Source organism: Rhea pennata, chromosome 8, assembly GCF_028389875.1.
Source record: "Rhea pennata isolate bPtePen1 chromosome 8, bPtePen1.pri, whole genome shotgun sequence".
Taxonomy (NCBI): domain Eukaryota; kingdom Metazoa; phylum Chordata; class Aves; order Rheiformes; family Rheidae; genus Rhea; species Rhea pennata.
Window position 1 is genome coordinate 7501 of NC_084670.1, and position 115705 is coordinate 123205.

The 115705-nt window shown below is 43.7% G+C and overlaps 3 protein-coding genes, 4 long non-coding RNA genes and 2 other non-coding genes across 13 annotated transcripts; 2 read left to right on the forward strand and 7 right to left on the reverse strand.

Moving 5' to 3' along the window:
- Nucleotides 1–15300: 15300 nt before the first annotated feature.
- LOC134143398 (uncharacterized) lies at nucleotides 15301–16938 on the reverse strand. Of its 3 annotated transcripts, none has more exons than XR_009959101.1 (3): nucleotides 16527–16938; nucleotides 16102–16268; nucleotides 15301–15907 (listed from the first exon to the last, which is right to left on the reverse strand). It is a non-coding gene; the product is annotated as an uncharacterized LOC134143398 (long non-coding RNA). The 3 variants fall into 3 exon arrangements; XR_009959102.1 differs by having other exon boundaries at nucleotides 15301–15938; XR_009959100.1 differs by having other exon boundaries at nucleotides 15301–15942.
- Nucleotides 16939–25289: 8351 nt separating this feature from the next.
- On the forward strand, nucleotides 25290–30544 carry LOC134143332 (uncharacterized). Its single transcript, XR_009959085.1, has 3 exons — nucleotides 25290–25428; nucleotides 29094–29792; nucleotides 30210–30544. It is a non-coding gene; the product is annotated as an uncharacterized LOC134143332 (long non-coding RNA).
- Nucleotides 30545–38010: 7466 nt separating this feature from the next.
- Nucleotides 38011–39937, reverse strand: LOC134143364 (uncharacterized). Of its 2 annotated transcripts, none has more exons than XR_009959090.1 (3): nucleotides 39643–39937; nucleotides 38502–38652; nucleotides 38011–38130 (listed from the first exon to the last, which is right to left on the reverse strand). It is a non-coding gene; the product is annotated as an uncharacterized LOC134143364 (long non-coding RNA). The 2 variants fall into 2 exon arrangements; XR_009959089.1 differs by having other exon boundaries at nucleotides 39329–39937.
- Nucleotides 39882–42497, forward strand: LOC134143361 (uncharacterized). The gene is made up of 2 exons (XR_009959088.1): nucleotides 39882–40218; nucleotides 42139–42497. It is a non-coding gene; the product is annotated as an uncharacterized LOC134143361 (long non-coding RNA).
- Nucleotides 42498–43293: 796 nt separating this feature from the next.
- MSH4 (mutS homolog 4) lies at nucleotides 43294–74918 on the reverse strand. The gene is made up of 20 exons (XM_062581246.1): nucleotides 74633–74918; nucleotides 72337–72501; nucleotides 67722–67885; nucleotides 65684–65794; nucleotides 64477–64592; nucleotides 63647–63820; nucleotides 61332–61504; nucleotides 60055–60122; nucleotides 56927–57001; nucleotides 56480–56544; nucleotides 55774–55943; nucleotides 54069–54205; nucleotides 53561–53664; nucleotides 52599–52723; nucleotides 48556–48756; nucleotides 47610–47728; nucleotides 46950–47078; nucleotides 45710–45884; nucleotides 43958–44046; nucleotides 43294–43617 (listed from the first exon to the last, which is right to left on the reverse strand). Exons 1-20 carry the CDS (start codon nucleotides 74916–74918, stop codon nucleotides 43432–43434), a joined length of 2832 nt encoding a protein of 943 aa, XP_062437230.1. The 3' UTR covers nucleotides 43294–43431.
- Nucleotides 74919–75468: 550 nt separating this feature from the next.
- RABGGTB (Rab geranylgeranyltransferase subunit beta) lies at nucleotides 75469–90461 on the reverse strand. Its single transcript, XM_062581284.1, has 9 exons — nucleotides 90382–90461; nucleotides 89683–89790; nucleotides 88266–88463; nucleotides 86470–86575; nucleotides 84845–84897; nucleotides 84616–84726; nucleotides 82659–82784; nucleotides 81379–81528; nucleotides 75469–78874 (listed from the first exon to the last, which is right to left on the reverse strand). Exons 1-9 carry the CDS (start codon nucleotides 90382–90384, stop codon nucleotides 78734–78736), a joined length of 996 nt encoding a protein of 331 aa, XP_062437268.1. The 5' UTR covers nucleotides 90385–90461; the 3' UTR covers nucleotides 75469–78733.
- Nucleotides 87300–87384, reverse strand: LOC134143826 (small nucleolar RNA SNORD45). The gene has a single exon (XR_009959194.1). It is a non-coding gene; the product is annotated as a small nucleolar RNA SNORD45 (small nucleolar RNA).
- LOC134143825 (small nucleolar RNA SNORD45) lies at nucleotides 89440–89522 on the reverse strand. Its single transcript, XR_009959193.1, has one exon. It is a non-coding gene; the product is annotated as a small nucleolar RNA SNORD45 (small nucleolar RNA).
- Nucleotides 90462–91873: 1412 nt separating the features above from the next.
- ACADM (acyl-CoA dehydrogenase medium chain) lies at nucleotides 91874–111756 on the reverse strand. 2 transcript variants are annotated; one of them, XM_062581798.1, is made up of 12 exons: nucleotides 111660–111756; nucleotides 107766–107862; nucleotides 106109–106206; nucleotides 105929–105998; nucleotides 103501–103601; nucleotides 103340–103420; nucleotides 98934–99064; nucleotides 97603–97711; nucleotides 96627–96767; nucleotides 96455–96550; nucleotides 95593–95841; nucleotides 91874–93239 (listed from the first exon to the last, which is right to left on the reverse strand). In XM_062581798.1, exons 1-12 carry the CDS (start codon nucleotides 111681–111683, stop codon nucleotides 93168–93170), a joined length of 1269 nt encoding a protein of 422 aa, XP_062437782.1. In that variant the 5' UTR covers nucleotides 111684–111756; the 3' UTR covers nucleotides 91874–93167. The 2 variants fall into 2 exon arrangements, with proteins under 2 accessions (XP_062437782.1, XP_062437783.1); XM_062581799.1 differs by lacking the exon at nucleotides 111660–111756 and adding an exon at nucleotides 111070–111102.
- Between the last annotated feature and the right edge of the window lie 3949 nt (nucleotides 111757–115705).

Here is a 115705-nt window from a genome sequence, read left to right on the forward strand (position 1 = left end):
CGAGGGGACGGATGTAATTCAATTAAGAGGACGCAAACAAACACAACTGTCTTTATTTGAAAGAACAGACGCACGCAACCGTCTTTGTCTTTATTGCTCAAAGCCAGTCAACAATCTCTTTATCGCAACAAGGTATCTCGGCCTTCGATCATCACAATAGAAAAACCTCAACGAGCAACCCCACGTCCTAGAGCGGCCCCGCATACTCCTCGCCATCCATCTCTATAATCTCGCGGCTTCTACTCACGTCACCCGGCACGTACGCTACCTTCCTGCGGTAATAGGCGATCCCCTCCTATTTTAGGTAGCTCTCAGTAACACGGTTACCAAGAAGAAAAAAGGGGAAAAAAAAAATCCTAAAAAACCCCAGTACCGAGGCAAAGCTCCGCATCAACATCGACGCGGGTGACGATAGTTGCCTCGCAGAGTGGCCGGGACCAGGGGAAAAAAAAAAGAAAAAAAAAAAAAAAAAAAAAAAAAAAAAAAAACCCTGGTCCCGAGGCAGAGCTCCGCATCGACATGGGCGACGATAGTTGCCTCGCAGAGTGGCCGGGACCAGGGAAAAAAAACCCAGCTGGGGGAAAAAAAAAAAATCCCCCAGCTGGGGTTTTTTTTTTTTTTTTTTTTTTTTTTTTTATAAAAACCAAAAATAAATTTAAAATGCTAACTACAACCTAGAGGCAAAAAGAAAAGCATACAACATTAGACCCATCCCACTACCGAACAACCGCCCGTTCACGCTTGCTACGGCCATCCATCCCCTGAGCTAACGTAACTATCTGCTACCGTTCTTCTTAAAGGTAATGCTGCGTTGGAATGACCGGGAAGCCCCCCAGACTGGAAATTCTAACTAATAATAAATAAATAAATACCTCTACCTCTTATTAACCCCCCCCAATAACTAGGATAGCTACATTACTATATTCTACCCACTACCATAACTACAGAACATCCACAGGCAAGGCAGCTCCAAACAAAGACATGGACGTACATACAGACACAAACACGCACCCTAGCATAGAAAAAGGGCAGCAAAGACAATGTTGCCGGCCGGTAAGACCTATGACGCTACGGTTGTGCAGCTCAGATGCTCTGGACGAGTCCAGAAAAGAGGGGGAAAGGCCACCGCTCGCGATGGAAAGGAGCCGGCAAAGCCGGGAACGCCGGGGAAGAAGAGGCTCGCGAGAAAGACCCGAGCCCGGGACAACACAGGGAAGAGAACCCTGAAAGGGCGCCACAAAGATGCGGGACGAGAGCGGCCTCGGAAGAGGAGCGGCCGGCGAGGCCGCGACCGCGGCCTTCGAGACGATCGGCCGTGACGCGAAGCCGGAGCGACGGACCGCCCCTTTTGGTAGGCCGCACGGAATGAGACGAGATTCCCTTGGCACGATGCCGATGACTCGTGCCCGGCAAAGGGCAACGGATGCCTGCCACGCTACTCCTACACAGTGCGGGCTGTGCTCCCTGAGCACAAAGAACGAGAGTGACGTCAAGACCTCAGCAAAAGAGAACACAGCCACAACACACAGACGACACCAGAACGCAGACGACACCGGAACACAGACGACACCCTGGAGCTGCCCTGCCTAGCACACCCTCGCTTTCTGCCACACACACCCCACCATCTCTTCCTCACACACAGCACTCATCCTGAGGAGCCCTCCACACTACAATGAATGTCAGCACACGTGCACACACACACGCACACACACATACACTGAGCCAACACACCCCAACACCCTTTGCCCTTCAGCTTAGCTTTTAGAGTGCAGAGTCCGTGGGTCACCATCTGTCCTCAGGAGGCACCCGCGACGGCGGCCGCGTCCTCTCCGGTCTTCCTTCGATCTCCGCGTTCGCCTCCAGCACCTGCCAAACCGCAGCACGAGCGGTCACCTCCGTGCCGGTCGGCTCCTACCTCATCCCCGACAACACCCTCCCCCAAAGCACCACAGATGCTCTGCTCGCCTTCGCTACAACACTTCCAAACCCCGACGCTACGGCTGGATGGGCCACCCGCAGTGTCTGGAAGAAACAAAAAAACAAAATTGCTCTTCGCCCAGACCGCGCTCGCCGACCGCACGATGTCGGATGCTGAGCCGCTCCCCTGCGACCCCGGGCGTGCCACGGAAAGGCCTGCACGGTACCTGCAAAAAAGCAGAGCGAGAGACATCATCGAGGGGCAGCCCACCACACAATAACATTCTGACACAAACAAGATATGCTCTCACCTGCTCAGGCTCTTGCCAGCACTCGACTTCTCCCCGCAGCGTCCTGCAAAACCTGCGAGCATAGAGCAATCGTGCACTGAGGTGATGCGTCCAAGACCACAGCCCACCCGCATCAAGCATTTGTGCCCGCCCTTTTACCCGCTCCTATAACCCCTGCTGACCGCCAGGCTACGGCCACCGTGCCGAGCTCTGCCGCGCCCCTGTAAAACGGGAACGGCAGTGCACAACAGAAACGGCGCCGACAGGACAACAGCCCTACATAGGCTCCGCTTCATCTCCTGCACTGACGCTCATTTTGCTGTGCTCTGCCTGGGCGTAAGTAATCTGCTCTCCGCATTGCTCCTCATCTACAAGCACAAAGCAGGAATTGATCCAGGAACCACAACACAACACCACCCCATTTCCAACAACAAACCCCTAGATCACCGTCTAAGACTATGCCCCTTTCTTCCTCCATCTCCCTTCAGCCCACTGGGAATGCTGCTCTGCATCTGACAAGAAATAAACCACAGCATGCAGAGACTGAATGATCACCACCCCAGTCCATCACTGCAACACTCTACATCCTACCATTGCTACATCCACAGGCAAGGAAGCTCCAACCCCAGATGGACAGACACAAACACAAAGCAGAATCCTACACAAAAAGAATCACACACACACGCAAGACTCTGTCAGCCAGAAAGCCATGCAATGGCACAGTTGTGCAGCTCAGATGCTCTGGACAAGTCCAGAAAAGAGGGGGAAAGGCCACTGCTCTCGATGGAAAGGAGCCGGCAAAGCCGGGAACGCCGAGGAAGAAGAGGCTCGCGAGAAAGACCCGAGCCCGTGACAATGCAGGGAAGAGAACCCTGAAAGGGCGCCGCAAAGATGCGGAACGAGAGCGGCCTCGGAAGAGGAGCGGCCGGCGAGGCCGCGACCGTGGCCTCCGAGACGATCGGCCGTGACGCAAAGCCGGAGCGACGGACCGCCCCTTTTAGTAGGCCGCACGGAATGAGATGAGATTCCCTTGGCACGATGCCGATGACTCGTGCCAGGCAAAGGACAACAGATGCCTGCCACGCTACTCCTACACAGTGTGGGCTGTGCTCCCTGAGCACAAAGAACAAGAGCGACATCAAGACCTCAGCAAAAGAGAACACAGCCACAACACACAGACGACACCAGAACACAGAAGACACCGGAACACAGACGACACCCTGGAGCTGCCCTGCCTAGCACACCCTCGCTTTCTGCCACACACACCCCACCATCTCTTCCTCACACACAGCACTCCTCCTGAGGAGCCCTCCACACTACAATGAATGTCAGCACACGTGCACACGCACACACACACTGAGCCAACACACCCCAACACCCTTTGCCCTTCAGCTTAGCTTTTAGACTGCAGAGCCTGCGGGTCACCATCTGTCCTCAGGAGGCACCCGTGACTGCGGCCGCATCCTCTCCGGTCTTCGATCGCCGCGTTTGCCTCTGGCGCCTGCCAAACCACAGCACAAGCGGTCACCTCCGTGCCAGTCAGCTCCAACCTCATCCCCAACAACACCCTCCCCCAAAGCACCACAGATGCTCTGCTCACCTTCACTACGACACTTCCAAACTCCAACACTGCGGCTGGATGGGCCACCCGCAGCATCTGGAAGAAACAAAAAAAACAAAATTGCTCTTCACCCAGACAATGCTCGCCAGCCCCGTGATGCCAGACACCGAACTGCTTCCCTGCGATCCGCAGGCGTGCCTCGGAAAGGCCTGCACGGTACCTGCAAAAAAGCAGAGCGAGAGACATCACTGAGGGGCAGCCCAACACCGCCCACCACACAATAACATTCTGACACAAACAAGATACGCTCTCACCTGCTCAGGCTCTTGCCAGCACTCAGCTTCTCTCCACAGCTTTCTGCAAAACCTGCAAGCACAGAGCAATCATGCACTGAGGTGATGTGTGCAAGACCACAGCCCACCTGCATCAAGCATTTGCTCCCACACCTTTACCCGCTCCTATAACCCCTGCTGACCGCCAGGCTATGGTCACAGTGCCGAGGCCTGTCTGTAAAACGAGAACGGCGGTGTGCGACACGGACGGCGCCGACAGGACAACAGCCCTATATAGCCTCCGCTTCATCTCTGGGAACGACGCTCACCTTGCCGTATTCTGCCTGGGTGTGAGTAATCTGGCCTCCGCATTGCTCCTCATCTACAAGTACAAAGCAAGAATTGATCCAGGAACCGTAGCACAACACCACCCCGTTTCCAACAACAAACCCCTAGATCACCTTCTAAGACCATGCCCCTTTCTTCCTCCGTCTCCCTTCAGCCCACTGGGAATGCTGCTCTGCACCTGAACCTAAGAGTGGAGATGCCTCTCGCTTCCTTCGTCTCCCTTGGGCACATGGGCTGCTGCAGCACATCTGCAAAACAGCATAAAGGGGAGCACACAGGCTGGCGGATCAATGTTCTGAGCCATCCCTGCCACACTCTACATCCTACCATTCCTAACACCCACACGCAAGGCAGCTCCAGCCCCAAACGGACGGACAGACACAAACACATAGCAGAGTCCTACACAAAAAGAAACACACACACACACACACGACTTTGCTAGCCAGAAAGTCCTACAATGCCACAGCTGTGCAGCTCTGATGCTCTGGACAAGTCCACAAGAGAGTCAAATACCAGCGTCCATGATGCAAAGGTGCCGACAAAGGCAGGAGAGTTGATGCCAAAGCAGCCGGCCACGGAAGACCCCGAGCTGTGGCTGTACAGGGAAGAGAACCCTGAAAGGGTGCCAGTAAGATGCAAAACAAGAGCGGTCCCAGAAGACGAGAGCTGACAAGGCCTGGATGACGACCGCGGAAATGATTGGCCGCAAATGACCGGGATGCAAAGCCGGAGCGATGGACCGCCCCTTCTAGCTGGCCACACAGAATGAGACAGGATTCCTTGGCAGGATGCCGATGAGTCACGCCAGGCAAAAGACAATGGATGCCTATTGCTCTACTGCTGCACAGTATGGGCCGTGCTCCTTGAGCACAAAGAACAAGAGTGACATCAAGACCTGAGAAAAAAGGTATCACAGCTACACACAACACAGACACAAGCTGCAGCTGCCCTGCCTAGCGCACCCTCGCTTTCTCCCGTGCACCCTCTGCTGCACTTGCCTCGCACAGGAATCACCAGAAGAACCCTCCACACTACACTGAATGTCAGTGTGCACATATACACCCCACACGCACTCTTTGCCCCTCAATTTCGTTTTTGGAGTACTGCGAATCACCGTCTGTCCTCACGAGTCAGCCTCGATAACGGTTGCATCCTCTCCGATCTTCCTTCGGTCGCCACGTTCGCCTTCGTTGCTTGCCAAACTGGAGCGCGAGCGGTCACCCCTGTGCCGGTCGGCTCCGGCCTCTTCTGCGACGGCACCCTCCCTGCAATCGTTATAATTGCTCTGTTCACCTGCACCGCACCGATTCTACGCTCCATCGTGGCTATGAGAACACCCATGGCACCTGGAAAAAACAAGACAACAGAAGTACTCTTCTGCTACGCAGCATCAACTTAGCTCTAGAACTGTCACACCATTATACTCACCCATTCTACCTAATCTCAAACACTGAAACATTCCTGGGAAAAGCCCACACAGTACCTCGAAAAGAAAAGAAAAAAATAAATTACTGACCAGCAGCCTGGCATTACCCGACCAGACAGGGGAACTCCAGCCTGACAAGTGCCCCCTCTCACCTGCTCAGCCTTCTTGTTGCCGCTCACATTCTCCTCTCCACAACTTCCTGCAAAACCGGAGAAAAGACTAGACCTGGAGGTGATGCCAAAAACCACACCCCATCTGTAACCATACCTCACTATAACACTTACCTGCTCCGCTTGCCCATCCTGACCGCCAGGCTATGGGTTGCCATGCCGAGGCATGCCACACACCTGTAAAATCAGAACAGCGGTGGGCAACGGGGACGGCGCCGACAAGACGACGGCTCTATACTAGGTGCCGCTTCCTCTCTCGGACTGACGCTCGCCTCATCGTGCTCCTCCCGGGTGAGAGGGACCCTCACTGCACATTGTTCCACACCTACAAGCACAAAGCAAAAGTTAACAAGGGAACTGTTGACCACACCGCTCTCCTTCCAAAAACAACTCTAGCTCATCTTCTTATAGCACAACCCTTTCTTCCTCCATCTCTCTTCAGCCCGCCGGGAAAGCCGCTGCATATCTGCAACAAATCAAAGCAGAACACAAGGAGGCCGATCGATTGCCGCTCCAGTCCATCAGTGACACGCTCTACACACTACCGTTGCTAACACCCACACGCAAGGCAGCTCCAGCACTAAACAGACAGATAAGAAACATTAGACACAAACACGCAGGAAAGCCCTACACAAAAAGAACTACTCCCACACATAAGATGCTGTGGGTTAGAAAGCTCTACAACATCACAACCGCGCAGCTCTGATGCGCTGCACAAGACCGGAAAAGAACCGAGCGCCACCGCTTCTGATGGCGAGAGCTCCGGCAAAGCCGGAAAGATCGACGCGAGAAAGGTCGGCGAGAAAGATCCGACACGGCGATGACGCAGGGAAGAAAACCCTGAAAGGACACCGCAAAGATGCGAAACAAGAGCCGCCGACGATGCCTTGAAGATGGCAAAGATGATCGGCCGCAAACGGCTACGACGCAAAGCCGGAGTGACGGACCGCCCCTTTTAGCTGGCCACGCGGAATGAGGCGATCTGTCGCCACCATGCTGATGAGTCACGTCAGGCAAAAGACGACGGATGCCTACCGCACTACTGCTGCGCGGTGTGGATCATGCTCCTTGAGCGCGAAGCACAAAAGTGACATCAAGACCTGAACAAAAGGTAGCAGAGCTAAAACACACAACACAGACGACACAGGAACATAGACATAGGCTGGAGCTGCCCCGCCTAGCTCGCTCTCGCTTCCTCCCATCCACCTTCTGCCGCGCCTGCCTCACACACGGCACGCACCAGAAGCGCCCTCCGCGCTGCACTGAACGTCAGCGGGCATACACACGCAGCCAAGACACCCCAACGCTCTTCGCCCTTCATCTTAGCTTTTGGAGTTCTCAGGGTCGCTATCTGTACTGAAGAAACATCCGCAATGGCAGCTACACGCTCTCTGATCTTCCTTCGGTCACCACATTCACCTTCATCGCCTACCAAATCGGAACATGAGCGGTCGCCCCCGTGCCGGCCGGCTCCGGCCTCGTCCGCGAGAGCTTCCTCCGCCCAAGCGCCATGCGTGCGCCGCTCGCCCGTGCCACGCCGATTCCGAGCTCCCGCAACTTCTCTGTGGTGACGTCCACGGTACCTGGAAAACCAACGCAACAAACTTACTGTGCTGCCAGGCAGTGCTGACCAGCCCTGGAACAACTGAAACACCGGTACCATCACCTGTTCTGCCTCACCGGAAATGCTCAGCCGTTTCTTGGAAGGGCCGCACGGTACCTGAAAAAACAGAGTAAGGGTCAGAAGCACAGCTGCGAAACAGTACGCGGCAGCGCGTTCGGGGGCACAAATACAAGAAAGGCGCTGGAAGGCAACGCTGCAAATTGCTTGCTGCTCGCCCAGGAAAGTCCAGCGGTTTCTTCCTGCTCGGCCCTAATGCTTGGGTAGGAAAAGAGGGGAGTTGATTAGCTATATGTAGGTTGATTTTTGAGCTCTTGAAGCACATATGCTTACTTATGCGGGGGTTGTGTTTCCAATGACACGACTACATTTCTCATCATACTGCGGTGGTAGGGAGGAAGGGTGCTTCCTTCTCTCTTCATATAAAGTCTACACTCTTCTACAAGTCTACATACTACAAAAATCTCAAACAGTATCTCCCTGACAGGGCTGACAATATTTCTGAGGAGCAGCACAACATCCAGCAAGAAAGCCGTCAGACCAGCCGATGAGAGCGACAGCTCACACGCATCTGAATTACTGGAGATGCTACACAACACACCACCACCTAGGCTGTGAAAGAAGGTGAAAATGCCTTTTGAGAACCGCTGCTGTCTCCTTTTGTTCGCAGTCCAAAAGAGGAGCAAACAATTTCTCAGGTCTCATCATCTGGGAAGAACCCAGTGATGAAGTCAGGACCCTTCCACAATAAACACAGAAACGCCAGAACCCAATAATGACACTTAACAGAAGATATACCTGGAGACCCGGAAGTCCTTTTCCACCGCTGAACGCCCCATACCGAAACACCGACCGGAGAGAAAAAACGTGGGGTACGAGCGGTTTTCTGTCGTACTTGCGTCTCTGCGTTCGGCCGTCCCGTCGCTCTTATGTTAAGGCATGACCCTTGCTATTCTAAATGCAGCGATAAATTTTGCAGGCGGTTTTATTTCCTCAAATGCTGTTATTTACAGCATTTGTTATTTTAAGGCAATTCCAGAGCATTACTCCCATGAGAGAGCAAAGCCAGAATGATCTCCCTGGGCTGAGAGCCCGCCTTTATGTAACGCTAGGCCCGCCCACTGCCCTACCCACAAGCACTTGGAAGGGGCGGAGCAAAGCAGTGGAAGCCATAAATACATAGGGCTGGGCAGGAGCAGGTCTTTCTCGTCTGCTCAGAATGCAAACTATGGAAAGGATAAGCAGACCATTTTGACGGAAAGAGTTATCTACTCTGCTACTGAGACTTCATCTACTATTTCTATAATACCGGGAGGTATGTTGTTAAACTTCTTTTTACTCTAACTAGCATGAGCCTTTGCATTCGAAACTAGAAACCGTTTCTGCTTATGCTTTGGAAGAAAACGACAACATTCCACGTAACCTTTAAAGGGAATATTATACCGCAGTCAATTGGTTCAGACCTGCATACAATTCAGCTGTTTGGGCAAGACAACATTTCCTATAGGGCAAACCGAGATACCAAAATAAACTCTTGGAACAAGCCTGCTTCTGTAAGGTGACTACTTCCCAAGAGGGGTGTTTCCTGTGTAGTACCTAGAGTAATTAAGAAAATGCAGTTGCTAGGTGGGATAGGTAGGTCCCCAGGGGAATACTAGCTCTGTATCTCAAAGTGGAGGACTCACAGAAGACAAGAAAGGTACTAAGAGGGCTGCAGAACCAACACAGCACTTTGGGGCACAACAAAGGCTTCAGAAAGAGGTTCTGAAGGGACTAGAGGAGTCCTACAAGGGTGAAAAGGCCAAAACATAACTTGGGCACAAAAAGAAGGCTGAAATAATAGTCCAGACTAAAATAAAGGGATTCCTAACGGCTCTGCAGGACCTACAGAGGTGCACATGGCACAGTAAAGCTCTGAAGAAGAATCCAGAGCACATTAAACGTCTCTTATAGATACTAGAGAACAACTTAAAAAAACCCCCAAAAAGTCCAACCAAGGCCACCCAAAGGGTTCAGAGGAGAAAAGGGGGCTCAGGCAGCTGAATGAAAAAAAAAGGATTAGAGCATAAGAAAAAGCTCAGAAACAGTTTGGAGAACACTGCAGAAATCCTAAAGAAGCTAGACTGCCAAAAGACAGCTCTAGGGAGGATGGAAGGCCAAAAGACTCCACAGTGCACTAGAAAGCTCCTAACAGACCTGCATGGCTAAAAAATGACTCTGGGGCACAAGTAAGATAGCTGGAGGGCTACTGAGGAGACTAGACAGTTCCTAAGGTGGCTAGAGAGCCAGAGAGAATCTGTGGAGCACAGTAAGCATCCCAGGAAGCGTTCAGAGCAGACCAGACAGCTCGTAAGGGGACTAGATGGTCAGAAATTAAGAACTTGCTAACAAGAGAGACTTCTAGAGGTATTCTAAGGGGACAGGAGAGGTTCTATGAGATGTATAGGGCCAAAGGCCTCAGGAGGCCATTTGAACAACTGGAGGGGTTTTAAGCAACTTTGAGGGCCGGAAGACAGCTCTGGGGCATGAAAAGGGCCTTTAAAGGGAAGAGGTTTTGAAGGGTTTCCAGGGGAGTAGCATGGTGCTAAGGAGGAGCCTACACAGTCAACGCAGGTCTGCGGGCGGGAAACAAAAGGCCGAAACAGGAGGCCAAAGCAGAGCGGTAGGCTGCTAAAGGAGCTGGAGTGCTAAGAGGGCTCTAGGACAGCAGGAGCACTCAAGATGGATTCTGAGGGGACTGCAGGATCCGGGGAGGGGGAGGGCCAGACAGCAGCTCTGGCAAACAATGAAGGGAAGCAACTAGTCTAAAGTGTACTAGAATGGTTCAAAAGGGGCCTACATAGCCAAACAAATGACTCTAGGGAATAAAGAAGAAACCTGGATGGGCTACCAGAAAATTACATGCTTTCTAATGGGATTCCAGAGGGCCAGAAGACGCATCAAGACCACAAGGAAGGCTGAGACATCCAGAGGAAACTAGGAGTGCTAAGCAATCTACATGGCAAAAAGAATTACTCTAGGGAACAGGGAAGAGAGCTAGAGGAGTTCTGAGGAGACTAGAGGGTTCCAAAGTGTTGGGGTGGGGTGGGGGAGAACTCTGGGGCACACAGAAAGCTGAAAGGGTAATCCAGAGTACACTAGAAGGATGCTAAGGGGTCTAGAGGGCCAACAGAGGTCTGCAGGTGTAAAATGCCAAAAGAGGTCACTAAACCAGAGGAGAGGGCTACTAAATGGGCTGCGCTGGCAACCAGAGGGCTCCAAGCGGATTCTGAGGGGACTGCAAGGTGCTAATGGGTGTAAAGGACCAGAAGAGAGCTCTAGGGCAGAAGAAAGGTTGAAAGAATAGTCCAGAGTGCACTATAGAGATCCTAAGCCATCCAGAGGGCCAAAACAGAGACTTTCAGGAACAAGGAGGGAATCTGAAGGTGTTTTGAGAAGACTAGGTGGTCCTGAAAGGGTCCAGAAAGGCAGAAGACTGCTCTTGAGCCCCATTCTGTCCAAAAGAGGTGTCCAGAGAGCACAAGAGGGGTCCTTGGGGCTCTAGAGGGCCAAGAGAAGACTCTGGGGCACCACAGAGGCCAAAAGAGCGGTCCGGAGTAGAGCAGCGTCACACAGGGTTCTGGAGGACCAAATGAGTGCTCTGGGTTGGAATAAAGGCCTTCAGAGAGGCTCTGAGGGGAGTCAAGGTGTGCTAGAGAGGCTGGCAGAGGAAAAGACAGCTGTGGGGTACAAGGAAGGCTGCAAGAATAATCCAGAGAGCACGAGAGGGATGCTAAGGGGCCTAGAAGGCCACAGAGGTCAGCAGATGGAAAATAGAAGGCTTAACCGGGGCAGTAGGCTGCTAAAGGCTGCTGGAGCACCAACTGAGGGCTGCAGGGCAAGGAGGAGGGCACCTGAGGGATTCTAAAGGGACAAGAGGGGGGCTAATGGGTCTACAGGGTGCCAAGACAAACCTCTGGGGCAGGAGAAAAGCTAAAAGAGTATTCTGGAGTGTGCTACAGGATTTCTATGGGGACTCCAATATGCAAAGATGACTCTGGAGAAGAAGGAAGATAGCTGGAGGCTTTCTGAGACTAGAGAGTTCCTAAACTGCCTGGGCGGGGAGGCCAGAAGACAGCTCTGGGGCACGCCAAAGGCTGAAAAGATAGTCCAGGTGGACGAGAGCGGAGCTAAGGGGTCTAGAGGGCCAGCAGAGCTCAGGAGATGGAAAATAAAAGGCCAAAGGAGCAGGCCAAAGCAGAGCAGCAGGCTGTTAAAGGGACTGGACTGGCAACCAGAAAGCTCTAGGGCAGGAAGAAGATCTCTTGGGGGATTCTGAAGCGACTGCAGGGGTGCTAATGGGTGTAGAGGGCCAGAAGAGAGGTCAGCATCGGAAGAAAGGAGTGTCACACAGAGGTCTAGAGGATCCAAGGGGTGCTCTGGGGCAGAATAAAGGCCTGCAGAGGGACTCTGAAGGGAGTAGAGGGGTGCTAAAGCTGCTGGAGGGACAAAAGATAGCTGTGAGGCACAAGGAGGGCTGCGAGAGTAATGCAAAGTGCGCAAGAGGGGTGCTAAGGGGTCTGGAAGGCCAGCAGAGCTCACCAGATAGAAAATAAAAGGCCAAAGGAGCAGGGCAAAGCAGAGAAGCGGGCTGCTAAAGCGGGCTGGAGCCCTTAATCATGTTATCTGGTATGCAAGGAACCAATAGACACACAGGGTTGAAATATTTGTTTATTATATTTCTGTGCAGAGATAGGTGCTAAGTGGTAGATCCACGAAGCTAGCACACCTTCTCCTTTCCTCGTTCTTTATTTATATATACACTTTTCAGGGAGTACTTTACACATGTTTTTCTATTAGTTACAGTTTTTATCATATCATGTATTAACTCCATGCTTGCACTTTAACATTCCTATTAATTAGCACAAGAAGCTCAGAAGGTGGTAACATGATTACTATGTCATTATCATGTCATTCTGATCTCATTGATTTAGGGGAGTGTAATTTAATACGTTAATAAGTATTAATGAACTTATAGATTACTGGGTTATTCTACTGTTTTTGTTTTGCCAACTCTTCACATTGTTCAAAGTGTTGTTTCCTTGATGTTATTCAGCTGCAACTGGTCATCCTTCACATTACTGTGTTACAATAGCCTCTCTCCCTTGTCCTTCAGTCTTGCAGGGTTTCCACAGCAGCATTCCAGTAACAAGACTACAACTCCTAGCATGCGCTGCAGACAAAAATGGCCTCCCAAAGCCCGGTACCGAAAGACTACACCTCCTACCATGCGCAGCATATGAAAATACCCTTCCGGAAACCTGGTGCCGGAAGACTACAGATCCTGGCATGCGCGGCAGGCTAAAATGGCTCCCCGGAAACTCCCTGCCGGAAGACTACATCTACCGGCATGCAGAGCAAAGCAATATGGCCGACAGGAAGCTTAGCTCTCCCGGCATCCGCTGCACACTGAAATGGCCGACCGGAAGTCAGATTCAGGTGGACTAGTCCTCCCGGCATACCGCACGCGCAAAAAAGAAAAAAAAAAAAAAAAAAAAAGCCTCCCGGAAGCCCGGTGCCGGAAGCCTACTGCTCCCGGCATGCCGCGCAAAACAACATGTCCGCCCGGAAGCCCAGTGCCGGAAGACTACCGCTCCTGTTTCCGGCATGCTGGGGGTGGGGGGGGGGCTGCAGCGCTCGGTGGTGTCTGAACCTACGGCACTTCTGTTCTGGCCTGCCCCTTCTCTGCTCCCCCCTCACTCTCGAGGGCCGGAAACCACCACACAGCCCAGACTGCAGCCTTGCAATCTCCAGCACGGGCCTGGGGCTCCCCAACACCCTCTCGAGTAGCCCCGAGTCAGCTCCCACACTGCCCAGGCCCATGTGATCCTCCCCAGTGCTTCCCCTGGGATCCCTTCTACCCCTCCAGGACAGTCCCAATCTGACCCTGGGCCCCCCCTCACTAATCTGATGTGCACTAAACCCCACCACAGCCCTGATGCAATCCATTCATCTTTCTCTCTCCAGCCCCAGCTCATCACCTTCCTTCCCACCCTCTATGACCCTGATGCACAGCTCTTCCCCACCCTGTCTTTGCCTCCCACTGTGCCAATACATGGGCCCCCCCACCCCCAGTACACTTTGCCCCAGCACGGTCCGCCTCAGTTCTGCTCCATCGCGCAGGACGCTCCCATCCACTAAGACCGGCAGCACGTGCATGACCTGTAGACCAGCCCCCCCTCAGCCCTGCTCACCTCCTCTGCAGTGCAGCCAACATTCTAGTCCCAACAGGCAGTGTGTGGCAGCAGCTCCATTGTCCTGGACCAACACTGACATGAACTTCCAAATGCAGACCCAGCTCACAGCATGTACCCACTTCCTGCCCTTGCAATCAGCCAAACAGGCCCCACCTGGGTCTTGTCCCAGCCACAGTGCCCAGAGCTGCAGGCCATCAGGGACAGCTGGGACTGCCAGGGCAGCAGAGGCCCCCCCGGCTTCTGAGAGCAGTTTCCTGAAAGCTCAAGGGAGAGCCCTGGAGTGCACAGGGAGCAAAAGGGGACATTCAGGGCACAAGGAAACAAATTGAGAGCTGCAGGTGCAACAAACGGGATGTGTGTGTGTGTATACACACACACAAACATTTTATGTATGTATGTATGTATATTACAATGCAAAGAGAGAGCAAACAGGGTGATTCTGGGAGCACCAAAAGGCAAAAGGAGGGCCCTGGGGCACACCCAGAAAGCTCTGCGACAAAACAGAGAACTTTGTCGCGCGCTGCAGAGCAAGCGCAGGGCTCCGAGGTGCACGGCGGCCGTGGGGGCGAGCCAAAATGTGAACTGAAGGCTCCTGAGGGCATCAGAGGGCAAACGCAGGACTCCGGGGCAAACCAAAACACAGACAAAGGGCCTCGGGGCACACCAAAGGGGCCGTAAGGCACGTCGCAGGGCTCAGCACGGCTGACTTAGCCTCGACAAGAGGCTCTTAGCCTGGGGAAGACTGAGGGGGGATCTTATCAAAATCTATCAGTATCTGAAGGCAGGGTGGCAAGGGGATGGGGCTAAACTCTTTCCAATTCTCCCACGCGAAAGGACTAGAGGCAACGGGCACAAGCCGAACCACAGGAAGTTGCGCCTGAATGCGAGGAAGGATTTCTTTCCTGTGAGAGTGACGGAGCACTGGAACGGGTTGCCCAGAGAAGTGGCGGAGTCTCCTTCTCCGGAGCTATTCAAAACCCACCTGGGTGCGATCCTGTCTAATGTGCTCTAGGTGACCCTGCTTGAGCAGGGAGGTTGGACTAGGCGATCCCCAGAATTCCCTTCCAACCTTACCCATTCTGTGATTCTGTGACTGCACCGGCGCCTGCAGGCTCTCCGCAGCCCCACGGACGCCCGCAGCTCTCCCAGCTCCGGGCACGCGGGCCCCGGCCCCAGACAGGCCAGGGAACAGGCCGGTGCCCTCACATGGCCCTGGAGGGGGGGCCCCGGCTGCCCCCACGACGATGGGAACCACCCCCAAGAGTCCCGAGGGTCCAGGCCACGCAAGGGCAACTCCCCACAGCCCTGGGAACAGCACCGAGTCCCCTGGGAACTGTAGGCACTCCAAAGTGCAAGGGGCTCGGCCACCAGCTCCCGGCCCCGGGCACACAATGTGTAACCTTCTCCCCTGGGCGTCATCTTCAGGCAGGGGGGCGTCCGGAACCACAGACACGACCGCAAAGAATAAAGCGGCTGTTTATTGTTTTACTGGGCAGAAACACCACCTGGGAGCGAGCCTGCCACGGAGCTCGGTGCCGGCACGCTTCCCCTTACCCCGTGACACCTGAAGAGTCATCGCCACGCCAGCGTCCGTCTGTCCGACCGTCCGTCCGTCCGTTGGGGAAGGGTCAGCTCCCGCTGCAGCCCCCGAGGCGGCAGGTAAAACCATCTCTGAAAACCATCTCTTAATTTTACAGTTCGTGCACTTTCTCCCTCTCTCTCTTTCTCCCTCTCCTTCTTCAGAAACTTTGGCCACTTCAGTATCATTCCCCTAAGATAATAATTTGCAGTCTCATAGCTTTTAAACTAGGATCTTTCACAAACATGTGAAGTCACACGCACAGAAACACACGTACGTAGCATACTTGCTGTAAGGCGGACAGACCTTCGTTATACGTCTGTGATCTATTATTTCGATCGCTACTAACAGTGAGCCTTCCTAGTCAGGAAGGACGGGCTTTTGTTTGCGGGAGATGGAGACGGCTCTTGGCTGGTTCCACGTGGTTTTCGCACCTCAGCTTGCTTACGTTTTTCTGGTCTCTTCAACTTCAGCCGTGGCAATTTGTCTGAAAGTGTAAGTATTGTATCCTTCCCTTTCTATCTGCACACGTAGGATAACAAGACAAAACACAAACAGCCAAAGCAAAACTAAGGTGGATGCAGTTAACGATATCCACAGGGCAGGAAAGGGTTGTTTAGCCTTCAGTACTGCCTCTGGGAAGCCGAAATAACAAACAGTCGTTACCAACAGCCGCCTTACTTGCCCATGGCAGAACACCTCCTTCTGCAGCAGTTGCTGGGGATATCAGGGGTCTACTGCATTTTTGCTTCCTCGTTTCATTCACTTCGTCCCTTAGGTATTAATCACAAAAAGACCGCTTGTCCAGCTTTCCTCTCCGTCAGCATTTACTATCGTTGGTTCTAGCTCTGTAACAAAGAGAGAAGCTGGCATTTTACTCTCAATGAAAGGCAACGAAAGCATTTACGCATGTTCTTTTTTTCTCTTTCCCGTGTTCTTCCCCCTTTTTATACTTTTTTTTTCTTCTCCTCTCCCCTCCTTTCTTAAAGGAAAGGTCTCAATACAGCACTTTACATCATACGTTACAGGGTAAACTGTTTGGAAACATTCCGTACAGCAATTAGGGCTAAGTTATTAGACAGGCAGGCACATCACCTAATGCTTACCTACGCCATCTTCCATGAAGCCTTGTTTTTATCCTGCTTCAGTACTATCGTTACTGTCCTGTACCCTTTCTCAAACCTTCGCACGCACCCGCTTAACCAACAATTCCCTAGGTCTTTCACTACACGGAAGAAGGAAAGCACTTGATGTGCCTGTCTCTGTTTCCGACCTATCACCTTTTCGATTCAGCTCCCAGATTCCTCTTACGCTCACATGCTTGCCTCATAGGTGATGACCAAATAGCTGGTTCGCTACCTGTAGCCACTTCTCTTCAAGATGTCCCCTTTTACAGCTCAGCTCTCTTGGCTGCCAACACCTTCTTTGGGCACCCTCTATCCACATTCATAACAATGGCGCACGCTGCCTTTCTCGTTCTCTCAATCCTAACCCTAACCCCAACCCTAACCCCAACCCTAAACCCTAACCCTAAACCCTAACCTTAACCTAACCCTAACCCTAAACCCTAACCCTAAACCCTAACCCTTAACCCTAACCCTAACCCTTAACCCTAACCCCTAACCCTAACCCTAACCCTCTAACCCTAACCCTAACCCTCTAACCCTAACCCTCTAACCCTAACCCAACCAACCTCTTACCTTTGACCCCTGACCCTTGACCTCTGACCCTTGTCCCCTGACCTTTGACCCCTGACCTTCGACCTCCGACTCCCGACCTTCGACCCCTGACCCTCGACCTCCGACCCTTGACCTTCGACCTCCGACCCTTGACCCCCGACCTTCGACCCCTGACCCCGTCCCCCGACCTTTGCCCCTCGACCTTCGACCTCTGACCCCCGACCTTCGACCTCTGACTTCCGATCCTTGACCCCTGACCTTCGACCTTCAACCTCTGACCCTTGTCCCCTGACCTTCGACCTCTTACCCTTGACCCCCGACCTCTGATCCTTGACCTCTGACCCCTGACCTTTGACCCCCTGACCCAGTGAACCCTGACCTCTGACCCTTGACCTTCGACATCTGACCTTTGACCTCTGACCCCTTGTCCCCTGACCTTCGACCTCTGACCCTTGTCCCCTGAACTCTGATCCCCGACCTTCGACCTCTGACCCCTGACTTCCAACCTTTGACCCCTGACCTTCGGCCTTCAACGTCTGACCCTTGACCCCGACCCTCGACCTCTGACCTTTGACCCCGACCTCCAACCTCTGACCCTTGACCCCTGACCTTCGACCTTTGACCCCTCGACCCCTAACCTTTGACCCCTGACCCCCGACCTCCGACCCTTGACCCCCTGACCTCCGACCCTTGACCCCCGACCTTCGACCCCTGACCCCCGTCCCCCGACCTTTGACCCTCGACCTCTGACCCTTGACCCCTGACCTTCGACCTTTGACCTCGACCCATGACCTTCGACCTTTGACCCTCGACCCCTAACCTTTGACCCCTGACCCTCGACCTCCGACCCTCGACCCTTGCCCCCTGACCTTCGACCTCCGACCCTTGACCCCCAACCTTCGACCTCTGACCCTTGACCCCTGAACTCTGATCCCCGACCTTCGACCTCTGACCCTTGACCCCTGACTTCCAACCTTTGACCCCTGACCTTCGACCTTCAACGTCTGACCCTTGACCCCGACCCTCGACCTCTGACCTTGACCCCGACCTCCAACCTCCGACCCTTGACCCCTGACCTTCGACCTTTGACCCCTCGACCCCTAACCTTTGACCCCTGACCCCCGACCTCCGACCCTTGCCCCCTGACCTTCGACCTCCGACCCTCGACCCCCGACCTTCGACCCCTGACCCCCGTCCCCGACCTTTGACCCTCGACCTCTGACCCCCGACCTCCAACCTCTGACCCTTGACCCCTGACCTTCGACCTTTGACCTCGACCCATGACCTTCGACCTTTGACCCTCGACCCCTAACCTTTGACCCCTGACCTTCGACCCCTGACCCTCGACCCTTGCCCCCTGACCTTCGACCTCCGACCCTTGACCCCCAACCTTCGACCTCTGACCCTTGACCCCTGAACTCTGATCCCCGACCTTCGACCTCTGACCCTTGACCCCTGACTTCCAACCTTTGACCCCTGACCTTCGACCTTCAACGTCTGACCCTTGACCCCGACGTCCAACCTCTGACCCATGACCCCTGACCTTCGACCCCTGACCCCCGACCTCCGACCCTTGCCCCCTGACCTTCGACCTCCGACCCTTGACCCCGACCTTCGACCCCTGACCCCCGTCCCCCAACCTTTGACCCTCGACCTCCAACCTCTGACCCTTGACCCCGACCTTCGACCCTCGACCCATGACCTTCGACCTTCGACCCCTAACCTTTGACCCCTGACCTTCGACCCCTGACCCTTGACCTCCGACCCTCGACCCTTGCCCCCTGACCTTCGACCTCCGACCCTTGACCCCCAACCTTCGACCTCTGACCCTTGACCCCCGACTTCCGATCCTTGACCCCTGACGTTCGACCTTCAACCTCTGACCCTTGTCCCCTGACCTTCGACCCCTGACCTTTGACCTCTGACCCTTGACCCCGACCTCTGACCCTTGTCCCCTGACCTTTGGCCCTTGACCCCCGTCCTCTAACCCTTGACCTCTGACCCCTGACTTCGGACCCTCGACCCCGACCCTTGACCTCTGACCCCCTGATCCTTGACCTCTGACCCCTGACCTTTGACCCCTTGACCCTGTGAACCCTGACCTCTGACCCTCGATGTCTGACCTATGAGCATGTGAACCCTGACCTTTGACCCTTGAACCCTGACCTTTGACCCCTTAACCATAGCCCTTAGCCCCTAGCCTGGACCGTAACCTCTGACCCCTTGAGCCTGACGCCCTGACCCTAAGTCTTGAACCTGACCCCTAGCCCCTAACCCCCAACCCTGACCCCTAACTGTGACTGCTAAGCCTGACCCTGGCTGTAACCCCTGGCCCCTAGGCCTAGCCCCTAGCTGTGACCTGACCCCTAACCCCTGGTGCTGTGGCTGTCCTTGTGGTGTCTTGCTGCTGGCTGTGCTACTGTTGCTGGCTGTGGTGTGTGGTTCCTTGCTGTGTCCCTGTGCTGTGAGCTGTGGTGCCTGGTTGCCTCCTCCTCTGGGCTGGTTGGCTGAGCTGCATGCTCTGTGCTGTGATTTCTGCTGCTGCTGTTGGGTGGTTGGGGTGCTTGACTGTGCTGTATACGGTTGCTGGATGCTGTGAGAATGCAAAATGAGAGAGAGGGAGGAGGGGAGTGGGGCAGAAGGGAAATAAAAAGGGGTGGGGGGGAAAAATAAATAATTAATTTTATTTATTTATTTGCATATGTCATGCCTTCGCTAGCAGAGGGAGGATACTAGCTCGGAGCAAATAATAATTAATTTTTAAAAATTAAGGAGCTAGTATCCTCCCTCTGCTAGCGAAGGCATGACATATGCAAATTAAAACAGATAACTACGGGGAGAAGAAAGCTGACTCCCAAGCAGTAGTCTAGCAATAAAGAAGACAGCCTAGAGAGAGAGAATAAAGCAGAAAGCAAACACTACAGAGCAAAGAACAGAGATGACAGAGCAAAGCGTACAACCCAGCCGACAGAATACTGAATAAAGCAAAAAAAAAAAAAAAAAAAAAAAAAAAAAAAAAAAAAAGAGCAAAGAGGTAAACAAAAGTACAGACAGATTTAAAGTGCACAGAGTAGAGAAACAAAGCAAAGATGAAAGAATAAATGGAGCAAAAGAAACAGCAGTTATAGCCTGGCAAGCAGCAATCTATGACTTCCTTCTAAAAAAGGACCATTTCAGTCTGGCTGAAAGCCAAGGGGATGAATGTAATTAAATTAAGAGGACACAAACAAACAAAACTGTCTTTATTTGAAATAGAGACACACACAACCGTCTTTGTCTTTATTGCTCAAAGCCAGTCAACAATCTCTTTATCGCAACAAGGTATCTTGGCCTTCAATCATCACACTAGAAAAACCTCAACAAGCAACTCCACATCCTAGAGCGGCTCCACATACTCCTTGCCATCCATCTCTATAATCTCACGGCTACTACTCGCGTCACCTGGCACGTACACTACCTTCCTGCAGTAATAGGCAATCACCTCCTATTTTAGGTAGCTCTCAGTAACAGGGTTACCAAGAAGGAAAAAAAAAAAAAAAATCCTAGAAAGCCCCAGTCCCAAGGCAAAGCTCCGCATCAACATGGGCAACAATAGTTGCCTCGCAGAGTGGCCGGGACCAGGGGAAAAAAAACCTAGCTGGGGGAAAAAAAAAAAAATCCCCCAGCTGTTTTTTTTTTTTTTTTTTAAATAATAATAATTCAGAATGCTAACTACAACCTAGAGGCAAAAAGAAAAGCATACATCATTAGACCCATCCAACTACCAAACAACTGCCCATTCACACTCACTACAGCCATCCATCCCCTTAGCTAACATAACTATCTGCTACTATTCTTCTTAAACGTAACACTGCATTGGAATGACCACAAAGCCCCCCAAACTGGAAATTCTAACTAATAATAAATAAATAAATACCTCTACCTCTTATTAACCCCCCCCCCAATAACTAGGATAGCTGCATTACTATATTCTACCCACTACCATAACTACATCCACAGGCAAGGCAGCTCCAAACAAAGACACAGACATACATACAGACACAAACACACACCATAGCATAGATAAAGGGCAGCGAAGACAATGCTGCCAGCCAGTAAGACCTATGACACTACAGTTGTGCAGCTCAGATGCTCTGGATGAGTCCAGAAAAGAGGGGGGAAAGGCCACCGCTCGCGATGGAAAGGAGCCGGCAAAGCCGGGAACGCCGGGGAAGAGGAGGCTCGCAAGAAAGACCCGAGCCCGTGACAACGCAGGGAAGAGAACCCTGAAAGGGCGCCGCAAAGATGCGGAACGAGAGCGGCCTCGGAAGAGGAGCGACCGGCGAGGCCGCGACCGTGGCCCGATCGGCCGTGACGCGAAGCCGGAGCGACGGACCGCCCCTTTTAGTAGGCAGCACGGAATGAGACGAGATTCCCTTGGCACAATGCCGATGACTCGTGCCAGGCAAAGGACAACAGATGCCTGCCACGCTACTGCTGCACAATGTGGGCTGTGCTCCCTGAGCACGAAGAACAAGAGCGACATCAAGATCTCAGCAAAACAGAACACAGCCACAACACACAACACAAAGACTACACAAGAACACAGACTACACCCGAACACAGACTACACCCCAGAGCTGCCCTGCCTAGCACCCCCTCGCTTTCTGCCACACACACCCCACCATCTCTACCTCACACACAGCACTCCTCCTGAGGAGCCCTCCACACTACAATGAATGTCAGCACACGTGCACACGCACACACACACACACTGAGCCAACACACCCCAACACCCTTTGCCCTTCAGCTTACTTTTTAGAGTGCAGAGCCTGCGGGTCACCATCTGTCCTCAGGAGGCACCCGCAACGGCAGCCACATCCTCTCCGGTCTTCCTTCGATCACCGCGTTTGCCTCCAGCACCTGCCAAACCACAGCACAAGCGGTCACCCCTGTGCCAGTCAGCTCCTACCTCATCCGCAACAACACCCTCCCCCAAAGCACCACAGATGCTCTGCTCACCTTCACTACAACACTTCCAAACTCCAACACTGCGGCTGGATGGGCCACCCGCAGCATCTGGAAGAAACAAAAAAACAAAATTGCTCCTCACCCAGACAGCGCTCGCCAGCCCCGTGATGCCAGACACCGAACTGCTTCCCTGCGATCCGCAGGCGTGCCTCGGAAAGGCCTGCACGGTACCTGCAAAAAAGCAGAGCGAGAGACATCACTGAGGGGCAGCCCAACACCGCCCACCACACAATAACATTCTGACACAAACAAGATACGCTCTCACCTGCTCAGGCTCTTGCCAGCACTCAGCTTCTCTCCACAGCTTTCTGCAAAACCTGCAAGCACAGAGCAATCATGCACTGAGGTGATGTGTGCAAGACCACAGCCCACCTGCATCAAGCATTTGCTCCCACACCTTTACCCGCTCCTATAACCCCTGCTGACCGCCAGGCTATGGTCACAGTGCCGAGGCCTGTCTGTAAAACGAGAACGGCGGTGTGCGACACGGACGGCGCCGACAGGACAACAGCCCTATATAGCCTCCGCTTCATCTCTGGGAACGACGCTCACCTTGCCGTATTCTGCCTGGGTGTGAGTAATCTGGCCTCCGCATTGCTCCTCATCTACAAGTACAAAGCAAGAATTGATCCAGGAACCGTAGCACAACACCACCCCGTTTCCAACAACAAACCCCTAGATCACCTTCTAAGACCATGCCCCTTTCTTCCTCCGTCTCCCTTCAGCCCACTGGGAATGCTGCTCTGCACCTGAACCTAAGAGTGGAGATGCCTCTCGCTTCCTTCGTCTCCCTTGGGCACATGGGCTGCTGCAGCACATCTGCAAAACAGCATAAAGGGGAGCACACAGGCTGGCGGATCAATGTTCTGAGCCATCCCTGCCACACTCTACATCCTACCATTCCTAACACCCACACGCAAGGCAGCTCCAGCACTAAACAGACAGATAAGAAACATTAGACACAAACACGCAGGAAAGCCCTACACAAAAAGAACTACTCCCACACGTAAGATGCTGTGGGCTAGAAAGCTCTACAACATCACGACCGCACAGCTCTGATGCTCTGCACAAGACCAGTAAAGAACCAAGTGCCACGACTTCTGATGGCAAGAACTCTGGCAAAGCCGGAAAGATCGACGCAAGAAAGGTCGGCGAGAAAGATTCGATGCGGCGATGACGCAGGGAAGAAAACCCTGAAAGGACGTCACAAAGACGCAAAACAAGAGTGGTCGATGATGCCTTGACGATGGCAAAGATGACTGGCCGCAAATGGCTACGACGCAAAGCTGGAGTGACAGACCGCCCCTTTTAGCTGGCCACATGGAATGAGAGGCAATCTGTCACCATGATGCCGAATAGTCACGCCAGGCAAAAGGCAACGGATGCCTACCACGCTACTGCTGCACAGTGTGGACCATGCTCCTTGAGTGCAAAGGACAAAAGTGACATCAAGACCTGAACAAAAGGTAGCAGAGCTAAAACACACAACACAAACTACACACGAACATAGACACAGGTTGGAACTGCCCTGACTAGCTCACTCTCGCTTCCTCCCATCCACCCTCCACTGCACCTGCCTCACACACAGCACTCACCAGAAGAGCCCTCCACACTGCACTGAACATCAGCGGGCATACACACACAGCCAAGACACTCCAACACTCTTCTCCCCTCAACTTAGCTTTTAGAGTTCTCAGGGTCACTATCTCTACTGAAGAGACATCTGCAATGACAGCCACACACTCTCTGATCTTCCTTGGGTCACCACATTCACCTTCATCACCTGCCAAATTGGAACACGAGCAGTCATTCCCGTGCCAGCTGGCTCCGGCCTCGTCCGCAAGAGCGCCTTCCGCCAAAGCGCTGTGTGTGTGCTGCTCACCTGTGCCACGCCGATTCCAAGCTCCCACAACTTCTCTGCAGTGATGTCAACGGTACCTGGAAAACCAACGCAACAAACTTACTACGCTGCCAGGCAGTGCTGACCAGCCCTAGAACAACTGAAACACCGGTACGATCACCTGTTCTGCCTCACCAGGAAACCTCAGCCATTTCTTGGAAGGGCCACACGATATCTGAAAAAACAAAGTGGGCAGCCCCTAAAGCCAAAGGGTCAGAAGCACAGCCACAAAACAGTATGCAGCAGTGCATTCAGGGGCACAAATATAAGAAAGGAACTGGAAGGCAATGCTGCAAATTGCTTGCTGCTCACCTGGGGAATTCCAGCAGTTTCTTCCTGCTCAGCGCTAATGCTTGGGCAGGAAAAGAGGGGAGTTGATTAGCTATATTTTTGAGCTCTTGAAGCACATATGCTTACTTATGCTGGGGTTGTGCTTCCAATGACATGACTACATTTCTCATCATACTGCAGTGGCAGGGAAGGAGGGTGCTTCCTTCTCTCTTCATATAAAGTCTACATTCTTCTACAAGTCTATATACTACAAAAATGTGAAACAGTATCTCCCTGACAGGGCTGACAATATTTCTGAGGAGCAGCACAACATCCAGCAAGTAAGCCGTCAGGCTAGCTGATGAGAGCGACAGCTCACACGCATCTGAATTACTGGAGATGCTACACAACACACCACCACCTAAGCTGTGAAAGAAGGAGAAAATGGTTTTTGAGAACCTCTGCTGTCTCCTTTTGTCTGCAGTCCAAAAGAGGAGCAAATAATTTCTCAGGTCTCATCATCTGGGAAGAACCCAGTGATGAAGTCAGGACCCTTCCACAATAAACACAGAAACACCAGAACTCAATAATGACACTTAACAGAAGATATACCTGGAGACCTGGAAGACCTTTTCCACCGCTGAACGCCCCATACTGACCGGACGGTAAATGGCCAAAATACCGACCGGAGAGAAAAAATGCAGGGTATGAGCGGTTTTCTGTCGTACTTGTGTCTCTGCGTTCGGCCGTCCCACTGCTCTTACATTAAGGCATGACCCTTGCTATTCTAAATGCAGCGATAAATTTTTGCAGGCAGTTTTATTTCCTCAAATGCTGTTATTTACAGCATTTGTTATTTTAAGGCAATTCCAGAGCATCACTCCCATGAGAGAGTAAAGCCAGAATGATCTCCCTGGGCTGAGAGCCTGCCTTTATGTAACTCTAGGCCCGCCCACCGCCCTACCCACAAGCACTTGGAAGGGGAGGAGCAAAGCAGTGGAAGCCATAAATACATAGGGCTGGGCAGGAGCAGGTCTTTCTCCTCTGCTCAGAATGCAAACTACGAAAAGGCTCAACAGACCTTTTTGATGAAAAGAGTTATCTACTCTGCTACTGAGACTTCATCTATTGTTTCCATGATACCAGGAGGTATGTTGTTAAACTTCTTTTTACTCTAACTAGCATGACCCTTTGCATTCAAAACTAGAAACCAGTTCTGCTTATGCTTTGAAAGAAAACGACAACATTCCACATAACCTTTAAAGGGAATATTATACCGCAGTCAATTGGTTCAGACCTGCATACAATTCAGCTGTTTGGGCAAGACAACATTTCCTATAGGGCAAACCGAGATACCAAAATAAACTCTTGGAATAAGCCTGCTTCTGTAAGGTGACTACTTCCCAAGAGGGGTGTTTCCTGTGTAGTACCTAGAGTAATTAAGAAAATGCAGTTGCTAGGTGGGATAGGTAGGTCCCCAGGGGAATACTAGCTCTGTATCTCAAAGTGGAGGACTCACAGAAGACAAGAAAGGTACTAAGACGGCTGCAGAACCAACACAGCACTTTGGGGCACAACAAAGGCTTCAAATGAGGTTCTAAAGGGACTAGAGGAGTCCTACAAGGGTGAAAAGGCCAAAACATAGCTTGGGCACAAAAAGAAAAAAGTCCAACCAAGGCCACCCAAAGGGTTCTGAGGAAAAAAAAGAGGCTCAGGCAGCTGAATAAAAAAGGATTAGGGCATAAGAAAAAGCTCAGAAACAGTTTGGAGAACACTGCAGAAATCCTAAAGAAGCTAGACTGCCAAAAGACAGCTCTAGGGAGGATGGAAGGCCAAAAGACTCCACAATGCACTAGAGAGGTCCTAACAGACCTGCATGGCTAAAAAATGACTCTGGGGCACAAGGAAGATAGCTGGAGGGCTACTGAGGAGACTAGACAGTTCCTAAGGTGGCTAGAGGGCCAGAGAGAATCTGTGGAGCACAGTAAGCATCCCAGGAAGTGTTCAGAGCAGACCAGAGAGCTCATAATGGGACTAGATGCCCAAAAGTTAAGAATTTACTAACAAGAGAGACTTCTAGAGGTATTCTAAGGGGACAGGAGAGGTTCTATGAGATGTATAGGGCCAAAGGCCTCAAGAGGCCATTTGAACAACTGGAGGGGTTTTAAGCAATTTTGAGGGCCAGAAGACAGCTCTGGGGCATGAAAAGGGCCTTTAAAGGGAAGAGTTTTTTGAAGGGTTTCCAGGGGAGTAGCATGGTGCTAAGGGGGAGTCTAGGCAGACAACACAGGTCTGTGGGTGGGAAACAAAAGGCTGAAAGAGGAGGCTAAAGCAGAGCAGTAGGCTGCTAAAGGAGCTGGAGTGCTAAGAGGGCTCTAGGACAGCAGGAGCACTCAAGATGGATTCTGAGGGGACTGCAGGATCCGGGGAGGGGGAGGGCCAGACAGCAGCTCTGGCAAACAATGAAGGGAAGCAACTAGTCTAAAGTGTACTAGAATGGTTCAAAAGGGGCCTACATAGCCAAACAAATGACTCTAGGGAATAAAGAAGAAACCTGGATGGGCTACCAGAAAATTACATGCTTTCTAATGGGATTCCAGAGGGCCAGAAGACGCATCAAGACCACAAGGAAGGCTAAGACATCCAGAGGAAACTAGGAGTGCTAAGCAATCTACATGGCAAAAAGAATTACTCTAGGGAACAGGGAAGATAGCTAGAGGAGTTCTGAGGAGACTAGAGAGTTCCAAAGCGTTGGGGTGGGGTGGGGGAGAACTCTGGGGCACACAGAAGGCTGAAAGGGTAATCCAGAGTACACTAGAAGGATGCTAAGGGGTCTAGAGGGCCAACAGAGGTCTGCAGGTGTAAAATAAAAGGCCAAAAGAGGTTGCTAAACCAGAGCAGCAGGCTAGTAAAGGGGCTGGACTGGCAACCGGGGGGCTCCTGGGGGATTCTGAGGGGACTGCAAGGTGCTAATGGGTGTAGAGTACCAGAAGAGAGCTCTGGGGCAAAAGAAAGGCTGAAAGAATAATCCAGAGTGCTCTATAGAGACCCTAAGGCATCCAGAGGGCCAAAACAAAGACAAGGAACAAGGAAGGAATCTGGAGGGGTTCTGAGAAGACTAGGTGGTCCTGAAGGAGTCCAGAAAGGCAGAAGACTGCTCTTGAGCCCCATCCTGTCCAAAAGAGGTGTCCAGAGAGCACAAGAGGGGTCCTTGGGGCTCTAAAGGGCCAAAAGAAGGCTCTCGGGCACCACAGAGGCCAAAAGAGTGGTCCAGAGCAGAGCAGTGTCACACAGGGGTCTACAGGACCAAAGGAGTGCTCTGAGTTGCAATAAAGGCCTTCAGAGGGGCTCTGAGGGGAGTCAAGGTGTGCTAGAGAGGCTGGAGGAGGAAAAGACAGCTGTGGGGTACCAGGAAGGCTGTAAGAATAGTCCAGAGAGCAGAAGAGGGGGGCTAAAGAGTCTGGAAGGCCAACGGAGGTCAGCAGGTGGAAAATAGAAGGCTTAACCAGGGCAGTAGGCTACTAAAGGGGCTGGAGCACCAACTGAGGGCTACAGGGCAAGAAGGAGGGCACCTGTGGGATTCTAAAGGGACAAGAGGGGGGCTAATGGGTTTACAGGGTGCCAAGACAAACCTCTGGGGCAGAAAGAAAGCTAAAAAGTAGTCTGGAGTGCACTACAGGATTTCTAAGGGGACTCCAAGAGGGAAAGATGACTCTGGAGAAGAAAGAAGATAGTTGGAGGCATTCTGAGGAGACTAGAGTGTTCCTAAAGTCTCTGGGCAGGGAGGCCAGAAGACAGCTCTGGGGCATGCCGAAGGCTGAAAGAATAGTCCAGAGTGCACAAGAGCAGAGCTAAGGGGTCTAGAGGGCCAACAGAGCTCAGGAGATGGAAAATAAAAGGCCAAAGGAGCACACCAAAGCAGAGCAGCAGGCTGCTAAAGGGACTGGACTGGCAACCAGAAAGCTCTAGGTCAGGAAGAAGATCCCTTGGGGGATTCTGAGGAGACTGCAGGGGTGCTAATGGCTGTATAGGGCCAGAAGAGAGCTCAGGGCCAGAAGAAAGGAGTGTCACACAGAGGTCTGGAGGACCAAAGGAGTGCTGTTGGGCAGGATAAAGGCCTGCAGAGGCACTCTGAAGGGAGTAGAGGGGAGGTAAAAAGACGGGAGGGGCAAAAGACAGCTGTGAGGCACAAAGAGGGCTGCAAGAATAGTGCAAAGTGCACAAGAGGGGCGCTAAGGGGTTTAGAAGGCCAACAGAGGCCAGCAGATGGAAAATAAAAGGCCAAAGGAGCAGGCGAAAGCAGAGAAGCAGGCTGCTAAAGTGGGGTGGAGCCCTTTATCCTTCTTTGTCTGGTGTGCAAGGCACCAATAGACACACAACGTTGAGATATTTATTATATTTCTGTGCAGAGATAGGTGCTAAGTGGTAGATCCACAAAGCTAGCACCCCTACACTTTTCAGGGAGTACTTTACACATTTTTTTCTATCGGTTACAATTTTATCACATCATGTATTAACTCCATGCTTGCGCTTTAACATTCCTATTAATTAGCACAAGAAGCTCAAAAGGCGGTAACATGATTATTATGTCATTATTATGTCATTCTGATCTCATTGATTTAGGGGGGTGTAATATAATATGTTAATAAGTACTAATGATCTTAGATTACTGGGTTATTCTGATGTTTTTGTTTTGCCAACTCATCGCGTTGTTCAAAGGGTTGTGGTTTACTTAATGTTATTCGGCTGGAACTGTTCGTCCTTCACATTACTGTGTTACAATAACCTCTCTCCCTTGTCCGTGAGTCTTGCAGGGTTTCCACAGCAGCGTTCCAGTAAGAAGACTACAACTCCTAGCATGCGCTGCAGACAAAAATGGCCTCACAAAAGCCCGGTACTGGAAGACTACACCTCCTACCATGCACAGCATATGAAAATAGGCTTCCGGAAACCCGGTGCAAGGAGACTACAGTTCCTGGCATGCACGGCAGGATAAAATGACTTCCTGGAAAGCCTGTACCGGAAGACTACAACTACCAGCATGCAGCGGAAAACAATATGGCCGACAGGAAGATTAGAGCTCCCGGCATCCGCAGCAGCCTGAAATGGCCGAATGGTCAGATACTGGTGGACTAGTGCTCCCGGCATAGAGCGAAAAAAAAAAAAAAATCCGGAACCCGGTGCCCTAAGCCTATTGCTGCCGCCATGCCGCGCAAAACAACAGCTGGAAGAGCAGTGCCGGAAGTTTACTGCTCTCGGGGTGCAGCGCAAAACAACATGGCCTGCCGGAAGCCCAGTGCCGGAAGACTACTGTTCCCGGCATGCCGGGCGGGGGGGGGGCCGGCCTGCACCGCTCGGTGACCTTTGACCCTGCGGCGATTCCGTTCTGGCCAGCCCTGTCTCTCCTCCCCCCTCACACTCGAGGGCCGGAAACCGACACACAGGCCACACTGCAGCCCCGCAATCTCCAGCAGGGGTCCGGGGCTCCCCGACACCCTCTGGAGCAGCCCCAGGTCAGTTCCCACACTGCCCATGCCCACGTGACCCTCCCCAGTGCTTCTCCTCAGATCCCTTCTATCCCTGCAGGAAACAGCCCCAATCTGCCCCTGACCCCCTCCCCCCACTAATCTGATGCGCAATAAACCCCACCACAACCCTGATGCAATCCATTCATCTTTCCCCCTCCAGCCCCAGTGCACTACCTTCCTCCCCCACCCTCCATGACCCTGATGCACCACTCTTCCCCACCCTGTCCTTGCCCCCCACTATCCCAATACATGGCGACTCCCAGCCCCAGTACAGTTTGCCCCGGCATGGTCCGCTTCAGTTGTGCTGAATTGCCCAGGACACTCCCATCCACTAAGACCCCCCAGCACATACACAAGCCATAGACCAGACTTCCCTCAGCCCTGCTCACCTCTGTGTTGCAGCCAACATTTCGGTCCCAGCAGGCAGTGTGTGGCAGCAGTTCCATTGTCCTGGACCAAGCCTGACATGAACTTCTACCAAATGCAGACTCAGCGCACAGCATGTACCCATTTCCTGCCGTTGCAATCCACCCAACAGGCACCACCTGGGACTTCTCACAGCCACAGTGCCCAGAGCTGCAGGCCATCAGGGACAGCTGGGCCTGCCAGGGCACCAGAGGCCCCCAGACTCCTGAGAGCAGCTTCTCAAAAGCTCAAGGGAGAGCCCTGGGGCACACAGGGAGCTAAAAGGGGAATTCAGGGCACAAAGGAACAAAGCGGGAGCTCTGGGTGCAACAAACGTGTTTTGTGTGTATGTGTATATATATATATATATGTACGTACATACGTTATATATATATGTGTATGTATATTATACTGCAATGACAGAGCAAACAGAACAATTCTGGCAGCATCAAAAGCCAAAAAACACGCGCGCACTCGCGCACGCACGCAAGGTAAACGAGAACGCGCAACCTGCAGGTACCGCTTCCCCCAGCCCTGCTCTGGGGGCTACGACGACACTCGGGTTTGCTGCGAAAGGGAAGTTAGACTAAGTAGCCGCTAGAGATTAATCTGTCAGAAACCTTCTCTGTCCGCATTTTTGGGCGCAACGTGCTCTGCCCCTCGGTCAACGCAGACACGCGCAACATCCCCTTCCTGTAACACCCGCACAGTAACCCCCTGCTCGTTAAGGTTAGTGCTCATCGTGCCGCTCGGACACATGATCCCCTGCTGTCTAGTCCTAGGCCTGGCGTTACCACTTTAGAGGGACCTGAGCGCGTCGGACCGCCTCTGTGCTGTCAAAGGGAGAAGTATCGCAGACAGTTACAGCCCAGGGCGCTGCTAAACGGTCTTTCTGACAGCCAGAGAATTTGCGGTCCGGCCCTAAAGGGGACGCGAGGACGGTGCCGTTGGCACCCGCTTTCCCTTACCGCTCTTTTCTGACGGTGCTGCTCCCACAGAGTCACCAGATGCGGAAAGCATTACTGGAAAAGGCTCGCCTTGTCCTAGCAATTTGCGGGCAGGAGATGCTAATTCATTCCACGAGGCTTTAACGTCTCCTCCACCTACGGGCTTCCTCCTCCCCCAGATGCCATTGCCAGGTAACTAGCTGCGGGTTGCGCTAACTGAGCCCTCCGAAAACGACCTCTTCGTTTTACAGGGCGCACGCTTTCTCTCTCTCTCCCTCTCTCTCTGTTTTCCCCTCTCCCCCTCTTTCCTTTTCTCTCTTTCTCTCTCTCCCTCTCCCGTAACTCTGGCTGCTTCACCATCGTTCCCCGAAGATAACGATTTGCTGCCCTGCAGCTTTTAAAAGAGGACGTTTTGTAGGCATACAAAGTCACGCACCCAGAAATACACGTACGGAGCAGACTTGTTTGGGAGCTGCACAGGCCTCCCGTTACACGTTGGTGACCTATTATTCCGATCGCTCTTAACGGCGATCCTGCCTAGTCGGGAGGAACGGGTTTTCCTTTGGGGGAGACGGGGACAGCTCTCAGCCGGTCCCGGTTGATTTTATTACTTCAGCTTGCTTACGTTTTCCTGGTCTCTTCTACTTCGGCCGCGCCAATTAACCTCAAAAGCGTCACGCCTTTCCCCTTCTATCCACGCGCGTGCGATAACAAAACAAAATAGAAACGACCAAAGCAAAACTAAAGCAGATGCCGCTAGCGATACCCACGGGGGAGGAACGGCTTGCTTGGGCCTCGGCGCTGCCTCTGGGAGGCCAAAATAACTAACAGTCACTGTCGAGAGTTACCTTGACTTGCCCGTGGCGGAACACCTGCCGCTACCCTGGCAGCTGCTGGGGATACCGAGGGTCCGCTGCGTTTCTGCCTCCTCGTTTCAACCCCGTCCCTTGGGTATTAATCCCCTACACGCCGTTCGTCCGGCTTCCCTCTCCGTCAGCATTTGCTGTCGTTGGTTCCAGCTCTGTAACAAAGAGAGAAACTGGCATTTTGCTGGCAACGAAAGGCTTAGATTTACGCGCGTTCTTTTTCTCTTTACTGTGTCCCTGTTTTTTTTTCTCCCTCCCTCCCCCATCCCCCCCCCCCCGAAAGGAAAGGGCTTAATACAGCACTTTGTATCACACAGTACAGGGTAAACTGTTTGGAAACGCTGCATACAGCCAACAGGGCTAGGTTATTAGACAGGCAGGCGCATCACCTGACACTTACCTACGCCGCCTTCCGTGAAACCTTGTTTTTATTCCGCTTCGGTATTATCGTTACTGCTCCGCATCCTTTCTCAAAGCCTTGCACGCACGCACTTAACCGAGAATTCTCTCGGCCCTTAACTACACGGAAGAGCGACAGCACTCGACGTGCCGGTCTCTCTTTCAGACCTATTACCTTCTCGATACAGCTCCCGGACTCCCGTTGCGCTCGGATGCTCGCCTCACAGGTGGCGACCAAAGCGAACGGCTGGGTCGCTGGGTCTAGCCGCTTCTCTTGGAGATGCCCCCTTCCGGGGACTACCCTGCCAGACAGACCGAGAAGGCTGATGAGGCCACGAGGGTACCGGGTTTTAGACACTACTTCCCCGAGGCCCCGAGGGTGACAGACGCAACCGCTTCTCTTCACGTTACTCACAGCCACGTTCATCTATTACTTAGGACAAAACCGGTTCTACTTTAAGAGGGGACTGTTGTTCGCTTAAACTTTGCAGAGAGTCCATAACCTGCTACGCATCCTCTCTAGTCCCTTCTGCTTTCGCAATGCCCGTGGTAAGGAAAGGCTGTTATTGATAGCACCCATTCTCCCGCAGGCCGGGGTAAGCCATTTCTCTGCTCTGAGGAGGTGCCTGAAAAAAGCCAGGCTCTTTTCTGTAGCATCCCTGGGGCTTCCCAGGGCCCATCAGTGCTCTCTTAGGCTTTTCCTGAGCCTTTTATTTTACTAGGCGACTCCTTAGCCTGCAGTTTCATGTTAACGCTCCCCTGAAGTATTGCGCACAGCGCAGTTATCCCAGACCAGCCGCATCTTGCGCCTACAGAGAGTTCCGAGAGGCGGCTCAGGCGAAGAGAGGGAAAAAATCGGTTTGGCAGCTGTGCCGTCACCCGTCAACGTTTCTCAGGCTGTGCCTGGCTGGGGGCGGGGGCCTCAGGAGGCTCTGGGAGCCTCTTTCTTCTACCCATCCGCCCGCTTGCCCGGCCACGCTTCTCAAGCGAATGACTTGGGGCTGCGCTCACCGCGCCCGACCCGAGTTCTCCCTCGGCCGCTTTGGCGCAGAGGGTTCAAGCCTCCCGGGACTCAGCAGCGCTCCGGGGCCCGCCTGCGGCCCCGCTCCTCCGGGCTGCGTCCCGAGCAGCTGGGCAGGAGCCGGGGCCCTAAAGGCGACACGTGGCGAGGGGGTTCGGACCCGCGCTGCGGCACACGCGGCGCCGCGCAGACCCCGCCCGGCGCTCCCGGCGGGGCCGAGCCGGGCCCCAGCCCCCGCCGCCCCGAGCCCCGCACCGCCGCCTCCGCGCAGCCACGGCCTCAGCGAGCAGGCGGCAGCCCGACACCCACGGCCACCCGAAGGGGCGCGCTCGCCTCACGGGCACCCCCCGCTCCTCCACCTCAGGCAGCCTCAGCCCGCCGCCGCCGCGCGAAAGCTCCGTCCCTGCTCGCCGCCATGCTGCTCCCCGGCGCCGCGCATGCGCCGCCCGCCAACCGGGCGCAGCCGCAGCAGCGGCCCGGCGGTCGAGCACCGCGCATGCGCCGGCTGCGGCCGCGGCCGCGGCGGGAGGGGCGGAGGGAGCGGGGAGGAGGCGAGAGCCGGGGCGGCGCTCTCGCGGCTCCCGCGTGCGAGCCGCAGGGCGCCGCGGCCCCGCGGGGCTCGCCCCGAGCGGCGAGCGCCCCGAGGCTGCTCTGCCCGTGCCCGAGAAACCGACGGGCATCAGCGAGCGGGCTCCGGGGCCGCTCCGGTGCGAGAGTAGCGCGGAGCAGCTCCGGGGCGGCACTGGCCGTCCCCGCGACCCCAGGGAGCAGCGATAAGGAGAAGCGCCCTGCGCTACCGGTCCATGAGCACCGGGAAGGGGCGAGGAGCCGGGCCCGTGCGCTTACCTGCGGCCGAAAGAGCGGAGAGGCGCGGCAGTGCGCGCGTCTGCTGCCGGCGGTATTCTCCGCACGCAGGGGAGGCCGGGGGGGGCGGCAGTACTGGCTTCTGGACCCGCGAGAACAGCCGTGAGCGGGGCGGGAGGGAGTGCGCATGCGCGGCCCGGTTTCGGGTGCAGTACCTCAATGCGGACATTTGAGGGCAGCAGAGAGCGGGGCGGGAGGCAGTGCGCATGCGCGGCCCCGTTTCGGGTGCAGTACCGCAATGCGGACAGGCGAGGGCAGCAGAGAGCGGGCCGAAGGGAGTGCGCATGCGCGGCCCGGTTTCGGGTGCAGTACCGCAATGCGGACAGGCGAGGGCAGCAGAGAGCGGGGCGGGAGGCAGTGCGCATGCGCGGCCCCGTCTACGGCTGCAGTACCGCAATGCGGACATTTGAGGGCAGTAGTGAGCGGGCCGAAGGGAGTGCGCATGCGCGGCCCCGTCTACGGGTGCAGTACCGCAATGCGGACAGGCGAGGGCAGTAGTGAGCGGGGCGGGAGGCGGTGCGCATGCGCGTCCCCGTCTCGGGTGCAGTACCGCAATGCGGACAGGCGAGGGCAGCAGAGAGCGGAGCGGGAGGCTGTGCGCATGCGCGGCGGCGTTTCGGGTGCAGTCGAGCACTCTCGAAACGAGGGGACGGTAACGAGCACTGCAGCGGGCAGGGCGTAGGCGCTTTCCCGCCTCAGGTGCGCGCCTGCTTTTTTTCCGACCCTCGAGGGCAGCGGTGAGCGCGGCGGAACGCAGTGCGCGGGCGCCTGCCATATCTGTTGCAATACCGCTTTATCGACGGGCGAGGGCAGCAGTGAGTACGGCGGAACGCAGTGCGCATGCGCTGCCCCGCAGTAACGAGCGCCTGAGCAATATGGCCGCGCGGCAGCGCAGCGGCGAAAGAACTACCGCTGCCGGCATGCCGCGCGGCACGAAGATGGCGCACCGGAAGCCCAGTGTCGGAAGACTACCGCTCCCGGCGTGTCGCGCGGCACGAAGATGGCGCACCGGAAGCCCAGTGTCGGAAGACTACCGCTCCCGGCGTGCCGCGCGACACGAAGATGGCGCACCGGAAGCCCAGTGTCGGAAGACTACCGCTCCCGGCGTGCCGTGCGGCTGCCGCGCAACGCTCCAATAACTTTGGCCCTATGGCCGGCCCGTCCCGCGCCGTGCCCCAATACCCTCCGGCGCTCCCGCGACCGGACCCGCGGCAGTTCCGACACCGCCTCCGCCCCTTCCCCGCAATCCTGCCTAGGGCTTCCCCTCAGCTCCCTCCTCCCGCTCCCACACGCGATCCCCAGCTGGCCCAAGACGCCCCCCTCTTGCGCCCCCCCCACCCCCGCGCGCACCCCCTTTCTCCCCGCCCTCCGCAGCCCCGGCGCACCCCCTGCCCTCCCGCAGCCTCGGTGCGCCGCTCTTCCACCCCCCCCCCCGCCAGCGCGCACCGCTTGTGCCCCCCCCCCCCCCGCCCCGCACGTTCCCATCCGCGGGGGCACGCGCCGGACCCGCGGCGCGGACCGACCCCCCTGACACCCCTCACCTCCTCCGCGCTGCAGCCGCCCTGCCGCTTCCAGCGGGTGCTGCTCCGCACCCCGGTTCCCAGCTCCCGGACTGGCCCCGGCGCCAGCTCGCCCCAAACGCTGCTCCGCTCCTGGCCAGGGCCCACCCCCGCCATCGCCAGCAGCGCCCCCCCCGGCCCCCCCCGGGCCGCCTCCCAGCCCCGGCTCCCGCAGCCGCAGCCTGTCGGCAAGGGGGCGGCAGCAACGGCCCTCAGCCCCGGCGGGGGCTCCCAGGGCACCAGAGGCACCCCCGCTCCCGGGAGCGGCTCCCTGAAAGCTCAAGGCAGAGCCCCGGAGTGCACGGGGAGCAAAAGGGAGCGCTCGGGGCACAAGGGAACCGAGCGGGACCTGTGGGGGCCACAAAGGTAGAGAAAAGGCGACGACAGAGCAAATGGAACGATTCTGGGGGCACCGAAAGGCAGGAGGAGGGCCCTGGGGGGCACTCGCCAAACTCTGCGGCAGACGACAAAGCTAAACGGAGAACTCTGGCGCGGGCCGCAAAGCAAACGCAGGGCCCCGAGGCACACGGGGGCCTTGGGGGCAGCCCAAACCGTGAACTGAAGGCTCCTGAGGGTACCAGAGGGCAAACGCGGGGCTCTGGGGCAAACCAAAACACAAACAAAGGGCCTCGGGGGCACACCATCAGGCACCTCACAGGGCTCAGCGCGGCTGACGGCACGGCGCCCGCAGGCTCTCCCCGTTCCCACGGGCGCTCCCAGCTCCAGGCACGCAGGGAGCAGCCCGGCGCCCTCACGCAGTGGCCCTGGAGGGGCCCTGGCTGCCCCCACCACGATGGGGATCGCCTCCCGCCCAGAGTCCCGAGGGTCCAGGCCACACAAGGGCGATTCCCCACGGCCCCGTCAACGGCACCGAGCTCCCCGGGAACCGCAGGCGCTCCGAAGCGCAAGGGGCTCGGCCGCCGGCTGCGGGCCCCAGGCGCAACGCGTAACCCTCTCCCCCCGGGCATCGTCCTCATGGCAAAGGCACAGCCAGAACCACAGGCACGAGCGCAAAGAATTAAAGCAACCGTTTATTGTTTTGCCGTGCAGAAACACCACCTGGGAGCGAGCCAGCCACCGAGCTGGAAGCCGGCACGCTTTCCCTTACCTTGTGACACCCAAAGAGTCCTCACCGGCGTCCGTCCGTCGGGGAAGGGTCAGCTCCCGCTGCCGCCCTTGACGCGGCAGGTGTCCGAGTAGCCGACGACCTACCCCTTCCGCTTTCACCTTCAGGGAGAGCACTCAGCTCTGAGAATGGAGAGGACGACGCCTGAGCTCGCCTGTCTGCGCGCTTCTGCCCTGCGCCAGGCTAGAGCCCTGCAGGACGCTCGTTGCCCAGCGCTCGGCTCGCCCGTCCCATCGCCGGTCTCGGTGGCACGGGCCTGGGCCGCACGAAGCCCAGCCCTGAGGTCTGCGCGCAGAGCCGAACGCTGGGTGCAGGGGAAGGTTACAAACCCAAAGGAGGGCGGGCTGGACGAGGAGACGGGGAACGGAAGCGGACGGATCCGCACAGCACGGACAGCCCTCGCCATGCTCCGAGCCCGCTCGCCTGCCGGGCTGCTCGCCTGTTTGCCTACAGCTCCGGGGCGTCCGCAAGAGCCGGGGCGCACGCACAGGCCCAGGCTGGAGAGGAGCCTTGTGTTCCGTCACGGCACTTGACTATTCCCCGTGCGCTAGCCCCTTTCAGATGCTTAACCCCAAATGCTCTCAGCCCTTAACAACTTCAGTACCCTGGGCACCTGGTTCGTCCACGCTCTCAAACCCTCCTTGCTCTTTCCTGTCCTGTTTGAAACTCTCCCAGACCGCCCCCACCCTCAGACCACTGTCCTGCAAACAAATCAAGCCACCGAGGTCACTGGGAGATTCTCAGTTCAGTGTTCCTCCCTCCCCTCCCCTCCCCTCCCTCCCCAAGCTTTCGCTATAGCTCCCTAAGCCGGGCAGAACGCAGATCCTCCCTTAAGCACCCCCGTAAGCGGTTTTTATTCCCAAGTCGCTCTTACGACATGAGGCAGCAAAGCAAGGCAAAGACACGTGGGGTCGCAGCTTACCCATGTAGCCGCAACAAAGTCTTGTTTTAGGCCTCGCTGCTTCTTCCAGGTGAGCAGACCAAAACACTGCTCCACGCAGGCACCTAAGGCTTCACACAGACCTGGTGGCTCTGCTAGCAACAGCAGCGCCATAGCGACCGGGCCACCGGTTGTGGGGTTTGTTAGACGCTGAGCTAGGCGACCCGTCCTTCAACTGAGACTAGAAGCAGGTGTGCTGCGAGAAACAGAACAAGAACGCAGAATATGAGCCAAGCAGATAACCGTGGTGTGTGCTTGTGAGAAAACTGTATCAAGGGACATAACCAATCGCTTTAGCAGCTGGAGCGCGTGCTTGTCGCTGTATACCCAATCACCGCACTGTGTCGCGTGCACAACTCGTGCTTACTGTATCGATAGATATATTTTGCCTTCTGACATGGATAAACGTCTTCTGATCAGAACCTATCAGGAGTCCGTGCAATCAACCCCTTCAACCGGTCACTATCCCCCTATCCCCCCCCCCCGCCGGCCCCCGCCCCCCGCCTCCTCTGCTGCTCCGTGAACTGCAGCTTACTACTCCACGGTTCGGGTACGGACGCTGCCAACCTTCCTACTGTCAAAGGCTCCTCGTCAGCAACAGGCAGAGAACTCTCCAAGACCGGCATTCGGATTCTCCCGGCTGCTCTCGGCGCGTCACCTGCCGAGGTCGGAGGGCGGCAGCCTGCAGTTCTTCACGACGGCCCGTCGTCGTTCCCTGCTGTTCAGAATGCCGAGGATTAACGCAATTTAGAAACACAAAAATACTACCGCCGTACGGCGTAAAGCCGAGCTAAAGTTTCCGCAACCTCTCTGCGTCCGACAGAACGAGCCACGCGCGTCAGCGCCTACAGCTCGAGGCCGCCGACCCCTCCCGGGCGACGTTCTTCCGGCAGGCTCCCTCCCCGAGCGCCTCGGCCTTGCCTAAGGGTCTCCCTCGGGACATTACAACTTAGCCAGCCAGCACCTGTCGACGCAGGCACCGTAAAATCCATCACCCTACGAAAGTACGGAGCAAAGCAAAGCTCTGCGGAAAATCGTAAGAATCCAAAGGTGCTTCTAAGCACAAAAGCAGCTCTAACGCAAACGCGCGCGCGCACGCGCGCAAGGTAAACGAGAACGCGCAACCCGCAGGTACCGCTTCCCCCAGCCCTGCTCTGGGGGCTACGACGACACTCGGGTTTGCTGCGAAAGGGAAGTTAGACTAAGTAGCCGCTAGATATTAATCTGTCAGAAACCTTCTCTGTCCGCATTTTTGGGCGCAACGTGCTCTGCCCCTCGGTCAACGCAGACACGCGCAACATCCCCTTCCTGTAACACCCGCACAGTAACCCCCTGCTCGTTAAGGTTAGTGCTCATCGTGCCGCTCGGACACATGATCCCCTGCCTGGTGTTACCACTTTAGAGGGCCCGTCCCGCGCCGTTCTCCAATACCCTCCGGCGCCCCCCGTGACCGGACCCGCGGCAGTTCCGACACTGCCTCTGCAGTGCGAGGGCAGCAGTGAGCGGCGCGGGGGGGGGGCAGTGCGCATGCGGGGCCCCGTTTCGGGTGCAGTGCTGCGTCGTCGAAACGCGCGGACGGTAATGAGCACGGCAGCAGACAGGGCGTAGGAGCTGTTCCGCTTCAGGGGCAGTACTGTTTCTTCGACCTTCGAGGGGGGTGGAGCGGAGTGCGCTGGCGCTTGCCATTTCGGTTGCAATACCGCCTTACCGACACAGTAGGGCAGCAGTTAGCAGGGCGGAACGGAGTGCGCGTTCGCTTCGCCGCTTCCGGTGGTGTGCTGCGTTGTCGGAACGCGAAGGCAGCAATGAACACCTGAACGACATGGCCGCCCGGAAGCTTAGTAGGGAAAGAACTACCGCTCCCGGCGTGCTACGGGAGCAGTGCCGGAAGACTACCGCTCCCGGCATGCCGCGCGGCAGTAACATGGCTGACCGGAAGCCCAGTGCCACAAGACTACCACTCCCGGCGTGCCGGGCGGCTGCCGCGCAACTGTCGAACGACTTCCACCCTATGGCCGTCCCGTCCCGCCCTGTCCCCCAATGCCTTCAGGCGCTCCCGCGAGCGGACCCGCGTCCGTTCCGACACCGCCTCTGCCCGCTCCCCGCAATCCTGCCCGCCGAGTCCCCTGACGTCCCTCCCCCCATCGCAGTCGCCATTCCGAGCCGGACCAGGACGCCCCCGGGATCCGGCCGGCTGCGTGGGGGACGTGCGCGCGCTACCGCCGCGGCCTGGTCGACGCGCCGCCGCTTCCCGCAAGAGACAGAGCAGGCTCTGCCCGTGGCCGTGCGTTGCGGCGGGTGTACCGGGCGGCGCCGGGGCCGCGGGTCTCGGGAGCGCTGGGCCGCGCGGGAACCGCCCCGGGGGGCGCCGGTGCCCGCAGGTGGAGGCGGCGGGCGCCCGGTGCGGCCACCCGGGCCCTGCGCCGAACGCAGACGGCTGGTGTGGGTTAGGTTTCCCCTTTGCTAAATTGCTGTTCTGCTTGTGTAATTCCGGGAGGCGTCACAACCTGCTTCAAAACAACTGCTGTCAGGAAGCCTGTAATACAGCCCTTGACTGACAAGTCTTTTACGCTGCTTGCACGGCAGTCCAGCATTCCCTTCACCCAGTACCTGGCTGTGATCTCAGTGGCGGCGTAGTTCTTACTGGCCTCTAAACTGTGTTGTATTTTTTCTATCTGTACTAGCTGCAATTGATCCTGTAGTTATCTTCTGCTTTTTCCTCTCTTCTGATATTTAGGGGGCATAGGTGTTAGAATAACCCAGAATGCAGATGAGTTTTTCTCCACTGAAATACAACTTCGAAAGGGTGAATTTCTTTCCCTTGCACTCTAGTTCTCAACGGTTGGTTTTCTTTGTACTTTGCAAGGTAGCCTGCTTACTCCGTGGAACGTCGGTTGTCCCTGCAGAGACTGATGTCAAGGCTGAGAGTGATGGACAGGGAACCAAAGGACAGTAGGAAATGGGAAGCTCAGCAAAAGCCTCAAAACTGAGCCTGCTTCTGAAAATAGTTAGATTATATCATCAACATATGAATATATTCTGTGAGAACTGGAAGCCTGGGTCTGGATGTTGGGGAGCTTTTAGTTTTAACTGTGTTCTCACCTTACTATAGATAGTTAGAACAGCTAGATTTTAGGCTTAATACATTCAGGTTTGTCCTGAAACACAGTATTGTCCTATTCTTGGCCTATTGTCCTGTCTTGGTCCTATTCTGCCTTGGACTTATATGTAAACCTCCAAAGCAGAATTGCACTAGGCTGTTTTATTTTCTTTCTTTATTGAAACTAGAACAAAAAAGGGTGTGATTTGCTTGTTTTTGCAGCTTCATCAGGATGACAGAAGTGTATTTATCAATTTCCAGAACTGGGTTAAAAAAAAAAAAAACTTTCTGAACTGTTTATTGGCTTGGTTGGAGAATGGAGACTGTGAGAAGAATGAGTTTGGCTGATGCTATAGTAGCCAAACTGAGAAATCAAAGATGTACGACTGACTGAATGGGTCAGAGTTGTAAATTAAAGACTTTGGGGTAGAGAAGTCAGGAGTGGTGACCTCACGTGTGCTTGCTGAGAAGGGAAAGGAAAAAGGAGCTGGTCAAGAACAAACTATTAAGGGTAAAAATGGGAAGCTGGAGTAGGAGCCTTTGGACACACAGTATGATATCAGGCCAGGGATAGTATTATTCCATAGTGTGCATGTGTAAGAGATGCAGCAGGGCCTTGAAGCACAGTAAAATCCAGGACTCTTCAAGAAGGTGTCTATGGAAGGTACCAGGCTTGTTCCACTTTTTATTCCATACCTCAAGAATCACCACCAGAAAAGCAAAGGCAAGAAGGGTAGAAGTGGATCCTCTTGGAAGTAAGTAGGGCTCTGATGCTGGTTGCTAAGATCAGGTTTGGCTGAATAATGAGAACGCCAGAATATTTTGTGCTCAAAAACACATTCTTGATGATTAGGGACTGTGATGGTTCTCAAGTGATTCCAAGGGAAGATTTGCTTCTGCTTTTGCAGTTTGAGGCTATACTGTGGTTTGAGCTTGTCTTTGAGAAATCAGGATAGGATGCAGCAGGAAAAGTTGGAGTACATGTCTCAGGACAGTGAAAGATGGCCTGGAATTTGGCAAGAGATGCTGGGAAGGCTGAGGAAGCAAATACATGGCAATTTGAGATCTGTAAGATTTTTTTGTTTGTTTTCTTTTCTCATTCAGACTCCAAAATAAACCTCTGAAGGAGTTGAACAGCTCTGCACATAATGGAACTGCCTCAGGGAGCCAGGGAAGAGCCCCAAGAACTGGCCTTTCTTGTGTTGTGATGGCTGACTGCAGCAGGGAGATGTGCACCCCGTTCAATTAGGGTCTGAGGCCAATGTTAGGTGTAATCTGGTTCCTCCTGTTAAGAAATCTGAACACAAAATACTTATTTATGCCATGACCCTCACAGGGTTAGACAACAAATACAGTATTGCTGATGGATTACAGTGATGTGACTGGCAGTGTTTGAGGCCTGAAGACACCTGAATTGTGATTAATAACTGAAATCAATAAAAAACTAGGTTTAGATAACCAAACAGTGCACTTAGAACACATGTTCTTCTGTTGCAGCAGAATGTTTACTAAGATACTTTAAAAGGAAATGTAATTATAAATTGCTATCGTTTATAATTTCTACACTATAAATTATACTATATTACACATTTTATACATATGTATATATAAAAGGAAATATATACGATCTTTTGGCCAAAGTTAGTTAGAAGGAACTGAAGATAAAAAGATAAATTCCTGCAATATGGAATACACGGGTTCAATCACTCAAAGTTATATCAAGAAAAAAAAAATCAATGAGGAAGGATATTCAACTTTTTTTTTTTCAATTTATTTTCTAACTTTCTACTCAGGATTTAATCAATTGTGTCAATATCACAGTAATTTGCCATTACTATGTTACTGCCTGCTGGAGAAACAATAGTCTTGGACTGTCTATCTGATGTTGGATTAAACTTAAGGACTTGGAGAGCTGGAATCTTCCCTGAGTTAGGGAGCAGCAGGATTTGTGCATATACATTCAATAGTACAAGTAGAACTTGCCTAACCAAGAGAAATGTACCATCTGTTTCACAGACTGCTTTCTCTTAGTAACGATCTTACCTATCATATATAAGATAACCCTATAAAACCACATCTATGAAGTGGAAATTACTGAGTAATTACTATACACAATTCTTTGTTTCTCTTAAAAGAGTGAAAGGGATATAGTTTCATTTTAATAAGTAATTGTTCTTCATGCAAAGTAAATACCTTTTATTTCAGATATGTTTTTGAGGGGAAAAAACACTGCTAGTACATATCTAGACATGAAGAATATGGTATTTCAGTACTGAATATGATTTAGACTAAGAATTCAGAAATTACAAAGAGATGAAAAACTACTTTTTAATGCTATGGAAAGGAGTAGAATCATCTTGCTATTGTAAGAATTAGAGCAACAGCATATTTTACACATTACTGGTGCTTATCACTTCGTTCAGGTGCAGGACAGTTGGCTTCATATTTTTTCTTCAAGCCTTTCAAATATATTCGCAAACTGTCTGGATCCAGTCGAGAATTTCTGGCAGTCTGAACCAATCTCATTGCTAAATGATATACAGCTCTTTGTTTCATGGTCTCAGGAGTGCTTTTCTGTCTATGCTGTTCTTAAAGACATTAAAATGTAAAATCTATGGCATTCTATTGTTAAAGTACTAATGCTACCTATTTTCTGGCCCATTTCTGCTGATTCATACCATGTGTGCATAACATTATTCCCAATACTCCTTAACACTAAGGATGTCAGCTTTTAGCTGCCACCTGACAGTGGCCTTCAATGCACTCTTACAACTGTTTCCAGAAATGCAAATTTTACTTTCTTGATAATTTCTATTTGCATAAAGCCACATGCAGTGCTTATCCTATATCCTTTCAGAAATCATGAAAATACGTTAGAATTTTGTAAGACCTAATTACACTATTATAGATTACTACTACATACCAAAATTTGTCTTGCGATATGATTTGTCATCTCCTTTGCATCCAAAATTATTGATGGTGGTAGAGAAGAAACTTCCGCAGCTTTTAATCCTAAACATAGAAAACATATCAGTATTTTTGGTTGTTTTGTTTCCTTTTCCCTCTGCCTTCCCTGGTGTGTGCCAGAATTAGTTTAACTTGTTTTTACAGTGTGATTCTTTCTTTCTTTCTTCTTCTTTTTTTTTTTTTTGGTTAAAAAAAATCCTTTTCCTAAGTTTTCTCTTTGTAGCTGTACTAAATAATTCTAACAGCAGTATTGTTTATGAAATACAATGTCTATTCTGCTGCAATACTGCCTCTAAAATACACTTCCACATGAAGTTACTGCTGGTAATGCTTTAACTGGGCAAGATCAGACATGTTAGGGCTAAAGGAAAAAATGGCACAGTGTTGTTAGCTGTTTTCTAGCTTCCATTTATATTTTTCATTTAGCAGACCGGTAAAATATTGAGGTTGGGCTAAATGAGTTCTCCACTGAATCTTGGCATCCAGTCAAAATGGCTGCTATGTTCCAATTTGTACTCTGCTGTCAGCTGCCAAACTATCTCATACTCAGCATGAGAAGGATAGGTAAAATACTTGGTTCTGGCATAAAATGACAGTACTTTTGCCCGTGGCCTGACTGTTCAGAGAAAGTTTTTTGCTTTATCAAGTGCTTTAATGTAAAACATACAGGTTTAAGAGAAGTCTTTGCACACTTCATTAACTTTGCTCAGATAAAGATAAAGACAACAGGGACACTGAATTACTAAAGGTGTTTTTGGTTTTTTTTTGTTTTTTTTTAAGAAACTAGTCTGTAAATATACCATTTTTTTGGAATTAGGCTTGTCTGAAATTGACCATGTGTTCCAAAGCTAAAGAAACTTAGAACTGAAATTCTGATAAAAGAAATGTGTTTAGTCTGAAATTAATTCAGCCTTGAGTGGAATAATTTCAGTTATCACAGGATTGTAAAAATCGTGTGTAGCCAATTTCCTGTTGATTATATGTTACCTACATCAAGGATCCAACTACAAAATTTAGCATTTGGAAATGTGAATTTCTGTAACTCTTTAGAACTTTTAATTATGCCTCATTTTCATCCATTCATTGCTTTATTGGCCCATAATCATTTAATCTGTACAGTCTTCAGTATGATTTATTCTAAATTTAAAAGAAAGTGAGAACACTGGCACTTCAGTGCAACCTCTGAAAATAGAGTTAAGCTGACATACATTAAATTCATGTCATTTTAAAGAAAATTTGGTTCCCTTTTACTTAGAAAAAGCTTTGCCTTTTTTGATTAATTTGTGTATGAGTATTTATGAAAAACACAAGAGAGTTCTACATAACAAAACTCAGCACTCATAACTTTAAATTTCTACAGAACTTTCATTTTTTTTCCATTTGCAGAGAAGAAAGCAGGTCAAATACTGTGCACACTATGGCTTAACTCATGCAAATAGGGTAGATAAAATTGCTACAGACTCTACATGAAATTCAACAGTGAAAAGACCTTTTAGTCAAGTTTTCCATACTACCTCAAAGTACTATTTTCCTATGTGGTTACTTAAAGTATAAAAGTATCTGGAGGAAAATATTGATCTGCCATTTTTACTCTCTAACAGACTGAAACTCAGAAGAAATCTGGCAGCTGAAAAATATTAGATGCTCAATAACTGAAGATAACTTATATAATCTTTATTAACTTAAAAGTCATAACGGAATCCGTTACCATAGTTCTTTTCCTCTGTATATCCTTTAGAGAGTTTGTAAGTGTAAGCAATTTTTTCCTTGTTTCCAGCACTGCTTCTCACATGCTGCACTTCAAAATGGTAATTTTCCACATTGGGATATAAAGCATCTATATGACATAGTTCCAGGAAATGTGTAGCAAACAATGTAAAAGCCTAAATAAGGCAAGAAAGAAAGAAATCATATTTTGAAAGTGACCTTGCCATAAATTACAGTAAATAAGGGAAAAATAAATGATATCAGATGTTTGGGCCTTCCTCTGAAACTTTGAACAGCTACCTTTAAATTACAAAAAACAAAAAAATCACTAACGAAAATTAAAAACCTGAAAGAATGAGTTCTATGTGCATCTACTAAGTGCTGTGAATGCAGGCATGCCCTAATAAAATAATAAATGATTACAGACAACTCAGATTTAGTTTCAGACAGATTTCATCTTTTGGGGCCCTTTGTTTTCAATGTGAAATTAAACCAGCTGCTGAATATACTATGAGTCAGTTTAATTGTATAATTGGCAAGGATATCTTTTCTGACTCTGGATTCTCCCACTCTTTTCTCAACAGAAGAAAAAGAAACAGGAAATTCCTCATACTTACAAAACTTGACCAGGGTTATATTGAATAATTTCAGAAGACTGATTTCTCAAGGTATATTTTGCCTAAAGTGCAAGCTATAAAAAATATGTGAGCTTTTATAATTGAAACACAAAAGTACTCAAAATAAACTGAGAAACTGGAGCTACGCAGTTCCAAAAGCTCACAACAGCTTTTAAGACAGATTACATAGTTAGAGACAAAATTTCCAATCCATCTGGAAGTATTTTTCAGTTTTCTAAATAAGCCTTTAACTTGTGTGTAAGCAATTTTTAACTACTATTGTATTTCAGAAAGATAACAGCCAGGTGAAGAGGTCCTCCTTTAACATTCAAGCATATAAAGCTCTACTGTCTAAGCCAAACTGAAGAAATTGATTTAGTTTTTTTTCAAAATAGGAAGGCAAACTTCCAAAAAAGTTGGAAAGACATAGTGACCAGAACGACAGTGTATGTGCTTAGATAGGTGTCATATAGGTAAGAAGTTATCCACAACATTAAGGTTAGATTATAAGAAAACAGTATATTTACTTTCAATATGATGCAATAATTACAAGCTTTAATTTTGGTTCTGGATTTTTTTTTTTTTTTTTTTTTTTTTTTTTTGTTATTTTAGAAACAGGATTACCTTCAAATTCAACAGATATTCACAGGCAGCGTAACAAATGCCAATACCTTCTTCAGTGCTAGTACCTCTTCCAAGTTCGTCAATTATGATGAGTGATTTGTCATTAGCATTTTGTACGATGTATGTTATCTAGAAAAATATTCAGTTTGTTAGCATTGCTAGAAATATATTTTTTTAAAAATTGATGCTAACAGGAATATGTTGCATTACTCTGATGAAACTTAACTCTGAATTAAATCTGATCCACAAAATCCACAAGTCTTTCCCCTTCACAGCTTTCAAATAATTGTCAATTCAAAACAAGACAAGAATCATATTGTAGCACTCTTTCTCTTTTCAATTAAACATGTTTTCTCAAAGTCATGTTAGTTTGACATGGAGAACTACAATTGCTCAGACTTGAACAAATACTCTTTTAGAGTTTAAGAACCAGCAAAACATTGGAATTAGTGTCTAACGGACACTGACTTTCACTTGTACTGGGACCTTCTTAAAATACGCCTTTTTATTCTGTGGTTTATCATCCAGTTGGGAAATGAAGTTGAATTATTTTGTCCACTTTTGAAAAGTACTCTGTTTTAGTGGAAATAAAATTACGTAATTTCTATCAGCTTAACAGTAAAAATGGGCCTTGGACTCTGTAATAGCAGTGCTTAGTACCTCTTTCATTTCCTTCATGAATGTTGATGCATTTGTTTCTATATCATCGTCCATACCTATTCTGGTGAAAATTTGCTCTGCAATTCTGAAAGAACAATATTCTGCTGGGACATAAGAACCTGCAAAATAAAAAAAATCCAAGTTTACAAAAATACAATGACTAGAAGGGGAAGCCTGCCAAAAGACTATTCATAATCTCCTTTATTCAAATAAAGCTATCTTTTGTGAGCGCAACCCCTGAAGAACTTGCAGTTATTTGGTATTAGGTCCATAAGCACATCTTTTATCAATTTTATCCTGCCCTTGTAAGTAATTTTAATCAAATAGAGTAAGGGTCAGCATATTGAAGTCTTTCTCCTGCAATATCGCTTGAAAAATATCTTTAAGGTAAAAATTATGAAGGAATTTCAATACAGGGATATGTCTCAGATGCTCAGACTTTACAAAAACTTGTTTTACATTTATAATTTTATTGATAGAGCCTTGCAGTATTTATTCCTGCTTTTTTGGATGTAGTAGTTAATAGATAAATAATAAACTGCTTGGCACTGGCATGTATTATATACCTGAATTAGTCTCGAGTTTATCCATTCCTTTTTGATGACTAATATGTATACAGTCTGAATGGCATTCTTCCAGGACACTATCAGTTATGCATGAATTAGGGTGTTTCAGAGAATTAAAGCACACAATTGATAACATTCTCCTAAAGATAGAATGCTGCCAGATAGCAAAGGGGGGCAGCAGCATAATTCTCCAGTGGAGAACCCCAAATCTTTCAGCGGCCTCCATCAGCAACACAAGAACTGGTAGAAGCAGAAGACCTGTTACTGTTTAGAGAGAATACTACCCTCAAAGCCAAATCATTCAACTTTGTAAATAACTTTTACAGTACTTTTATTGTTTTCCAGTTTAAAGATTATTGATATGGTAAACTGCTGCTTACCAATCTGTGCCATAATTTGACAGAGAGCAATCTGTTTTAGATATGTTGATTTCCCACTCATATTTGGTCCTGTAATAATGATGAAACTGCTACCCTCTGTCAGATAGGTGTTGTTAGACACAGGTTTTTCCACAGCTATTTTTTCAAGAATAGGATGCCATCCCTGCTTGATTGCTAAAGTATCTGTAAATTCTGGACGAACTAAATAAGAAAAAGAACATAAAACATTACAGAGTTAATGTGGAAACCTTTAAGTTACTGAACTGTTGCACTTTGAAATAAAGTCATGCTTGCAGAACAGAAGTAAAATTCTGTGGTCCTGAAGCACTTCTAAGAGTTATCAACAATTTTCAAGTACAGATTATGACTGTTATACAAGTCTTCATGATCTATTAGTACGAAAAAAAAAATCCTAAATTAACCTTCTATGTTTGTGTTTGACAGTAAGTACTGTAAGACTCCAGTAATCAACAAAATTTGAAGAGTGAAACTTGAATTCAAACTGAAAACTTCAAACAGTTTTATACCTACTAGTATATGAACATACGAAATACAGGCATCATGAACTGTATCTGTTACTATTACGCAAGTACCTTATTATATAAGCACAAGGAACAAGGAAGTAGCATTCCTTCTCTTTTTGCTAGTATTTTATCATATTGATAATTTGGGTATATGCCATGCTTATATGGAGTCATTCAGTACTGCGACTATCTACATGTGTATCTGGCAGAATACTGGTTTTTTATTTGCAGTCTATCCCTTATGCCTCCTCTCTTTCTACGTCTAAGGCAGTACCCCAGGCTAACAAAGAAAGGTTGTTAAATTCAGTTAAATTCAGAACTGGAAAAAAAAAAACACAGTTTTTCACTTTTAAACAGTGGGCAACTCTAATTACCTGATGTATGCATTTAGTCATTTCATAGAATCATAGAATCAGTAAGGTTGGAAGGGACCTCTGGAGATCATCTAGTCCAACCTCCCTGCTCAAACAGGGTCACCTAGAGCATGGTAGACAGGGTTGCATCCAGGCGGGCCTTGAAGATCTCCAGAGAAGGAGACTCCACTACCTCTGTGGGCAACCTGGTCCAGTGCTCTGTCACTCTCACAGGGAAGAAATTCCCCCTCACGCTCAGGAGGAACTTCCTGTGCTTCAATTTCTGCCCATTGCCTCTTGGCCTGTCACATGGGACAACTGAAAAGAGTTTGTCCCCGTCCCCTTGACACCCTCCCTTCAGGTACTTGTACACATTGATAAGATCCCCCCGCAGTCTTCTCTTCCCCAGGCTGAACAGGCCCAGCTCTCACAGTCGTTCCTCATACGGCAGATGCTCCAGCCCTCTGATCATCTTTGTAGCCCTACACTGGACTCTCTCCAGTGGCTCCATGTCTCTCTTGTTTGGGGGGAGCCCAGAACTGGACACAGTACTCGAGATGAGGCCTCCCCAGGGCTGAGTAGAGGGGCAGAATCACCTCCCTCGACCTGCTGGCAACACTCTTCGTAATGCAGCCCAGGAGACCATTGGCCTTGCTGGCCACAAGGGCACATTGCTGGCTCATGGTCAGCTTGTCATCCACCAGCATTCCCAGATCTTTCTCTGCAGAGCTGCTCTCCAGAAGGTCAGCCCCCAGCTTGTACTGGTGCCTAGGCTTGTTTTTCCCCAGGTGCAGGACCCTGCATTTGCCCTTGTTGAACCTCAGGAGGTTCCTTTCTGCCCAACTCTCCAGCCTGTCCACATCTTTCTGAATGGCAGCACAGCCTTCAGGTGTGTCAGCCACTCCTCCCAACTTGGTATCATCAGCAAACTTGCTGAGGAGGCACTCTGTCCCCTCATCCAGGTCGTTGATGAAACAGTTGAACAGGACAGGACCCAGTACTGAGCCCTGGGGGACGCCACTAGCCACAGGCCTCCAACTGGACTCCATGCCACTGATGACGACCCTCTGAGCTCTGCCTTTCAGCCAGTTCTCAGTCCACCTCACTGTCCGCTCGTCTAACCCACACTTCCAGAGCTTCTCTAGGAGGATGTTATGGGAGACAGTGTCAAAAGCCTTGCTGAAGTCAAGGTACACAATGTCCACTGCTCTGCCCTCATCTACCCAGCCAGTCATTCCATCAGAGAAGGCTATCAGGCTGGGTAAGCAGGATTTCCCCTTGGTGAATCTGTGCTGACTACTCCTGATCACCTTCTTTTCCTCCATATGTCTGGAGATGACATCCAGAATGAGCTGTTCCATCACCTTTCGAGGGATGGAGGTGAGGCTGACCGGCCTATAGTTGCCTGGGTCCTCCTTCTTGCCCTTTTTGAAGACTGAAGTGACATTGGCTTTCTTCCAGTTCTCAGGAACCTCTCCAGTTCTCCAGGAGCTTTCAAAGATGATGGAGAGCGGCTTGGCAACAACATCCGCCAGCTCCCTCAGTACCTGTGGGTGCATCCCATCCGGGCCCATGGATTTGTGGATGTCTAGCCTGCCCAGAAGGTCTCTAATCCTATCCTCCTCAGCCAAAGGAAAGTCTTCGCTTCTCTGGACTTTCTCCCTCACATCCAGGCTGCAGGATTCTTGAGGGCTGCCCTTAGCAGTGAAGACTGAAGCAAAGAAGGCATTCAGTAACTCTGCCTTCTCTGTATCCCTTGTCACCAGGGCCCCCACCCCATTCAGTAGCAGGCCTACATTTTCCCTAGTCCTCCTCTTGCTACTGATGTATTTGAAGAAGCCCTTCTTGCCCTTAACATCCCTTGCCAGACTCAATTCCAGCTGGGCCTTAGCCTTCCTTGCTGCATCTCTACATACTCTGACTGCATACTACTGGACTGCCTGTCCAGCTCTGAATGGCAGCACAGCCCTCAGGTTTATCAGCCACTCCTCCAAGCTTGGGATCATCAGCATACTTGCTGAGGAGGCGCTCTGTCCCCTCATCCAGGTCATTGATGAAAAAGTTGAACAGGACGGGACCCAGTACTGAACCCTAGGAGACATCACTAGCCACAGGCCTCCAACTGGACTCCACGCCACTGATGACAACCCTCTGAGCTCTGCCTTTCAGCCAGTTCTCAGTCCATCTCCATGACCACTCGTCTAACCCACATTTAATGATGTGGAGGAGAGAATCAATTGGCACAGGGAACCAGAAGCTAAAAAAGAGTGTCCATGTCTTTTGGGTGGACACACACATGCATACCTATGTGCAGTTCTGCAGTTGTGGATTTATAGGAAAAGCTCAGCAGCTTTGGTCTCCTTACTACTGCTGAAGAAAACTTGTGCTCTTTTCTTTGGATGGGAAAAAGTGTGATGCGTTAAACGTATCTTCTGATTGCATTCTACAGCATGTGAAGATTCATGTAGCCCATTCTACAAAGGCAAAACCTGAACTGGAAGTTTCATACCTACATCAGTAGTGCTAAGCTAATAACTCCTTCTGAAACAGCTTCCAGACCTGAATTAGTATCTACATAGCATTGTACTCTACATATAAGCATCTCAGATCAGCATTAATTTAAGATACTGTCTTAAATTTGCAGAACTGTGCTAGGAAAGCAGGATGATCTTGTGATGATGCAATATACCAGAATCTTTGATCCAGGACATAAAAAACATGCAGGTAAACATACGATCCTGGATTCCTTAGAAGACTGATTCCCAGAAATGCCTAGTTGAAGCAGGTAAAAATAGACCCTTGTCTTCAGGGAAATACTTAATGTTCACCTGCTTATATTATGTTGTGCCCTTTTGGAACAGAAAAATCAAATATTCACAGATTTTATGCTTTTGAAATAGAATATGTTTAAACTGGCTATCTTGAAAAGATACTGGTTATGAAGGCTTGCAGCAGTTAAATGGCAGAATACAATTAATGGATACAGAAACAACATGACCACCAAACTGGAAAGGATACTAGAGCCAAATAGAGTGGGAGCCTACTGAGAAACAACAAAAAAAAATTTAGATGGGTGCAGCAATTCAGAACCAGAAAAAGCAGCCATGATATTCTCCAATAGTAGGGTCTTTATCTGGCCTATAAGAGAACCAAGGAAGAAACTTACCATAGTCAGATAGAGTACAGGCATGGGCAAATGAAAGCAGCATGTCCAACATCGACACGATGTCAGCTAGCTTGTACAGACAATGAATATATTCATAGATCTCGTTAAGTAGTTTACATACTATTCTGCAATAAGACCAATTTAGTTGTTGCACAGTACATACTGTCACTTTATACAGCTTACAGAAATAAAACAACAATTGATAATATTCATACTGCATATACTAGGACAGAAAGTTACTTCATGAAATGCAACTGACGTCTGTCAGATGCAGGCAAATGTGTAAATCTCTTTAAAGTGTATTAAGATCTCATACCATAATAACCACAAATCAAATTCTGTTATCAGACATATAGTTCAAATATCAACCAACTCATAAGAATGCTTCACAAAGAATAAAAATTTAACTGTGGATTCAATTATGTTTTATTAGCATCTCAAGTGTTAATGTATATTTGATTAATTCCCTTCGGCCTTCATGCTAAGAATGAAACCACACGGTCTTTAGAGTGAATTTCCATGAAACTGACATGCAAAACTAGACATAGTAAGTCTTATGATATAGACAGCATAAGACTTTCAAAAAATGCACCACAGTCAAAAATGCAGAAATAGACAGTTCTACTGTGACTGCAAGGAATTGATTTTAAGAGTGACTGCATTACAAAACTAATATATGCATTGAGTCATTTTTTTGTAAATAATTCACTCCAAAGAAATGTAATAAACGTGAAGGATATCTGTATTAATAAATGCCTACATATTTATAAACACATTTAATACATTACACATTTGAGTTATTTTTTCTCCCAGGAATTATACTTGATCAGTGTCACTGTGGATTGTTTCTGTAAGTGACTACAACTTAGTAATAAGATAGCATTAAGCAAATTTGTAATTAGCTGTTAATGAGATAAACCAGATGCAGTTAGCACAAATATTGAAGTTTTAAATGCTCTTACAAGTAGGTCATGTGATAAATTTCTCTGAGGGATTCCTGACATCTTTCATTCATTTTTATCAAGTCTGCTGAAGTAAAGTTGTATGTGTTTTTCATTTTAGTGACCTGCAGAGAATTCAAAACAGCAATCAAAACTTGCCATATAATCACAAACACAAATACCATCCAAAAAAGAAATTGGAAACAATATGGAAAACAAATGTAAAATTTAATACCTTGCTTTGATTTTCCTAGATAACTGCATTCTCTTTTAAGGATTTTTAATGAAAATTTATCAGCAAGATACAAAATTTATAATAGCACATTTTATGACTATATTTAGTCTAACTATAAATAGAGCAGGTGTAAAAACATACCAAACTATACCTTTATTTATTTCTGGCATTTTCACTGAAATTATTTTTTGGTTAAATTATTTTATACTGTATATTTTATTAATGTTTTATATACATTTTAATACCCATTAATTATACAAAAGTACTATAACAAAACATCTCTAGTACAGATACCTTTGTAAATTCTGAAGGAAGTTGGCCATTGGGTAACATGGAACAATCAGCATTCATCTGGATAAAAAATCCACGAGCAGAGCTGAAACTTGTTCTCATTGGTAGATTGTATTTTTCAGCAAGTTGTGTTATCAGACCTATGTATGACAAATAAAGACTTGACCAGAGTAAATTTTATACACATACACATTCATATGAGTAAACAGACATACTGTGAATGCGATTCATGTGTTGAAGGTGTGAAGTAAGTAACACATCAAGAGGTCTTAAAAGAGGGCTTCTGTGGAGTTAAAAAGAACTCAGTAACACAATAAAATCTGGTTACATAAAGCTACTGGAATAAAGTTCCAGTGGGCGATAGGATAACTTATGCATTCTTTAAAACCATTCCTTACATTTGACCAATTCATAGGGAGGCTTGGCTATGGAAAGGGAAGTTTCTTAAAGCACTTAGCTTCAGGTGATATTTAATCAACACAGAAGACTATAAACTCTTAATTAAAGCACTCAGTTTTTACCAGTTTATGATTACAGGCAATGTTTTTTTCCTTCACTGAGGTAAATACTTTACATTTGTAACCCCTCCCCTTAAAACCATGTTGTTGCTAGCTTAGAAGATGCTGGGTATGGGAAACTGTTGGATGACAGAAGGGTATGTACTACTAAATGCTGGGAATTCTGAATACTGCAAATAGGCTAATAATGTGGAAAGCCCTGTAGGAAGAAAAAAAGATAGGGTTACTTTGCACTGTTTCTCTGCTTGCTCATTGTTCTGTCTATGCTTGCCCATCTTCTGATGTTCCAACTACTCAGGACATAGAAGAGCAAGTTGGGCTGTTCTGGATATCTAAGTCACTTAGACTTTAACCCAGTAAAGAGGAAAAGAGAGAAGAACCCCTTTTGCAAACATGTGGGCTGCAGTGAAAACAGACAGGGGGAACACAGCTACCAAGTTTTGGAAGGTTTAGAAAATAAAAAACAGTAACACTTATGCTTTTCACTATGTACTATATAGAAGGTAAACCTAGAAGCAAACAGGAAGCTCAGAATATATTACAGATGCTAAAGTTTCTGGTAACTTGTTAATTATTTTTTCAATTAAATAGTAAACTAACGTTATTTAGCTAGAAATCAACATTTTACACTACAAAAAAGGTATGTTCCAAAAGATACATTTATTCCTTCAAATTTGACACTTAATGATAAACGGCAAGGTTACTAATGCACAGTAACAGTCATTATGCTAAAATTCCTTGCAGTTTGTTTTTCCAGCTCTTAATAGTTTGTTTAAAAAGCAGTCTACAGATGGATCAAGACTGTTTTATATAATGAACAGAATACTCACATATTTTCATTCAGGAAGCAAAAACTTTTTGTGCAGAATGTTTTAATTGGAATAGCTTCGTTATGATAGCTTAATTTTTTGTGTATTTTTAGAGGATAAAGAGCAAAAAAATTTTAAATAAAGGGATCACAATTGTTCTTATTTAAATAAAAATTGAGATTTTTGCGTACGAATGGAAAATCTCAGTAAATATCCCCAAAATATTTCAATTACTCACGACTGACAATCAATTTATACTAATACTCAATGCCATTTTCATTTGAGAAAGTTTTTATGATACACGTGATTATATGGCTCCTACATGCTAGACGCAGTATGTTTTGAATTCCAAGTACATACAAATCGTAAGTTTAGAAATACCTGCTATGTCATCAACAATTTCTGTGTATGTTCTACGAGCTATATCAAGGAATTCATTGACATTTGGCTTTACGGCATAGCATTTCTGGGTCCTCATATTCAGACATCCTTTTGTATACCGTGTATCATCATTAATTACCGTTGTTATCTTTTCAAGTATAATTCCAAACCTGCAATATTAGTTGTATCACAATTAAATTAGCTATATAATATTTTATGATTTGTACTTGCGTTATCATTCCAGAATTATAAATAATATTACAGATAAACAAAGCAAGTACACCTCTATGGTTAAAAACAAACAAATTGATTTTTACCTCAAAGTATGAATACCCTTAAATGTGATACAAAATGTCACTGAAGTCTTTGGCAGACAAATTATTTCTCAAATATAGGTCACAATTGTTTTTTGCGTTATTAAGGGGACTCAAGGAAACCTGCACTTCTGTGTTTTTATTATTTTTAATTGAGTACTTAATTTAAAAAATCTTGACTGTTATTCAGCAATCGCAACATGATAGGTAATTTTCTATTTTCCTTTATACACTATATTACTTGAAAATTTGAATTCTTAAAATTGGCTGCTTTTAGGTGAAACAGAGCTACAGCTATAACTAAAAATAAAGATTTAATATTTTTGATCTTACAGACATCTTCAAGGAAGATGAAAGTTTCTAACATACTAGCTAAAATGTTATTGTACTACCTTGAATCTTCAAGAGAACTGTAGTATGCTTTTAGCAGAGGTGTGCTGCAGTTTCTTAAAGCAGCCTGTTGAAAATTAAAATATGAACACAGTTACTTCATTTCACAGCCCTTTCAAAGGGCTGAAAGCTCTTGGATTCACTGAGACTTTGTAGGGGTTGCATGAGCACCTTAAAGAATTCAAGCAGGAGGCTCCATTAAATATTTGTTATAAAATCAATTATTCAGGTAACCATAGGAATCCAGTTGTTAGAATACATTGACTCATACATGTATTCAACTAGCTTAAGAATTAGCTTAGGTTATGTTGGTAGTATTGTGTTCTGTGAGACACAAAGTAAATTTGATGTACTGCACTGCATAAAAATAAGGACTAACTGGTCTGTCCTTTACACAAAGGAAGGGAAAAAAAAAAGAAGAAGAAAAGAAAAAGACAGATACAGCTTACCTTTAGAGGCTCTACAAGTTCTACAGTATGCTTCAGGTAGATTAAATTAGTTATTTTTGATTCAGCAGTTTTAACCTGTAGAAAAAGTTTACAAAGGTTGGAGGGGTTTGTACGCTTGTTTGTTTAAAGAAAGTAAGAACTAGCAGAACTCTCACTATATCTGTATTTACTTTGAAAATAAGTAGCATCTTTTCCTTTTTGAGTACATATACATACTTATTACCCTCCAGGAAATATGAAATAGTTCTCCATTAAAATGGAGGAACTTTGGAACATTTTCACACAAAGGAATATTCTAAGACCTAATGTTCAGAAAAGATACATAATAAGGATCACAGAACAGTTCTACAGACCTTTATTAAAAGGCTACTACCAACTAGCTTGCACGCTACCAGAATGTAAAACTGCCTCTGAGGATGGATTTGAAAATATATGTAAGCTAAAGAGCCATAAATTTTTATGCATTTCATCCTATCAACATAGAAAGCTGGTATTCTGAAACAGAGAAAAGGAAGTATCCCTCAGTGGTAGTCAACTTTCAGAAACTAGTATAACCATTTTCAGAAGAAAATCCAGTGTCAGTTTTTACCATAAGTTTCAGAACGTGACCCCAGCGAAATCTTTTCTCATCTGTATACAACTCTTTCATCTTGTGGTAGTGAGCATCTCTTGCTTTATCTTACCTTCACTAAAAAGGTTATCTTCTGCTAAAAGATGGCAGAGGACTAACTGATGCTAAATCTAGCAGTGCAAAGACCCTGACCTGCAAAAGAACATGGTATCTAAATCCTGTGATGGGATCAGGCATCCAAAGGAGAGCTATGGTCTTACGTGAAGAATTGGTATGCTGTATTGGAATACACCCTTGCTAAAAAGTAGTTCTTGCATGAACTTTCACTGAACTGATGCTGTAAGTATAGCTTTGTACATGCTGCATTTTGGGATGAGAGGGAGAAAATGAACAAATACAACTGTACTTATATCAAACTGTAGTGGATAAAACTGTATAATGTTAGTTCAGGTCATTTCATTATTAATGACTAAAACGCAAACCTCTCCTTTACAATCCTCAAATTAATTTGCCCACAGTCATACTCTGACATACAAAGCATAAAAATTTAGAGAATCAGTTGGATTTGTTTTTATGCACACTGTATATTATCAGAAAAAAATCTAGTAGTTATTAACACAGGTCCTACAGCTTTAAGCACTGTATCACTATTTCAGTGGATCACCCCATTTTAATTTTTGTATTTCCTGAAAATTCACTGAAACAAGCAAACAAAAAACCCTGATTTCTTCTCCCTACGAGAGGGGTGAATCTGTCATAGGTCTGGAACTTCAGCAGGCACAGCACCCATTAAATTTATTCTTCAGGTGAGTGACCAAGCAATCCAGAGCAGGCGGTTCTCCTTTCCGCCAAAGCCCCATGTTTATCCAACTTATAAGGATCCTTCACGACTGAGACAAGGTTCTTTTAAGAAAATGTGCTTCTTCGTCCAGGTACATTTGATTTACTTACACAGGCACATTTCACAGAGGGACTACCTGATTTCACAGATGACATTTTCTTTTTCAAGCAAGACATCTCATCAAGATTGTCATTTGGCATTCCTTTTGCAGAGGACAGGCACTACTAACACTTTCAGTGCCTGAATCTGCAGGTTTTCCAGAACAGCACCTCCTCTGTTGAGCAGTGCAACATCTGCGATGAAAACTGTTGTGGATAGTATGAGTGAAAAAAAGACCTCTGAGTATAGTGAATGGGTTAATCTAGTGGTGCTGTATTGGAGCTAGTCAGGATTAGAAACGCTCCAGGTAAAAGCTTGGTGCACAGTGTCATATGTATACATAAAGGCACTCAGTCTGACAAGTCTTCATCAAGGTCACACAGTTAGTTTTGTTTTCATGTTATAGACTTCAAGGAAAGCAGGGAGCAGTAAGTGTTCAGCTTTTGGGGTGCATCTTAAGACAGATTTATCTGTCTTATGGTCCAATAGGACCGCATCTTACTTCTTTAACCAGCATTTGACAAGTCATTTATTTAAACGGCAAGTCAGCATATGAGAAGGAATTGAAATGTGAGTCATAAATCTTTACACTGGCATAGACCAGGCAAGGCATAAGCTTCAACAGCACTGGTAGCAGAAATCTACTCTAGTAACCGAACATAACCGACGATGAAATGGTGCTGCAAGATGCTGAGGAGAAAGAAGTCTAGGCAGGTACACTGTGGTTAACTGTGCTGTGTCCAGTCTCAACCAAGAGCCAGTAATGAGCTACATATATCTATCTTTATTTTGATATTTGTATTTCATGTGTTAAAGTACAAACTGATAGAGGAGTTAAGCTCTGACGAAAAAGCATCTCTTACTGAAACATGTCAATATTTATTAGGAGACAGTTTCCTACTCCCTTCAGTAATTTTTCTTTCATGAACTAGTTAAGAACAGTAAGTGACTGCAAGCCTAACAAAGACACACTGGCACACTGAAGGAACAGAAACCCTCACTTCACTTGATTCTGACTCTCTCCTAGTTAAAAATGTAACAGCATGAGTTTCGAGGTGAAAGATTCATCTACACTGAGTTCTTGAAAGACTACCATACCCTTTAAGGAATAATTTCTGTTGATTAATATTACATGAAATAGTAAGAAATTCCTGAATTTCTAATAAGGAAGATGTTTAATTTTGTTTAGGCTATTAAAAATTATATTAACCTCCAAAAATAAGAGAGTAGATTTCTCCTATACAATTTTTCCCTTCATGCTAAGGTGAAAAAAAATCCTTTTTTACCCAAGCACTAATTAATAGGATGTACACATATGATGAATATAGGTGGGCAGTGATGAGAAAAGCAAACATTTCTGAAGTCCAGTTTGCATGAAGTAGTATCAACGTGATATTGAAGCAAACACAAGTTTTTCTAACATTCTCTCATGAGAATCTTCCACTGCTGTGAAGTAAGATGTACTTAGTACATGATGACATCATGCCATGCCCTTCCAAGATGCATTCTTTTCCTTATAACATCATGCATATATAGATACCACATATCTGTATAAAGATATCATTATATGTTGCCTATTCTCCTTGATAACTCAGTAAGATGTATTTTGAAACATACTGTATCCTGCTTTGGAATTTGCACCAAAACTGAAAGTAGTTGTTCAGTATCCAGGAATTTTGAGATAACTGTAAAACAAAAGTAAATAGATCAGAAATTGAACCAAAATTTGCAATAAAACTATATTAGCAAATAAGTTTAAAATATGCACACAATTACTTAGTAATGCTTTTGTTAAACTTTTTCTTCCTTTTTACTACCATATATTCACAAATTATTCACCACAGTATTTTAAAAAATGTAGCTGTAACCTGAATTATCTTGTGATAACTGTACTTCCCATATATAAGCATGCAGTGATTATTATATTGGTGGACATACCTGTCACCAATTCAATTATATTATTTAATAAAGCAGCTTTCAAGGTATATGTGATCTAGAGAATAATAAAACTAAGAATATTCTCACTGTCAATATAATAAAGAAAAGAAAGACTTTGACAAAGACAACTGCCCATAAACAACTTTTCCTGTCGGCACTTACAGAGAAGTAATTAAAAAAAACATTAGACTGAGCAATACTGAAGTACAGCGGGTTACCTCAAAAACCTCAATAATCTCTACTTGAGCATCCACAGTCAAAAAGCAAGTTTTTACTACCAATAAAATGAAGAACACTCTAAAATTTCACAAGTTATGACTTATATAGTTTAGACTAGAGATAAGACCTTCATGTCATCCACATTTGTATGATGAGAGGTCCTGAGAAGTGAAAACATATTTTTTAAGGTATACAAGTTATTTTTTGTTAGACAGAATCACATTTCCATTGCTCAAAGCCAGATAAAGGTTAAGCTTATGTAATCCAGCTTTAAGTAGTCCAATTTATACCTTTTTTTTTTTTTTTTTTTTTTTAGTTTGTCTGAATCACTATGTTTTATGAAGCAAAGAGTATACATGCAAAGCAAGTATTAGGTCAATGATGCCTTTAATTGTTTTTAACGTATATGTGAATAAATTTACTTAATGAATACATGAATAAACTGCTTCCAACATAGCACATATCCAGCCATAGCACAAGAGACAAACTGAAACTCTTTTAAAACACTGTTGGCTCACTGACTTCTATCCAGTTTATCAGAGCTCACTTTTCTTAGCAAAATACTCAAGAAAAATTTTAGTCACACAATAAATACGACCTAGCTCAACAAAATTAAAAGTACCCTGACAAATCACTGTAAAATACTTTATCTATTGATGCACATTGCATTTTTTCCCCACAAATTAGAAATAATGTTTAAAAAGGAATTTAACTATTTTTCAAAAATAAACCATTACCCGCTTGAAGACCAAAAAACAATTCCTCATCCTGGAGTAATTCCTGCACACAGTCCAGTCTTGTGTTAATTGTTTCAGTATCAACTAGTGGCTCCAGGATATTTGACCTAAGTCTTCGACTTCCACCTGGCGTTTTAGTGTAATTTAGGACACCAAAAAGTGTATGACCATTCCTTTCAAAACAAAATATATGTAAAAAATACACTCACAAAAATAAAGATGATAAATGTCAGATGACATTTTCAGGTGAAAGTATCCCACAAATTCTTTTTTTTTTTTTTTTTTTTTTGGGGGGGGGGAGGGGTTAACACCTCCCTATTTACCATGTGCATGTACTACTACAATAGTTTAGAAAGTCAGATGTAACTTTATATAATATTAGCCCTCATAATATCAGTTTCCAAAGCATAGAAGTACATTTGAATAGATTAACTTTTTTTTTTTTTCCAGTATTCTGTTAACATTTGCTGCAGTATATGTAAGTATTGTTCACACTTTTCCTCTCAGTGGAACTATCTGAATTAAAAACAAACTAACCTTGCTATAGGAGAAAAATAAAATCTGAGATCACATACTAAACACGCAATTTTCATTAAAATATATTTATGAAAATTTTTAAAAATATTGAGAAGTGCAAGAGAGAAATAAGCCTTGATATTTTTAAAATAACTTAAAACTGACTTACAGTCAAGGCAGGAGCCAAATCACATGCTTATGATTTATAAAAAATATTTCAAAGCTCACGACTTTTACATCCTAAACATCCCAAATTTTCACAAGTTAATTTTTAAACAAATTAAATTTGTTAAATTTAATTTAAACAAGTTAAATTTCATGGAATAAAAGAACAAATGGATAGTCAATAGAATGAAAAGGGCCAAATTGAAAGCCATTTTTCATTATGGACATATTTATCAGAAGCTAAAAGTTATTAGTACAGGCACATACCAGAAGCATCTAATGAGGTTCCTCTTCCAATATTCTTTCTGAAGGAGCTTGTCTCTCTCCTTTTACTGTAAAGGGAAATGAGCCCTCAGTATTAGCGGCCTAAAGGTAGGCAATGTGGATACTATCCCAAATGTAGAGCTCTACATTTCTGATAAATATGATGCTTCTGGTATGTGCCTGCACTAATAACTTTTAGCTGTTAATACCTGATACAAAGACATCTGACTTCATGCTTCAGGGGTAAGATCTGTGTAATAAGGTGGCTACTCATGGCCTGACTGAAACTTGCCACTTTGTCAGCAGAATGTCTGCAGTGACAGATGCTAAAGGAGAAGCTGACGGCTGTTTACTGTTGCTCAGCTCCTCCTACAGTCTCCTTTCTCTCAAAACCATCTGTGGAGTTAGGAGCAGCTTTCAGAGAAATATTGCTTTGATGATACTATTCGTAGAGCAACTGTCTCCTACAATTACAAATGAAACTACGGAGCAGGAAAAGGAAGAAATATGGGAGAGGTGACAGATGAACAGAAATAAACTGCAGATCTGAGAGTGCACTCTGCTAATGCCCACCAAAAAAAAAAGAAAGAAAAAAAGAAAGAAAAAAGAAAAGAGCAAGAGATGCGAGAGAGTGGGGCAGTGCCAGGAGGTTCAGGAAGACACATCCTCTCTAGATGAAAAGCCGTTATAGAACTGTACTGGGAGAAAGAGGAAATACCCAGACTCCTCTTTTTATTATGAGAGTGATGACCAACTTTCCAAGTTTGGATTCCCAAATTTGAAAGCCAACATAATGTAAATTCAAGTCCTTTTCTTTCTGTTCAGAAGCACAGAAGTACTAAGAAGGGAAGCCTTGCAGCTTTTTCTGCCTAGAAGTACTGGTAATAACTCCCGGTGAAGAAAGTGCTCCAACTGTTGTTCTCATTGTGGAGAACTACCATGCAACTAAGTGCAAGATTGCACATGATCATCATCATAGAAATTACTTTGTCATAAGCAACTTCTTGCAGAAACATTCTATCTTTCATGTTGCTACAATCTGTGAAATTTGGCATCAATGTCACTTAGAAGTTTGAAAGAAATACAAACATAGATGTAAAAACTGACAGCATATCTATCATATATTTAGTATGTACCAACTCTTTCCTCAATTCAGTTGTAAGATTTTCTATGCTTTAAGTTTTGCACTGAATTGTAATGCATTTCTCAGTCCAAGTTATTAAAAAGAATAGGTTTAAATAAGATCTTAGTTCTGTCATACAGAAATAAATATAATCGGCTGCTTTTTGACACAGATATCAAGGAACCTGGTGAAACATAAATTTATAAAAATGCCAAAAATGTTATTTATACAACTTAAATATTCTTACCGAGAATCTCTGTTATTAGTTACTAGTTCAAGATTTTGAGCTGATGATGAGTCTATCATTGCTGTTTTCTCACTCCCCTGGAAATGCACCTTGAGTGATTTCGGAGCATACACGGAATTTTGAATAAATTCAACATATTTTAGCAAAGCTGCAACAGCTGCAAGACAGTAGTACCTAAGAAAGTAACAACTATTAATGAATGTTGCATAGTTCTATTTAAGTAGCACAAAACCAAGAAATACATTTCAGAAATTACATTCACACTTTTGCTGGACAAGTACTGGAACTTACAGCACTGCAAGCAGTGTGTTCAAGACTTAAATAAAAAAAGGAAATAAGTATATACTTACGCAAGTATAGAACACCTATGCATGTCAATCAAATACCCACAGACATATAAGCCCCTGCACACCTTACACCCTGTACTATTTAATTGATAACATATAAATATATCATATTTAGTGGCTATACATGAATTGAAATGAAGATCCAGGACACTAAATATCATTATTTAAAATTGCTGGTACAAGGCATACAGGTGCTCAGGCCAGAAAGAAAATAAAATTATAGATGATATCTTTAAGGAAAGAACGAAACGGGGAAAGTGAAAGTCATGAAATCTCAAGAACATGTCACAGGCTTTAAGTTGCTGGATGCATTAGAAACATTGGAGAGCAAAATAAAAAGCCAACTCTTTTCAGATCTTCTAGCTTTAAAGAATGTAACAAGCCACAAGCGAGTGTACTAAAAATGGAAAAAAACATTAAAAACTTCTGGACACAGAATGCTTTTTTTCCTTATTTAAACATATTTTCCTTATTTAAACGTACTTTGATTGAACCTCCATGAAAATGGTACTGAATTCAGATGCACACAACTGTTCTATGTATTCCAACCCCTTTGTTTCATTGAAATATTTTCTCTGGACTGTTGTAAAAGTCACGTTCTGTGAAGGTGGGAGAAAAAGCAAAATAGTTTAAAATGTTATTGAGAATATTTTCATTAAATAGACTTATTTTTCTAGAGATATATATTTCCAAGAAAATCAATTGATTCAGCAATCTGTCTTGAAGAAATATTTATTTAGCATATAAGCCCTGCTTACATACTTCCTGTGCAAACCACACTATTGTTACGGATCTTCATGGCTCTCTCATAGTTAGCACAGATTAAAAAAAAAAAAAAAAAAAAAAAGAGGTTTCACTGCTGTTCTAAGTAAATTAACATAGACTTTTCCTTTGTTATTTCTTTTTCCTCTCAAGGAAAAAATCATCTCCAAAATTTTAAATTTTATCCTAGATTCAGTTAAAATTAATGACTTTTAGGAGAAGAGTTGTTTTCTAGCATTAACGTTGACATTGGAACTGTAGTTTCTGCTTTCCAAGGTTTAAGACCAAGAATCACTATCAAACTGTTAATGGTAAATAGGGAATGAAGATACACAGGTTAATGTAACTGCACTTGCATGATGTGAGTGATTCATGTAAGAAAAGGTAGGGAGAGGTCAGGAAGCAGAACAGGCTGCATGTGAAAATGCTATCAACAGTAGAGACACCAAAGACAGTCAAGTGGGAGTGTAATACAATCTTAAAAAAGTTCTGAGGCTTCAATATTCATAAATTACAAATACTTAATGTGATTCACCCTTTTCCATCCTGCAAGTGCTCTTTTTCCTACTCTGTGACACATCAGTCCCAGCTATTTTTTAGGTTGAGAGAACAAAAAGGAATAAAATGATTTTTTTTTTAATCTTTGAATCTTTCCTAGGTTCAGTATTGTTCAAACTACTTCTATGCTGCAAAATCAAAACCATCTGCTTTAATCAGAAAAGTTTTTCTCTGTAATCATCAGGATTTGTTCTAAAGGTTTAAGAGCTGCAGGTAGATTATCCTTTACCATTGTAAAAATGGGCCTGAAAACCACAGGAAATACACAAAACCTGACCGAATTTAAAGTAGTAGAATACTCTCAAGCGAACAACTGCATTACAGTGATTGACAGGATCTCTAAAATATGGAATAGAATTTAACAGTTTACCTTGAAATGTTCCGTTATCAGACTGAACAATTTTGTTGTGTTCCCTGCATCACAAGCAGTGTTTGACATTATTATTTCTAGTGGTGTTAAAATCTTGAGTTTAGTGATAACCTGAATAAAAAACATGTCAAATCATTGAGTAAAAGAACATACATACATCAAGTATTTTTAACAGTACAAAATCAACAATAAAAAAAATTACAGAATGCTTGTATTTTTAAATCAGAGTATCAATATTGTAAACAGAGACCAAACCTTCTGCTACCTCCCATATTAATGAACTAGATACATATATATATAAATATACAATAAAAGAAACTGAATTTTGTTAGAGTTATCTTTTCCCTTTTTACTTAAACAATAAAAATATGCCAGCCTTTCAAAGCAAGAGACAAATATCCAAAATTATTTTCCATGGCTATTACGGGAGAAGGACCTTATTTTCCCAAAATATGAGGTAAAGAGAGGAGAAAACAGAGAGGCGGGAGGGAGAAGAGAGGGAAGGGGGATGAGGAGACTGAGCAGCTAAAATAGTGAATCAACAAATCAGTTTGGTAAACAAATTTAACGGGACAATCATAGAATCACAGAACGGTTGAGGTTGGAAGGGACTTCTGGAGATCATCTAGTCCAACCCCCTTCTGAAGCAGCATCACCTAGAGCATCTTGCCCAGGATCTCATCCAGTTGGCTTTTGAGTATCTCCAAGGGAAAGAGACACTACAACCTCTCTGGGCAACCTGTTCCAGTAGTCAGTCGCCCTCACAGTAAAGAAGTTTTTTCTTATGTTCAGATGGAACTTCCTGTGTCTCTTTTTGTGCCCGTTGCCTCTCAATCTATTGCTGGGCACCACTGAAAATGGTACAATTCTTAACCCTGGGACTAGAACAAGGGAGACTTCTGTACTGCCTACTAAAAAGAAAGCATTTTACTCTTAATAATACAATCTTTATCAAAACAACTTTAAAAATCAGTAATCATTTAAAAAAAATATGGTCAAGTTTTCTTACAGAATTCTAGTCTTATCATTCCTTCGATTACATGGGTCAGTATTTTTTTTATTATTATTCTAGATATAAGCAAATCGCAGTTTCTAATCAGTGATTTTCAGTTTTTCAGACTTTTAAGGCAATTGTTATTTTAAACTGCCATATTATCATCTGAATGCCCACATCTTTCTCATGCATTCCCTTTTTCAATTTGCACATTTCATTTCACATAATGGTATTGTGTATCATGGGAATAATTCATGTAGCTGCCAGGTTCAATATGAGTATACGTGTGCTCAGACCAAGATAAGCTTTAAAATCACTAATGGTCACAAAAATGCCTTTATATAACACATTTAATTCAACAGATTTGACTGTCATTTATATGCTAAGTCATATCTACTTACTCTACTAACAAAACTTTAGTTTTTATTTGTCTGAATGTTGCAATGCCACTACATATTACAAGTTACATTATTTTCTGACACATAACTGCAACAAAGTTGTTAAGTAGGCCATTTTATTACTGCTGATGTTGCACATGCCAGAAAGATTACCCTCCAAATTATTTATAGAATATGCAGTACGTAAACTGAGTGAATTTGATTTGTAAGTCACTTATGTAACTACACAAACCAATCTTACAGTCACGTTAAAAAAGTAACCGTATTTATGTAGCTGTGCTCTCAAGAGTTGTTCTACCCAATTAAAAGCAGTTGCAAGTTTTATTACCATTTATTCCAAAGCTCTTTTCAAAACAAGGCATCCAACTCTCATGCAGTTCAAACACACTATTCTTTACAGAAAGGTTTGCTTTTGCAAAGCTCTCCTTTCCCTTTACTTTTTAAATTCTGACACACAATACAGAAAATAGTAGCCCTTTAAACATTTTCACTATTACGCATTTTCTGTAACTGATTGCTTTAGTTCTTAGAAGAAATTTCTCAAAAGATAAAAGCTTAGTTTGCAATTACTTACAAGGTTTCTTAGAAAACAAAACTAGAGTAATCGGCCTATAAAGTATATAACAATTTATGTATGCAAAAATACCTTGGCATAAGTTGTATTGTCTGCAAATTGTGATAATACCACTTCGGGATTTTTTAGGTCAATGCTGGCCATTCCTACTTCACCTCTGGCAAGTCCTCTCCCTTCTATTACAGCTACAATAACTGATGCAATGGTATGAGCAGAGACTGCAGATGAGGATGTAACTGCAAAACAGGTTGCATATATTCAGTTAAGATTCATTTCTTTATATTCACAGAATCATACTTTGACATTCCATTTGAAATACGAGTTTATACTCTCATACCCACAGAAAACCATATCAAAGATCCCACACTCGGTTAAAAAATTCAAAATCCAGGTTATCAAACTCCTTATTTACTATACCATATAGACAACAAGGCACACTTTCAAAAGCATGAACGTTGTACATTTATCTTAAGACAACGATCGAATGCATTCATCCTTTTAAGTTGATAGGAATTAACCATTTCTGAAGCAGAAGCAAATATACTTTATATGCCACCGTTTCCGTACTGAATAAAAAAAAGATTAATAGGCATGGCCATTATTAAGCATTTGTCATTTTAAATTCAGAATGGACCACAGCTATTACTGCCAGTTAACATCGGATGTATTAGCTATAGAGGGATATTGTAACTTAATATTCCATTAAAAATTACAATTCTGATCACAACGGTTTAGTTTGCACCAAGTTAGGGAAACAAAATTGATATGTTTCATCTGATTTTATGCTAAAATCATGAAAAGATTCTGAAATATATATATAAAACAGACTCAAGACCAAATCTTCTGGATTTCAATGCGGTGATGATTTCCTTTTCTTTTTTTCTCTCCATTTCTAATACCTTAAAATAAATTTGGCTCAAAATTCCCCAAATATCGTAATATCATCACAAACTCAGCTAATCTCATCTTCTCCCTCAAATATCCAGCTATTTCTCCAAGATTCTCCTTATAAAAATTAAGTATCGTACAGCTCCTTAACATTTAATGCCTTCCTTTTTGAACATCTAAACCTCATTTTCTTACGTAGCTTTATCTAAATGGGAGGGGGGAAAAAAGTCTATCAACCCTGCTGCTCTGGCAGTTTGCCCAGTATTATGTAGCAAATCAACTTCAGGTCTAGACTACAGACCTCCTGATATTCATAGCCAAACTGAACTCTACATAGCAGTGATGCCTGATCAAATGTCATTTAGATTCACATGGCTACTCCGAAGGTGGGGGGCAGCGGCACCCAAAATAATTCTAGAATTTGAGTAGTGACAAAAATTTATGCACATTATGGTGCTCTAACAAACAATGGCTAAATCAGCAGATTGAGGGTAGTGAGGGAATTATATCCTCAACTATTGTTGGTTGTAAGATAGTTGATCAGGGCTGAATTATAATGCTTTCCTTCACCTCGCTCCTCCCATGCCACCTCACACAGTACTGAATTTTAAATAGCACTGCTTTAAAAAGCTACAGCTCCATATCTTCTAGCATTATAACCACTACGCTTTTAACTTGAGCAGTGAACCAGTAAGGATCGTTCCAGAGATGAAATATCATTTGCAATCAGAACCAGGGTATAAAGAAGCTTGACAAAATGACCCGACTCTTCCAGGTTTTTCTCTGACTTCCCGAGGGGTATCTGACATGACAGAACCATGCAACAGTATGTCTCAGGAAATAGCACGCAGTTCCCCACATATACTATTATGCTCCACTATTTGAGAAGCACTATTGTAAGTTGCAGCACTTCCTACATACGACATTTAGCTGAAATGAAAAACGGGGTAATGTACTTTTTGGTTTGTGAACTGAACTTAAGAAATATGACCTTTGGATGATTCTTTCCTTTAATCTAAGGAAGGCAAACAAAAAATGTATACAGGGCTTCTTTTATTATCTCTGTTTATTTCTGTTCCATATTCTGGTGCTGTAGTCTTCCAAAATCTACTGGAGAAATTACTGATGAATTTTTTTGCTGAGAAATCTGCAACCAAAGACTTTGAGATTATGTTACTCATATGAGAAAATAGGTGCTGTAACAATAACATGATATGTGAAATTCTATTAACAATCATCTCTTCATTTCACCAAAGTAGATAATAATAAACAGAATATTTTGCATACTAAAATGTAACTTGCTGAGCAATACTGAAATAATTATGACATTATGAAAAGCAGTTGCTACATGTGCTTTGGCATAACCTCTCAGACAAACCAAGAAAAGATCTGAATCATCTTAACTTTCAGATGGAAGCCAAATTAAAACCTTTTAATAGCAGAGTTGAACAGATTCTTGACTTAAAAATCCTTCTGGAATTCACATACATGTTCAGAAATGACTTCATTATTATATGATTTTTAATTCTTAAGTATTCAAAATGAGACAAGAAAAATACTTGCACATAAAGCAAGCCATGTTGTATTTGTACTTTTAAAAATATCTGAATAGTATATTGGATTTTGACAGCATAGACATATTTGTTGGTACCATAAACAATTTGGAAGAGAAAAATTAATTATGGGCAAATTCTAGAACTCTCAGAGAGTCTGTATGTTTTAGATTATTTGCTAAAAAAAATGTCTTCCTGCTTCTTTTGTGGCATCAGTAAATGTCTGTATCAATCTTTTCATCAAACATGGTGATATCTTCATCTATCTCTGTTCTCTTACCAAACTCACTAACAAAGTAGCCAGCACTTGATTATTTCCCCTTCTACCTTATTATCATTCTTTCATCTACTTATCACAGATGCTCGACCAAATGTTTAAAAATAAACAATCGGCCCCCTGAAAGCAATAGAATCTACGAGTATTCTCAGAACAGAATGATCCTGCTGAAGAGTACAGTAAACCTGTCATTTTCCTCTTGGTATATTCAACTTGTACCCTAAGAATCAAAACTAATCCTACCAAGAATCTCAAAGAGCAAGATCAGAGTCAGTGTTGAGAGTTTACCTAAAATCTGAAGATTAAAGGTTGCTTGATTTGAGCAACTGGTTACCACACAAAAGTTAACAAGAAAATCAAAGATCCTTAATGCTGCCTACAGCAGTTTGAAACTCTTTAGTCTACCTGTATTGTGCACACCGTAAGATGCCAACAATGGCACACGCTTAAATTTCATCTGAGGCCTGCAGAAAAAATAATTGTTATTCTGCATGTTCTATTCAGGACACTCCATGGCTTCCCTCCATATCAGTACCTGATCATACCATTCCTCTTCTTTTAACATCAGCTAGAATTAGTTGTAGGTGGAGATAATAATGAATATTTTATTTTAAGTGTAGCAATTACACCACAAATGTTATTTGGAAGATAGTTTTTTTTCAGTTTGTGCCACACTCTAAATAAAAAAGAATACAGTGACCAATCAACAGTCTTCCAAACGTGATGCCCTGGTTACGTTCTCTTCAGCAAAACACAACAATGAAAGATTGACTAGAGAACATCACATACAATACCCCACATATTAACAAATACACACACGTGTGCACATGTGCACACGTACATACAAACATACACACAGAAGTCAAATCAGATGAGACAGAAGAAGTGATTTTGTTTCATTCTTAGACTGTGTAAGAGAAATCTGCTCTGTAGGTTTCAAGGTCATGGCCATTCTGATCTCTCCTGAGCAGTCAAAAAGAAAACAGTGGATCCCAGAAGCTGTAGGAGATTACAAACTTCACGTTACTCAAATTTCACAATAAAAAATATGACAAAAATTCAATTTGGTAGCAAGTGGCGACCCAATTCCTAGTCTTACCAAGGACGGCTAAATGGTGTTCTTAAAGTAATTTATTCATAATCTACTTGGTTTAGACAAGCATCATAAATAGCCTGCACGGTCACAAAAGCCTGAATCGACACAGGTAAGTCAGACTGAAAGGACTTTCGAGTCCCATTACTTCTGCATTACCAGAGCATACAGATGTTCACCACACGATACAGTTATTGTTACTCTCTAACAGATTTTACTAAACAGAATTTTATCCGTAAGAAGCATTGCAAAATGTCCGCACATTAAATATGGTGTAAACGTTCTTCTAGACTGCTAGTGTTCTATATCTTCAAAAAGTAAAAAAAAAGAAAAAGCAACCAAAACTATTAATTCTCCTTTATGCTTGCTGTCAGTTACTTTCAACAACTTAAGAAGCGCTTTTCTTCAAAGAATGCAATATTAAATACATAAAATTCGCATCAAGAACCTTGAAAATTACATCATGATATTTAATGTAAAATGTATTACAGGCCTAAAAGGAAACTCTGGTAAGAAATATAGTGAATATCCATAATTAAGGCTCTCATATTAGTCATGATCTGTATGTCTGCAAATTAATTAAATGCTGGACAACTTGAAAAAAATCAAACCAAACCAAAACAAATTCCAACCACATCGATAATTTCTATAAGAACACAAAATAACTGAGATTGCAGTGTCAAGATATAGCTATCCAGTATCTAAAATGGTATTTTTCCCTAGTGTGCACCTTCCATATTTCATAACAATAAATATTATGCTTTGTGTTTTGAAAATACTTCATTATCTCACCATACGTTTAAAAATCCAGTATAGTTAGGAAAACAATGTCAGAGATGCAATTAAGACAATTTCCTGTAAAAACGTCAGATTTACCTGAATATCCCATAAGAGGGGTATGGCTTCTGCAAACAGATCTTGTAGAAGAGAGGGGCGTTTTTCCTATACATGTGCTATTCAAGCCCCGTGCAGAAGAAGAACTCGTGAAGTTCACCACGCTAGCATTTTCTGCACAAGAACTTTTATCTCCAAAATAGGATTCTGAGGAAAACAAACAAACAACGCTCAGTTTTTGAGAACAGATACATTAAATTGTATAATGTAACTGCAAAAAAGATACTTGAGTCAGCTTTTATTTAGAAATCAACACGTGAAAATATGTTAGAAAACTGTATTTTTCTTATTAAAAGATCTCTAAGTACTAAACTTTAATAACATTCTGTAAAAACTCTCTAAAGTAGCCCAAGTACAAAATGAAGTAAGATATCTCCTGTTTTGAAATCCAGTCTGTATCAGTAGATCATTTTCCATAATGACATTACTTGCAGTGGCCATGAAAAACATCGTTTAGGTTGTTGTACTGAAGTAATATGATAGAAGTCAGTTTACAATGCATAATTTCATCTTCTAATGAATTCTACATCTATGAAAGAATGTTGTAGACTCTGTCCTGCGTTTCTCCATCAGTTTTAAAATCTGTATCTGCAACTGCACAATGTATTTACAAAAAATTAAAAGTTTCGAAAGTTTACAGTAAGGGTTTTTCTTAAAATGCTGGCAATGTTTTTATAAAAAGATAATAAAAGAAAACAAGAGCCATACTCAAGAACTCTTACACTGAGAATGATCTTCTGAATTCATGGAGTTCAATTCACAGATATCACAGAGTAATTTGAAACATATTTATTACGTGCCATTTCTCTTACAGCTGCATCTTAATATTGACCTACATTTTAAAATTACGCAACTTCTTTTCCTCATATTGTTCTTTAGTTTCAAAACATTTTAAAAGGTACTTTATTTACTTTCAGTTCTCTTGATGAAAGTAAACCCAGCCTCTCATCCTTAATCCTATCTGGAGAGCTGTTTTTTTAAAGCCAATATGAATTATAATACATAAAACATAAATGGAGTTTTTGCACTTAAAATTTACAAGATTCCTGATATGAAAAGGCATGCAAAGCTAAATGTTTCTGTTCTTTTTATTATCTACGTGACATAGTACTTTTGTATTTTTCTTAGATTACTTGTAAATTATATGGTGTTTATCATGGTTGACACAAAAATATTTATGACGACACATTAAAAAAAAATTGACCAAGGTACCTCTGAAAAAAAGTATTAGTTCAGTCTTACGTATTTTTTAGATGTAGGTCAGCATCAAAATCACTGCATAGAAGTAACTTTTCTAAAGTAACAGTCACTCAGCTTTTGGCAGAAGTTAGTTAGTTAGTGCAACCTAACCTCTGACTGAACAAAAATTCACAACGGAGGGGAATATGGTCAGTCAAACACCAGTGAAAGAAACTAAGCGCCTGTGGTCAACTTTAAGCAGCCACTGCAGACTTTGCTATACCTTAGTATGTACAGAATCCTGTACAAGATGTGGTAAAAGGTAATTTTAAAAACTAGATGAACATAGTCTTCTACAAATACTTGTTTAATGTTGATTTGTCTATAATTCATGACTCATCATGTACCTGTTGTTCAAAAACATGTATTCCCAATCTATGCACAACAGAGATATTTTTACCTCAGAAGGCATTTTAGCAAGTGATAAAAATATACTCTTTTTTTTATAGTAGCTCCATTGAGAAAATACAATTTGAATGATTTTCTCTTGCCAGCAAAGATGGGGACTACGCTAGTAGGATCAAATCAGTCGGGTTAACACACGTCCTCCAGGATTCAGGAGCGGCTAAGGAGATTCTGTCCCCAGGAGGGAGGCAGCAGATGGGTGCGGAAGCAGCTTTACATAGAGGAAGAAAAGCACCAGTGTTACTGTAAGAACACTGTGGCGCTGTAACACTTATCAAGGATAACAGCACTGAAAACAATTTTAAGTCAAATTCAAGACAAAAAACCCTACAGGATTCTAGTAAAGCAAGTATTTTGCTGCAAAGCAAACCAGCTTACAGACTCAGCAGTGAACTAGGTACTACTATATAGTCGAGGTAATAAAAACAATGAAGGTTTACTTAGAAGGGTTTGAGGAACACCTGCGTTCTTCCGACAGACTAAGGGAAACATGCGGCTGGCGAAGAGGCGCTGCTGCCACCTTCAGCACAGGCCGTGCCTGCACGAGGGCTTTCAGCCCGACCTCACTGTAACGGGCAGACAGAGGAAACGGAGAAACACGGGCGAGAACGGGGACGGCAACGCCTCTGCCCACCTCCTCTTCCCGGGAGCGGTGGCTCCATCCCACCGCTGCGGGTGACCCGGCCGCCGGCGAGGCTTCCCCGGCAGGAGCCATCCAGCCTCGCGCCCGCGCTGGAGGAGGCGCCGGCGCCTTCGGCAGCGCTGCACGGGGTCTGCAGCAGCCCCAGCGTATAGCGAGGCGCCTGCTCCACGCGCGCGCCCACCCCCGGCGTGGAAGAGCAGCGGCCAGAATAGGAGTCGGAGGCGGCCGAGACGGCCGCCTGCCCGACTGGCTTCGCCCCGCTGCTTCCGCTCGACATCACCGGCTCCACCCCAGCCTCGACCCGCGACTCCCCACAGCCTCCCAAGATGGCGGCGAGCGCGGCCCGCCTCGTGCAACCCCTACGGCTCTACGCCCCCTCGCCCCGCCCCCCTGGCAGCAGCCCCGCCCCCGGGGAGCGGCCCCGCCCCCTCGCCCCGCCCCCGGCGCCTCCCCCGCCCCGGCCGCGCAGCCACCTCCGGTTCAGCGCTGAACAGCAGCTCCGGCGGTAGCTCTCAGCGCTCTTCCAATACAATTACGACCGCTAAACATTTGAAGCACAAAAATCAAAACAAAATTTTGATTACACAAAAACCTGCTATCACAGTCTCACGGAAAAACAGCTGATTTCCAAAAGGGGGCACTGCCACTGCACCGTATTCTAGCAGATGCAACCCCCTCCCCCCAGCTACTGCACTTAGTCTAGATGATAAAGTTTCTGGGAAAATTTGCTTTTCCATCCATCTTTAAACATAGAAGTTGCATTTGAGGTCCACCTGAGTTGAGAACTGACCACTGTTCATGTGCAATTATACACACACACACAAATATACTGTGGCATACCTGTATTTACACATATACAGTAGTAAATGTAGTTGCTGGGCCTGCAACAAGTTACATTTAAATTATGCAAATACACAGGGAACAGAATGGTGACATACAAACACAAAAAAATCATGTTATGCTCTTAAAAACATTATAGGATTTACACAACATGTCCAACATTCTTTCTTCATCCAGCTCCGTATACAGACACCTTTTTAGCAGGAACTTTACCTATAGCTAGACACCAAAAGAACCCCAAACATGTGCATTAATGTTTAGAGCATATGTAACAGTTTTGCTTATTAGCATATATTTATAACACTTAAGTCTTTCAATTAAGCAACAAAATATTTTGACTAGCCAGTACTAGTCTCCTCAACTTAGCAAACCCTGCATTAACCACACACACACACACACACACACACACACACACACACACACACACACACACACACACACACACACACACACACACACCAGAACAAAGCCAGGCTTCCCTTTAAGAGGAGTTTGTGGACAGCTGCAGTTTGATGGATACTCAACTTTGCCACAGCAACTCCAGTGACCACAATCTGCTGCAGCTCCTCAGCTGACACCTGGAAGGCATCACCCCAAAACTCCCATTTCAGAACAGGGGAATGTGTTCTCTCAACTGAAAACAGTCAGTCAGACATAATATTAAAAACTTCAAACATCTCCAATTCTTCAGTTTCACTGGAGATCAAAGGATGGAGGGAAGAGAGCTGGTGCTGATTTCATTTGGTGCCATTGTCTTGAATTTCAAGTACTTCATAGTTGCCACCTGCATTGAGACTCCTGAAGCTGACATAACTCCTCCTTTTCTCCAACAGGAAACAGTGTACAGCAAGAAAGTCAGAAACAAAAGGAATGCTTCTTTCCCCCTTTTCTTCCCTCCTCATGCATCATGAATCTTAAGACTGACTTTGCCCAACCAGGCCCTCTCAGCATAATTGCAAGGTACATCTTTGGAATAAAGCACAAATCCCCAGACCTGACCATGTTCTTGGAACACAACCAAAATATTTTTTTCCCCTCTAGATTTTCTTTCAATAAAGTTGATGTGTACATACTTGATTAAAAAAAAAAAAAACACTATTTTGCAAATTTCATACAGCGTTTTGCAAAATTTATCACTGGGATTGGTAGCTACACTATAGTGCTCAAAACTCACGTACTAAGATAATATCAGGGTCTTCTGTGTAAAGACTGGCATATAAAATAAAGTAATAGAAATAAATTTATCAAAGCTTTTAATAAAGGACCTTTAACTGAAGACCTAGAACAAAAGATTAATCACTGCAATTATGTTAAGTATGTACACAAAGAATCTTATTAAGAAACACATCTAACAAAATAGAGGTAGACTATAACAATGTTTTCTGCATCAAAATGAACCAAGTCCTTTAACATTTGCATGTTGGGCAACAATTTTTTTCCACAGTATATTTAATAAAGATCATGATTTAATTTGTGTAAACAATTATGATGATACCATCTTACTTTCTACAGTTTAAGAAAAAATGTTAAAAATGAAAAAATACTCTGAAGTTACTAGTTTGCATACACATCCACTCTTTTAACTAGTGATCTTAAATCTTGAAAATCACAGTGATTTAGGAAAAGTTGACCAAATCACCTTGAGAGAAAACTCTAGTAACATTAGTAGGATTTTAACCTACAGTATTCTATGCAGTCATGCAATATCACCCACATATTAATTTCCAAAATGTCTTCATCTAGTCTTCATCTAGAAATTCAAGAACTTTGTTACGTCCACACAATATAGAAAAAGATGGCAGATTCCTAACTACTGAACAGCGATTCCTTTGTGAGAAAAAAAAAGTAATTGAAAAGGTAACCTGAAATGAGGGGAAAAAAAAGTTAAAGCTTTTGTGTTACTTTATGGATATAGAGAACTTGAGCAGTGCTCTCCCTTCTCTCCTATTCAACACAAAGCCTCCTGTAACTTTTTTAAAGTCTTAGAATGAAATTTCTTCTTCCAAGCCTTGACCAAACAACTCATCAGGCACCTGGACAGTTAACAGTACTTTTCTGTCCCCATCAGAAAGCCTTTAGAGAAATTAAGGCTTAAAAAAAAAAAATGTTAGAAATGTTTGAATACTCAAATACACAGTCTCTTTGAAACTTGCTAGAAGTCCACCGAAAAGCTACATTGTCCAGTTCTATCCTATCCTCTAGTACCATGAGCAGGTTGAAAAAAAATAACCACTTTGTTTTTAAAACTGTTTTTGAAACAACTATAGACCTTCTTTAAGCATAGAGATTATTAAACACTGCAATTACCTTTTACTGTGCATTTCAACTGAAATACCATTTAGTCCTCTGCCAGAATGTGTGGGATATATTGTAAGAGGCATTTTTAGGGCTTCAATGAATATAAAGACGACTTCATCCTTCAGAAAACAAGTATTTTCCATGGCTAGTTTTATTCTCAATTACATCATAATGTAATGCTGGCAATTATTTTCTTAAAAGCTAGGGTAGCAGGTTCTCAACCCAGCAACAAATTGAAGATCAACACTGTATTCAGGAATAAACCATTGTCCTGGAGAGAAATATCTCCAAAATGCACAGTATTAGCAAGTTTCACTATATATATGTATATATATCTTCAACATATGTTCTATTTCAAGTATCAGTGATACTTTATCAATAAATAACAACATATTTGTACACTTAGTGGGGACCATAATTTTTGTTTTGACTGTTATTTATCACTATCAGAAGAAATAGCTTGCATCTTGCCAAATAAAAGTGATGGCAAACATGAACAGAAAGAATTAAATACAAACCATGTGATATTAAATGCATTGGCTTAAGTAGATTTTTTTTATATTCTTTTAAAGTGCTTTGTGTGATCCACCTTCAAAACATGCTTGTATAAAGACAGATGCTACTACGGTTGATATCACAGGAATACAGAAACTAAGACATTCATACTATCACCGTGACTTACTTGAATATTCAAAAAAGGCCCATATATTAAGATACAGAAAAGGTTTCTACATCTTTTATATACAACCTAAGAACATGTTACACTCAGATCATTAGAACAAGCAAGCCTGTTCTGTCACAATTTACAAAATGACAAAGCCCACAGTAAAGCAGTTGCTTTACCTCAGTAACGTAAACATATCCAAAAGAAAAATATGCTAGTAGTTTCAGGGATGACTTCCAATCAGTAAAAGCAAAGTGACTGGGCACATCAATCTTTTGTCTCTACAATACTTAGCACACAAGCTCAGGTTGTACATTTATTCTTTGAAGGACATCTTCTGGCATACAAAAGACAGGATTGACAGCCTTAATTTGTTCTTCTCCTAATAAAGAGAGTCCAGCAATTCCAAACAAGGTGTGAAATGGATCCACCTGAGAGAAGCAGAGAAAAATTTTATGTCTGTTTCCAAAAGTTAACCGGCTTTTCATTTGTACATGAAGCAGCTTATGCTTGTTAGCAAGAGACCTGCAAATCCCCGTGGCTGAAGTTTTAAAAGACATCACAGCTGAACAAACTTTCAGTGGTCTTGACTACCACCACATGTAACTCAAAAGTTTAATTTCCACTGCATGTATTTACGATACTATAATTTGCTTGGAGATGTTTGTAAATTATTTGCTGCTAAGACAATTTTAAACTCTTAATTCAGCAGGAAATACTCGTGCACAGGAAGCATTCTCCATTACAACTTATAGCAGTAGCAAAGATAACAAGAATTAGAGAGGCAAATTTGATCATCTGAAACTACTACTTCCATAAATTTCCCACTTGCTCTTCAGCAACAATATACTGCTCTTTAATAGTCTCTGGATAGAGTTGTACTGTCAAACCTTAAGAGGTGAACAACAACCTCCCATGCTGTATAACTAGAAGAAAAAAAATACAGGGAAATACCTTACAAAAGACACAGCAGCAGTTATTTGGTATCTTAATTTTTCTTCACGATTTTTTCCCCAAAGCAGCTATCATTATATAACTGCAACAGAATATGTGAAGTCTTGACACAAGCTTCATTTCAGCAGTTAACTGACCACTCTGCAAAATCTTATTCAAAGTCACATGTACTGTTTGGTGCAGTGTACCTCCTGTTTGCAATACTTAACTTCTGGATTTTACCTCAAAATGTTTTTATACTTTAGTAAACTGAGCTGAATTACCATGTTATAACCACATGCAGGAGCACAATCACTTATCACAGAGGATTTTACAATGTTACACATATGGTCAAAGCACAAGCTTATGTTTACTTGCTTCTTCCCAGAATCAGCAAACAGCTACCTGCGGGTGGGGGGGGGGAAGGGGGTGAGGACAGGGGAGGAGGAAAGGAGACTGGGGGAGAAATACACTATTGGAACTGTAATAAAGATTTCCCTTGTACAGACAGGCAAGCCTGGAAGTGCCTGGGAACCGAGTTCCCAGGTGCATCTATAGCTATGTCATCTTCTGCTCTTTTCTGAGGCACTTCTTGAAAACTACAAAAGAAATAGCCGACTAATTATAAGTAGGAGCTAATTAAGCACAACTACAAAGTTATCAACAACTAGTTGCTTGAAACCTGACAAAAAGACACAAATCGTGCTGTGAAATTGTTCAAAACCTGAAATATAACCCCTACGTCAAATTTAAAAAACACTACCATCTAAGCTAAAAAAAGAAAAAAGAATTACAGGATTTATTGGGAATGAGCTTCTGTAGAAACAAACAAACAAAAAAATCTAAGCTTCAATAACTTTATGGCAGTGCCCAGTCCAAAAGTAGATATAACTGGTAAAAAATAACATGAAATGCCTACTAAAATTAAATGCAAAATACTCACAGATGTCTATATTAGATAGAGAAGAAAGGCTCTGCAAAGTTACTTTCATAGCAAGACAGAAATAATGCATTCTAGAAAGGACAGTGACATTATAGCTCTGCTTAGGAATACAAAAACCTTTCTGCTTTAAGCACACCAAGGCACTTTTCCAAAAGGCAGACCAGAGTGAAGAGATTTCCACCTCCCACCTCCATAGTGGAAAGAATGCACCAGCTTACAAAGAAATAGGAAGCTCATTCAGTTGTTAATGCATTTGTGGAGAAAGGAAATAAAGACTACACGTAGAGTTGTAACAAAAATACCTAAGATTTCCCTGACCTTTGGCAAATGAGCAGTCACATATTTGGTAGGAATTACACTGAGGTCTCATAATACTTCTAATTATATCTGACCAGCACCTTTGAAAGGTAATGGATCACAGGTAATCCATTTCAGGATGTTTGCCATTTTATCTGGGCAACCTCAACTGTTTCTACTTGTAACCAGAGAGAACAGACCAGCCAGCCATAACTGTTCTCTGAACTGAGGAAAAAATCCATACTACCAACCTCTTCACAATGCTGTCACAAAAATTTCTACCTCCTCCATCTCCTAGGCAAATACAAATGAGAGGATTTTTTCAATGGTTGGACTGGCACAAATGAAAGCTGGAGTGCAGGGACTCTTACAGTAACTCAAGACTCATTTAGATCAGGCAAAAACATTCAGAGTTGCAGACTGCTTGGCCTGTGGTGATCTCTAGAAGTTCACATTTTTTAAAAAAATGAGGCTTTTTAAAGTGGTCTTGAGACAAACAATTCATGTGGCATGTGTTATGGACACCAAACAACAATTTGTGATATTTTATGTATCGGACTTACACTACCGTATCCCACATTTAACTCACCTGCTTTTCCTTACATACTCCCCAAATAAAAATTCTAAAGCATCTCTGCCCCATTCTTTCTCAAATTCAACTGCTGACCCTGCAGCTCCGCTAAAAGTCTATATCTGCGTCACAAGTTAAACTCAAATGAGAAACATAATTGAAAATTTCAACTTTAGTTTAAAATTATTTACCATATCTCCTGGTCTGTCTGCAAATCCTCCAGTCTCCTCATCCTGGCAAGCCAAAATAAAGCAGCGCAATTTCTCTCTGTCAATCCAATGTAATCTACCAATCATTTTCAGAGACGCTAGCACCCACCATGAATAACATACATCAGGTAACTGGTAAACAGAGAAGTAGAATATTTTTGTTTTAAATGTGCTACTGTATATTTTAATTGGCATTTCTGCAAACTACTAGTTGTGCTATCATAATAGGGTTGTAGAAAAACAATGTTTAGAGATTTTGGGGGAGTAAAAGAGAAGGAAGTTCGTAGATGAAGTCTCTTTTTAAATGACATTTTCCTTTGTTCAACAAGAAACAAATACAAGAATCTGATCTTGAGAACTGCTTTCACCTTCTGTGGGAGCATCTAAAAATCCACAGCATTGTTTTCAGGACTAAAGACAAAGACTTTCCTATCAACTAGTACTCAAATGATTAGCCACAATCAGTTTAATTGAAAAAACTTTCAAGAAAGTTTTTCTTGTTGAATTGAAAAAAAATTTCTTTTCTTGGTCCTCCCAAGAAACACCAGCTGCAGTGGGTTCAGTCACTAAATCTGACTTACTTGGATACCAGAACATGGTCCAGCCATTTAGAGCATATGGGGAACATTACTGTAGATAAAGCTTATAAGATAAGGAACAAACATCAGCTTTATAATTCTTTTTCCTGAATAAAAAGGAATAAATAAATAAAAAAAGTTTTCCTCAATAACTGGTATTTTGATGTGCTCAGATGAGTCCTGGCCATGATACTGCTCAGCATAAACATTAAGATATTGTGTTAAACTTCCTTGAAAAAATTCTTGGAAAAAAAAAACTGTTGGTTGGTTACCTATTTGCAAGTGGAAATTATTCTAGACCACTAAATTTGTACTGTGACATGAAACACTTACGCCCAGGATTAACATCCAGTAAGAATAACTTTTCTACAACTCATACAGAAGAGATGATTCCTCATGTCAGAAAATATTCAAGTTCTAATTTAATATAGTACATAGTTCAAATTGTCAGGAAGACATACTTCAGTACATATACTTTTCTAAACTGAAGATTCAAACTAAGAATAGCTAAAGAATGCATGACAGGTGTTAGCTGCAAAATGAAGAACCAAGAAAAGGCATGAATTTACAGTGTATGAATACGCTGTAAACTTTTTAAAGTAGTTCTGATCTTTCCACAAATTATTCAACTTTAAAAAAATACAACCTCTGTGCTTTGAACAAACAAAAGAAACCACCAAATACCTTCTCAGGTCGTCCATTGAGACCTCCAGAAGGTAACTGTCGTTCACAAAGCCACCAGCCCAGCAAGTCAACATTTATTTGATGTAACTGGTCTGTTATAGCCAGAAATCCTGTGCAACAATAGATCTAAAATTACAGACATAAATTTTTGTGTATTTAAAGGCTAAATATAGTTTAGCAGACTAAATGCAGGAAAATGTCAAAGCAGGAATCCGGTCCTGCAGACACAACACAAAATAAGTACACATTTCACCTTTTAATTCCAAACTGAGTTCCATTCTCCATTAAAAAAAAGGTCTATTAACCTTACAGTTACTTTTCTAAAAGTGCCAGTTATGCAATGTAATTATGGAACAGTAATATATTCTGTGAGTACAAAGTTTGGAAAAACTCCTAGAAGATCAGGTAGAGTAATAGTTTTTTCTTTTGAAAACACATCGGACCTCAAGCCAGAGCACTCAACCTCCTTCCTGCAGACTGGACACTTTATTAACATTCCTTGCAATCCCAGCTAGGTCTACTATCATGTCAGGCTTTCTTTCACTATGGCATGTAATAATATATATTCTAAATCCCTTTCTGCTTTTCCTAGGAAATAAGGTTTTCAGTGCAGCAGCACTTTTTAGTCACATTTCAGCTAGTCAGCAGCTTAATCTGCCATTCTCAACAAAGTAGCCAGAAACAAACCGCAAGAAACTGTAATAGCAACTGAGGCCTGCTCACCACTAACCTTTTCCTGATAGAACAGGAATGTACCTATTCAAGAACATTACAAAATAAATGTGGTATTCCTGAAAAACTTTAGAACTACAATAGAGTTCTATTCATTCAGCATTTTAAAGCATATGCACAATAGATCTGGCCCTCCCAGCAAGTGTCAGCTGCAGTGGGTTCAGTCACTAAATCTGACTTACTCGGATACCAGAACATGGTCCAGCCATTTAGAGCATATAGGGAACATTACTGTAGATAAAGCTTGTAAGATAAGGAACAAACATCAGCTTTATAATTCTTTTTCCTGAATAAAAAGGAATAAATGAAAAAGTTTTCCTCAATAAAATAACTGGTATTTTGATGTGCTCAGATGAGTCCTGGCTACGGTACTGCTCAGCATAAGCATTAAAATATTGTGTTAAAGTTCATTTCTATTCATAGATTCAGGTTAAGTGCAACAGTTCTTTCCATGGGGAAAAAAAATAAAATGGGAAATGTTGATTATATGCATATTTTCTACTGGAAGAAGTCACTGAGAGTCTCTACCTTGACAGCTCCATTAATTTGTTCCAATTACACTACTATACTCTCTTTTCAGCTGGATTTTATTGACCACTTTTTGTAATTTGCTGTCACTACAATACTCTCTAGTAACTACAACAAAACCTTAAAGGTTCCTACACCTGAGCCATCTCATCGGAAATCTCTCCTCAAGAATTTAAGTAAGCCATCTCTGCAAATTGTCAGATTAAAAGATTTAACTTCCGATTTTTATTGATAGCAAACACATTGTACAAGTGACCTCTACATTTTATCAATTTGATCAGCATCTTTGCATACATGAGCTTAAAACTGCAAAAAACAACCCTGAATGAATGTAAATGGACAAAATCTATCACTTGATGGCATTTTCTCATTAATACCCATTTCAAATTGTCTAAAAATCTTCATGATATTCTGACACCATTATTTGAAGATTATCCAAATAATATTTGCAGTCTGAAGGAGTCTTACAGGTTTTTCCTCTACCATTCAGCCCCATCCCAGACTCTAACCTCCGATGCCTCTCTCCAAACTCATCACACCTATCTGCCTATTTGTTTACTTTAGCTAAGGGACTAGAACCAGGCACTTGGGAAATGAGAAGTACTTCAACGGGCATCACTGAGAAATGTTGGAAATATTCATGATCAGCATGCAATGCTTGACAATTTAAAACATCTCTATATAAAGAAAAACTCACCTGTCCTGCATGTGATTCAGAACCTGGCCTACAACCAAATCCTCCATCAAAGTTCATACAGGACAAAACGAATTCTACTGCTTTCCCCACATCAATAGCATCGAGTTTTCCCTGCAAGTCAAAAAAGCATCTAATACATTTTATATTCTACCAAGCTGACTGTTATTGCTGAAGCTGCATATTTAACGAGAAGATTCTGTACTTGTGCAAGTGATGATTTAGGACTTACCAGAAGTGCAAGAGTTGCTGCAGCACAGAAGGAGAACCTTGTATCTATTTCTCCTATCAGGGGTGGGGGGACAATGAAATATAGATTATTTTTTATTAATAACAAAATATATATATTTAAACCACCATTGAAAATCTGTAACAAAATGTTGAATTGCTAGGCTTTACACAGAAAAAAAATTTAAAGAAAACACGCCTCAGTACTGTTTCCTCTTTCAGCCTTTGGATTACATCCTCAGTAATTTAAGAAGTCCATGTTACAACTCAAGTGATCTCTACATTTACTGCATATGAAAGTAACTCGTTAACAGCTTATATTTAGTCAGATATATACCTAAATCAATTCAACTAGGGCTAAGTTACAAGCAGCTATTTAATTTTAAAGCTTCTGTGTAGTGCCCTACTGGACAACTGCGGAGCACTAGATTCTCTGAAAAATCTGCAGCACAGCTCTCTATCCCTCTTAAAATGCTTCAGATGCTCTCTGATATCTGAGTAGAAGTAAAAACATTTTTTGTTTTTACAGAAAAACTGACTACAGTTGCAGGTGTGGGTTTTTTTTTTTTTTTTTTTTTTGAGTACTTATATCCGAAAGTTAAATCAGGAAAAGCTACACCTGCAACAGAACTGTTCAGCATGTCCATACCAACATACTTCTCCTATACATACTTTAAGCAATTAATACTGGAAGTCAACATTTGAAGTTGCACCCAGCCACAAATGTTGAACCAACGAAGTGTTCTTCAAACTGATGCAACTTTTCTTCTCAAGAAGTCCACAAATTAAACAGATAAAATCAATATGCACTTGTGTTCTGCCCTACTTCAGGTATCACATTTTTTTCCAGTTGCACTGTATCTGGACATCAAAAATAACATTAATCTATTAGCATTCAGCAATTTTTTTCCTATACTTAAACACAATGGATGCAGCAAATTATGATGCAGCTCCCACCATTTTAACACATAGCTAAAACAGTCAGATTTAGTGGCATATATATACAGCCACGATCTTGATTATTTGATTTTATCAGCACAAAAACATGGTTTTTTGTAGTAGATTTTATTACAACTTAAGGATTTAATGTTGAAAAATATTTTTAGAGTGACTAAATACGTACAGTACCACTTAAAAATACTGCGTTTGTTAATAAACAATCTGTTCATATGAAAAAAAAAAAGATCCACATACACAAAAGGAAACACACCCCAAAATCAGTATTAACAGAGGTTAATGAGTACAAAACCAGTTTTTAATCTCACTTCTGTACAGGGAAAGATGCTTTTCATAGCCTATACTGATAAAGATCATAACTGATTGCTATTAAATAGCAAATGCAAAACATTCTTTTACTGGTACCTTGAAGTATCATTCATTACAAGTGCCAGAAGGCTGTTTTTTCAGAGCCAGAAAATTTATTTTTAATGCAAGAGTGCAACTGAAGCCTAGAATTGTTTAGAAAGTAATAAAACACACTCTGTCCTCAACAAAATCATCTTTTTATGTAACTCAGGAAATACAATATTTACACACAATATATAAACAAAAAGACCATCCAAGCAAACTTCAGTTTGTAGACTTGCACATGTCAACCTAGTCAGTAGATTTTAAAGATCTAAACATTACCCCATTTGTCTCCAGCAAATGATCCATCTTCTTTTTGCAAGCTCTGTATATATTCAACAATTTTATTAACATCAACAACATGGAGACTATCATACAAGATAAGAATCTGGAAAAAAAAAGCCACAGTAACAATGAGTTGCAAGAAAATCAGAAACCTAGATTCATACAAGACTTCACTTAACTGATTGTGATTACTATTTGATAAACCTTATTAAAATAAAATTAAAATGCACTACAGCTCATACATCAAAGTTTTAAGAAATTCTCAAAGAAAAATATAGACAATTTAAGCTGGCCACCATACTGAACACTGTGGTGTCCATCTTGGAAAACAGTATCAACAACTATGACTTTGAAAATGTGGATTTGAAATCTTCCAGTTGCAATCAGTTGCAAGCTAAGTTTTAAGTCTTACAGACGTGCAAAGAAAGACTATCTGAACAAAAGTGTATTTGAACACATTACCTTCAATTGTGCTCAAAGGAGGATGTGATGTGACCTATTGAATATTCTATATTAGTAGGCAGAACTTTTAAACAGTATTCATGAATTAAGAACATGTTAAGACAGGCTGGTTAAGTTCAACACAAAAATTTTACATCTGCATTTGCTGATGCTTTTCAACTTTTAATATCTAGAGTTGTAATCAGTTAACACGAAAACATCTCCTAGTAACCTCAAGTTTGGAGCAAAGAACTATACAACTGTAACGCACAAACATGAAGAACCTCAAATTTTATCCCCTTCTTCTTATGCTAGATTAGAATTTGTTAAAGGAATTTGTAGTCTGGAAAGCTCAAAGGTCACAGCCTAAAGAAACTTAAGTTTTCTGGGTCTCAGAGTAATTCTAGAGCTGAAGTAGTGATAAACATCACCTTTAGATCAGGTAATACATGCCAACACCCATCACTGACCCAAGGAAGCATCATTCTTCTATCCTACCTAACACCTCAGATTCAAAATGCTTTCTTCCTGAAACAGGATGTAATCATTTGTAACACTATTTAAATAATTTCCTCCCTGAGATGAGATTAGACTTAAATTGCAATGAATCAAGCAATTGTTTAGAAGCATTTAAGCCTTGGGGTATTGCTTTCCACCATGTTTTGCATAAGAATTAAAAAAAAAAAGACAAAATTAAGAAGAAGGAAAGATGGAAGTCATGGGGAAAAATAAGATTAAGAGTAATTCCTTTTTCTCAGGCAAAGACTACACACCAAAAAAATAAAGGGCCCAAAAGACTGGTCTCATTTTTAAGTACTATCAAAAAAAAAAAAAAAAAAAAAAGTTTGAGGGATAAAACATAAAACCCAGCTGCTGCAACATTTCTTCTGCATAGCATTGAAGTATATATAAATACAGAGTGTGTGTGTGAGTGCACAAGTGTGTGAGAGAGAGAGAAAGAAAAATCAATAATTTTTTCTTATTTTGGTCATACAGATCTTTCAGCAAAATGTACCCTAGAAAGAATTTATAAAATCCAAAGGTAATCTTTTAGAAGTTTCCAGTAAAACATGTAGCTAAGAAATATTTTAAGACTACTAGAAAAATCTAACAAGTATGCAAATAAAGCCATCATTAAGTGAAATTAAAAGCACAAATTCCCACACCTTACAACATTTTTTAAGGAAATGATACAACTAAATTCTATGTTTGTTCATTAGATTTTTTTTATAAGGTACCAAAATCATTTTTGCCATTATTATCCAATAGTTTAAGTACCTGGTTTATACATCTGCAATTATCAAAATCATTTTTACAAATGGTTGTTTCTACAATTACTGTGTTCCATTTACCTGAACAGCACTGAGGGTATACAGAAGATGAGGATCATGACCTATGCTGGCACTTATACCACCACATTCATGTTGACATGATTTGATGAATGCCAGAATTTCATCTTTGTTCATTCGGTGCAGCTGTCCCATTAGATCCATTACTGTCAGCCCCCAGTAAACACCACTCATTCTCAAATACTCCGACATACAGTACTCCTAGAGTAGTACAATATTTTAGTTCTTAATCAGACACACAGATCATCAAATTAGAGCAATGAAAATATGTCAGTTAACATCTATAAACAGTTTGTAACATATCAAGTATTTGCCGCTGTGTTAACAGCTTAGTACTTATTAGTCACTTATAAATTATACACTGTACATATGCATAAACATATATATGCCCACACATATATAGGTGCATGCACACATTATTTCTACACAATACATTTCCTTCCTTCTATTTTTCAGTTTAAAATTATCAAGCTTAAAAGTATCAACAGTTTACAAGTATCAACACATGCAAGTAGTAAGTCACTAATTCAGTTCAGATCATCAGTTATTATCTTGGCTACTAAACTTCTACTCAACTACCATTCCAACAGGTCTCAAAAATAGTGACACTTAAAGAATCTTATTGTTAGTGTCAAAACTTCAAAATTACTGCAAATTAAGGCTTTAGGGGGGCATGAATTTTCATATACACTATCCTATATATGCATGTGCATGTGTATATATGTACACATACATCATACATACATATACATACATATATTTATATACATATAAAAGTTCAGATCTGGTGAACTACCAGAAAACTATGATTGTCTTCATGCAGTACTTACAACTTGCATGTTTGAGAAGTAGAGGAAATACAATTCAAAGCAACAGTGCTTGAGTTCATTTGTGGCCAATACAGATAACTGCAACACTTTTTTTTCCTCAACAGAAGCAGTTACTGACACTTTTCTCCTGCTGGAACTGGAATCCAGCTGTGATTGACTACATCTGATAACTATATAAAATGAACACTAGTTGCAATATTTAATCAAGCCTAGTAAACAGGAAGGAGTTTTGAAGTGAGATTTAGTACAGCAGAGAAACACATTGTCCTGTAAAAGAACCATACATAAATAAGCCTATACTCCTTGTGCATTATAGTGGATGAAGAAGCGAGAAGTAGTTCATTTCTCAGGTCTCAGAGTAATTCTAGAGCTAAAGTGATAATCTTCAAATTTGTGCTCAGATAATACATGCCAAAACTCATCACAGACCTAGCAAAATGAACACAGCCACCTTCCTTTTATACTTCAAACCAGATTGCAGGGCACGAAGCAATTGACTTGTCAGCATCTATCCAACCCCTAACATGTAAATAACAGTAACTACTACTATTATTAAAATCACAGCAATACTGAAACAAATTGATACCTACATAATCATCTTTCTTTGTTCCGTAAGAAGCTATATAGTCCGCATGTTTCTCCAGAAGTAGTGTGCTTGGGGCATCCGGTTTTATTACAACGTCCTTCTGTGGTGTCCCCTTTAAAAAGTACCAACAAAATTTCAGTTGTATTGTGAGTCTAAAATATTTCAGTATCTAGATTTAATTTAACCAACATTAATAATGATAACTAAACAGAAAGCCTTTTTTTGCTGTATTTTGAACAAATGCATTTCTCATCTCGCACGGTCACCTCTCGGTCTGAATCAGTCAGTCCCTGGAAAAGGGAACAAAACCTTTCCACGACGCTGGGAACGCCGCCACGCCGCAAGGTCGGCCTCGGCGGCAGGCGGCGCCGCTCGCCCCGGAGCCGGCCGCCCGCGGCTCCGAGGCCCCGCCGCGCCGCGCCGCCCGCGGCCCCGCGCTCCCGGCCGCCCCCGCCGGCCCCGCCGCCCAGAGCCGCGCGCTCGCCGCCCGGCCCGGCCCGGCCCGGCGCCGCCCGGGGGATGGCGGCGCCTCCCCAGGCCCGCAATACCCACAGCCGGCCCGGCGGGGGCCGCCGCCCCCACGCTGCCACGGCCGCCCGGCCCGGCCCGGCCCAGGCCCGCGCGCCGCCCGCAGGAGCGGCCGCCCCGGCCCGGGCACCGGGCTGGGCCCCGCCGCGCCGCGCCGCACGCGGGCACCACGCACCATGTCCGCCGTCTCCGCCAGAAAGAGCGCCGAGCGCCGGGGCGGGGCAACAAGTACTGCGCGCCGGGCCCCGCCCCGGCCCTGCCGCCGCTTTGCGCGCGCAGCGGGCGGGGGCCTGTGCGGGCTCGCGGCGGGGGGGGCGGGGCCGGGGCCGGGGCCGGGGCCGGGGCCTTCGCGGCCCGCAGGCGGCTCCGCGGCTGCGCCGCGCGGCAAGCGGCGGCCCGGCCCGGCCCGGCCCGGGGAGGCGGCGGGGCAGCGCCGGGCCGCTGTGGGCGGGGCGAGGCGAGGCGAGCGCGGCGCGGCGCGGCCCGCGGGCTGGAGGGCGCTCAGCCGTGCCGCCCAAAGGTCACCGTGAAGCGGCGGGAGGGGGACGTTTCGAAGTGCAGAGCCGGGGCGCTTTCCTGCGGCGCGATAAGCAGGACGACAATAAAAGCAGCCCAATTTCCCAATTTCCTTCTGTCACCTCAGTTCTATGAAAAAGCAGGTGCAAGGATTTAGCTGTAGTACAGGTGAGGATACAAGGTGTCCTCCTTGGCTTCGAAGAAAAACCTTTGCCCCTAATTACTACTGATGATTATGCTATTAGTCATCACCACTTACCTCTTGCACGCATTTGGGGCAGCACCGTGCCAGGCTGGAACACAATTTATATCATGTAATAATGCTGATCTGTGCAGAGCAGCCAAAAACTAGGTCTTCCTTTGAAATCCCTATGCAGGATGTTATAAATCCTTATCCAGGATGTTGTATTATTGATCTGCCTGCAGGTTAAGTAAGATGGCAATTTACATGATTAAACAGTTTATTTAAAGACTTACCTTACTGAACAACAGTAATTTCCCAGATGGCCTACCTGAGAAATAAGTAATGCAAAACTCACATCTGGCAACACTAGTTGTACCATCCTGCACTAAATTAAGATCATGGATGAAAGACACCTCAGTGAAACAAGGACATTTTGGTATGGAATTGCAAATTAAGTTGCCTAAGAAGTCCAAGAAATGCGCATTCTGATAGCAGAATGAGCTATCCAAGTTAAAATACCTGATATAAATTGCTTTTCTCAGCTGCTTTGCTGCCAATTTACTTAAATGTACTGGATTTGGAATAAACAACACATGTAAACCATTTTTAAGGAAAAGCTACACATTTTTAATTTAACTGAACTAAATTGAACATTTACACTACTACACTTGCTTAAGCAAGAGGTTACATACCTTCTAGTTGATGTTCTATTCCTATGGGATGGTATCTAAATCCTCAGAACAGATACACATAAAGGCAACAGCAATGCAGACCTTTATATTGTTGAACTGGAAAGGCTATTCAGCTGCTGTTTTAAATTAAAATGCGTAGTTCCAACAGTAGTTTCTGGTATGGGCAGTACCCTAGTAGGAACTGCAGTGTAACTACTAGCATTTTGGATATTGAACTTACCTGAAACACTAATTGAAATGATGTCACAAACAAAATGAATAAAACCAACCACATCTTTCTGTTTGAAAACAGTTTTTTATTAGAATTCAGTAGTGATTGCCAGAAATAACTTTTGATCACCTAATTTTGAAGTGAAAAAACATTGTGTTGTGTTACTCTCAATTTTGCTCTTTTCATATTACAACTTTTGAGGTAATAGACAAGTTTAGAACAGAGCTGTTATACTCAAATACATGGCATAGTTTCCTAGACATTATTTCACATGAGCTCTGCTAAAATGAAAAATATTAAAAATTGAATGACTGTACTTCTTTTTTTCCTACTATGACAAATGTATATAACTGTTTCAGAAAAAGCTGTCGTTATCATTCATCCATAAAGAAGTCTTACTTAAGGCACAAGAAAACTAGCATTCTCTTCATAAATGTAACAGATTTCTCTGAGGCACAGAGATAAAAGCATTGAATGAAAATTTATGTTGGTGCTGGACTCAGGTGAATAACATAGTAAGTCACTGAAAAGAAGCCCTATTATGCTGTATCTTTTGAAAACAAAAACTAGCTTTTGTTCATAATGACTCATGGAAGGCATGTAATATGCAGACAATCCACAATTAGTAATTCTGCCACTGTTTGATAACAGTAACAATGATCTGTGTTACACTTTATGGGAATATATGTTTGTTTTTGAATGGCCCAAAAGATAACATGTATTCATGTTAAAATTTACAGGATGAGAGTTTCTAAAACCTACAAAACTACTATATGTTAGCATATTCATTATAGCGTGTGACTACTGGACATAAGGTGCTGCAATACGTGATCCTTCGAAGAATCAGGATAACTTTTTAAAGTAATCATGTCCCTGAGATTTATTAAATTGACATTCACCTGAACTCCAATGGTAAAGCTGTAATTTATCTCAGTAGGAGCAAATTTGTATCATTATAAATAATACAGAAGTTTCTAAGATCAAATTATTTGTTGCATGTGGAATGGCTTCACAGACAATAAAATATTTCTGAATTCTGTTCACTTTTTAATGTAAATTTTACAGGGAAGGTTTTTACCTCTTCCCCCACCAAAAGTCACAGACTTGAATGAAAAAGCTTAAGTTGGAAACATAAGAGACAATCACTTTGGAATTCAGACATGTTTGGAAAATACCAACTTTGTTAGGAATGGATGGAGGAAGTGTGGGTGGGTACTAAAGTAGTGCTTAATAATGTACAAAATAATAAGATTTTGAAGAGAAGTTTTTTTTCCACATCTTTTTAATTGTATTGAGAAATGCATTACAATCCTCTTCTGAGGACGCAGAATGCAGTACCAGACCCTGTATACTTTTCTTTAAACCTTATATTTGCCAATGTGCTCACGAGCTATGATCATCCTTTGAATCTGAGCAGTTCCTTCGTAAATCTGCAATGTAGAATTGCAATAATGTTAGCTGATCAGTTTTTAAAAGCTTTTAACAATCTTTCTACACTTTTTAAATCTTCACAGGGTTAATCCAATGTGGATTAGGCTGTGCAGAAAGACAGAGAAAACTGAAAAAAAAAATGTGATATGACAGTAATTACAGTGGGCTACATGAAATAAATCACATACAACATATTGAGAGATAGTCATGTTCCCTCATCTCTTCTAAACTCAGTGAAGTTCCTAGGAAAACAAACAAGCATAGTGAATGAAGAAGGATGGGGAGAAATGTCTTATGTGGGGAGGAAAATACATAATCTAGGCTTGACAAAGTAAGTTTTCAAACCATGGGAGGAGAGGAGGGGATGACTCTTGCTGTAAGTATTGTACTTGTATTTTCTTTGACTAGCCTTTCAAGGTCAAACCATATGTTCCCTTTCATCTATTTATTCCTATCAGTTTTTATTAACTAGTCTCCAGTACTGTATTCTTATTATTTTTTTTTAATCTGTCATTCTTGCATTTTCTTCTAGAAATATTTTGCATCATCCCTCTGTTCTGTTTGGCTTGCTGACAGCAAAGTCAAAGACACACAGCAGAATGTATATGAAGCTGTAATGCAGGAAGGCCTTGATCTCCATATGCTCTAGATATATTATATATAGATGCTTCAGGGTTACCGTATGGTAATCTGAGGGCAGAGACAATATAGATTAGAGGTTAAAGTCATGAATAAACTTAACTGCCCCAAATGCTTATTAGTTCAACTGAAGAAATAATTGTAAAGACAAAAGTCTTCTCCTGTATTCTTTTGGGAACAAAGGGGAGGAGAAAACAAAAATTCAATACTAAATCTGACTACTCTCAACAATAAGCAAAATATCTACCTAGCCTTTTATCCATGATAGATCAATGTAATGTAAGATCTAAATAACTGAATGGGATCCTGCAAAATAAATCCCAACTTTCACACTGTCTTCCTCTAAAAAGCATCCAATCATAATGAAATTCAATTTATTCATTTTCTTACTTGCAGGACTTCAGTTAGTACTTTATACTAAGAATCTTTAATTCCAAAACAATAGTCTTTTTTTTTCCCTTAAATTGAGAAAAATAAATTCTTGACTAGTGAGAATAACAGCATTAATTTTAAAGCCATCTGCAACAGAAACGTGAACTACCTAAAATCTTAGGAGTAACAGCTATTGTATCTAACTGACCTTACAGATCATGGTCCACATGCATTTCTTGATATCATTTGTTTTGATATGTTTTACCTAGACACTTTAAATGTCAGAAAAGGGTGAGAGAAGGTAAAATTATGTTCTGCTGAACTTAATTAAAATGTTCTTGTTGAATAAAGAGCTAGCATACTGTACACAAAAGAAGAATTGTTATCCAGAATAATGTCTTGGCACTAACATTATAGAAAAAGATCTGGGGATTATGTGCGACTATGGGCTAAACATGAGTAAATATGGTATGTTTTGTGTTGGAGAAAAAAAAAAAGGGTAATCAGGTTGTGTTACACTTCTGTCACATGTCTGTTAATGCAAGATATGCAAGATAATTTTCCCTCGATATGCTATGCTGGTGATAACTGGTCATATCAAAGTTTCAAAAAGAAGGTACAGAGCACAGCAACAAAGCATAAGAGACTGTAAACAGAAAAAAAGAACCCACATGACTTATGAGGAAAAAGGTAACGAAATTGCTTTAGTTTATTCTGAAAGAGACTGCTAAGAAGGATGTAAGAAGCACATTAAACGCAGGCATTACCAAGGGCTGTCAGTTGTCCTGTATAAAGCTGGATATAACAAGCAAAAGGATGTAATTTGCAACCACCATTATTTGGACTAGATATTAGGATGGGGGGAAAGTTTAGCTATAGTGAGGCACCAGTCTGTGATATATAAAGGAGCAGAGGATTTCCATCGTTGAAGGTTTTCAAGAACAGCATCACACACAAACCATCTCTGACAGCATGTTTGTGTGTATTACTCTACTTCAAAGCAAGCACTGATAAAGATCAGTGTTTTGTACAGCCTTTTTCTTCTAAGACTTCAAGAGCTTTGAAATGAATAGTCCAAGAATTTCAAGGAGTTTACACTTCAGAAAAAAATTATATATATTTTTTATACTTGTAGCTGATACTTAAATTTATTGATCTAGTGCAAATACTTTTGTATGCAAGAATTTGCCTGATTTGAATGCCTCTTTCTTTAAATTGAATGATTATTGCTTTCATCCTAAAAGCATTTTTACATGTGTACATCATGATTTAAACTAAGTAGCCGTTAACATATTTTATACACAATTTATGTATTACTTTAAGATTCTTTCTTTTACTTACCTGGTATATTTTAGCATCTCTCATTAGTTTTTCTACAGGATATTCACTATTAAATCCATTTCCTCCAAAAATCTGTACTGCATCTGTAGCTGCTTGGTTTGCAATGTCACCAGCAAATGCCTTTGCAATGGAAGCGAAGTAGGTGTTCTTGTGACCAGCATCAACCTCCCATGCAGCTCTTTGGTAAGCCATCCTAGCTAGTTCCACTTTCATTGCCATTTCAGCAAGCATGAAAGACACTGCTTGGTGCTATGAATGATGAAATAAACCAGGTTAACATTGCCTGCTTAAAATCTATGGCATCCAAGAGGAGTATAATTTAGATTCTAAAATCCATGTAGTCACAAGGAATGAGATTTGAATTACAAAGTTGAGCTTTAATATTTCTATTTAGGATTTATGAGATCTATATTATAGCTTGCTGTTTATTTAGATTTCTTCAAAATTGGAAGCAATGTATTGGTATTAATACTGTGTATCTCTTTTACATACCTCCAACAGAAAGATGGGATCAGCTTTTCCTTTCCTGAAAATCACTGTTCATCAATACTGAAGAACTTAAATATGTCATGATAGCACAGGACTTTTACGTTTTCTGGGGGGATTTTTCTTTGTGATACTATTATCCCCATCATCATCAATAGATTTCTGGAGTTACTGCATAGCTAGTTACATTTATATGACAATCACCTATATATTTGAAAACCCAAGCAATAGCAAAGAGATAAAATAGTTCACACGTGTCCTAAAAATCATAGAACAACCTTGAAAATTCAACAATAGTATGCCTCATGTGAAAACACAGCTCGCTCTCTATATACATGCATATATGTATTTATATATGTATGTGTATTTAACTTACTTCAACAATTGTTTTCCCAAAGGTTTTTCTCTCTAAAGCATATTTAGTAGCTTCATCCAGTGCTCTTTGTGCTAAACCAACAGCACCAGCTGCTACCTGAATTAAATACAGCAGAGATTAAAAATCAGAAATTGCCATTACACTTTATGAGCAAGATATTTCTGATACTTACAGGAGGTCTGGTCATATCAAAAGCTCCCATTGCAATTTTAAAGCCAGCTCCCTCAGCTGTTAATACATTTTCCTTTGGGACTCTGACATCTTCAAAGACAATACCTCTTGTATCTGAGCAACGCTGACCCATATTCATTTCCTGAAAAGGGAGTTTATGGAAATGTAACTAAATTGGATTCTTCCAAGGTACAACACATTTTCATCCTTCAGTTTACTCAAAGCATTTTTTCCCCAGACCCTTCTGTTTCATCTAAAAACAAACATATACATGACAAATACTAGTTTTGCATTTACAGACCCACATGCCTTTAATTTCTCTAAGCTGAGGAGTTTACTTTATTCTTATATGAAATCCATTCTGTAGTTGTAATCACTCTTGTCATTTTTCTCTAGTTCAATTATATCCTTTGAGATTGGAGAAAAGACAGGGAGGAACCTAAAATGCAGGCAGTAGTAAAATATCATTGCACTATACAGAGATAAATAAATAAATAAGCTTTTCAGGTTTTCATATTCCTTTTCTAATGTTCAATGTCAGTTTTTGCCTGGTACTAAAATTGCATTTTTTTGGACACACTAGCAAGAGTGTCTCCAAGGCCTCTTCCTTGAGCATAAATAGCTGAAGTTAAGCTCACTGTGATGTATTTACCATTGAAGTTTTCCACCTTGCTTCTCGTCCTCTCAAGGCACACTATTTTTGCTTTATGAGCAATGGGCAATAAAATGGTTCTTGAAGATTCTTTTGCAGCTTTTAAAAGTCATCTTTAGAATATTCTGAATACTACCTTTCTGAATTAATAAAGTTTTAATTACATTTTATGCATAGCTTGTTTTGAAAACAAAAAGATCGTCATATGTGAGTATATTTAAATGTTCAGTAGCACAATAGTCTTTTTTTTTATCGGCAATTTGTTGCATTATTGATTTAGAAGTGAATAATTCTTGGCCTGTCAAATAAAAGATACACTCTTCACCTTTCTTCCAATTTGGATTCCAGGGCTATCTGCTTCCACAATGAACCCAGTAAAGGCTTTGCTTGCAGGAGCTCTCGGATCTGGATCGGTACGAGCTAGCAAAAAATACCTAGTGTAAAACAAAGAAGAGGGCCTCAGTTCATCTGCACAATTAATAATCAAATGCTTTTAAACTAACAAGTTAAATGTTTCAGTGTGTGTTTCCAGCATATAATAAATTCCATCAAGAAGTTAGCAAACCTTCAAACTGAGAGGGCGCACAAGAGATGAAGTTTCAATGCAGCTCTTACTGCGAAATTCAAGTTTAAATAAAATTACTTCAGATCAACATGCAAGGATTGTCCATCTTGTCCTTGTACTGTCACGTAAGTCTTTATTATATCAACTTAAGGAATAGCACAGAAAAAAATCTGTTAGATGAATTCACAGCACATAAATAAAAAAATAAATGCTTAGGAAACACATTCTTGCATGCAAAATTTAAGTTACCACCTAATCCCAAAGAAGATCTTAATTTTATTCTTCTAGTGTATTCTTCTACTTGTAAACAAGTAATTCTGTTAGAAATTAAAAAGTAGTAAATCATATTTATGATGTTCAGTGATGTCGGAAGATAGATGCTAGATTCTCTTTGATGGTTTTGCGTTGAACAAGGAAGTAAATAATGAAAAAATGTAGATTTATGGATACAATATATACAGTAAAATTCTTGCACTTGAATTAAAATGAATTTGTACACTGGAGATGAACATGATATTATGTGAGACATGATAAAAGAGGTCTGTACTTTGCAGCACACTCCATAGATGCCACAGTAACATCCAGATTCTTTGACAGTTGGAAAATGTCTTCCCTTAAGAAAGTAAAATGTAATACAACAATCCAACATTGTTTCTAGCTTCACTAGAAATGACAGATGTTTTTAGCAGAATCAGAAGGAACTGATCTCAATCATCACACCTACAAAGCAAGGTAACTAGTAAAATGAGCCTCCTGGGGTACTTTGTGAGTTAAATCATACTGTTGCAGTCTTCTGTTGAAGAAAACGCAGAATTAATTTCATCTGAAAGCAACGATATTTGAGAAGCAATATTTGGAATGGACTAGTGTTATCTGTCAGTTTCCTTTTTAGGCTTTGTACAGCACTGAGACTGCATTCTTACACCTTGTCCTGATAAACTAGTCACAGATTATAGTTTAATGTGACAAAACATAAGGAACCACCAGATTTTTTAACAGAGATCTTTAAAGAAACACTTGTATTTAACTTTTTTTGGGGAAAAAATACATACAACAATAGAAAATGTAACATAAGTTAGCAGCTCACACACCAGTTAGCTTTCCCGCCATTTGTGATCCACATCTTCTGACCATTAATAACATACTCATCTCCTTTCTTCTCAGCCTTTGTTTTTATACCAGCCACATCAGAGCCCGCTCCAGGCTCTGTTACACAGTAAGCCTATAAGAAAATAAAATGCAAAATCTTGAATAAAAGTTTTATTTTCAGGTCACCATAAATTTTTACAGACTACATGCACGAAACAAATCTGTAAAAGTTTTAAAAGAACTGCATAGTAAAAAAACAAAACTTTGCAAGTACGTCAAAAGATGCTATAAACAAAAAAAAAGAAAAGTAAGTTTGATAGGTTTAAGAGGAATTGCTCTGCAATACAGAGGAGTATGAAAAGGAGACCTCTTAATTTTTTTGAAGTAACACCAAAGTATTAAATGACGTGCATAACAAGACCACGTTTTTGAAGTTTAATGTTATCTTTGTAATCTTTTTGCATTATAACTTTTTAAAACATTTGTAAAATACATTGTTGTTTTACAGTGAGGCTTGAGGCCTGAGCTGTTCATAGAAATGGAAAAAGAAAACAGGAGAAAGGAAACAATGCAACTGCACTTTGAAGTAGCTAATTTAAATCCACCTCAAGCTAACAGCGACTGGAAGTCTGTGTTCAGCCATCAACTTACCCAAGGACTGAAGAAAGATCTCCTGGCCTATCAGCTTGAGATGGATTGTCATTTGGCCTTCTTCTAAGTTAGGTATATTTGCCTTTCCCTAATTACCAGAGACCGCAGTCTTTTAATTCCTGTGGTCTACTTAAGTCTTTCACTAGGAATACTGTTTTTTAAAGTAATCAGAATAGGACTTATATTCAAGTTTGGCTTTTGGCTTCTGCATATGGTATATCAATTCTAGGTATTATGAGAACGGAGTTGGATTACATTGTCTAGGCATCCATTACAACAAAACTAACTCCATATAAATAATAGAAAAATAAGTGTAGCATGAGATTGGGATAACTAGATATCAGTGATGACGGTAATTCTTAAATTACAAAGTGTAGACAAAGCTGAAAATAGTGAAGCTGTACTTATAAAAGTACTTATTGTATTTGAAGATGTATTTCTTATACTTACCAAACTGAAAGCATTAAATCAAAAAACAAACAAACAAACAAACCCCACAGCTCTCTGAGCAAGACTCCAGATATGTGTGGGTGAATTTTCATTATAAATCCATAATAATGCCTAAAACTATTTTCTACTTTTCATGATAAACAGAACCATTCTGTAACCCTTAATAAGTCTTCACTTCCTCATGCTTGAGCTCTGCCTAGGCGGGGAGCAGGAGGAGGCAGCTGAGAGCTTATGGGTAAAGATCAAAGGGCAGGCTAGTATGGGGGACGCTGTTGTGGGTGTCTACTACAGGCCAGCGGACCAGGAAGAGAAAGTTGAGGCCTTCCATAGACAGCTGGAGGTAGCCTCATGATCACAGGCCCTGGTTCTCATGGGAGACTTCAACCACCCTGACATCTGCTGGAGAGACTACACAGCAAGGCACAAGCAGTCCAGGAGGCTCCTGCAACGCATTGGTAATAACTTCTTGTCACAAATGGTGGAGGAGCCTGCAAGGAAGGGTGTCCTGGGTGACCTTGTCCTTACCAACAGAGAGGGACTGGTTAGAGATGTGCAGGTTGGGGGTAGCCTTGGCTGCAGTGGCCGTGAGATGGTGGAGTTCAGGATCCGTCAGGAAAGAACTAAGGCAACAAGCAGGATTGCAACCCTGGACTTCAGGAGAGCGGACTTTGGGCTCTTCAGAGACCTGATTGGTGGAATCTCATGGGTTAAGGCCCTAGAAGGAAGTGGGGAGGGGGTCCAGGAGAGCTGTCTGATATTCAAACATCACTTCCTCCAAGCTCAAGAGCGGTGCATCCCTATGAGTAAGAAGTGCAGCAAAAGGGGCAGGAGACCTGCATGGGTGAGCAAGGAGCTCCTGGCCAAATTCAGACAGAAGAAGAAAATACACAGAATGTGGAAAAGGGGACAGGCTACTTGGGAGAATTATAGGAATGCAGTCAGAGTATGTAGAGATGCGGCAAGGAAGGCTAAGGCCCAGCTGGAATTGAGTCTGGCAAGGGATGTTAAGGACAAGAAGGGCTTCTTCAAATATATCAGCAGCAAGAGGAGGACTAGGGAAAATGTGGGCCTGCTACTGAATGGGGAAAGGGCCCTGGTGACAAGGGATACGGAGAAGGCAGAGTTACTGAATGCCTTCTTTGCTTCAGTCTTCACTGCTAAGGGCAGCCCTCAGGAATCCTGTAGCCTGGTGTGAGGGAGAAAGTCTGGAGAAGGGAAGACTTTCCTTTGGTTGAGAAGGAAAGGATTAGAGACCTTCTGGGCAGGCTAGACATCCACAAATCCACAAATGGGATGCACCCATGAGTGCTGAGGGAGCTGGCAGATGTTATTGCCAAGCCGCTCTCCATCATCTTTGAAAGCTCCTGGAAAACTGGAGAGGTTCCCGAGGACTGGAAGCAAGCCAATGTCACTCCAGTCTTCAAAAAGGGCAAGAAGGAGGACCCAGGCAACTATAGGCCGGTCAGCCTCACCTCCATCCCTCGAAAGGTGATGGAACAGCTCATTCTGGATGTCATCTCCAGACATATGGAGGAAAAGAAGGTGATCAAGAGCAGCCAGCATGGATTCACCAAGGGGAAATCCTGCTTACCCAGCCTGATAGCCTTCTCTGATGGAATGACTGGCTGGGTAGATGAGGGCAGAGCAGTGGACGTTGTGTACCTTGACTTCAGCAAGGCTTTTGACACTGTCTCCCATAACATCCTCCTAGAGAAGCTCTGGAAGTGTGGGTTAGACGAGCAGACAGTGAGGTGGATAGAGAACTGGCTGAAAGGCAGAGCTCAGAGGGTCGTCATCAGTGGCATGGAGTCCAGTTGGAGGCCTGTGGCTAGTGGCGTCCCCCAGGGCTCAGTACTGGGTCCTGTCCTGTTCAACTGTTTCATCAACGACCTGGATGAGGGGACAGAGTGCCTCCTCAGCAAGTTTGCTGATGATACCAAGTTGGGAGGAGTGGCTGACACACCTGAAGGCTGTGCTGCCATTCAGAAAGATGTGGACAGGCTGGAGAGTTGGGCAGAAAGGAACCTCCTGAGGTTCAACAAGGGCAAGTGCAGGGTCCTGCACCTGGGGAAAAACAAGCCTAGGCACCAGTACAAGCTGGGGGCTGACCTTCTGGAGAGCAGCTCTGCAGAGAAAGACCTAGGAATGCTGGTGGATGACAAGCTGACCATGAGCCAGCAATGTGCCCTTGTGGTCAGGAAGGCCAATGGTCTCCTGGGGTGCATTACGAAGAGTGTTGCCAGCAGGTCGAGGGAGGTGATTCTGCCCCTCTACTCAGCCCTGGGAAGGCCTCATCTCGAGTACTGTGTCCAGTTCTGGGCTCCCCTGTACAACAGAGATACGGAGCTACTGGAGAGAGTCCAGTGTAGGGCTACAAAGATGATCAGAGGGCTGGAGCACCTGCCCTATGAGAACGGCTGTGAGAGCTGGGCCTGTTCAGCCTGGGGAAGAGAAGACTGAGGGGGGATCTTATCAATGTGTACAAGTACCTGAAGGGAGGGTGTCAAGGGGACGGGGACAAACTCTTTTCAGTTGTCCCATGTGACAGGCCAAGAGGCAATGGGCAGAAATTGAAGCACAGGAAGTTCCGCCTGAACGTGAGGGGGAATTTCTTCCCTGTGAGAGTGACGGAGCACTGGAACAGGTTGCCCACAAAGGTTGTGGAGTCTCCTTCTCTGGAGATCTTCAAGGCCCACCTGGATGCAACCCTGTCTACCATGCTTAGGTGACCCTGCTGAGCAGGGAGGTTGGACTAGATGATCTCCAGAGGTCCCTTCCAACCTTACTGATTCTACGATTCTATGCTTCACAAACTCCGATGTGAAAGCTGTGGATCTTTAAAATCTGGAAATAAGAGCACAGAGTAACATTTTATGTTTACTGTGTTCTTCTAAAATGGCTTTATATGAGAATTAGTTGTTCAGATTTTAATGCATTGAACATGAATCTTTTTCTTGTTTCTATGTAACAAATAGTGGTTGTATAATATTTAAAATTCAGAAATAGATTTTAATTCGCATCAGATTTTCTGCTTACATAAACCTAGTACTTTCTTAATCTCCTACTTCTCCTCTTGAAAGATAAATAAAGTTATTAATTTTTGTAAATGATTTAGGATGGCTTTCCAGGTAATATCTTCTACTTCCTAATCAAATGCATTTCTAACTATTCCATAACTTTCAATAAACAACTATTTGCAAACCAAAATGGGCTAAGTTGTGACTAGATGACAGTGTTTTCTTCAAAAATAAAATAATACCACGTAGTGTGGTTTAGGAACACTCCAAAATGTAGCAGTTATACTTACACACATCATTGGTTCCTCTGTCATTCTTCCTAAATATTTTTTCTGCTGCTGGTCATTTCCTGCAATGATTACTGGCATTTGCTGAAAGAAAATATTTAGACCATTAGCCTGTCCTTTTAAAGTGCACCGATTCAAAGGGAGTAAGAGAAGATGGAACTTACCCCTAGGGAATTTGCTTCAATGGCAGTTTGGACTCCTGTGCATCCATAAGCTAACTCTTCTGTAATAAGGCATGCTTCAAAACTGCCGAGGCCAAGACCACCTACAGTTGAAACATTTCATTTACTAAAATGAGTTTTAAAGGGAACTTACTAGTGATTTACACAGATTAATTATCAAAAAATATTCTCCCACAAACATTTGTCTGCATGCTTTGTTTGATTAGACATTCCCATGCAAGCTTTTCAAATAAAGTTTTCTAAGAATAGTAACAGATGATTTAAAAATTGCGTTTCACTGTTTCAGGGTTACTGCATGACTAATGTAAGACAAGTTGCACAAAATGGCAAGAACACACCACTAGTATTTTCTGACTACTTGACATTGGAGAATTTCCCTAAGAGATCTTAGGGAGCAGAGACAAGGCCACAAGGGTTCCTATGCTACCATAGGAATTTAGGAATAAAAAAAGTAGTGACCGTATTAGTCAGATAGCCAATCTAGTAACCTGTTTCTGACAGAGGCCAACACTTTAGAAAGTACATAAAAATGCAACAATACAGCCATGCTTCATCAGAGTATTTTTCCCATCTTTCAAAGGACTTTCCACAGTCAAGAGTGGTATCTACATTAGGATAATCCTTGATAGATCTTTTCTTTATGTCCATTTGAACCTATGTAAAACTTTAACATCAATATCATCCAGTGGCAATGTCTTTCACAAGTTAACTGTACTATGTGTAGAACCATCTGCTTTCATTTATTTTGAACCTGCCATTTGCTGGCTTCATTTGATATGTTTTAAATGTACCGAAAGAGACAATAAACTGTCAAACCCTTTTCACCTTCTCTGTGACAATGTCTCCCTTGGTCATCCCTTTTCAAAGCTGAGTAGCAGTCTATTTAGTCATTTTGCATACAGGAGCTGCTCTAAATCTTTTACCACCTTTGCCACCCTTTTTGGAACCTTCCCCCTTCCACAATACCTTTTTGAGATGGAAGGATCAGACTGCGCAATGAATTCAAGACGCAAGTGCAATCTGGATTCATGCAGCAGCCTAACTATGGCTTCTGTTTCCTTCTTCATTCCCTTCTTAATTCCTGGTCTTAAATTGATGATACTGATCACTTCTGAGCGTTATGCTGGCATGTTCACAGAACTATATATTGTAATTCCCAAATCTCTTTTTTGAGAAGCAATAACTAGTTCAGAAAATACCATTTGATCTGTGAAGTTACGATTTATTCTTTCCCTTCTTGCGTGCGTCACGTTTCCTACTTTGAATTTCAACTGCCATTTTAACACTCAGTTTCATGACCTCCTTCTGCAGTTCTTCACATCAGCTCATTGTTAGTACACTCAATAACTTAGTAATACTATCAGTAAACTCAACCACCTCACTATTGACCTGCTTTTTAGATTATTTATAGATATCCTAAACAGCACAAGACCCAGCAAGATTCTGCTGCTTATTCTTCCACTGCAAAAACATGACTTTTCAAATCCCCTTTGAAAGTTAAAGCTCTCTGTGTAAACCAGGTATCCCTTGTTCACACACTTATTGGCTACTTCAGAGAACTCCAATTGTTTTTTGAGGCATAGCTTCCTTATACAAAAGCCCTTTTCCAGTATATCATTTTTATTTCTGTGTCCTCTAATTACATACTTCATCTTACTTATTCTTAATTTACATGGTATGACACCAGGCTTACTGGAATTATTTTCCAAGATTTCCCGTGACGATGTTTATAAACAATGGTGTCTGATTTGCTATGTGTAGGTTTCCATTTAAGCAAATGATTATACACCACAGTTGCCCATCTGTTTCAGCTTTGACTGTCTCTAGAATTCGTGGGTGAATAAATGCAATCCTCACTTCTGTCTCTTTGATCCTTAACCTCTTGTGTTAACTTTTTGATAGGAGACACACCCTCTGCCTCGAAGAGGGTCTGCCAAGGAACTTCTTGTTCAGGGAATATAAATGCAAAAAAAAAAAAATTCTTTTTCCATGGTTAGTATGAGGCATCTACCTAAGCACAGCCAAAGCACTTCTGTACTGCATACAATCTAAGCTGGAGAACTGTCTTCCTGGAATAAACTCTTAAATGGTTCTAGCTTATGTCAGAGACTAGATCAAAATATGACCTTCTAATTTCTCTGCCTAATCAGCTGACCAGTACACCACGAGAACATTAGAAAGTTGTAATCATGGTACAGAATCTGTTCGTAAGTCATGATCTGTCTATTTTGTCTCCTGATTACATCCACACCTTATAACACTTGTATGTGTCAACCTACCTACTGATTAAGTTTAGTTTATTCAAGTATGCAATTGTTTATTTTATTCAGAATTCAAAATTATACAAGCAAATCCTATCTAATGCCTTTTCTTTGTTTTATGTTATAAATTAAAAAGAATGTTTACTTACCGCAGCTTTCTGGTATGTGTGAATTTATGAGACCAAGTTCCCAAGCTCGTTTTATGAGTGGAAGAGGATACTGCAACGAAAGAGGAAAATCACCTTCTGATTTATCTCAGTTAACATTTTAAATTTTTGTTCCGGTTAAGATACATATCTATTTTCCCCCTACTGTATGGTAGGGTTTACCTCGCCGGTTTTGTCGTATTGCGCAGCAACAGGAATAATTTCCTCCCTAGCAAATTTACGAGCAGTAGCTTGAAATTCTTTCTGTTCATCAGTGAGCTCTAAAAAAAATAAAATAAAATAAAGTACTATCTTTAATTTTGACAGTTTTAAGAACAAAAAGAAAAAAGCAAACAGGCCTCAGTTCCTTCAAAGACAACCCAAACCACTGCTTCCTAGGCCTCCCCAAGAACCAACAGAGCTCAGCTTCCTCCTTCTCCCTGGAGAAAACCTTCACTAACACCTATAATGCACTTAATTTTGTCAGGAATAACTATCTGCAACATATTGAAAATTTAGTAAAAAGAATAGTGTGACTTAAAATGTATTACAAAAAGAAGGAAGAAGAATGCTGTGGATGGAGGAAGAGGAGGAGGCAGATAAATTTTTTTTTCTTTATTCTAAGATTCTGGCTATTCAGTTTCAAATATCTAGGTGCTGTCCCAGTAAATGTGCTTTGCGCATAGAATATGCCAAGATGAGGATGAATTTCTTTATAACATACACAGCATAGGTTCACAAGCTCCAGAACTGATAGTGAAAATACTAGAACAGTTTACTGTAAAAGGGAAGTTCTTCTTCAATCCTGCTCAGCTAAGACTACATACAGTTACTTTAGAATCACAGAATCATAGAATCGATAAGGTTGGAAGGGATCTCTGGAGATCATCTAGTCCAGCCTCCCTGCTCAAACAGGGTCACCTAGAGCACGTTAGACAGGGTTGCATCCAACGGGCTTTGAATATCTCCGGAGAAGGAGACTCCACTACCTCTGTGGGCAACCTGTCCCAGTGCTCCGTCATTCTCACAGGGAAGAAATTCCCCCTCACGTTCAGGTGGAACTTCCTGTGCTTCAATTTCTGCCCATTGCCTCTTGGCCTGTCACATGGGACAACCGAAAAGACTTTGTCCGCAACCCCTGACACCCTCCCTTCAGGTACTTGTACACATTGATAAGATCCCCCCTCAGTCTTCTCTTCCCCAGGCTGAACAGGCCCAGCTCTCACAGCCGTTCTCATAGGGCAGGTGCTCCAGCCCTCTGATCATCTTTGTAGCCCTACACTGGACTCTCTCCAGTAGCTCCGTATCTCTGTTGTACAGGGGAGCCCAGAACTGGACACAGTACTCGAGATGAGGCCTTCCCAGGGCTGAGTAGAGGGGCAGAATCACCTCCCTCGACCTGCTGGCAACACTCTTCGTAATGCACCCCAGGAGACCATTGGCCTTCCTGGCCACAAGGGCACATTGCTGGCTTAGGTCAATCTGTCATCCACCAGCCCTCCCAGGTCTTTCTCTGCAGAGCTGCTTTCCATCAGGTCTTTTTAACTTTAACATTTTAAAGAGCAATATGAGTTAATTATTCAAAGCCAGAACAACTTTAGCAGTAAAAAAAAAAAAGTTTTTTAAAAAAGAAAATCTTATAAATATCACACACATACTTGACTTTTCTGAGCTAGAAGAAAAAGTAGTTTTGCTTTTCAAACATTTTTAAATGAAGAAAAATCTGTTTAGAAAGAACTCCTCCATTCTAAAATCATACTGAACTGCAACACAGTTATTTTTCCCGACTGTGCAGTTTGTCCTTAATTGCTGTATTTCTTTCAAAAACTATGATATTTACCAAAGCTAAAGCCAGCTCCAGGTTTGACTTTGTGTAAATTTTGAGCAGATTTACTAGAATGCGTTCTCCATCCATTCCCTGCAATGGCTTGAAGCATCTGTTAAAGAGAAAGAACATGAGGTGTAAAGATCTATAGAGCTCAAGTCTCCAAAGAGCTACCAGACTGACTGCAGCAGACCTTTAAATGTAGAATCCTTCTTTAAATAATAATACTGCATCAAGTATTTATACCGTATCTACAAATGATAAAAAAAACAGATTCTTGGCTATGTCAGGCTTTCTTCCTGTAGTAAGCAGTGCTCAAGCAAACCAACTGCCGCACCAACATGGAATCCCAAGCTTTAACACCAAGCATGAATGAACTGCTGTATCCACGCCTAAGTTTTGCATAATTGATCATTTAAAAGTAATTAAGCATAACCATATCTCCTTTAAAGTACATACGTTCATTTGTATACATACACATAAGCATATACTTCATTTATACCTACAAAAATCAAACCCGATTTTATTTTGCCTAATCCTGAATAGTCTAATTATCCATGTCTACCTACATGCAAATTTAGCAAGATTTTAACAGTCTGCCAGTTAACCAGTATTTATCACTGTATTTTGATCTGATAATGTTCCAGACTCATTCATCAAATATATTTTAGTTTGCTTTCTTCTAATACCCCTTTGCCATAGATAGCTAATTATTATTATTCCATTCCAAATAGAAAGCAGAATACATTAAGTTTATTTTTCTTCCTAATATTGATCACAGATTTATTCTCTTCTTCATTTTATGTGCTTAGTTTGCTCTTTGTAAGGCCTTAGAGGCCTACCTTTACTGATGTAACTATTTGTAGAATGCCTTAATACTGTGCAAAAAATAGCACCAGATTTCTGCTCAAATATTCATGTCTGAATTTGATTTGAAAAGGTTGGTTTACTTCCTTTCTCTCTTTAACAGATATGAATCTCTGAAATACTTGGCAAGAAAAAGGAAAAAATATTTAATTGGATAAATTTCCAGAATGACTCAAATTGATATTGTGTGTACACAAATTGGTTTAAACACTATGAAAATTTTTGATTTTGATTTTCTTACGTTGAAATTCAGAAAAAAAAGTGTGACAAGACCAATCACTTATTTTGTAACATAAAAAAAATTCAATTCATCATAATGGTGCAGAAATATCACAGAAATTTTATTAGAGATTCTGGAAGACAGTGGGAGAATTACAGAGAGATACGTAACTGGGGAGGCAATGAGTAGCTACAAAATAAAATTGCAGCAGATCTCTATGGTTTTGTAAATAAGAATGATATGCAGAGATGGTTACAAAGTCACACTACAAGAGGTACAGAGAAGTCAGGCGATAATTGCTATGAACAGTATGAAAAAAAGTATTTTCAGAGACTACTGAAAACAGTATAAACTTGACAAGAGAAGAAATGCAGAAAGACCATTGCTAGACTTTAGATATGAGGGAGGCTGTAACATACTTAAATACTGAACTGTTAAGTGAGTCTATTAATAGTTCAGGATTATATTTTCCAGTAGGGAATACCTAATTCATTTGGAGCTTTCACAAGCACCAACCACATGAAACTTCTACCGTGCTAATAAACATATGTGCAATTAAAATGATACTGAGAGTTCAAGTACTCTACAAACAAGTGTTAAAATAACAATGATTTCATTTTTCTGCCCTGAAGGGAGAAAAATGAAGATACCATTGCAAAATGGTATCTGGCTTTCTTAGATAAGTTCCGTGCTAGTGCTACCACAGTTAAACAGAAAAAAAAAACAAAACAAAAATACCAACAAACATCTAGAAAGACCCAGATACTGCAGAAATTTTTATAGCTTATTATGTCTCAGGGGAAAAAAAAGATGGATGTGAAGATGACAAAAATACATATAATTGTAATCACTTTTTTTTAAAAAAAAAAAAAAAAAAAGAGCAGCTCTTGATGCAGCCATGTATAGCTTTGCCACCAGTTTTGTCTACACTAGAAAAAGTACTGAATTCAAAATAACACTAAAGGTGATACTCTACAAGAAAAAAAAGCGTCAACTTTATACTATAGAACTTGCATTTATTATGCATTTAGTATCAGAGTAGTGTGCAAGGTCAACACTGAAGGTTACTCTTAAAACTCAGGTCCCTTCCTTTTCCTCCTTTAAATAGAAATATGAATTGAACAGATGGGAATCATACCTTGAAGTGGGACAAGTGATCAAGTGACAAAGGATCACAGTTTGTATCATGGAAGAATTTGAGTGATCCACTGTCTGTTCTGTTGACCTCTCTAAAGAGTTTGATTCACTTAGATTCAGTGATAAGTTACTGCAATTGATGCTCAAATGCAGCTCATATTACATTTTTGATGGACTATTACATAAGCTCTGTCACAATCAGAAATATGACCCATGAAAGTGGCAAGGGTAACATCAGAATAATCTGCTGTTAGGAAGAGGTAGGACAAGAATTGGCATGGAAGTGGTTTTGATTATCTCAATGCTGAAGAACTACAGAATTTGTTCAAAAAGCTGCACATCACAGAAAAGGACAGTACAACAATAAGCTAAGGTCACTAACCTTGATTCTCCCTCATCTGAAAAAACAAAACTGAAAAGAGTTGTTGAAAAGAGTTGGCTGGGTAACACATCAGGAGGCTGAACTTGAAACACTAACGTCCTATGGTATGCATTAACTGTCTGTTGGCTTCTCCTGCCAAAAAAATACCTTTGATCTATAAAATCATCTATTAAACTGGCTTCGAACAGAGCCTTCTTCCCTAAATGGCAGTGTCACAGCAACGGTTTGGACAGGTGCCAAGCTGTGACATTTGGGGCACAGGAATGCTGCTGCCAGCAAGCTCCAACTAAGGCCTTTCAACTTTAATCTAATTCTGACTCATGAATGACTCTGGAAACAGGGAAACCAGAAAAAGGTGAGTGAGTAGTAAACAAGGTACTACTTGAGTTTTAACTTGCTTTCATCTGCTTGCTTTTTAATTTACGTGAGTGTCAGACCCTCAGGAAAACATGTTTTATTATCACACATATTAAAAAAAAATAGGACAGCTAGGTATGCTTAAGAAAAGGCATTGTATAAAATACACATCTTAAGCTGAGCCATCTCCGTTGTTTAAGCTGGAAGCAGAGTCTACACGCGTTTATGCACAGGTACACCAGATCTGCATGGGTTTCTAAGGACTTCCTGGTGTGCACTTCGGCACATGAGGAGCCACACGTGGAGCCCAAAGGTTGCGCAGCAACTCGGCTAAACTTTAAAAGATGGGAACAGACCTCCAGGCCATGAAGCATCAGGCAATGAACTCATGGATCAAAGTGCTATGAAAAAACCAGCAGAACACAGGGGATTTAGGTGCCGCACAGAGTCTAGGGCCGGGGTCTGGGGGCTAGGGCCAGAGGGCAGTGCAGGGGCCAGGGCCTCAGGGCCGGGGCCTGAGAGGCTGAAGCGCCGGAGCCTGGGGGCCGCGGTGTGGGGGCCGGGGCCTGGGGGCCGGGGCCTGGGCCTGGGCCTGGGGGCTGCGGCACAGGGGCCGGGGCCTGGGGCTAGAGCCTGGGGGCCGGGGCCTGGGGGCTGCGGCGCGGGGGCCAGGGCCTGGAGCCGGGGCCTGGGGGCCGCGGCGCGCGGGCCTGGGGCGCTGGGGGCTGCGGAGCAGGGGCCGGGGCCTGGGGGCCGCGGCGCGGGGGCCTGGGGCGCTGGGGGCTGCGGAGCAGGAGCAGGGGCCGGGGCCTGGGGCGCTGGGGCCGCCCCGCCGCCGGGCCGCCGGGCCGCCGGGCCGCCGCGCCCCGCGGCGCTGCTCGCTGTCCCGCCCCCGCCACCGGCCGAGCCGGGCCGCGCGTCCCCGGCGCTCGGCGCGGCCACTCACCCGGGCGGCCCTCAGCGCAGACATCTCGACGCGGCGGCGGCGGCGGCGGCGGGCGCGCTCGTGGCGGCCGAGAGGGGCGGGGCGGGGCGGGGCGCGGACCGGCCGCCCCGCCCCGTGACCGTTACCGGGAGCGGCCCCGGCCCCCAGCGGGTTGCTGTGTTTCCGCTGCTCGGGTCCGCCGGGGCCCGGGTCGCCGCCGGGTCGCCGCCGCCTTGGGCCGCGCGCAGCCGCCCTGCGCTGCCGCGGTGCCGTTTGCCGGGGCGCCGCGGGCCCATTCCCTCGCGTGTCGCTGGCCGCGCGCGCTCCGGCGCCCTGGGCTGGTCGCTGCGAGCGAGCGGAGTCCGTGGGCCCTGCCCCCGAGGAAGGCCTGCTGGTCCGGCCGGTCCGAGCACCGGTCTGAGCTCTAGGGCCGTTCTTAATGTGGGGCGTTACCGCGGTGGGTGTGCTGTAGGGGGCCGTGTGAAACGGGCTTATGAATGCTCTCTCTGCTGTGTGCTAAAGCAAAAAACTGGTTTTGTACATTATCTGCAATATGTAAAATTCATACTTCTGAATATCACTGCCTCGGAGAAGTAAAGCTCTTATTCAGGCCTCTATTAAATAATACTTTCAGGGGAAATAGTTACTTTATAGTGGTTAATACTTACATTTCTCTGTGAACAACGTTTTTCAATTTAAAATTCAAACAGAATTACCAAAATGTAAAGTAGTTTTCTGAAAGCTGGATTTTAGATAATATTTTATTTTGTAAAACAGTTTAAAATATGCTGTCCCAAATATTTTAGCACCATTATTACCTTGATACGGTTGCTGTTTCTTTTTTTCCTTTTCCTTCATTTTTGTTACTGATAGCTATGAGTAGTCATTTTGTACTTAATACAACACATAAATGTTTCTGGTAGGAAGCTAACCATGCAAAAGTTTTTTTTTTGTTTGTTTTTCTTTTTTGGCATATATGCCTATCAACTGATTAAAAAAAGTCTGACTGTGATTTTGCACAGATTTTATACTGGTGTGACTCCGGGTCTTTGCTGAATGGAGACATGTAAGTAGCACTGACTTAGTGCACAGACTAACGATTTTTCACTCCATGGTCACCACATTTTTTTCTTGTACTTTGGGGGATGTTCAATAAAAGCTATAAGCATAATATATAATATTATTTAAGTATTTCACAAATATTTTGTATATTTGGCCTGTTTTAAAATTCATTTCAGGTACACTATACCAGTAGGTTGTGTTGTTACAGGGCTTTTAAACATCAGCACTAAGGTCTGTGTTCTATGCTTCATTCTGAATATAGGGTTCTGCTCCATTGGTCATATTTCTATGTTGTGGAAGTTTAATTACTGAGCAGCCCACTTTCTATTCATATACTATTTATCTGTTACTGCTATTGTTTCTTTATGTCTAGTATCTCACTTAGTACTCCTCAGATGATTTATCACTGCAACAGCCCTGTGATATAAGGAAATATATATAAGGAAATATAAGGATATATTCATCCTATTTTACTAAAAAAAGGTTTTAAAGCTTTATTTTTGATAGGCAGCAAGGATTTTACTCTGAGTAGCCTATCTAGGATTACACACACAACAGAATTCTAATGGTGGGTAAATGGGTTCAGAAGCTCTATGTAAGACTAATGTAAAGCTTAGACACTCAGCCCCAGGTGCTGGAACTCACTTGTAAGGATCATACACTGAAGGTATTTACCAGCTGCAAAAAGGGAATCAAATGCTACCATGCTGAGAATCAAGACATTGTATTTCTATATAATCCTTCTAGGTTAGGATCCACAACCCTGCAATAAGTAAATAAACTCCTTAGGTATCGCATGAGGCAAAGAGCCAGCTCGGAGCTGGACGAAAGATGTCTTTAAAGCTGAGCGCATAAGTCGGAATGCTGAGGGAATGTCTACATCAGTATGTAATGTAGACCAATTGCTTTGGATATGTAGGGAGAAACCACTGTGTTGAAGACCTACTAAGCATTTTGAAGGGTTTCTGCTTTGGACTAGACTGAACACTATTTGTTGGTAGGAGTGCATTAGATGCAACAATACCTCATGTTGCCCGTTAGTTTCATCTGAAAGAAATTCAGTTCACGTACTCTGAAACCACTCTGATGTGAACCAAATTGCAGTAAGAAGGGACAATCAGGAGGCTCATCTTCCTCTACTCCCCAAAATCATTTCCTCACTGCCACTTCTTTTCACATCTCCTAGTTGGGATGTAGATGAATAGGAATGTTTTTCGACACAGTCTTGTCAACAGAGTTGTTACCAAGCCATTTTGGAGGTGAAAATTAAAAGCACAGGCCACCTTCACCCAGTGATCTCTGTCTGCTGAGTATCTTGGAAGAGGAAAACATGTAAGATAGCAAGCTCATCTGTCAAAGCCTGAACCACTTGAACTTTGGGTCTCAAAACTGTTTATAAAAGGAGTGAAAATAGATATGATTTTCTGCTAGGTGCATCTAGTGTTTGTACCATTTCTAACAGAATAAATAAATACAATATCTGCCTTTCCTTTTAATCTTCTCGAGTTCTTTTGTAATAACTCTGTGATATTTTATTTATTGTTCCTCCTCTGATTACTTTTACTACAGTATAAATTAAACACTGCACAACCCATTGCATTGCTAGACTAGAATCATCTTTTATACTAACCACCAGAAGATATCATGCTCATTGCTGAAAGGTATAAATTAGCAACTAAATACAATATTATATTATGAAGTATATTTAATTCCATTAATTTAGCAATTGTAGTCCAGACTAACGTGTTATATTTTTGGTAGTAGTTATAAATGTTCTTTAGTTTATTATTTTAATTAAATATTAACAACAAACTATATTTTAGCATTTGCTAGTAAAGCTTTATTTTAGAAATGGAGAGCAACATGATTTTTTTGCAGGGATTCATGTAGTGCAAGTTAGTGAAGCTATTACCATGAAAATAACATCTTAAAATCTAGTGGGCAGGTTCTGAATTAATGCTCTGCAAAGTCAAATTCTTTTCAGTGAACTCAATGCAACAAGTCTGGCAGCGTCTTCTTAATAAAATGACTGCTAATTTGTTCTTCTTTGATCACTGCTACAGTAGTAACTCAAGAGGTCTAAAACCTAAGAAAATACAGGGCTTGAATTAAAATATTTTCAGATATAATTTTTGCTTGTTTCATGCCTGTATATCATAAATATTACTTCATTTCAAAGATTTATTTATTTATTAATTACAAAGTCATATTTACTCAAAGTCGTGGAGGCTTTTAATCAGACCACTATATGTCAACACATCAAATTTTTTTCCCTTGATATCAGAAAAAGTTATTGTATTACATTTATGTGACTATTTAACATGTGCTTTAAAGAAAAAGTCAGATATACACAACTTGTGAACAAACAGAAAACATTTGGTTTCGTCCTGTAAAAATTTTGGCCTGGATGACTTTCCTAAGACAAAGAAAGCCAGCAGACGGCTCAGAAGAGAATTTCTGATTGAAGCATCAGAATAAAGATGTATCACCTGTCCTAATTTGTTTCACGATATTAAGAAATTCTCTTTAGAGCTTTTCAGGAACAGCTATCTATTTTAAGGAAAAAGTACGTGCTTAGACAATCATGGCTTTAACTTGTGTGAAATATAAGAAGATTAATAAAAAATGTCTATAGTAGAGCAAGGCATATTGAAAAGGAAACACACATGGCCTTTTAGCACTAAACCAAGTTTAATCATCATATTGAACTATGCTGCTGAAAGCACTTTAGTAGCTAAAAAACCTTCAAGAAATGTTCTGTAACTTTCTGTCTGTGAAAGCTATATGTTCTATATAAATAAATGCCCAGATGCAGTGAACACAGCTGTTTGTCAAACATATTTAATACTTGTGCCTTTGGTACCAGAATGGTAACTTCATAAAAAAGTGTTTTATCATAGAAGTGGTAAAGATATCCGAAACTATGATGTATAGCTCTGGCATTCAGGATCATTAAGTACCTTTGAAAGGCTGTCCTTGATGAAACTCCCCGCCCTGCCACTCAA

Bases quoted from the DNA above. Each gene is read 5' to 3' on its own strand.
- MSH4 (XM_062581246.1), bottom strand. From the start codon at position 74,918: ATGTCGAGCGGAAGCAGCGGGGCGAAGCCAGTCGGGCAGGCGGCCGTC. The intron at 65,795-67,721 runs GTATTTTTGCAT...TTTTTTATTCAG, and splicing joins ACAATACAACTTATGCCAAG to GTTATCACTAAACTCAAGAT. The intron at 55,944-56,479 runs GTAGTACAATAA...CTAATATTGCAG, and splicing joins AGTTCTCTTGAAGATTCAAG to GTTTGGAATTATACTTGAAA.
- RABGGTB (XM_062581284.1), bottom strand. The intron at 88,464-89,682 runs GTAGGTATCAAT...GTACTACTCTAG, and splicing joins GAACAAAGAAAGATGATTAT to GAGTACTGTATGTCGGAGTA. The intron at 82,785-84,615 runs GTGAGTTTTTCT...CTGTAATTTTAG, and splicing joins CTGAATCACATGCAGGACAG to ATCTATTGTTGCACAGGATT.
- ACADM (XM_062581798.1), bottom strand. From the start codon at position 111,683: ATGTCTGCGCTGAGGGCCGCCCGG. The intron at 103,421-103,500 runs GTAAGTTCCATC...ATTTTCTTTCAG, and splicing joins TTGAAGCAAATTCCCTAGGG to CAAATGCCAGTAATCATTGC. The intron at 99,065-103,339 runs GTAAGTATAACT...ATTTTCTTATAG, and splicing joins CAGAGGAACCAATGATGTGT to GCTTACTGTGTAACAGAGCC.